Genomic DNA, 115,960 nt, shown 5'->3' on the forward strand with positions numbered 1-115,960 from the left:
TCCTAAAATATTTTCCACACATGATATGCAGCTCCCTTGCACTGGCTGTGTGAGCCAGAGTATGTTTGTGCATGCAGACTCAGTGCCAGAATGCCCCAACCCTGATGGCAGCTGTTGGGGCCTAGTGCTTTGAGCATTGTTGATATTAAGAGAGCCCTTTTCCCTATGGATCCCAGGGAGCAGTACATTGTTCCATCTAATATTGTGGGCTGGGTGCCAGCCATCAAGAAGGCTCTGGAGAGTCTGCTGCTGCCTGCCAGGAGAGAGCAGAACCTGCTCCTGGGTAATTAAAGGAGTAGTCAAGTGCAGCTTGTAATTAATGAACGAAACCAGGTGTCACCTGGGGAAGACTGAGGTACATTTCTAAGCTGTGTGGCCCACATTGCCTCTGGGAAGGGCTGCAGCCTTGTTTTGACCTGGCTGCTCCTACAGCTCATGCTGCCTAATCCCAGTCCTGGAGAACACAGCACAAATGAAAGCACTGGAATGGTTATGGGTGTGTAGGCACATAGGTGTGCAGACATGAAGTGTGAACTTTGTAATGGGACTAAAATAGTTTAACTGTTAAAGTGTGTTTTTGGTCTGTCAAGTGAACCACAATGGCCGCATGACAGGTTGTTAGTGGTATAGTTATATATATATATATATTATTTATAGTTATATATATATATATATCTATATATATCTATATATAGATATATATATAGATATATATAAATAAATAAATATTTTTGTCACCAGCCTGCACAGACTCCTTCTCTCTGTCAATCAAGGCTGTGCAGGCTTCCTTGAATGATGGCTGGGGGCATGTGTGTTGGGGAGAGTGGATAGAAAGGGCAGTGTCCAAAGCCAGGAGAAAGAGTCCAAGTGTTGCCTGGCTCTGCTCTTGGACTCTTACTCTGTGACACCCCAGGCAGAGCATGGAGTGTGAAGTGATGGCTGAGAAGTGAAAGAATCTGTGCATTTGCCACCCAGCAGACTCACCCCAGCCAGATAGCAGGATGATAGAGAGCAAAAGACTGCATGCTGGTATGCCAGGTCACTACACCCAGTGGTAAGGTAATACTAGGCTGATTTCCTCCTTGCCCCTACAGCTTCACGGAGAAAGCAGATTGTGTGGCAGCAAGCAGTCTGGATACAGAGACCTGCATTGGTGCAGAGACTGAGGCATGGCAGTTTGTACCCCCTAGCTGGGGGATATGTGGTGGGATTTGTAATACAAGCCAGGGAAGCCCTCAGTCAAACTCTTGCTCTGCTACCCCCTGGGTCTATCTACACGAGACGCTTACTGAGCGGTAGCTCATTACTATTGCACAGTAGCATCACAGGGCACGAACTGTGACACAATGCTACTGCACAGTAGTAACGAGCTACTGCACAGTCAGCATCACCACAAAGCCGTGCCGTGGGTATGCAAGTACTAAATGACTGCAACAACTGGGGGTATGGGGGCACAGGCGACACATCAGAGGGGCATGGGGGGGCATGTGCCCCCCAGATTTGTGTGCCCATGGTGGGCACAGGGCTGCAGCCTCGCCAGACTGGTATCATGAACGATGGTATGCAGCTGGGGGGGCATGGCGGCAGCGGGAGCGCAGCAGCGGCGGTGGGAGCGTGGTGGTGGTAAGCAGGAGCTCCTGCAGACGCTGCTGGTGCTGTTGGCAGCAGGGTGGTGACGAACACTGACCAGGGGTTGGTGACCACCCGCAGACGCCACCAGCAGTGTCTGCAGTGGCCAGCGGGGATTGCTGACTGCCTGCAGAAGCCGCTGATGGTGTCGGCAGCAGGGGGTGGGGGAAGTAGTGAGCAGCAGCCACCTGCAGGCACCACTGACAGTGTTGGTGGAGCCTTTTTGAAGGGGTGCACTGCCATACTCAGGGCGTGTATGTGCATCCATGTGCACCCCCTATGCATCACCTGTGCCAGTATGGGCAGGAGCTGCCTCCGTGGTCCATTTTAAAATTTGTTTGTGACCCTTTCACATATTCTTGCAACCTATTTTTGGTTCAAGACCCATGGGTTGAGAAACACTGCTCTAGATGAGGCCTAACTAGTGCTCAGTAGAGAGGCACGTATATACTCTCCCTTGTTTTATACCTAATGCTCCTGTTGGTGCAGCCCAGAACTGCATTCCCATTTTGTGCAGCTGTCACGCTGCGCACTCGTATTGAATTTGTGATCCACCAAGACTCCCAGAACCTTTTCCATAGCACTGCTATTCAGTGCAGTGTCATCCATTTTGTAGTTGTGTTTTTGATTAATCTTCCCAAAATGTAGCACCTTGCATTTGTCAGTGCTGAACTTCATCCTGTTAGCTCCAACCCAGTTTTCCAATCTGTCAAGATCCTTCTGAATTGTGCTCCTATCCTCCAATGTGTTTGCAGTCCTTCCTAATTTTGCGTCATTTGAAAATTTACTCAAGAAGCTCTCTATTCCAGCAACCAAATCATTAATAAACAGAGGTGCACTGATACGTTGATCCCATATGGGATCGGCACTGATATAGGGAAAATTGAAAGTATTGGAAAGTGTTTTTTTTTGCCTGGTGTGGCTGATAATGTGGCCAATAAATGCTCCATGCATACTCACAGCCGCAGCATGCAAGGGGCCAGGAGTGCAGCCCAGCGGCTTAGAAACCAGCATTGGGCTGGCAAGTCTGGTGTGAGGGAAGGGGTGGAGGGAGGGAGGCAAGGGTCATGGTGGGGGAAGATCAAGGACCTGGAGTGAGGGAGGGAGTGGGGCTGGGGCAGGCACCTCTCAGGGGGGCAGGGTGGGGTGGGGTGGGATGGAGTCATGAGCAGCTCGTATAGGAGGGAGCGTGAAGCGGGGGTGCAGCTCCCACCATTGCACACACCTTGGGAGGGCATGGGGGGGCGTGTGCCCCTGGATCTGAATGGGGCAGGGCAGGGCATGGCGGATTGCCACTGTGGGCTAGGGTCTGTGGCTGGGCCAAGCTCTTCCCAGCAGGGGGCTGGGCTAGGCTGTGCTATGCTTAGGGTGTGCAGTGGCAGCACTGGGAGGGGGAGTTGGGGGGCTATGGTGAATTTTGGGGTGGCTGCAGCCCCCCCACCGTAGCCCTGCTCCCAGTGCTGCCACTGCCCGCCTCAAATGCAGTGCAGTTCAGCTCAACCTCCACAAAAAAGAGCCCAGTGCAGTCTCAGCCCCAGCCCACAGTGGTAGCCCGCCCTCGTTCTGTGCAGATCCAGGGGCACCCATCCCCCATGCCCTCCCAGGGTGCGTGCAGGGCAGGAACCTCCTTCCCACCCCACAACCCTCTGGATGAGCTGCTTGCAGCTCAATCCCATTCTCCACCCTGCCCTGGCTGAGCACCGCCTACCCGTGCCCCACTCCCTCCCTTACCACGAGGACTTCAGTCTGCTCCCCCATGCCCCTTCCCTCCCCCCACCCCTTTCCCCACACCAGACTTACTAGCCTGACACTGGTTTCCAAGCAGCCTGGCTGCATATTGGCAATCAGATCAGTATCAGCCAATATGACTCTTTAAAAATAGGCCATTGGTATTGTCCCAAAAAATCTCTCAGTGCATCCCTATAAATAAATACATTGAACAGCATTGGGTCCAGGACAGACCCAAGTGGGACTTGACTCAAAACCTCTTACCATTCTGACATAGATCCATTTATAATTACCTTTCGTTTGTTGCTATTGAGTCAGTTATCTGTTCACCTTACAGCAGTTTTGTTCAGCCCACTTTTCTCCAATTTGTGTATAAGAAGGTCATGTGGGACATTGTCAAAAGCTTTGCTGAAGTAGCCAACACATGTAGACAAATGTCCAACTCGAGATCCTTAAAATTCTGGTTTATTAGGCGGATTGAAACACTGTAATGAGTTAAATCATAAACCTTGGGGCTGGTCTCCCCCCCCCCCCATACACACACATGCACACACATACACACATACAGTAGCAAGCTACAGAGTCACGTATACCTATCCTACAAGCACTGGAGTCTGCCGTCGATGGCCAGTCGAGGCTTCTTTCAGCGTGGTGTTATCCTCCAAAAGGGGGTCGCCGGCTGGTCCTTCTGGCTGGACAGGTCTGGTTGAGTTGGAGATCAAGAGGGCACCACTGAGGGTCACTTTTCACTGCCTTTTATCTGTCCCTGGCAGACTTTGGTGACTCCCCAGTTTTCAGGTTTGCCCAATCCAGGGGTCATTGACCCTCGTGGGACTTCCCCCCCCTCGGTGGCTACTGGACGGCATCTGTCAGCCCCAAGGGCCGTCCGCATGTACGTGCAGGTTTGGGAGTCCATTGATGAATTTTGAATAGGGCTCTGGGAGCGGTCGATCTGGAGATATTCAGCCCAAAAGTTGGTCCCCGGCATTGATTAACTCAGGCCAGGGCTTCTAGTCCTTGATCAGTGAGGTTTAGAGATTTCCCGGTTGTTACATTGTCTTCTATTGAATTCTTCCCTTGGTTGATCTGCAATGTCCCAGGTGTTAATTACTGTCTGCTGCTACAGTGTTACACATTCAATCACTGATTCACTGGCTTTTTCAGGAGCCAGCCTGATACAGGGAAGGGCAGTTTGATTTCTGCCCTTGTTAACATTGTTACAATGTATAACTTACTTATGAAACTAAAACACATTTAGTTGAAAGTTGAAAGGTGAGGAGTATAAAATATAAGCTACAAATGCCATGGCACACAAATAGATAAAAATACCAAACTACAAGGGGAGATACAAAATGCACACATACAAATTTTAAACACAATTCCTTATCTTAAAGTGAAAGAGAGAGGAAGGAAGTAAAGGTAGAAAAAGAGAAACATATCCAAAGAGGGGAGAGCAAATGCAGGCAAAAGGAAAAGGGGGCTTTCTGCTACACATGTACCATATTAACTGCATTCCCTTCATTCACCCAGCTACTTATCTTGTGAAGGGGAACAGGTAGCTTGCACCAAACCCCACACTGTCATTTATATATTCACTAAGACTACCAACTGGTGTGAAGTGGGATTTCAAATTTCTCTTCTTGTAACAGAAATCAACATGGCAGGATGGCTGCATCCCAGCTTCCTGTGTGTGCTTGGCTGAGAATGCAGTTACAGCTCACTTTGGGGCTGAGTCTGCACATGGTTGAATAATGAGGGTAAATTAAAGTGAAGCTGCATCAGTGTTTCCCCATGATAAGAGTACTAATACTCAGCATTTTCCAAGCCCTAGCTCACAACCCCATGTGGGCAACAGCTTTGGTCTTCTGACCATCAGGCAGGAGTCGTCATTTGCCAATGGTCCGAGAAGGAGTGGGAGTTCAAATTGAGATTAGTGTTCTGGGTTTAGCCTGGATCCCAGTGCAGTGTTCAGGCTGTGGAGTGAGGACACCTGTTCCAGCCATGTGGTAAGGGTAGTTGTTCTCTCTCATGATAGTAGCATGCTAGCATGGTGCAGAGCAGTGACTCCAGGAGCAAGGCAGATATAGAGATGTTGGCACTGTGTGTCTCTGCAACTACTCACTGATCAGCCATGTATGCAGACCTGGAAACAGGCATGGGCAAACTGGGCAGCTGCCCAGGGCCTGGACAGAAAGGAGGTCCAAAAATGGAGAAAAAAAAATTACAATTGCAAAAAAAGTTTTAATATTGCGCATATACAGGACTGGCAATGTTATCAATTGAGAATGAACTATTTGAGAATGAAGTCATTGATACCACAAATGCGAGAAAGACTTTTACAACAAAAAAATCATCATCTCTGGTGAAGGGGGGCCTGATACTAAAAGTTCGCCCAGGCCCACCAGGAGTCTAGGTACAGCACTGCATGTATAAGGTGGCTTCCAGGACCCCATTCTTGAATGTTCAATGCTGGGTGAGGGGCAGCAGCATATGCTGACTACCAACTTACAAGCATCCTGCTCTCTTTTCCTCTGCCGCTGATTCAGTGTTTTCCAGAGGTGTCAGGACTGCAACTCTCAGGACACACTGCCTGACTCAGGCCCTGGAAAAGTTCTTATCAGCTAAGATACTTCAGCTGGTGCAGTCCCTCCCATTCCTGTTGGCTTGTATAGGTGCAGAGGTGATGCTATCCCAGCCTGTCAGGGGCAAGGCTGGGAGCCCTTGTAGAGAGGTAATGATAAGACATAGCCAGGGTTGAGGCTGGGTGCAGCTGGCTGGGAAGATGGGCCAGGCCTGGCAGATCCTAGAGAGACAAAGGATCTGAAACAGAGTTGTGGACATGTTGAGGCCACAGCTGGAATGGATCTACTTGGGCTGGCATGGGATGAAGCCTGAGTTGAGCAGGGTTGCTCAGGTATCAGTCTGTTGGTTCAGATGCAATAGGCATCTGATGCTATAGTGCTGGATGACTTGGGAGAAGAAAGGTAGAAAACAGCCCTGGAAAGCTGGGCTCGTGTGAGGGGCAGTGCTGCAAAATGCCAGCCCTAGCCTGGATCTGTGGAAGCCATATTGTCTTGGCTTCTCTACTCTGCACAAACACAGCAGAATTCCGGGTCATGGGAGTTAAGATCCTCTGGGCTTTCTCTCTGTAGCAGCGTTAGACTGGGGGCTTTGCACAAGGTTGCACAGAAAATCAGTGGAAGAGCTGGGAAAGGATCCTAGAGTCCTAGATCCTAGATATCCCACTTCATTCACAGAGCTTGGATAAAATTTAGGTGATTTATTTCCCAGTGCCTTTATAGACATCCTGATACTTCCTCTGGGCTGTCACTGATCAGGGCCTTTATGCTCGCCCATGACCACCAGGTTGCTCCTGGAACCATCCCACTTACAGTGCTTCTTTAATTCAGAGTCCCAGACTGCCTCAGAACACCCTCCTCCCCTCCTCCTGGCCTGCTCTCTAGCTTTGGGCCTGCTTCTCCATAGCATATCCAGAGGTAGAGCAGTGGGGTTCTGGGGCCATGGGAAACTGCATTGAGGAAGCTGGAAGGTTGTTTCACTTGCTGAGTGTGGCTGTAGCTTCTTCCCATCACCATTGTCCTTCCCCTGCCCTACACATGAAGAGTTAATCTGAACTTGGCTGTGGTACTGGGCTATCTATTAACCCAAATTTTGGGCCATAGCCAGGCTGACAGGATTTTTCCTGAATGTAATTAACGGTGAATGGAAAGTGCAGGGTCATGGCCCCATATCAGCTGGGAGAGAAATGTTCTGTCCTGAGCCATTATCCTACTGGCTCCAGCTCATGCCACATTAGGACATCCAATGTGGGTCAGGACTCCACTGATGCAGGAGAAGGGGAAAGGAGCTATTTGGAACCAAAATGAGTTGCACATTATCAGTGCACTCAGGTATAAAACCCTAGAAAAGGGCTTCACTTCACCTGCAACACTGTGCCAGTGGTAATCTCTGTGCTGTAGAGAAGGGACAAAGAACAGCTGCCACCTGTCAAACACGGGAGACACAAACTTGACACAGAGCAACTGCAACTGCCCTCAACTCCCTGTGTACAGAGGAAGGATAGGTCAGTGCAGTGGGGCTAAGCTCACACTTAAAGGAGTGCCAGGTTTGAGACCCGGCTCTACCACAAACACTCTGGGATTCTGGCCAAGTCATTTAGGCCCAGGCACAAGGTCCATACCTTCCATAGCCAGGCACCTGACTCCAACTAATTTCAGGGAGGCCATAGCTCCCTCTCTGGTGTGTAGAAATGTTTAAACTATATAAGATGAAAGAGGCCCTAAGGGTCCAGAGCTGGGCAGTAGCTTGACCTCCTCTGAGCCTCTGCATGTTCAGTGGAGACCTGGCCATTGGTTTCTAGGGAAAGGAAGCTCCTCCAGCATGAGCTTCAGCCTGGAAAAATGTGTGTCTTGTGATTGGCAAGTAAAAATAGCTCCTGGGCTGAAAGGTTCTGGAAAAAGCCATCTGGGCAAGTAGTAACAGGGTAGGTAAGAAGGACAGGGAGTGGGGAGTTCATGGTTTCCATGCAAGAAGCTCTATTTTGGAGGTTTACATTGCCTGTGTTCTGTACCACACTGGCCAGCAGACCTATTACTGGGCTCTTGGCAGTGGGCAGCAGTTGTGTCAGCAGGGAGGCATCACATGTCTGGACAATGGAGTTATTTAGTGTGCTTGAGCAGTGGGGGCTGCTCTCCAAATTTTATTCTAGGTGGAGGTTCTCACCTTCTCCAGGCCTGTGAGCCTCCAGTTAAACAACCCTGGTCTAGTGGAAGTGGTTCAAGGCCCTGGAGTGGGAGGGCATTTAGTAGGAGACAGAGGCAGGGATGCAGATGTGGTGAGTGGGAAAAGCGGCCCCAGTGTGAAAAATTGATGCCACCAAGGACAAGTTCAGGTGGAAAATCCAGGCAACATTTTCAAGTTTTTGGACATTTTCCTGTTTTGCATCAGAATGAAGCCAAGCCCTTTGAACATTTGAGAGAGCACCCCCCAGTACAGCCAGTTGTCTTGGGAGCATGCATCATTGGTGTCTGGGTCCCTGCTCTGCCTGAACTGCCTTCCTAGGCAGTTCTCCACTCCTCACCCTGTAGCTAAACCTTGCCTTCTGAACACTGCAGAAACTGAATATGTGCTTGAAAAACCCGCCACTGCTTTGATAATGGGCATTTTCTGACCCTAAAGAAAAGGTTTCATCCAAAGAGTTACTGAGGGCAAGAGATGCTGATGGCAGTGGGGCTGGAGGAAGGAAGTTCATAGGAAAGGACCACATTGGAACCTCTGGGCTGGATACAATGTGGCTTCTTTCCAGGATTTAAAATCAAAAAGAGAAAATAAGATGCTGAGCAGGTGCTGGTAATTTTGGAGAACGTCTGAATCAGCCATAGGCTTGGATAGCTTTGCTTAAAGATCCCTTCTCCTCCTCTTGCATGCTGGTATTTCAGATTTTAATTCCAGGGGGTGTACACTACTTACTCCCTGAAGTAACACTACTGGAGTCAATGACATTCCCCCAGGCCTAAGTTTGATGCGCTATATTTATTCTCCTTAGCCTGGGGTTTCTTCTCCCCCTGCCAACAGGTCCCATGTTGCAGCTGGGAGATAGTTTGCCAACACTGTGGGCAATGCAGAATTTGCCATTTCTTTTGAAATTTTCTTTTAGATAGTTTTCTGTGTGTCACTGTGGAACAATGGCAGTTCTTGACAGGTTCAGAGCTGCTGAGGTCTTCAAGTAGGGAGGAGTCTGTGCTTCAGGCTTCATTCAATATAGAGGAAGCCGTCAAGGTCAGTGCATCCATAGCACTGTGGAAGGCATATATGCAAACAGAGAGCAACAAGGTAGGCATAAAGGGCATTGGCAGAATACAGTGCTGAAAGGGCAGGGAATATCTGTGAGCTAGGAGGGTGGTACACTGATAAAGCTGTGAATGCCTCTGTGATTGACCAGTGCTGGAATAACAGCCGGTGGCACCAAGGTGCACTAGCAGGCTGTAGTGGGGAGCCTGTGCTGCCAGTTCAATCATTCTCAGAGCCCCAAGTAAAGAGCCCACAATTCAAAAAGGATGTGGAGAAGCTTGAGAGAGTCCAGAGAAGAGCCACGCGTATGATCAGAGGTCAGGGAAGCAGACCCTACGATGACAGGCTGAGAGCCCTGGGGCTCTCTAGCCTGGAAAAGCGTAGGCTCAGGGGTGATCTGATGGCCACCTATAAGTTTATCGGGGTGACCACCAGTATCTGGGGGAACGTTTGTTCACCAGAGCACCCCAAGGGATGATGACTAGGTCGAATGGTCATAAACTACTACAAGACCGTTTCAGGCTGGACATAAGGAAGAATTTCTTTACTGTCCGAGTCCCCAAGGTCTGGAACAGCCTGCCACCAGAGGTGGTTCAAGCGCCTACATTGAACACCTTCAAGAGCAAACTGGATGCTTATCTTGCTGGGATCCTATGACCCCAGCTGACTTCCTCCCCTTTGGGCAGGGGGCTGGACTCGATGATCTTCCGAGGTCCCTTCCAGCCCTAATGTCTGTGAAATCTATGAAGTACACAAAAATAAAGCTAAGAAAAGAACAAAAACCAAAAGCAAGACCCTTTCTGTGTTCATTGTTTGGGGGCTCTGGATCCCAAGGTCCTGTTTTGACTTAAACCATTGTGCAGTGTATCAGGATCTGGCTCATGGATGGTATTCAGTGTTAACTTTTAGACCTGCCTACACATTTTCTTTTGTGGAGTGTTATGTGTGTGGGAAACTGTTCTCATAATAAAGTCTGGCAGGATGGAACAAGAAAAACATCATGAGAGCCAGTAAATCCCACTGCCTGGTGATCCCCAAACCTTGGGATTGAGGCACCTCTTGGCTTTGGAGCATAGGTTGATCGGGGCTTGCCACTAGAGAAAAGCTGCAGTGATCACTCACAGATACAAACTTGTCATTTAAAGGACTTGTCCAAAGCCAGCAGGTTCTACATATATCTGCTGCAACAACACCCAGCTGCCTATAGACCCCTATGACCCCCTGGAGCATTGAAAATGGTGCCAAGGAGGAGGTGTGGTCACACATTCAGTGAACTGCACAAAATACACAAGGAACAAGCCAAGTCTCTCTGCTCAGTTCTGTAACTGGACATGGGCCACAAGGCCTGTTCCAGAGTCAAGGAGGTCCTGCAGAACTCCAGTCTCATGGGGCATTTTACCTTTGATTTTTTATAGAAGGAGAGTTCAACCAATGCTAAATTGCTCTGACAATCACATCCCATGTGCCATTCACTTGGCCTGCTCCAATGGAACTCACATGATCAAAGTAATCACTAAAGGCAGGTGTAGCTTCTGAGTGGTCAAGGAAAAAAAAAGAAGGTAAATAAATTTGCATATTATCTGTATATCAGGGAAGGCTACAGTTAGATTTGGATACTATCTGCATAACAGGAAGCTAAGGCTAGTTTTTATGAGTAGTGGGAAAATCAGCACTTAAAATGCAGTCTGAAGCTGGCCTACTGAATCTCTTATTTAATATGCATTAGGTGGACCATAATGAGGAGTCTTCTGGCCCACTGGGAGGAAGGCTGCATCCTAACACCCAGGGTGCCCTAGCTGCTACAGCAGCATCCATCTCACTGGTCCACACTCCTGTTTAATGCTTTTCCTCCTGACCCCATAAATTTCCCTGTTTTGGGTATGCATAGGACAAGCTTCCAAAGGATGGCTGGAGAAGACCAGTCTGTAAGACTGAATCAATAACATAGTGGTTGGTGCCCTGTGAAAGGAAGCTGCAGAGGTACAGATGTAATCCTCCTTTGGCTGAGGGAGCCTGGAACCAGGGTTTTTTGCTTCCTGAGCAACTCCCCTAACCATGTAGCCACTGGGGCAAAATTTGGGAGGGCCCCTCTTTCTTTTTCCTTGCTTTAACACCCATAAAGTTTTTGCTTAACTACAATTTCAGGGGTTAACCCCAGGTTAAGCCCCAGGTATGTGCACACAGAGCTGTGCGCTGCTCAATAACTGTGTTGACGCTTGTGCGTCACAAATGGCTGGATAACTGTGCTTACACTTGTGCTTAGGTGGCTGGATAACTGCCATTTGGGTGCATAAAGGGAGATAGGTTTCTCCCCTGTGTGTCACCAACTGGAAAGGATAACATAGTGAAGATCATGCCCTGTGCTGCTGGGAAGAGGTTCCATGAGATGCAATGCAAACAGCTGGGCAGAAGTCTGAATGTGTGGGAATCTTACTGGAAGGGAATTGGTACTGGTCAGATTACTACAAAACTCTCCCCTGGCGGCAAGGTGGTGAGGCTGTGTCTGCCAATGTATTATAATTATAAAACAGTAGGTCTGGCAGGATCCTCAGGAGGTCACACGTAGTCCAACTTCCTACTCAAGGCAAGATTGTCCCTATCTAAACAATCCTAGTTTCTCTAACCTCTTCTGATTCCCCTTTCTAGTCATCTTTTTTTTAATCTGGCCCCCTGGGCCCCTGAGGAAGAGAGGTATATGTAGCTACAAGAAAAGTAGAAAATCAGATGGAATGTGGCTCAGTGGGTGTTGCTCTGGCAGACAGATATTGGGTATTCTTGGTACACATGGATTTCCTGAGAGGTGGAGGTGAGTACAGTGGATGCATCATACTATCTTTGCAGAGCCAACATTATCATATTTTGGGTCCTAAAAGCTAGGTATCTCCATTTCTCTATATTATACATGTTAAGCACTATGTTGAATCCAAAAGAAAAAGATGCACTATTTATTCATATATCACATATACCTTTCCCCTAAAAATTACCCTTCCAAAATTGGGGTACATCTTAAGTGGGAAAGCTGATTTTCTCCCCAGAATAGCAGCAGTGGCATTTCTATTCAAGCAGTGCTGAGGGAGTCCATTGACACTGTGGCTCATTATAATTTACTTCAGTGGGGCCTAACCTTATTGACAGGCATGCCATAAATTATCCCACACTCTCCCTGAGTGCCACTCGAATCTTCTTCCCCTGCCCAATCTGTTGCTCTGCTTTTTGCTCCCTGCTGTGTGCTCCTTACCTAATCTGCTGCTCTGTTTGCTGTCCCATCTGCTGCTGGCCTGCCTGTCCTCTCCTTGATTTGCTGTTAGCTTCACACAGGGGGTGCCTTTGCACTTATAGCCATAGGTTAGCCACCCCTGTATTACTAGATTCCTGCTAATTGCTTTTCACTTAACAAGTGTGACCCACTCTCCTTCACTGATCAAGCTACCTGTTCAGCAGTTACACTAAAGAATTTGCAATTAGCTATTCCTAGTCTCTCTCCATCTATTTCCCAGCCGATGGACTGTTTTTAGCTCTTTTCGCAATCCTAGATCCATTCATGGAGTCCAGTCTTCAGCAGCAGCTATAGTTTCAGCTTTTGGTTGAGCAGCCAAGAGGTGCTCACAGTTCAGTTGTGCAACTGTACCTGTTGCATGAGCAGGAAAAGGGAGGGCAAGTGAACTGAAATTCAGGCTCTGTCCCTGCTGTATGAGCCAATAAATCTGGAAAAATCTTTTTCCTTCACTCTGCCTTTTCACAAACAAGTCTGGTAAGCAAAAAAACCAACCCCCCCTCCCCCCCCCCCCAAAAAAAAAACAAAACACAGTAGCAGCACTGGGCACTACCTTTGGGGGAGGGAGGGGGTACAAAAGCAGCTGTGTCATTATGCCTCTGATGGGAAATTTCAGCCCATAGATCTGTGCAGCACTTGGCTGTTTCTCCTTTGAGAAACATTGGCTTTGGACCAGGAAATGTAAGATGCCTTTGTTACACCATGGCAACAGACACTAAATGATTACCAAATTAACAGTGATGCCCTAACAAAGCCAGGCATGTAGTATGCAGAAATCTGCAAAGAATGAATAGTAGCAAATAAAGGCAAACCTAGAGGCCACAGCACTATTAAAGTCCTGCTGGCCAGAAATGGAAGCCCAGTCGCATGATGCTTTTGGTGCACTTGAGCCCTGACATAGGCCATTCCCCCTCCACAGCTGTGCTCTGATTTGGTGAAAGTTGACAGAAGCAGGTCCAGAGACAACACTAACATAGACATCAATGTTCTCTGCAGGTGATGGGGAGAAGAAGCTGAAGAAGCTGGCCAGGCTCTGATTGCCCACTTGCTGCAACAGAAATCTCTTGTTCAGGGTCCTCTGTCAGGCAGCTGCAGAAAATAAGGAAGAAATCTTTGAAGGTAGCTAGACAAGGCAGTCCCTTTTCATGGTATGCCAAGGTTTGTAAAGCTTTTCTGAGATTTGGAAGATATTTGAATACTTTTGCTCAGTCCTCAAAGTCTGCTGCGACTCTCTTCAAACGCAAACAGTAAAATGCTAGAAGAGTTGGCCTGTTGCCTACTTAGGATAACTGCATTTTAAAAACTGACTTTTGTCTTTTACATTTGCTATGTGATTTTTTTTTATTTGTTTAATTGTTTTCTTTGTTTTTATTTTATTTTTTAAATTTGTAACTGTTTGGGCTGACCCAGGGGTTTTGGGATAAAAGCCAGAAGAGAGAAAAATTCTCCGGTCTTGAATGTGATTCACATTTACACTTACCTAATATTGATAGTTATACAAATTCAGTGAAATTTCTAGAATTTCATTGTTTCATTATAACAGTTAATTAACTTTTTTTGTAATTAGCACAAATACGTAACCTACTGTGCTAAGTACAGACAGTCAAAAAACCTGAGGCTGAATTGATTCGCTGCTTACACGTTAATTTAAACTGCAAAAATTAAACTGAGAAACAACTGGACACATTTACCTTTGATTCAGGAAATGCAGCCACATGCCTGCAGTGGCTCAGGCCACAAGCTGGGGAGTGCCGGAGATGGCTCTCTGGCACTTCCTCTTCCTGCTACCCCTGAGGTCTCTGGGATTTGTGGTCCAGTATCACAGGAGCAGGACTCTGCAGGGTTGCTCATAACTTCTTCTTCCTGCTTCCAGGTGCCTCTGGGACTTGTAGTCCAGAGTCTCAGCCAGCAGTAACTTTCAGTAAGTTTAGTAGGGCAGCTCTGTACTGGGGGAAGGGAGGGTTAACACCCTGCCCCCCCTTGTTGGCCCCAGACCCCAGCCAGGGTTTGCCGGGGGGGGGGGGCAGTTCCTGCCTCTTTTCTTCCCCCTCCCCCCAAACCCTTCTCTGCTACAGCAGACAACACAGCACAGCACAGCCCAGGGCTGAAAAGCATACTGGGATGCTGGGGGACTCTGATTTAACTTGAACCAGGAAGGGGTCTAGGACAGAAGTTTAATTTGACCTAAATCAGTTGCCTGATACTACATTCAGCCAGGTTTATCTTAAACCATTTTCAGCTATTTTGAAACCGGGTTATGCGCACTAAGCTTCTATTCTATTACAGATTTAAATCAGTTTCTGATTATTTAAACCAATTTATGTGTATCTTCTGTCCCTAGCCTTGACTATGAAAGGCTCTCTCTTTCCTATTCTAATGAATTAATGCTTATAATATTTTACCATTATTTGATAGTATTTGACTGGTAAATTGGACAAGTATTTTTGATAGGTCAAATTCCTTTATAAGAGAATGAAAATCATATTGTCCCAATGATAAATTTACCCTGCATATATGTCAGATTCAATATTGAGGAAAATAGCTTTTTCCTTGAATATAAATCAGTAACCACAGATGAAGATCTTAAATTGCTATTGCTCTTATGAAATCCTCCAGGAGGATCAAATATCTAGGAAAGGACCCAAAGGGTTAAATGCATTAAAAATACTAAAATAAAAACTACCCTGAAAAAATATCTGACTTGGTATTTTCACTACGTGCACCAGAAATACTGCAAGGACAAAAACCAAGACAGTTGGGGGTTCAATTATAGGCCAGACTGGTATATACATCAGGTGTAATTTTTAGGGTTCTTTTAGAGGCAAAGAGAAGGTAGACATAATCAGAATAGTAAAGTATTTCTGCTGTAAGGTTAGTCAGTAAAACATTTAAAAAAATGAAGAAAGAACTCAAAGTGCATTTTGAAAAACAATTTCTTGCCACGGAAGATTTGCCATGGGTTTCCAGGGAAAGCTTTTCCTGCTCCCTCCCACTAATGGAAAATGCCTCCAGCAGGGCAGGTATACTGGGTTCATATTGGGAAAGAAACCTGCACTGAACTCTTGAGAACGGGCTCCACCCTGGCAGTACACTCATAGGCCTGAGTCACAGGAGACATGAATCAAGACATTTGCATTTTTTTCTATTGCCGCCTTGAATATGTAAAGGCTCTGGGATCCTTGGAGAAAAGGAGAGATATAAGCCATGTGTGAATTACTATCAACTTCAGCATTGGAAGCTGCCTGCCCCCATATGCTTTCCTGATATGCACTTTCCTGATTCCTTAGCATAGTGCAGGGACAGTACACAGAAGCTGTGGCTTCAATTGCTACTATAGGAGATGATCCCCACATTGCAGGTAAGTTCTTGCCACACTTCACTGCATCACTAAGCCAGTTGCACCAGTAGAGACCCATATTTATATTCAGCTTGGGCTTGGAAGTAACAATGAGTTTTATGGGTCTTGGCCTACTAGATAGTCCAGGTTAAAAACCAGCAAGGGCCATAGAGATCGATAATCCCCTTGGGAAGTTCATGCAATGACTAGGTTTTGCCAAGCTTGCCTGTTGCTACATTTTTCCTTATTAGCAATAACAACCACACACTTTCTTCAGGATCCAGCCCCATTTTGTGTAGCTCCTCATGCCCAGCCCTGTACACAGAAGAGTTCACAATGTAATTTGAGTTAGGACACAACGGGCATGTGTAAGAGCTACCCAGAGGAGTGAGGGTAAGGACCAAGGTGAAGGGAGCACATGGCTGCATGGCCCCTCAGTGCTCCCCTAGCATTGGTGGTGCTTTGGGGGGAGCATAGAGGGGCATGTCCACCTCCTCCAGATTTCTGCACCAACAGTAGGGCATGGGGCTACAGCCTGGCCAGAGCCAGGGCACAGCAGCAGCAGGGGGGGGGAAGGAAGGTGGGGGGAGAGCCAAATTTCTGTGCCAATAGTGGGGCATAGAGAAAAGGAAGACGCAGCCAGACTCAGCACCCAGCAGCAGCAGCGATGGTGCGGAGTTGTGCCACTGCACTGCATTGGCAGTGTGGAGCTGTGCCCTGCCACTGTCAGCACCTACATGTCGCCTATGTCCCCTAGCATGGATCTGGTGTGTATTAGTCATTTGTCCTGGGCTCATACCCCACCACCATTCTCCATAGGCTACTTACTTTCTGCCTTACAGTACAAGAAGTGGGTCTCAGAAAGAGATCTGAAGGAGGACCAGGTAGCAACAGGATGGAGGGATTTTGGGCAAGTGTTCCAGTAAAGAGGTGGTGAAAGGAATACCAGTGAGAGGCACGTGGGGAAGGCAGACAAATAGCTTATCCCCTTCCCTGTACACATGACAGGCTGGACTCTTAACAGGTTTTAGTGTCATGTTTTCTTGGGCCCCAGAAAATCTACCTCCCAAGCTAGCCTCTGTCTCTTGGCTGGAGATGATGCAAACAGTGGTAAAAGTCATGGAGGCCCGACTTTTATGCCAGCAGATCAGCTAGGCATCTCAGTGGATGTCAGTGCTGGGTAGGGCTGTGTGAAGCTTTGGTCTCTGATTCGATTTGATGGAGATTCGGCCCAATTTGGTGGCTGAATCTCCAAATCTGAATCGAATCAGAGGACCCTTTAATCTCTCCAAATTGAATCAGAACCCTCTGAATTGATTCGGAAACATTCGGAGATAGACACAGCTTTAAATGTTTTTTCTGCATACCTCTAGGTAGCAGGAAGCTCATGAATGCTGTGATGCTGGGGCAGATGGAGTGTCCCACAGAAGCATGGGGGGCTCCCCTGTGCACTCGGCAGCAGACCCAAAAGTGGACCAAAAGCACTTCTGGTCCACTTCTGGGTCCACCGAAGAGCGCGCAGGGAGGCCCCACTGTACTCCCCCGGCTTGGCGACTGGTGCCTCCCGGGTCTGGGGGGGGGCACCCGGGGTCCCCCCACAGCCAATTGCTGAGCCAGGGGGATGTGGGGGGCCCCCCTGCACGCTCCCTGATGGACCCAGAAGTGGACCGAAAGTATTTCCAGTCCACTTGCAGGTTCGCCACGGAGCATGCAGGGGGAAGGGCGGGGGTCCCACACTCCTGTGGGACTCTCCATGCACCCCAGCATCTCAGCGATCACAAGCTGCGCCTGGTACCTCGAGGTACGTAGAAAAAATATATAAAGTTGTATCTATGGCCGAATCGCTGATTCTCCAAATCAGCATCAGATCTTCAGATTTGGCCGAATTGAATTGGGGATAGCTATCTGAATCAATGAATTGAATCACTGTCCCTGATTTGGGCCGAATCCAAATCTGAATCGAATACGGCCCTTTTCGCACACCCCTAGTGCTTGGGTCAGACACTTGACCAGCCCTGGAGAGCTAATGTAGTAGCAGAGATCAGGGTAAATGCCCTGTGTTCTCCCTGGGCTGTAGAAATCTGAATCACAATGGGAAAGATGGAGAAATCTTGAGCTGACGGTCAGACGCAATCACCACAAGTGTGACCAAAACTTTGGATATAAGTCTATTGCCCTTTGTGTGTTTCTATGGCAGTTTTCTAGCCATGTAAAGGACATTTGGCACTTATGTACAGCTTGTGGTTTCATTACCCCTGTACTGTAAACACATAAGCATGGGCTGAGCATGGGCAATAGAACATATACTGGCCCAGCCAGGTACATGGCAACATATACAAGCCCATTCTGGATATGTAAGTATAAGTAAGTCATCGAAGTCAAACCAACTAGAGGGGAAAAAAATTCTTGTGACCAACAGGCATTAATTAGACAGGGGAGGTGGACTTCTTACCCAGGTTTAGTCTTAGTAGCTGAGTGTCTAGGCTCCTGGCCTAGAAAGCAGGAGACCTAAATTCTAGACCTCCCTTCAACCAACAGTGGATTGAGCACAGTGCTTTAACTACTGGGCTACAGGTTAGGCAGTGTTTAATGCCTTGCCTAGCACTCCTTTTGGTGCCAGGAAGAAATAAAAAGCAAGCCTGAGCTTGTGTGGCTCTGTAAAACAGCTGCTGCTATGGATGGGCTGGTGTGCTGCACTCTAGGCTGGACCCTTGCTTCCCAATTGGGGCAGAAACTCCCACACTGTACTACTTTCCATTCATTTTATCCGGTGACTTAAATGCTAGGTGCCAGGTGTGGATCCAGAGGGGCTGCAGTGGGGCAGTTGAACCCTCCTTTGATTACTGCTGCATTATATCAGGCAGCACTGGGGAGCCTTTCTAGCACATCTGAGGGAGTCCAGTCTCCTCTTGTTCCCAGTAGGAGGTTGAGGGACCTGGAGAGATGGAAAGGGGGCTAGGGACAGGGGCAGGCCTGGTGATCTAAAGGGGAATTAACCTCCGCACAGCTCCTGGGGAACGCTCCATCCCCTTCACTTGCAGCAATGAGGGAGCTAACTGCCCACAGCAGCCAGCATTGAATGGGTTAAGTGGGAGGCTCTGGGGTACCCCTCCTCACACCCCCTCGTGGGGCCTGCACTGCTGCTGCAGAGAAAGAGCAAAATGCCTGCAGGAGGCCAGCGGGAAACAGGGTAAGCAACACGGAGTCCCTAATGGGCTCCCAGGGCGAGCACCAAACTCCTGGGCATCAGTCCATCCCCTCCCCCAAACACAACCCCTGCTGCTGCTGCAGTGGGGGAGCTGTGCCTGCTCTGTGCTTTTTAATTCTGTCCTAGTTCTTCTCTTCCCAGCGGTGTTAATTCCACGTGCGCTATTTTACTGCCTTCTCCATCCCACTTCTCCCCTCCTCAGCCCCTGTGCTGCTAACATCGCTTTTTGGCCTCTTGTGGGCTCAGATCAAGCGTAGTGGCTTCTTAACCTGGCAGGGGAAATACCATGTATCTGTGTCCAAGAAGGCAGTTTTCCTGAACCGCAGCACAGGAAAACTGCTCTTCTGGCGTGGTTCAGCACCCGCCGAGGTGCAATGGCTTTAAGCCCAGTTTATGGGAATGGGAGTCTCCTCCCTTGCTTGCTCTGAGGGCCTTATGACTAAGGACAAGCAAAACTCAGGGGCATCCGAACCCCAAGCCTCCGGGTCTGGGCCTGCAAGTAGGATGCCCGCCAAAGGATTTGGAAACATCTGAAGCCTGAGGTGTGGGTGGAGGATGTTTGCCGGTTACGGTTATGGACTTTTGGATTTTGAATTAGTTTTGGCTAATTTGGCCTCGGCTACAAATTAAACAAAAAATATATTTATCTATATCGATATAGATAGATATCTATCTATCTATAGATATAGATATATTCCTGGGAGGGGGTGAAGATTGTGCACCCTCTGCAAAGCTCCTTGGGGAAGAAAGGGGGTTGTTGCATGCGCAGCTCTTTCCCCTGCACAGCCAGCCAGGCTCCACACCTGCCTCTGGCTGCACAAAGAGTAGCATCAGTGAAAGCCCTGGCTTGCCTTTAAAGGCAGTAGCTTGAAATTTAAGGTGTCCTAGAGCAGGGGTGTCAAACATAGGGCCCACAGGCTAGATCTGACCCATGAAGCCATATGATCTGGCCTGTGGGTCTGTGGACCAGCCTCATGCATGGGGCACATGCTAGACCTGGCCCTTTGTGCTGCACACAGCATAGGTGGTTGGTTTGCAGTGTGTGCATGTGGCATCCTTCCCAACCGGCTCTGTAGCGCATGGAGCCGATCCAGCCCATGCGGCTTGCAGCACACAGCCCCATAGCTTACTCCGCACATATTGTGGGCTGGACCCAGTGCTGCATGGAGGACTGGCCCCAGAGCTAGTGTGCAAGGCCTGTCTGGTGCCCATGCCCTGAACTGACACCTCTGTGGTGTTCAGTGCCGGGTCTAGCCCAGAAATCACATGCAGTACAAGCCCTAGAGCGGGGCTGGACACTGTTGGCTTGGCATGCAGGCTGGACTCAGTACTGTGGGTACTGCATGTGGCCCGGGAGCAGTCCCAATCAGGCTGACTGACCAGCCCTGAGACCCTTATTGGACGTGTGCTTCTGGATGAGTTTACCATCTCTCCACACATGACCCCCCCCACAGTCCCTTTCATTACACTGGCTGCATCTACACAAGACACTGCCTATGCAGTTGTTACTGTACAGTTGCGCTGACGAACAGCTTTTTTGTTACACTGACTATGCAGTATCCCAAGACTACTGCATAGTAGCACTGTGTCATAGGTTCTGCCATGCGACGCTATGGTAGTCTTGGGGTACTGCGCAGTCAGTGTCTTGTGTAGATGTGGCCTCTGCAGAGAAAGTTGTTGCAGTCCCGCGCCTTGTAGGTCTCACTCAGTTGTGCTGCTATTTACTGTTCTTGAGGTTGAAAGTTACTGTAAAGTCAACATTGTTTTAATGCTTGTCTTTCTCTACTGCAGGGATTGTCAACCAGGGGTACATGTACCCCTGGGGGTACTTGGAAAGGTCCTAGGGGGTATGTGCAGGCGGGTGGGGATGGAGTGCCGCCACCCATCGCCCCATGCAGCTGCCTCCCAGAAGCAGGGCCGGGGGCACAGGGGGCAGGGCACCGCAGCCCCTCTGTGACCTGCACAGGCGCTGCTTGTTCAGCTTGACGCGGGTGGGGGGTGAAGCGCACACATGACAGCCGCCACCACCACACACCGCCCCATGCTGCTGCCACTCCACAGCCAGCCGTACCCCTGCTCTGTGTCTGGCTGATGGAGGTATACTTATTAAAAAAGGTTGAAAACCCCTGCTCTACTATACTGTGCTAGATTTTGTTTTAGGCAGACAAGGTTATTTGGATAAATCTTTTATCTTTTATTAGACCAACTCAAATAGTTGGAAAAATTCTTAGCAAGATTTCAGGGATAAATACCCTTTGTCAGGCTGAGGAAGTATCTGCAGTTGGTGTGTGCTCTTCGTGGATGGAATGAATAGTAAAGAATCCGGCTGGAAGAGCGCATACCAACTGCAGATGCTTCCTTAGTCTGACAAAGGGTATTTATCCCTGAAATCTTGCTAAGAAGAATGTTTCCAACTATTTGAGTTGGTCTAATAAAAGATATCAGATTTACTCAAAGAACCTTGTCTGCCTATGTTCTTAGACCAACACGGCTACTACTTATACCCTGTAACGTGGAAGATTTTGTTTTAGGAATATGAATAAGAGGTGTACATTTAATTTAGTGACTAATGAAACAATGTCTTTTGATAATTACTTGCCATTTGGTGTGTTTTTTATAGCAAATGGATCCACATTTCAATAAATTTGAATTTTTATCTTCCTTTGATTTTAAACTGAATAATAGCCCCTGTGTCCCTAGCAAAGCTTCTAGTTTATTTGTAATGGAAAAACAGTATGTGTTGTGTTATATGTGATGGCAGTCCACATTATCTGCACCCCACTTTTCAAAATTTTAGATCTGCATATGCAAGCACGGTGATGGGAAGCTGAAGATGAGGTTTAAAGCCCTCCCTGGGCCAGGGAGGCCTAAAACCTGTGTTTCCTGCTTCCTGGGCCACTTAAAAAAACCGAAAAACAAAACACTGCTCTTTCCTTCCTTACCCTAATTATTTATCTGAGCATAATATATATTTCTATATTTGGCTTCATGGAGCAGGATTGGAGGGGTGAAAGTAGGGGTTGTGTACAAGTGCTTGCAGATATAAAATGCAGCCAGGACAAGGGGAATTTCCCATCTATATTTGGCTTCATGGAGCAGGATTGGAGGGGTGAAAGTAGGGGTTGTGTACAAGTGCTTGCAGATATAAAATGCAGCCAGGACAAGGGGAATTTCCACTGGGAGACGCACACAGTTTGAAGAAGCCTTTGAAGCTGGTGAACAGAAAGCATGAAAATGCCAAAATCTTGGAACTTCAGTGAATGGTGGTGGCTGGGCTTGTTCTGTAAGCATCCTGTTGTCCTGCCCCCACCTCCTGCAGTCTCCATAGACATCCCCTGCCCTCTGCCTTTCTAGCCCTCCTCTTTTTTCCTCCATGCCTTCCTTTTCTCTATAATTCATCCTCAGTATATGGAGATATTTTAAAAGAAAAGAACCCTGCCCCAAGCAGGCGTGGTGTGCTGAGCCACTAATGGCTTCATGGCTTTCATGTACCAGAGGAGCATCATAATTATGCAGTTAAAAGGCACAAGGTCTGAAATCCTCTTAGATTTAGGCTTTGTCTGTCTTTTGCTTTCATGCAGGGCCAGAGGAGAGAGGCTGATCTGGGGAGCCTTGCATTAGTTTCCTTTCACAATCTAATTGAAAATGTCACTGTTCAGATTCAAGAGGAGCTCAGGGACTGGAGCAGCCTGCGTGCCCTTCCCCCCATACATTTTCTTAGTTGTCTGCGTATCTGTCTGCAGTCTAAAGAGCCCTTATATAATAGCTAATCCATAGAAGAAGGATTGAGGAGGGGGAGATCTGGCCTCCATCTGTGTATTGTTGTGCAGATCTGGAACTGATGGGGGGGATGGGGGACGGAGGGGTATGGAGAGAGCCTGGGCAGTGACAGCCGCTTGTAGCTAATCTCTCCTGAAGGGTCTTTGATGAGCAGGGAGCCTGGTTTTCTCTGTTTAAAAATTGCAAATTCTCTGATTAACCCCCCCCCCCCCCCCAATTCGTGATTAAAGTTAAATGCCACTATATATATGTATCAATTTAACACAATGTTTTATTGATATATTTACAATTTAAAGCAATTTGGCAGCCTACCAGTGCCTCAATCACTATAATAAAATAAATTCTAAGGACCTATAAATTTTGGTATTTGATTTTGGGTTTTTTATCATAGAAAATCAGAGCTCCCCCTGCTCCCTTCGCTCACCAAGGCACAGGTCCAGGCCCCTCACTCCCAAGGCACAGCTCTCTAGGTGTGCTGGTGCCCCTCACTCTCAGCCCCAGTCTTGCCAACTCCATCCCTTTGGGGACCACAACACCCCCCCTCCTCCCCACTTACTTGCAGGGAGCTGCTCTCCAGGATGCGTGATAGCTGCCTGGTATGCACATGGAGCCCCCTGCCTGACTGCCCTTCTCCCACTCCCCCCAGCCCCTTGCAGGCTGGAACTGAAAAATCTGCATGTTTCTCCGTGAAAATGAAAAATCTGTGTTTTTCTTGGTTGAAAGGGAAAAGGTACATTTTTTTCTGTTTTTCCGCTGGAAACAGAAAACCTGAATCCCTGCTAATGAGGTGCTTTGGGTTGGAACAACCTCACCCATTTGATTCCAGAGGGCTCCCAAAACCACCTTTCCAGTCTGCTCTAATGGTACCCCATAATCCAGCCATCAGGCCCAGGAAAGGGCAAGCTGTTCAGCCATTTGCATGAGACATTGAGAATTAATGGAAACACTTTTATCTGGGAAGCAAAATAGTTCCCATGCTGCCACAGTGGGGTTTACTGTGTATGTAGTGCAGGCCCGGGTACTGCAGGCAGCCACCTGCTGCACTTCACTCCTGAAGAGCTGATGCTGCCTCAGCTCCAACAGTGTAACACTGAACCCAGGCCCAGGTGGATTCAGCATGGAAAAATGGGGGCTTGCAGTAGCTTTGTCGGCCCCGTGCTGCATTCTGAAGCCACTCAACAGGCTCTGCAGTAGGTTAATGCTTTATGTCTATGCTGCATATTGGCTAAACAATGTAAAATTTCCACAATTTTGAAAACTGATCAATGATATAACAAAATGTAAAGAACTAGCTAAACACCAGGTGCCTTGCCTCCATTGCTTAGAGGCCTGCTCCTGGAACTGAGAGTACTTGCTATGTTTGAGTCGTGGCAGAAATTCTCACGGCCCCAGGTCCAGCCTAGAAAATCCCCATGCTGCTGCCCTCCGGCACATGCCGCTAGATTCTTTCTCTGGAGCAGGAGTATGGTCAGAGCTGAGATGTGAGTCTGATAATCTGTATATCCAGATCAGGTGGGGTTTGTTCCTTTCAGCTATATTTTTAATTGGTGGCAGATGCCTAGAGCTTGGGAGAGACATCCTTACTGCTTAACATTCAAATCGATATTAAAGATCATGTTATTGGCATTCCTCCTCTGGGTAGCATTGCTCCCTGCATCAGACCCTTAGTACCTGCCCAATCTTGCATTGTTTGAGGGTTCCAGCAGAGGAAAGGACCTGAGCAATCAGTCCCTCTCTGGTGGATGAAAGTTCAGATCTGTAACTGGAATGGAGGATGCAGCATCCTTGTGATGGAACTTGCCTTTTGGCAGTGGTATTGGTTACCTGCATTTCCACAGAAGCACGCTTTATTTGTATGACAGGCAGCACACTTGAGGTCCTTTAGCCCCTTATCAAGGAATTTTATTATGAGCCTATAAGGCAGGAGACATGGGGACTAGACAGTTGCTCCAAACCAGGTGCTGCTCACAGCTGTTCAGAGAGCTGTTGTTCCCCTCCTGTCTTCCTTTCAAAGGCCTCTTCAGTCAGTTTGTGGGATACTTTGACCCAGGCAACTTTCCATATGTGTGTCAGTATTTGTTAGCATCAGCTCCAAGCCAGATGAGCAAATAGGCCAGCTGCATCTCAAAGGTCAGCTGCATCATGGCTCTGCTCCCCAGACACTTCCTCCTGGTTAATCCAGAGCAGAAGAAGTTAAAACAGGATGTTCAAATCCTGGAGTAGCCTAGTGGGGTAAGTTCTCATGTGACCTGGGAACTGCCCAGGGCAGTGTGGAAATTGCCCAGCAACCTGAGCAAAATAGTATCTCAGGAGTATCTCGGTACAGGGCAAGTTACATCCCAACAAGTGTGCACTGATAGCGCTGTAGCAGAAGCTCTGAGCAAGGCTTCATCCCAATCAGCTAAAATAGGTTGAAAGGCAATCTGTTTCTTTCCTCCATGGCACTGAAGCATTGGCTGACAAAATACCTTTGATCCTGTGACTAGTTAGTATTTTGTTGCTTCTTCCTGTCTTTCCCCTTCTTGGTAGCAGAGAGCCCTTATGATAAAAGTTCCTTGTGTTAAATTCCTGCTCTTCATTTCCCAACACTTCACTATATAGCGTGGGCAGCCCATGTGCTCACAGGGCAGGTCTACAGAGCACAAGGTTCACGACCAGAACTAGTTAGTACTGGTAAATGCAGCCATCAAGTTTGTGGCTTGGGTGGCAGCATGCACAGAGCATGCAAAAGTATCTCTGTACAGCACTGCCTTGTGCTGTGCACACGTAAATGCATTTGAATTGAGAACAAGACATGCCAATAGCAGGTAATGGCAGCTGATCTTTGATTCTTTCTGGGCTATATTAACTGTAACTATATTTACTGCACAGTAGTGCCAGCACACAGTTTTTTGTGACGATCACTGCACAGTAGCCTAATAACACTGCCCAGTAGCTTAGCATGGTTTTTGACCAGCCAGCTACTGAGCAGTGTTATTAGGCTGTCATGCAGTAAGTGTCTCTCGTGTAGATGCGCCCTCTTTCTCTCAATGATTGTCATTGTTTCTGGACTCTTGCTGTGAGTTGGGTGCCTGGTCGCCTTTTCTGTTCTCCCTCCTGTGTTGAAGATTTCTTTCTAAGGCTTTTGAGACTCTGGAATTCACTCTGGGTCTTGGTGTAAAATAATCTGAATTCAGTTGTTCTCTGTGGATATTGCAAAAGATAATTGATTGACAGAGAAGTTGGTGAAGGCAGAGGGATGTTTCCTTTATGGTGAAAGGGTTTCTCCTGGGCTAAGTTTCTGTAGGTTTGATAGTTGCAATGCTACTGAAATTTAATTATGCTTGTATATAATTAATTATATTAGCAAGTCCAGAGGCTTACATAGGCATCTTTATAATTTTAAATCTAGATACATAAATATAATGAGTAATCAGGTCTGTACTGTACTGCAGTCCCCTCCCCCCACCCCAACACTGCAGGTGGCTTGCTGAGCACAGCATCTTCCCCATACATAGTAGCAGGCAGCCTAGAGCTATGGCTAGTCCCGGCAGCACCTGCTAGGAGTGAGCAGGACCCAGCAGGTGTATGTTCTTGGCTCAGTGCTGTCCTGGCAGGGATGGTGCTGTGTAGACAGGCACAAACCTGGCTCCCTGCTCTGTGGCTACTGGAAGAGCCCAAACTGTCATGCTTCCACCCTTCAGCAATCAAAACAAGGGCCTGCCTGGTATGCTGCTTTGATGGTTGCCTTTTATTTTTTTGCTCTTGTTGGGGCAGTGCCGAAACTGAGGAGGCAATTTGCATTCCTGAGAGCAAGGTGTACCTGGTGACAGGGGAGGAGCTCTGCAAGCACAGCCTTGTGAAATCAGCCAAGCTAAGAGTCATCCCTAGGCATGGGCCCTTGTGTAGGGTGAAGGGGCTTAAGTAGGATATAAGTGGTGCAAAGACTTATAGGTGTGTTTCACCCTGGGAGGACACATGGAGCAATGCATTGTGCAGAGCAATGCATTGTGCAGAGGTTTCAACATTTTTGCAAGGGGGAGAGCTGTTGCAGTCACCGGCAGTGCGTGCCTTGTTGCTTATCGGATCTCACCTTTAGTCGGTGGTCCCCAGATTTTGCTGACTGGTTCTGGCTCCCAATACTAAGAAGTGGCATTCTGCAGGCAGTGTCAGCTTTTTATTTTTGGGGGCCATAAGCAATGTTGGAGGGTCCTGCAGGCAACACTCTGCCAGTGAGCCATGAGCTGGTTCCCATGCTGTAGATGGGCAGTAGCATTGCTCTGTCACAGAGGTGTTAGAAGGATTTAAGTGCCCAAACCACTAAACTATTGCAGCTAAAAAGCAATAGCGGCACTCCTCTCCCTGGTGTCTAATATGGGCTTTGGCCAGAGAGAATATTGTGACTTGTGCTCACCCAGTTATGCATGTCCAAAACCACATACCTTCCCAGCCAGCGTGCAGCCCACTGTGCATGCTCATTAGTGATGTGGATATATAAGCATCCAAACTGCATGCATGGGGACTAGAATCTCAAACTGCTTAAGTGCCAAAAAGGCAGTTAGGCAGCTGGAAAACTGCCATTTGGGTATGTAGAGTGAACTAGGATCCTGCCCATATTCTTCTCCTCCTCCCCTCCCCTAGTAATAGTATGACTTCTGTGTAATAATGTGACTCCAGGAGCTGGTGCTTTAAACCCCCCCCAAATATTTCAGTTCACAACAGTATTGGAAGCCCAACAAGAAGCTGTTCTGATGTAATGGTAGTACAAGAGGAATGGCAGCAGACCAACGTGGAAGCGTAAGGAGCTTCTAGGATGCCTCAAATGGAAAAGGAAAATATACAGGCAATGGGAAGACAGGCAGGCCACCAAGGAAGCATTCCAGAAAATAACAAGAACTTGCAGGGGGGAAAAAAATCATGATGGCAAAAGTAAAAAAGAGCTTCACTTGGTGAAAGAAGTTAATGACAACAAGAAGAGGTTCTATGACTACATTGTTCAGAAAAGAAAGACCTAGGAAATTGTAGGTCTGCTTAAATAGCCAGGACAAACTCTTAACAAAAGACGCGAAGTAGGCAGAGCTTCTCAACAACTACTTTGACAGTCTCAGTTTTCATAAAAATATTAACCGGCACCCTGACAAACTGAGGGATGAAATAAATTAAAGAGAGAGCTTTTGATGGATTTAAATGAATTCAGGTAAACAGCCTGTTGAACTTCATCCCAGGGTACTGAAGGAACTGGCATGGGAGATCTTGGAGTCCTTGGTAATATTTACAGATTCACGAGAAACAGGTAGGGTGACCACCTTTTTAAAATATAAAGTGGGACACATGCCTACCTCCTGCTCCTCCCCCTCCACTGGCGGCATGGCTGGAGCGGAGCCAAGTGGGGCAGGGGCAGATATGGACTGCCCGCTGTGGGCTCTTGACTTCCGCCCTGCTGCCTTTCCCCCCGGATCCCCGCACCAGCCACGTGCCCCCTGCCTGTCCAGCAGCAATGGGTGGCACAACTCCATACCAGCCTGGCTGCTGCTGAGCGGGCAGGGGGCGCATCGCCATGGCTGTGCAGGGCCCCCAGGGGGAGGGCAGCAGGCAGGGAGAAGCTGTGGTGCGTGGCCAGCCAGACACCGATGGGGGCGGAGCGGAGGTGTGGCACATGGTTAGCTGGACACCGATGGAGAGGGGTGGCACACGTGCAGCCACATGGCATTTTGGGCTGGAGCCACCCCCCTGCCTGGCTGGAGCCATGCTCCCCATCTCTCTGTGTCTGCACAGGGGGCATGGCTTCAGCCCAAAATGCTGCAGCACACCTGGATGTGCCTGATGGCACACCAATGTGCTACTGCACACCGGTTTGGAAATGCTGCCCAGAGGACTGAAAAAGCATCAGTGTAGCATTTCTCTTTAAAAAAGATAAAAAGGAGGACCCAGGGAACTATAGGCCTGTTAGTTAATATCTGGGAAATTACTGGAGTATATCATAAGGAAGTCCATTTGCAAGCATCTAGAAAATGAAAGGCTTATTACAAACAGCCAGCATGGATTTACTATGAACAAATTATGCCAAACAAACTTGATCTCCTTTTTCAAACAGATAACTGGTTTGTTGTTGGGCAGATGAAGGGAATGCTGTGGATATAGTGCATCTCGGTTTCAGCAGGGTTTTTGACAAAGTCCCGCATGACCTTCTTATAAACAAATTAGAGAAATGTAGGCTGGACAAAACTACTACAGGGTGGATAGACTACTGGCTCAATAGCCCCAAGCAAAGGTTCATTATGAATGGATCCATGGAAGCATGGTATGAGGTTTTGAGTGGAATCTCACTGGGGTCTGCCCTGGGCCCTGTCAGGGTCCACAGAGGTGTTAGGCCTCGTGGTTGGAGCCAGGGGTATTACCGGCATCTGTAGTTAGGGGGGCAAGCCAAAGTCAAACTGAGGTTCATGCACTGAGCCAAACGAGTTACCAGAAGCAGATGTCAGGAAGGAAACCAAAGTCAAACCAGAGTTCACATGTCATGCCAGCGGCATCTCAGGGGTTTGTGGCTCTTTTATGGGTGCACAAAACAAGTCCTGCCATATGTTTCACTCCTTCCCCACTAAACCCAGTGTATCTAAGGCAGGGTAGATTTGCACCTGAGAGACTAACTAAATCAGATGCAAAAGCTTTCAAAAACAGTGGTTTACTTCTAATGAAGAAACTGGACCTTTTCAGCCTCCGCAAGAGAAGGTTGAGAGGTGACCTTGTGGCTGCCTATAAGTTCATCACGGGGGCACAGAAGGGAATTGGTGAGTATTTATTCACCAAGGCACCCCCAGGGGTTACAAGAAACAATGGCCACAAGTTAGCAGAGAGCAGATTTAGATTGGACATTAGGAAGAACTTGTTCACAGTTAGAGTGGCCAAGGTCTGGAACGGGCTCCCAAGGGAGGTGGTGCTCTCCCCTACCCTGGGGGTCTTCAAGAGGAGGTTAGATAAGCATCTAGATGGGGTCATCTAGACCCAGCACTCTTTCCTGCATATGCAGGGGGTCGGACTCGATGATCTATTGAGGTCCCTTCCGACCCTAACATCTATGAATCTATGAATCTAAGAAGCATCTACTGAAAGCATATGGATGTCTGATTTATTTAGTCTATTGGGTGCAAATCTACCCAGCTTTCTACCCTTCCTAGATCTGCAAGGTGTATGGACATCGGGGATGTTCTTACTTTTGCCAACCACATGAAAGCTACCTTCAGATGGCAGGATTCCTTCAAAGTGAAATTCCTCTGTTCCTTTGCTTGTAAATAAATGTCACCCTCCTTTTATCAGATGGACTGTGCTTACAGCTGTGGCAGGGACAAGTGATTGGAGGGTGTCAGCTGGTAGGTGCCAGGGGTTAGTGCTGAGTCCTCAGGTAGGGCTGTAGGCAGCACTTTTATGGCACCTTTTCCTGATTGGGTGCAGAGAGCTCTGCCCAAAAGGACCCATTTCATCCTCCTGTCAAGAAGTGATTTCACTGGGGAGAGGAAGACACTACATATTCCCAGCCCAGCCCTGCATCTAGTGGGCTTTAATCATTTGCAGCATTCCAGCTACCTGGGTTGTTCCCTAGGAACAGACTGGGGTTTTCAGGCTACCTGCTGCTATATAAGTGGCCACAAGGACCTTTGTTAAGAAGGCTCCTTCACACATATAGTGTTGCTGGATCAGCTGTAGGGGACATAGGTAGCGGAATGACAAGGTAGAACAGCTCTAAGCCTGCTCTGATAGATGCAGGGAGGGAGGGAGAGGGAACAGCATCTGGCCACAAGGAGCAGATGGCTACCCCAAGCCCCAAGGGAAGGTACAGAAGGTATGGAGGAGGGCCAGGAGCAAGAGGTTATGATGGCAGCAGTGCCCAGTGGGAGGAGCTGTGGAAGCAGAGGTTTGAAAGGGAAACCCTGACACATGCAGAAAAAAACCCAAGCTGTTACCACCTGCACTCTCCATTTTCACACTACATTTCAGAAGGACAATTTGTCCAGTGTACACAAAGCTGTTCTGCAGGCAGGGCCGTCCCTAGAGGGGTGCAAATCGGGGCGACTGCCCTAGGACCCGTGCTTTGGGAGGCCCCATGGAGCCAGGCTGGCTTTGTGTCCAGCTGCTCGCCATCCCCCTTCCCCTCCCCCCATCCATGTCCAGGCCCCACACCCTGCTGTGGTCATTTCTGTCCACAGGCTTGTCTCTCCTGGGTGGGGAATCCTTAGCTTTTCTTTCTCAGAAACTCTCCCTTTCCTTATCAGCCAGGCTTTGTGAAAGGACAGATCTGTACCCTAAATCCTGGAGGGCATATTTGTCCTGCCTTCAGGCTATAGCATGAACAATGAGTGTATTCATGCTACATTGATACTTCTGTTCACTAGGGTGTGTCTGGTTTACACACACGTGCCCCACGTGTCAGCACCATGCGTCTCACTTGGCACAGATGCCATTTACTCCCTTACCTAACCCATTGCTAAATGCCAGCAGGAAGCTTCTTGAACTCCCATGCAGCAAATGCTTTCTTACAGGACTGAGAATAATCTATCTTTTTGCTGGGTGCCACACTGTTTTCTCTTCTGGGGAACAGGCTCATTCCAGGACAAACAGCATGACAGCAACTCACAGCAAAGAGGGAAAAGGATACATTTTATTGCATCTCTACCCAGTACTCCCCTTTGGTGCTTGTCCCACTTTGTGTTTACTAGACCTCAGCAAACAGTATTAGGACTGTACTCCAATGACCCCCCCCCTAGAGCCAGAGCCAGAGGCTGGATTGCTATCTCTCTCCTCCTTTAAAGTTCAAATATGTATTTGAAAGAAAATAAAAAAATGGCTGTAGAGATCTAGGACAGAATTCTGTTTCCCTCTGTGGTGCTAAAAGGGATTTACCCATCTATGTAGGTGTGCATTTGGCACTTATGTACAGTTTACTCCTGCAGGGAACCAAGCCATTGCCTCTTGCATTTAAGAGTTATTGGATAAAATGGATGGAGAGCAGTACATTGGAGGAGCAAAAATTCAGGTTAAAGCCCAGGGTCTGCTTTCTTTTTAAGTGATATCCCTCTTATTAAGCCACACACCCTCTCCCTTGTTCTCTTCCTCCTGCCCTCCCCTATCTCTCACTCTTGGCTGCCCAGAGGGCCTGCAGTGTGGTAGTTAGAGTACTGTGCTGGGAAGTCAAAGAAACATAGATACCAACCCCCTTTGAAGGGTGGCTAGAACGTGGTTCTCATGCATACTGGGCATATGGCCTACCTGCTTAGCTATTGAAACTAAAATAAGGCAGGGCTGCCTCCTCCAGTATCTAATAACTTCCATTCATGGGTTTTCATTCAGCTACAATTTTACATGCTTACACTGGGTAGGTATACAGAGCAGCATAACTGCCCAGTCAGTACATAGCCCATGGACATTTGGCAATATCTGCACCTATGCTTGTGCTACACTACATGAGTAATAGAGGGCAATTGAATCCAAACTGCGCAGATTGGCAGGGTCTGTGGGGGGTTCTTGCCTTACTCTGTAGTATGGGGCATAGCCCTTTTCCTAAGATCTTCTGAGCATGTATTAACAAACTTCTTCCCTGTCACTGCAGTAGCAGGGCATTGGCAGTGCCCTTGTTTTCCCTGCTTTTATTTATGACATGTCTTAGGGCGGTGGTGTTCAATGTTTTTGCTCTGCAGGCTGGATGGGCAGTGTCCAGTCCATCTGTGGGCCAGATCTGGCTGATAGGCCCAAACTGATGTTCAGGGCAGGCGCAGCATGGCCTCATCCAGTAGCGTGCATTGGGTGGGGGTCAACCTGGCTCTGATTCAGTCCTTTGGTCACAGTGGCGGATTAAGATTTATTGAGGCTCTGGGCAAGCAGAAAATTGGAGGCCCTCCACCAGGTGAGGGCAGGTTCCCTCTGCACCTGCCAGGGGGCTGCTGCTCGGCCCACCTGGCCTCCTTGATGCGTCTGGGGTGAGCTGGGGCTGGCTCTGTGCAGGGGAGGCACGAGCTTCACTCCCAGCTGCCTGCCCACCCACCCCTCTGCTGGCTTGGGCAGGGTGGGATGGAGCTGTCCTGTCCTGCCCCCAGTGGGGCTGTTGCTGGCAGCTGCCCACAGACAGCAGGGAGCGAGAATGGGGATGCCCATGGGGTTTCTTGGGCCCCAGGAAGCTGCTGCCACCTGCAGGGAGTCCCACACATGACCCTAGCCCCTGGCCCTGACCCTGGCCTGGCTGGAGCAGATGAGGTACACTCTGTCCACTCCGGATGCCTGCGGCCAGGATGCCCTCCTGGGCTGTGCTGCCTCTAGTACCCAAGGGGGCTCCTGATTGGCAAGAGCCCCTGGGTCTGGGTTCTGCAGGCCTGTGTGTTCATCCGCCCCTGCTTGGGCAGAGGGGGCATGGTCCAGCCCTGATTCAGCCAGGTGAGGAGAAGGGGGCATGGCCTGGCCCCAGCCAAGCTGTGTTGGGGAGAAGCTGCCTGGCCACATGGCCTGACCCCAACCAAGCTGTGCAAGGGAGAAGTTATGGCCTGGCCCAGATCTGGCTGTGTAGGGGAGGGAGCATGGCTTGGCCTTGACCCAGCCATTTGGGGCTTGGGAATTTTGCAGTGGGTGAGGTGTGGCAGTATTAATAGTCACTTCTTTCCTGCTGCCAAATTTCCCAGCTTGTGGGGAGCCCTGCAGGCTGGATGCCATAGCTCAGTAGGCCTGATGTGGCCCCTGGGCCAGGGGTTGAGCACCCCTATCTTAGGGTGTTTTTCTTGTTTTGGGCATTGTGCCTTATAGCTGTGGAAGGGGGTTGAAGTGGAGGTTTTAGGGATTCCTTGAGCTAATGAGTATCTGAGACCACAGAGGACTGGACTCTTGAATATGGCTCAGGCATGCAGGGATGAAATCAGGAAGGCCAACATGTAATTGGAATTGCAGCTAGCAAGGGACGTGAAGGGCAACAAGAAGGGTTTCTACAAGTACGTTAGCAACAAGAAGAAGGTCAGGGAAAGTGGGTCCATTACTGAATGGGGGAGGTGACCTAGTGACAGACGATGTGGAAAAGGCTGAAGTACTCAGTTCCTTTTTTACCTCAATCTTCATGGGCCAGGTTAGCTTCCAGACTACTGCACCTGGCAGCACAGTTTGGGGAGAAGGTGAGCAGGTGAGCAGCCCCCAGTAGTAAGGCTTTTGATATGGTCTCCCCCAGCATTCTTGCAAGCAAATTAAGGAAGTACAGGTGGATAGAAAGCTGGCTGGATCATCAGGCTCAATGGGTAGTGATCAATGGCTTGAGGTCTAGTTGGCAGTTGGTATCAAGTAGAGTGCCCCAGGGGTCAGTCCTGGAGTTGATTTTGTTCAATATCTTTATTAGCAATCTGGAAGATCATAGAATCATAGAAATGAAGGGCTGTAAGGGACCTCAAAAGATTGTTGAATCCAACCCCACCCTGCTCTGGGCAGGAACACTGCTGAGATCAAATGATCCCAGCAAAGTGTCTGTCCAGTCTCCTCTTGAAGACTTTCAAGGTTGGGGACTGCACCATCTCCTTGGGAAGTCTATTCCAGATTCTGGTCACCCTTACCATAAAGAAGTTCTTCCTTACATCCAACCTGAAACCATCCTCTAACAGTTTATGGCCATTGCTTCTTACTAGGGAGCGCTAGGGGCACCCTAATGAACAGTTTTTCTTCCAGTTTCTGATATTCATTCCTTACATACTTTTGGATGGCCACCAAGTCCCCCCACAGTTTTCTCTTGCCCAAGCTAAACAGTCCCAGATCCATTAGTCTTTCCTCATAAGGTTTGTCTTCCAGACCCTTAATCATTCTTCTCTGGACCCTTTCAAGATTCTCTACTTTTTTGAAGTGCAGCGCCCAGAACTGGGTACAGTATTCCAGCTGGGGTTGCACCAGTGCCAAGTAGAGAGGAAGTATCACTTCCTTAGCGCTGCTCACAACACATCAGCTAATACATTCCAGTATACTATTAGACTACAGTGTCTCACTGGCAGTTTATGTTTATCCTGTGATCAGCCATAACTTCAAGGGCCATCGTGCTGGCCGGGACATCTCCTCCTAACCTATATTCATGTCACTGGTTATTTCTCCCCAGATGAAGTGCTCTGCATTTACCCTTATTGATCTGCATCCAGTTCTTCTCCACCTACCTTTCCAGCTTGTCCAGGTCCAGCTGGATCTGTATCCTATTCCCTAGCGTGACCGCTTTTCCCCATAACTTAGTATCATCCGCAGACTTGGTCAGCATGCTTTCCATATCCTCATCTAAATTGTTGATAAAGATGTTGAGCAGCACAAGGCCAAGCCACCACTGGCCAGCTCCCAAGATGATACAGACCCATCCACTAACACTCTCTGTGTTCGACCCCTGAGCCAGTTCCCAACCAACCAGACCATGGACTCTGCCAGCCAACAATCCCCCAGTTTTTTTTTATAAGATGGGGTGGAGCGCACCCTCAGCAAGTTCGCAGATTACACCAAGCTGTGGGGAGTAGTAGATATGCTGGAGCGTAGGACTAGGATTCAAAGTGACCTAGACAAATTGGAGGATTGGACCAAAAGAAATCGTATGAAGTTCAACAAGGACAAATGCCAAGTCCTGCACTTAGGACAGAAGAATCCCATGCACCTCTACAGGCTTGGGACCAACTGGCTAAGCAGCAGCTCTGCAAAAAAGGACCTGGAGGGTACAGTGGACAATAAGCTGAATATGAGCTAACAGTGTGCCCTTGTTGCCAAGAAGGCTAACAGCATAGTGGGCTGCATTAGTAGGAGTGTTGCCAGAAGATCAAGGGAAGCGATTATTCCACTCTATTTGGCATTGGTGAGGTCGCATCTGGAGTACTGTGTCCTGTTTTGGGCCCCCCACCACAGAAAGGACGTGGACAAATTGGAGAGAGTCCAATGAAAATGGTTAGGGAGGTGGATCACATGACTTCTGAGGACAGGCTGAGGGAACTGGGCTTATTCAGTCTGCAGAAGAGATGACTGAGGGGGGATTTTATAGCAGCCTTCAACTATCTGAAGGGTGGTTCAAAACAGGATGGAGCTAGACTGTTCTCAGTGGTGGCAGATGACATAACAAGGAGCAATGGTCTCAAGTTGCAGCAAGGGTAGTTTAGGTTGCATATTAGGAAAAACTTTCTCACTAGGAGGGTGGTGAGGCACTGGAACAAGTTACCTAGAGAGGTGGTGGAATCTCTATCCTTGGAGGTTTTTAAGGCCTGGTTTGACAAAGCCCTGGCTGGAATGATATATAGTTGGGGCTGGTCCTGCTTTGAGCAGGGGGTTGGACTAGATGACCACCTGAGGTCCCTTTCAACCCTAATTTTCTGTTATTCTATGACTCAGTGGGCCAGGAGGTCTCTTAAAATCCCATGTTCCTACGAGCTCACTGGTGTAGCTCCTCTGTGTTGTTAAAGTGCTCAGTTGGTGCATCTACATGAGCTGCTAACTGTGCAGTAGCCTAATAACATTGTGTAGTAGCGTGCCAGGAAAAACCTGTGCTAATATGCTACTGTACAGTAGGTTTTAGGCTACTGCTCAGTTAACATCTATAAAAACCCATGTGCTGGTGCTACTGTGCAGTAGTGCCAGTTACTACGCATTGATTTAGTACTTGGTTATCCAAGTACTAAACTTAATGTGCAGTAGCTACCACACATTAATGAATGGGTAGATATACCCAGTAAATAGCTGCATAGCAAATCCTAACTGGAAATGTAAGCTGCTTAAAAAGGGGAACAGTGAACTCATTCTGCTTGTTCTGTCTGCTTATTGGGCAGCCCTTGGGCAGCTTTGCTCTCTATGCTGCAGTTTGCAGTGAGCTGAGTATGCTAGAGTGTACTGGATAATAAATCAAACCTGGCCTGTCTTCAACATGTGTCACCTGTTTTCTAATACTGCCTCTTGTCTAAAATTTTTCCTATCAGTGTGTCAGATGGGTGTTTGTCCAGTAGTTGCCAACACTGCTCTCTTCCTGGGCATCATACTCATATGTTAAACAATGGTAGATGCATCTAACTTGCTGTTTTGTAAGCAGGAGGATGTGTTTCCCAGGACTGCTGTCATTTTTTGCGTTATTCCCTTATTATGCTGTGAGGCTTTAAATGCCACAGTAATGGCTGTTTAGTTTAGGAATAATAAACATGGGCTGTGCACACTAATGTAATCTGAAGAATAAACATACAATTTATTCTGTGGCGCAAGCTACATCATATGTTACAATTTGTATAATTGAATTGTGCCAGATGTGTTAAATGGACCTTTTTGCCTGCATCTCTCTCTAGAGAGAATTCTAAGCCCTCTTGATTGGTCCCCTGTCTTTTCCAAGTTAACCCCCTGCTTTTCCATCTTGCAAATACTTTTTAATGGCTGCTGTCTGGGCAAACCAGTCTAACCAACCCTCATGGAAATCCCTTTGGGATCACTCAGCAGCACCAGATTAGTCTCTGAGACTGCAGAGTGAGAAACAGGAGTATTTTTTGAATACATCAAATTGTGCACACCGTGTACATGACTCAGTGTGCACATATATGTGTGTCTGTGCATGCATGCCATGTGCCTTACATACATGTTTGTTGCAGCCATGTCCATGTGTGTGTGTGCCTGCGCATTTTCCACTCCTTGAGCACCACATGAGACTGTGATGTGCATTTTCTTTTCTGCAGAAGATGCTGACTTGTGGGGGGTCTGCTTCTGGCCTGTTATCCCTACTGTAGGCACTAGCTGCCAGATTTGTTCATCACACATTTCACTTACGGGGCAGGTAGGTATGGCTTATTTTTAATTCCTTGGGTGGCAACTACTTTTACAGCAAAAGGGAGGTGCCTTGGCCTGTGTCAGGTCTGTAGACTGTGCCTTTCTCCATTTCTGTAGCTGTACATGCTGCGCTAGTAACTGCACAGCATGTACAGCTACAGTAATTGCGCTAGTAACTGCACTAGCTGGGTATAATGACAGCTGTGCCATGGCAGCTTGAACATACTCTGAGGGTGGTGAGTCTGTTAGTCCCCTACCCCTTTCAAACTGCTCTTCTGTTTCATGTTAGGAGGCATTCGTTAGCTTCGGATTCTTTCTCAGTGAGATGCTGTCCATGTGCAGAACCAGTCTATCACGACATGCAAACAATAGCTCAATTTGTGAAATCCAAGCACAGCTAGTTAAGCAGGAGGAGGGAAAAGGGAAATGGTAAACGGTGATGGTAAAAATGGCTGCTGACAGACGTGGAACCCCCCCCCCCCCACACACACACACTTTAACGGAAGAGGCAATGCATTCGTTTCAGCTCCACAGCATCTTCAGGGGTGGGCAACCTGGGGATCACCTGCTGCTCTTCAAAAGTTAATACATGTCTCCTTGAATCTTTGCACAAGCACATGGTGACCAGCTTCCAAATGGAACCTGGTCACCATGTGCTTGTGCAAAGATTCAAGGAGATGCATAATAACTTCTGAAGAGCTGCATATGGCTGCAGAGCTGCAGGTTGCTCACCCCGGGATATAAATTGTGTGCTTCAGCAGGGCTTTTTGGTGCTTTTATCTAAAGCTGATTCAATCAGTTGTTACATAAAAGTGCCAAAAAAGCCCTGCTGAAGTGCCTGATCTATACAGATGTTGGGTGAGCTGGGTCAAAGTAATGCAATGTCTCTTCTGGACATGCACTGGGTTTGGCGTAGGGGCGTCCTGAATTTACAGTAAAGCTCGCAGTGGGTCAGTCCAGATATACTTGGATCTCTTGTGCATATTTTAACCACCCTTGCAGCAGTAGGACACTGACCACTATTGTCCCCCTGCTTTATCTATGGCAGATTAGGGTGTTATGCCTTGTAGTTGTGCAGTGGGGTTGATTATGTAGTTTTAGTAATAGGTTAGACAAGGATTTGTATGGGATGGTTTAGCTAGGGATGATCTTGCCTCAGGAAGGGCGCTGGATTATAGAATCATAGAGTCATAGAAAGTTAGGGTTTGAAGGGAATTCATTAGATCATCTAGTCCAATCCCCTGCTTGAAGCAGGACCATCCCCAACTAGATAATCCAAGCCAAAGCTTTGTCTAGCTGGGTTTTGAAAACCTCCAAGGATGGAGCTTCCACCACCTCTCCGGGTAACCTGTTTCAGTGTTTTACTACCCTCCTAGTGAGAAAATTCTTCCTAATATTTAACTTAAATTTCCCTTGCTTCAATTTGAGACTGTTGCTCCTTGTTCTGGCATCTGCCATCACTGAAAACGGTCTAGCTCCATTCTCTTTTGAACTCCTGCTCAGGTAGTTGAAGGCTGCTATTCAGTCCCCTCTTAGTCTCCTCTTCTGTAGACTAAATAAGACCAGTTCCCTCAGTCTTTCCTCATAAGTGATGTCCCCCAGCCCCTGCACCATTTTTCACTCTCCGCTGGACTCTCCAATTTATCTACATCCTTTCTGTAGTGGGGACCTCAAAACTGAACACCGCACTCCAGATGCAGCCTCACCAGTGCTGAATAGAGGGGAATAATGACTTCCCTTGACCTACTGGCAACACACCTATCAGTGCACTCCAGTATGCCGTTAGCCTTCTTTGCAACAAGGGGCACATTGTTTGTTCATATTCAGCTTATTGTCCACTGTGACCCCCAGGTCATTTTCTGCAGAGTTGCTGCCCAGCCAGCCAGCCCCCAGACTGTACTGGTGCATGGGATTGTTCTGTCTTAAGTGCAGGACTTTGCACTTGTCATTGTTGAACCTCATGAGATTTCTTTTGGCCCAATCCTCTAATTTGTCTAGGTCACTCTGCATCCTAGCCCTACCCTCCAGCATATCTACTACTTCCCACAGCTTGGTGACATCTGTAAACTTGCTGAGGATGCACTCTATGCCATTTTTCAGGTTGTTGATGAAGACATTGAACAAAACCAGCCCCAGGACTGATCCCTGGGGCACTCCACTTGATACCAGCTACCAACTAGACATCAAGTCATTGATTACTACTCTCTGAGCCTGATGCTCCAGCCAGTTTTCTGTCCACCTTACAGTCCATTCATCCAGCCCGTACTTCCTTAGCTTGCCTGAGAGAATGCTGTGGGAGACCGTATTGAAAGCCTTGCTAAAATCAAGGTATATCACATCCACTAGTCCCCCTGCATCCACAGAGCCAGTTATCTTATCATAGAAGGCAATCAGGTTGGCCAGGCGTGACTTGCCCAGTGAATCCATGCCAACTATTCCTAATCACCTTCTTTTCCAAGTGCTTAGAAATGGATTTCTTGAGGATCTGCTCCATGATTTTTCCAGGGACTGGGGTGAGGCTGACTGGTGTGTAGTTCCCTGGATCCTACTTTTGTCCTTTCTTAAAATGGGCACTATGTTTGCCCTTTTCCAATCATTCAGAACTACTCTCGATCACCATGAGATTTCAAAGATGATGGCCAGTGGCTCTGCAGTCACATCGGCCAACTCCCTCAGCACCTTCAGGTGCATCCCATCTGGCCCTATGAACTGGTACACATCCAGCTTTTCTAAGTAGTCTGTAACCTATTTTTTCACCACTGAGGGCTGCTCACCTCCTTCCCAAACTGTGCTGCCCAGTGCAGTAGTCTGGGAGCTGATCTTGCCTGTGAAGACTGAGCAAAAAAGGCAATGAGCACTTCAGCCTTTTCCGCATCCTCTGTCACGAGGTTGCCTCCCCCATTCAGTAAGGGACCCACACTTTCTCTGATCCTCGTCTTGCTACCAACATACTTGTAGAAACCCTTCTTGCTACCCTTCACATCCCTTGCTAGCTGCAACTCTAATTGTGCTTTGGCCTTCCTGATTTCATCCCTGCATGCCCGAGCAATGCTCTTATATTCTTCCCTAGTTATTTGTCCAAGTTTCCATTTCTTATAAGCTTCCTTTTTGTGATTTAGTTTACTAAAGAGTTCGTTGCTAAGCCAAGCTGATCTTTTGCCATACTTGCTAGTCTTCCTGTGTATTGGGATGGTTTGTTCCTGCACTCTCAGTAAGGCTTCTTTAAAGTACAGCCAGCTCACCTGGACTCCTCTCCCCCTCAGACTGGTTTCCCAGTGGATCCTGCCTATGTGTTCCCTGAGTGAGTCTAAGTCTGCTTTTCTGAAGTCCAAGGTCCTTACTCTGCTGCTCTCCATCTTTCTTTTCCTCAGGATCCAGAACTCAATCATCTCATGGTCACTGCTGCCCAAGTTGCCATCCACTACTACATTCCCCACCAAATCTTCCCTAGTTGGCTGCTCCAGCACTTGCACCAGGAAGTTGTTCCCAACACTCTCTAAAAACTTCCTGGATTGCTTGCTCATAGCTGTATTGCCCTCCCAGCAGATGTCAAAGTGGCTGAAGTCCCCAGGAGAACCAAGGTCTGTGATCAGGAAACTTTTATTAGCTATTTGAAGAAAGCCTCATCCACCACTTCCTCTTGGTTTGGTGGTCTATAGCAGACACCCACCACAACATCACCTTTGTTGCTCTCCCCTCTGACCCTAACCCAGAGACTCTCAATAGGCCTATCTCCAGCTTCATAGTGGAGCTTTGAGCAATCATATGGCTCTCCTCCTTCTCTTCTCCCCTGCCTGTCATTCTTGAACAGTTTGTACCCATCCATGACAGTGCTCTAATCATGCAGGCTGTCCCACCAAGTCTCTGTTATTCCAATCGCATCATAGTTCTGTGACTGTGCAAGGACTTCCAGTTCTTCCTGCTTGTTTCCTAGGCTCCATGCATTTGTGTACAGGCACCCGAGGAACTAGCTGATTGCCCTGATTTCTCAGGAAGTATGAGAGCACTTCCCCATTGCCTCCTCCTGCTTGCTCTTCCTCCAGGTCTCCTGCTTCCCCACTTACTTCAGGGCTTTGGTGTCTATCCCCCAGTGAACCTAGTTTAAAGCCCTCCTCACTAGGTTAGTGAGCCTGTCTGCAAAGATGCTCTTCCCTCTTTTAGCCAAGTGGATCCCATCTCTTCCCAGCAATCCTTCTTGGAAGAACATACCATGGTCAAAGAAGCCAAAGCCCTGCTGGTGACACCACCTGCAAAGCCAGGTGTCGATCTGCAGGATGCACGTGTTCTTGGCTGAGCCCTTTCCCTTGACCAGAAGGATCAACAGTACACAACATGAGCCCCAGATCCCCTTACCCTTGCAGCCAGAGCCCTGTAGTCACTTTTGATACGCTCAGGTTCTCCCCTGGTAGAATCATTGGTGTCCACGTAGATGAGAAGTATGGGGTAGTAGTCAGAGGGTCAGATGAGTCTTAGTAGTCCCTCTGTGACATGTCAGATACGAGCTCTGGGCAAGCAGCAAACCTTCTGAGACAACAGATCATATTGGCAGATGGCTCCCTCCGTCCCCTGCAGAAGGGAGTCTCCAACCACCACCACCTGTCACTTCTTCTTGGTGGCGGTCGTCTCGATCCTTCTCACTTTGGTGAGGCCTGGCCTGTCTTCCTCTACCGTTGGAACATGCTCTCCCCTCTCTTTTGCCAGGGCTGCATATCTGTTCTCCAGATGAACCACTGCAGGTGGAGGTGAAGATCTCTGCTTGATGCCAGAAGTCACAAGCCTCCTGCTTCCAAACTCTTTGGTGTCAATGTACTGTTTCTTCTCTAGTGCTGCATCTGGCAGTTCTTCCTCCACAGTCCTGGAGGTCTCCTCCAGCATCAAATTGATGAACTCCTTATGACAAAGGATGCTTCAGAGCCTCGGCACCTCCTCCTTTAGTTCTCTTGCCTGTTCCCTGAGAGACACCACACCACTCACACCACACACACCACTCACTCCCTAACCTGGCCTTAACTGGAAGGAAGCTGCAAGCCACAGTGCCCACAGCACCAAACCTGGACCTGGGTGGTGAGCAGTTGAGTTGATGGTGAGCAGTCCGACCTGGACAGAAACCTCACAGGTACAAGCAGAAGCAGTGGTAGTGACTCTGGCATTGCAACGTCCTCCAGCCATTTCCCTGGGTCTCTTAATTTGCCTTCTCTGTCTTATTGCTCTTCCAAGCACACATTCCCTAACAAAGTTGCCTGGAAGCTAGTCTCTTTAATGTTCGTTGACCCCAATGGGGTTCCTTTTTTTCCTGCTTCTTCACGTCAAGCTAAAAGGCTTGCCCGTCAAAAAGGTGGGGGGTGGTGGGGGTGGGGGCATGAACTGGCTTAGGAACTGGCCTGTGAACTTTTTACCCTGTTTGCAGCCAAGTTTCCCTCTAAGGTGCGTGCATGCATGGCCGAGCACAACTAAAAGTGTGGCCGCACACAGCCTTTTCAAGGCCACACACCAGGAGAGGAGCTGGTCAGCTTCTAGGCAAGGTGGGGGCGGGAACCTGGTGTGAGCTCTGCCGGCTCTGGGGAAGTGCTCTGCTCCCACGCATCAGGGCTGGGGAATGGAGCACTCCCCCAGAGCCTGCGCCATCCCCCCTGCCCCAGCCTCCATCCCTGCCTTGCCTCACCTCAGGGAGGAGCCGCTGCCTGCCCCAGTGAGGCTCTGCCGGCTTCAGGACACTGCTTCGCTCCCCTGCATGGCGTCGGGGAGCAAGGAGGCATGTGGCATCAGGGCCGGGGAGCAGAGCAGTGTCCTGAAGCCGGCGCAGCCTAACTGGGGCAGGCAGCGGCTCCTCCCTGAGGTGAGGCAAGGCAGGAATGGAGGCTGGGGTGGGCTCCGCTGGCTCTAGATAAGTGCTCCACTCCCCGGCCCTGATGCGGGGAAGCAGAGCCCTTCCCCGGAGCCGGCAGAGCCTGCGCCAGCCCCCAGGTCCAGCCCCTGGCTCCAGCCTCTGGCCCCAGCCTCCAGCCCCCAGCTCCTGGTCTCTTGGCTCCAGCCTCTGGCCCTCAGCCCTCAGCCTCTCGGCTCCGGCTTCCAGCCCCAGCTCCAGCCTCCAGCCCCCAGCTCCAACCTCTGGCCCCCAGCCCCAGCCTCCAGCCCTGAGCCTCTCGGCTCCAGCCCCTGGAGCCAGCCTCCAGTGCCCAGCCTCTCGGCTCCAGCCCCCTGCCTCCAGGCCACAGCCCCTGGCCTCCAGCCCCCAGCCCTCAGCCCCGGTCGGTAAGTATCCCACGCTGGACCGAGGCTCACGGACTGCTACTCCTTAGAGGAAACATTGTTTGCAGCCCCTGTTCACTGGCTTCCTGGTTGCCTGGGGAGTCTCCTTTTATACCCTGCTGGGCCTGGACTGACTCTATCCCCTTGTTAGGGCTTCTGTCAGGCCCAGGAAGCAGTCACTCGGCAGTCAGCAATCACTGGCAGCTTCTCAGAGCACACCCCCCGAACAGACACAGCTCACTAAACAAGCATTCAGCAAACGAAAGGCACAGGCAGCTGGATCACTTACCTGCCCTGGACAGGATCTGTTGCCTGGGTTTTCTCCCTTCTTCCTCTTGCCCTCAGCAAAAGCTTACCCTGTTTGCAGCCCTTGTGTACTGGCTCCCTGGTCACTAGATCAGTGGGGGCTATTTTGGCAGGAATGCCACAAATTAGCCCCTCAACCTCCCAGGTACCACTTTTATCTCCACACCTAGCCTCATGGACAGCTTGTGCCTCCCGAGTCTGGTGGGGCACCAGCGGGGCTTAACCAAGGGGGGTCTCCCAGCGGTCAGCCGGCGACCCAGTGGCTAATTGCCGAGTGTGCCAGTGGCACGGCAGCAGCGTAAGTGCCAGAACTTCTGCATGCGGCAAGACAGTGGCGGAAGGACTTCCACCACCACCACTTCCACCACTGCCGTGCCAGCACTTCCACATGTGGCATGACAGTGGCAAAAGTGCCGGGACTTCTGCTGCCGGCACTTCTGCTGCTGACGTCCCGCCAGCAGAGTTAGTTGTAGGGGGGGGGCACAAACACTCTCCATGCCCTCCTACCATCCAAAGCGCTCACTTTGGGGGGGGGGGGGGCACCAGCACTCTCAGGGGGTGGGGTGGGGGGTCACATGTCCCCTTGTGTCCCTTCTACTCATTGCCTCTGACCAGCCCAATCTGTAATCTTCCTGTTTCCTTCCCTGTGTTTCCTGCCTGATCTGCTGCTTTGCTTTCTGCTTCCTGTCCTATCTGCTGCTCTGCTGTCTTCCCCCATGATCTGCCATGGGCTACACACAGAAGCTGCCTGTGCTACTTGTGGCATGCATGCCGCCAGTTGACCACCCCTGGACTAGATGACCTCTGGAGGTCCCTTTCAGCCTTACATTCTATGATTTTGTGATTCTGTTGTCAATGAGGGATTCAGCTACTGCAGTGATGTGTACCAGATAAGTGCCCACATGGTTTGATAGTTTCAATTTGTACCAGATCTGAGGGCCCTGCCCTCCTTGGGGTCAGGGAGGCTAGCTGTAAAAGGAGCCATGCAGGGCTGTCTGCATTTAAGAACTTAATTAAACGAAGCTTTAAGTCCTTCTAGGAAGCCCCTGCTCCGAATGCAGCATCTGCCCTTTCGGGGGTGGGGAAGGTCCCGAGAGGTAACAAAACTCATGCCCCTGGTTGAAACTAGTGCGGTATCAGGTGTGGAAAGTCTTGACCAAGGCAGAAGAGTCGGTGCTGCCAAACCAGGGGCATGCATCTGACCTCCTCTGGTATGAATGCTGCCTCTGCCTGGGTTTGCTTCTTGCTAGGAGTCTGTACTGGGCAGCAAGCTCCAGGATAGTCATAAGCACACCTTTGCACCACTGAGCACAAGACAAACCAATTCATCTGACTTGTTTGTCTCTTTTACGTCACGTTCCTAATTTCCATGTCAGTTCCAATACAAACACCAGTTGGACTTAGCCTGCAGAAGGGCTCACACCAAATTTATTCTTGTTTGTTCAAAGAAGCCAGGGTCATTTTGGCTTAGCAGAAGGAACAAAGCTGGAGTCAGGTCGTTCAGTCCCAAGTAATGCTCAGGAGGAGAGCCTTGACTTGGGAGGTTACTGAGAGGGAGGATGGAAGGGGAGGGAAGATGAGAGCCTTCTTCCCACTGAGCCGGGCACTCCAGTCAGGTTGGATTTACTGAATGAGAATCAGACCTAGTAGCTACAGTCAGTGCAGCATAGAGCAGGGGTGGGCAAAATATGGCCCGCAAGCCAGATCTGGCCCGTGGAGGAGCTTTTTCTGGCCCGCAGCGGGTCCCTTGGTCCCACCTGACCTAGGCATCATCCCACAGTGGCACATCCTGCTGCCTCCTGGGCACAGTGAGGCTGGGGCGGCTCTGCACTGGACTGCCTTTCTAGGCAGCCCAGGTGATGGGAGCTGCTGCCCCAACCCCATAGTACTGGAAAAGACCTGTGGGCAGCCCTGACCAGCCCTGTGCCTGCTCACGCTGAACAGCAGCAGCAGCGCCAGTGGGGCAGAATACCAGCTTGTTCACTGAGTGAAGCTCTTGGAGTCTGGTGGGCTGGCAGTCTCACTCTTGAGGCTGCCCATTGTCTCGCTTTGGCAGCTGAGCAGCAGACACTTCCTTTTTTACTTGTCACATACCCTGGCAGTCTGATGCCTCTGATTCTTTTCTGTTTGCCAAGGCTTAATTACTAATAAATGGCTGCCATGTGCTGGACTTGCCACCCACATTCATCTGGAGTCTCCTATTTTAATTGCCGTAATTTGTTGATGAATGCAATTTACAGCAGGGCTTCAGCAGCATGACAGGTTTCAATTAAAGCTATCAGATTTATGTGAGGCACGTGGAGATGAGTATTCAATGCCAACCATTATCTTGGAAGCTCCTAAACCTTCTTCGGAAACCACCAAATACAAGTGGCTGCTTATGCAAATTGCAGGGTCTGTGCGTGACACAACAGATTCATCAGGCGTGGCAAGGAGACAGGAGCACAGGCTGGTTGGTGTCACACTACTCCTTCTCTCTAACTGTATCAGTTTAGATTGCAGAACTGTGAATTTAAAAGCCAGCCATTTGGACTTGTATTCAAGAAGCACATACTTCTAGCAAACAGCACTGTGCACATTTATGGAGTTACACAAATTATATTAAAAAATTGTGTTAAAGGTGTATTGAGACTTTAGAAGTCAAGCACCAGGAAAGCTAATACATTTCAGAATTAAGTTTGCCCAGGGCCCTTCTAGGGAAGGCACTACAACTTCTCAGCCAAACAGCTGTAAGATTTTTTTTAACATGGGCATAACAGCATCTTCCCCTCACTTTATCTACAAAAGTTCAATTATTTTACCTGAAATTTTACCAGGGTATTCAGCCAGAGGCAGACCCACAGCTCTGGCTCACACTCCTTATCCCTTCTTGAATGTGAGCTAATTTTCCATTGGGAAGAGGTTTTATAAGTAAGCCAATGTCCCTACATAGTATCCAGGCATTTGCAGTTGTCAAGAGGTATGCCAACCTATAGCCACACTGAATCCAGTTTTCCAGCTGCTGTCTAATCATGGAAGTGCACTTCAACATAATCCTTTTTCCCCTGCTTGCTACTTGTCTTAGCCTTAATGAATAGGTATATGCTAATGGTCACTTGGATCAATTAGTTCCTGGAAAAACCAACCAAGAGACAAGAATAATTACCATTTGGAGCTAAGAATTCCTATTGATTATTCCTCAAAATGTTAATTAAATACAACTGCATTTTCTTTGTACTGCAAATATAGTGGGGAGGGAAATCACAGAATCATAGAGGTGTAGAACTGGATGAAATCTCAGGAGATCATCTAATTTATGCCCCTGCACCAAAGCAGGTTACATATACATAGGATATAGACCAATGATTCTCAATGGGGTGCTGCCGGATTCTTTTAAGGGTGTTACCCCCTACCAGGTGGAACTGTCCCACCACACCTGTTTCTGGGAGACACCATGTGGAGCGGGATTGGGGAGTGGCTATGGCAGTAAGTTGGACAGGATACAGTTCTGCCTCTGCCCATGCTGGACTCAGCTGGGGTAAAGCAGTACTGCTCCAGATTCCAGTGCTGATTCTCTCAGATGGCGACTAGGCCCCTAATCTCACAGCATGCTGGAGGAGCTGTGCCCTCAAGTGCCAGCTGGGCTGCCTGGCAGTCAGGGACTGGATGGCATTTGCCCTGGAAAGCAGAAGAGCCTGCCTGGCTCTCTGCAGATCAGTGAGCACTGTCTGATGCCCTGTATAGCCCCCATGTCCTTGCTTGCCCAGCTCTGCAGCTTAGCCATGCCAAAGCTACGTCCAGCCCAGGTGTGCCATATCCCCCATAGGTAAGCTGAGACAGTACAGTGAAAACTATCTAGCTGTGGATTTTACTTGATAAATATTTGCAAGAACTACCAGCCTCAAGTGTCTCACTAGTTACCATATTATAAGATTATGGTTATTCACGAGTATTTTTTTCAGTCTCTATAAAAAGTGATTCCCATCAGATTATTTTGTGCACAGCAATTAATAAATTTGTTTTTGAAATGGGGTGCTGCTAAATTCAGAAAAGTTATGGAAGGGTAGTGCCATTACTTTAACTAATGGAAAATTCAGTCTCAGAGAGTGAAACAAAAAGAGGTTTCATGCAGGAACTTGGCCTGTAGCAGGACTGACTAGGAGCAGCTGTGAATCCCCGCTGGTAACTGCACAGCCCCTGCCCCACTCCAGCTCCTCAGGGTACCCTCCCTTTCCTCTCTCCTGCCATACCTTGATGGAACTATTTTTATAGTGAAAAGAGAGGGTCCCAGGATCCTGGAATAAGCTCTAGCACTGAAAAATATGCAAATAAGCATGGAAATAAGTCTTCTTATTTACTTTATATTGCTTACTGTAACTCTCCAGTGAGTGAGAGAGAAGTGGGTCATCAAAGCTGAAACATTTCTTTATGTTGAGGCAAGCAGTCATAAGAAAGTGCTGACAGCAAACCCAGAAGTCAGTTAAGCCTTTCTGAGAGTGATTTGGGCTTTGCATATACTGCATCAGCTAGCTGTCTCAGAAATTATTGTACATTTTGAACACTTTTACTATTATTGATTGTACATTGTACAAAAGTTGAAATTATCACACACATATGATAATTATCATTCAGCTGGCAATACTGTTGCCTACTCCCCTGCAGCTAGCCTAGACTCCACTGTCTTTCTCCCACCTGGGGACATACCTGCTGCAGCTTCTCTCTTAAAGTAGCAAGAGCCCCTGGCTCCCTTTTAAATAGACCTTTACATTTGGAAAGGAACCCATCCTTAGAGGAAATGATGCATCTACCGCATTTCCCACTATACAGAGAAGCAACCTGAAATGATATAGACCCAAACTTGGCTGAGCTTATGCTGAATTTTCTCTCTTTATTCATCTCAAATTAAGCACAATGCATTTGAGAAGATGTTAAGTGTGGTGCTGGAAAGCTTTTATCTTATTTCAATGGCAATAAATACCCAAGCTTCAGCTGATTTAGCCAATTCAGTGGATTGAATCCCAGGTGTCAAAAGAGGTTCTGTCACATATCACAAACCCATCATTTTGTGCTGATGGGGAGTGATAATAGTCCAGATGGTGAAATTGCATGATTGGTTTCTTGTGGGCTCAGCTCATTAGGGGGACAATTTAATCACAGAATCAGAGGTAGGAAAGGGATGACTGGTCACCCAGCCCTCCCCCTGCAGACTGCAGGCTTGTGGCTCTAGAATATTCATGAGGGGTTTGTCTAGTCTGGTCCTTTTACATCTATTGTTTGAGGCACTACTTGCCAAATAGAAATTACTGAATGTTCCAGCAGTCTGCCTCCCCAAACATTTCTCCTGCTTCAAATATACCACTTTTTATACAGCAGAACTCCCAGTTCTCACTCCCTGCACACCTCTGTCCTCCTCTCCTGTATTTAGGTCCTTCAAATGTTTATCCAAATAGATAACATATTTCAGCTTTCAGGCTACAAACAGATGTTGCTAAATGAAGGGGATATTCTGTGCTGTGATGTGTTGTGGCACCAATCATCAGCTTCATTGGGCAAAACACACCACCCATTGTCCTACCCTTGATGATGAGAGACAAGGGACAATGTGATCTCTCCAACTTTCCCTGCTCTGTTCCCCATGATGGTAGGGAGCAGGTCTGGCTGAGTGGGGAAAGTGGGGCTTTCCCGCTTATGGAGAGGCACCCTGAGATTGCCCAGGAGTACCTTTCTGTAAGCAGGAAAAGTGGGCAGGTACTCTGGGGTGTCTGCCTGGGGTGGCTGGAGAGTGCGAGCAACTCAGGCGGTTGGTACTGTCCCACGACAGAGCTAATAGACATCTACCACAATAAAGCAGCAGAGTCTATTACTACCTTTTGTTGTGCCACTGATTTTCATTTGATGTGGTGTGGCACCATAGGCGGAGGTAGAAAAAATCATTTGGGGGGGCCGAGTGCGCACATGCATGCACATGCTCGACAGCATGTAAGTCTGTGGGGGAAGGGGCAGGGGGAGGGGAAAGGGCTGTTGGTGGGAGGGGGGCAGATCGATCTGCCCCCCCAATGGCAGTGAGAGAGGAAGTGTGGCTGGGGCTGGGGCTGGGGCAGGGACAGAGGCAGGCCCTGCACAGCCAGGGCAGGGTGCAGGATGAAGCCCCGAGTAGCTAGTCCAGGGCATGGGAAGGGGGTGGCAGCTCCTGTCCTGCACGTGCCCCAGGAGGGCGTGGGGGGGTGTGCCCCAGATCTGTACGGGGCAGGACAAACTGCCACTGTGGGCTGGGTCTGGGGCTGCGCCAGGCTCTTCCCAGTTCGGGGGGAGGGGTTGGGTTGTGCTGTATTCATGGCAGGTCCCCTGCACCTACGGACTAGACCTGGCCCTGGCCCGAGGCCTGGACAGTCATGTGGCGCAGTGTGGCAGAGCCTGCTGGAACACTTCTATGAGCAGCAGCTGCAGCCATCACTGCATGTGCTGGGCCACAGCAAGGTGCACATGCGTCACATTGTGGGCGAGCTGGTGTGGGTGGCCAAGGCACAAGGGGCTGCATCTGGGCCCGCTGGTGCTGGAGCTGGGTGGTGACTTCATGGGCATGGGCAGTGCCTCTGAGCAATACAACATGTGCAGTCATAGGCAGAGGGAGAAAAAATTATTTGTGGGTGCTGAGTGTGTGCATGTGCCCATGTGCCCCCCAGCAGGTAAGTCTGTGGGGGAAGGGATGGGGGAGGGGAAAGGGCCATGGGGGGGTAGGAGGGCAGGTTGATCTGCCCCCCTCCCTATGGCAGTGAGGGAGGGAGTGGGGCTGGGGTGGGGGCAGGCCCTGCACAGCTGGGGTGGGGCTTGGGACAAAGCCCCCAGTGGCTCATCTGGAGGGTATCTGGTATGGGAACTGGGTGGCGGCTCCTGCCCTGCATGTATACTGGGAGGGCATGGCGGGGGCAGCGCATGCCCCAGATCTGTGCGGGACAAGGCAGGCTGCACTGGGGTATTCCCAGCAGGAGTTTGGGCTGTGCTGTGCTCAGGGTGGGCCCCCTGCACCTGCTCCCTGGCCCCAGCCCTGGCCCAAGCCCAGGGGAGTGGAGCCTGATGGACTGCTTCTATAAGTGGCAGCTGTGGCCATTGCCACATGTGCTGGGCCACAGCAAGGAGCACGTGAGCTGCATCATGGCCAAGCTGGTGCGGGCAGCCAAGGCACAGGGGCTGCAGCTGGGCCCATTTGCGCTGGAGCTGTGTGACAACTTTGTTGGTGTGAGCAGTGCCTACAAGCAGCACAAAGTGTGCAGCGCCAGCGCCTTTGATGTGCTGGTGCCGCTATGCCGGCTGCCAGAGCCACAGGGTGTGGGGCCCAGCGCCTTCACCTGCACCATGCAAGGAGGCGTGGGATGGACCTGGCTGGATGGTGTGGGCACCGAGGAGCTGCGTGGCTGGGGCCCCGTGTCATCGGCATGGGTGTTGTGCTGGTTCCAGGGCCACGTAGCATGGTGCCTGGGTGCTGTGTGCTACCACCTGTAGGAGCGCTGCCACCTCAGCCTGGCTGTAGGCAAGGAGCCACCCACACTGCTTGCTCCCAGCAGGGGGGTGCTGCGCTGTGCTTGGAGTGGGCGGTGGCAGCGCTGGGAGGGGACATGGGGGTGCTATGGCAAATTTTGGGGTGGCTTCCAGTAGCAGAGTGCAGCCCGGCCCAGCCCCCCATGCTGGGAAGAGGCCGGTGCAGCCCCAGACCCGGCCCCAGCCCGTAGTGGCAGCCCACCCTGCCCCTTGCAGATCTGGGGCACATGCTCCCCATGCCTCCCAGGGTGCGCGTAGCAGCAGGAGCTGCACCCCCCGGATGAGCTGCTCGTCCTGCACCCTGTCCCACCCTGGCTGTGTAGCAGATGCCCCTGCTCTACTCCTTCTTTTACTGCTGTGTGTGCACCTTTCCCCACCCCTGCTGCAGCTGCCGGAAGCCTGCCGCTGGGCCACCTTGCAGCCCCACCACTGCCCCTTGTTTGGGGGACTAAGCCCTGTTAGTCCCCCCTTCTGCCACCTATGTGTGCTCACAATTTGTTGTACCATAAACATTTTTATGGCAGCACAAACAAGACACCAAGTGATGTCTGTTTCCATTTTCAGTCTCTTCTCTCTCCATTCTAGCAGTTTTTCAGACCCTTGGGACTTCTGTCAATCTATGAGTGGCAGCTGTGGCCATTGCCACACGTGCTGGGCCACAGCAAGGAGCACGTGAGCTGCATCAGGGAGCGAACAAGGAATCCAAAGCTGCGACTGAACTCCAACTAGCTACAAGTATCAAGGATAATAAAAAGTCCTTTTTTAGATACGTGGGGAGCTGGAGGAAAAGCAAGGGCAACGTTGGACCCCTGCTAAACCAGAAGAGACAACTGACAACCGACGCCCAGGAAAAAGCCAAACTACTAAATGGGAACTTTGCATTGGTTTTTCATCAGTCCCACGGGTTGCCCCTGCCCATTACGGGACAGCGAGGCCCGGGTGAGGGAGATCCCTTACCCTCCATCAATGCTGACCTCGTGAAGGAACACCTTGAGAGGCTGGACACCTTCAAGTCAGCTGGCCCTGATGGTTTACACCCCAGGGTACTCAAGGAGCTGGCTAGCATCATAGCCCAGCCCCTGGCACGGATCTTCGAGAGTTCCTGGTGCTCTGGTGAAGTGCCTGAAGATTGGAAGAAGGCCAATGTGGTGCCTATTTTCAAGGAAGGGAGGAAAGCGGATCCGGCAAACTACAGGCCCATCAGCTGACCTCTATCCCGGGGAAGGTCTTAGAAAAAATCGTCAAAGAGGCCATCCTCAACAGACTGGCCAATGGCAACATCCTGAGGGATAGCGAGCATGGGTTTGTTGCGGGTAGGTCTTGCTTGACCAATCTCATTTCCTTTTATGACCAGGGGACTTATCACCTGGACAAGGGAGAGGAGATTGATGTTGTATATCTTGACTTCAAAAAAGCCTTTGATCTAGTATCCCATGATCACCTTTTGACAAAACTGGCCAACTGTGACCTCGGGTCCACCACGATCCACTGGCTGGGGAATTGGCTCTGTGGTCAGACCCAGAGGGTGGTGGTTGATGGAAGTCAATCGTTGTGGTGCCCTGTGACCAGTGGGGTCCCTCAAGGCTCTGTCCTTGGGCCTGTATTGTTCAACTTCTTCATTAATGATGTGGACATTGGAGTCAGAAGCGGACTGGCCAAGTTCACTGATGATACCAAACTTTGAGGTAAAGCATCCACACCTGAGGACATGAGGGCAATCCAGGCTGACCTTGACAGGCTCAGGAAATGGGTGGATGAGAACCTGATGGTGTTCAACACCAAAAAATGCAAGGTTCTCCACCTTGGGAAGAAAAACCTGCAGCATCCTTATAGGCTCGGCAGTGCTATGCTGGCTAGCACTACGGATGAAAGGGACTTGAAGGTCATGATTGACCACAAGATGAACATGAGCCTTCAGTGTGATGCTGTGGCTAGTAAAGCAAACAAAACGGTGGCTGGCATCCATAGATGCTTCTCAAGCAAATCCTGGGACGTCATTCTCCCATTGTATTTGGCCTTGGTGAGGCTGCAGCTGGAGTACTGCGTCCAGTTTTGGGCCCCACAATTCAAAAAGGACATGGAGAAGCTTGAGAGAGTCCAGAGAAGAGCCACGCGCATGATCAGAGGTCAGGAAAACAGACCTTACGACGACAGGCTAAGAGCTATGGGACTCTTCAGCCTGGAAAAGCGCAGGCTCAGGGGCGATCTGGTGGCCACCTGTAAGTTTATCATGGGTGTTCACCAGGATCTGGGGGAGCGATTGTTCACCAGAGCCCCCCAGGGGATGACAAGGTCGAATGGTTATAAACTCCTGCAAGACCTTTTCAGGCTGGACACAAGGAAGAATTTCTTTCCTGTCCAAGCCCCCAAGGTCTGGAATAGCCTGCCATCGGAGGTGGTTCAAGCACCTACTCTGAATGCCTTCAAGAAAAAATTGGATGTTTATCTTGCTGGGATCCTGTGACCCCAGCTTACTTCCTGCCCCTAGGGCAGAAGGCTGGACTCAATGATCTTCCGAGGAACCTTCCAGTCCTAATGTCTGTGAAATCTGTGAAATCCCCCTGGTGTGAGTGAGCTGCTGTTGGGTACAGTGGTATTCTGGTTACAAGTCCTAGCCTTCAGGGCTTCTGAGATGATGCAAAAGGCTTGTCTCCCAGGAGCTGAGTGGGAAGAGCAGTTCCAGTATTTTGCAGTGATATTTGCAGCTGATCTGGGGGTTGGCAGTAAGCAGAGCCTGGCCTTGATCTGTGATCTTGTTGACTATCCCAAGGGAGCAGCTAGAGCTCTTTCTAAGCCAACTTTTCTTCCAGACTCTCAAAAGCATTATGTGACCAGCTTTGCTTTTGTGAACCATTCTCTTGGGTTCTGTTAACAACAAGCTCATTCTATCTTATTACTGTGCTACCTCAAAAAACACGTAGCTGTGGCAGAACTTCCCTGAGCATAATTTGTAGAATAACAAAGGCTGTATCCTGTCCAGTTCCCTTGCACCTTCTCCAGGCAGTGTCCCTGTGGACTTTGTTCCCTGTCCCTGCTATTAAATTAGACAGGGAAGGGACCCAGCTTTTTCAATGCCCTTTTTTGAATGACAAAAGATTCTTCAAAAACTAGGGGTGCACCAATAGAGCTATTCTGGGCTATTACCGATGGATGATTTTTAACGAGCCATATTGGCCGATACTGATATGCAGCTTGATGATATGCAACTGGGCAGCTTGGAGAGCAGTGTTGGGCTGGTAAGTCTGTTGTGGGGGAAAGGGGGAGGGAAGGCATGTGAGGGGGGCAGGTCGAGGCCCTTGAGGTGAGGGAGGGAGTGGGGCTGGGGCAGGTGCTGCACAACCAGGGCAGAGTGTGGGACGGAGTCGCAAGCAGCTCATCGGGGAGCAGGGGGGAGGTGTGGGGGGAGGGGCGGCTCCCGCTGCTACGTGCACCCCAGGGGGACATGAGGGGTATGCGCACCCCTGGATCTCTGTGTGGGACGAGGGCAGGCTGCCGCTGCAGGATGGGGCTGGGGCGGCGCTGGGTTCTTCCTGGTAGGGGGCTGTCCTGGACTGTACTTGGGGCTGGTGGCAGCGGCGGTACTGGGAGGGGGACTATGGGGGGGGCTGCAGCCACCCCAGAAATCACTGTAGCCCCACAACCCCCCCTCCCAGTGCTGCTGCCTGCTCCAAGCACAGCCCCAGCCCAACCCCCCTGCCAGGAAGAGCCCGGTGCAGCCCTGGCCCCAGCCCCACTTCCTCCCTCACTGCTGGGGCCTCAATCTGCACACCCCCTCCCCCCCTTCACCCACAACAGACTTACCAGCCTGATGCTGCTCTCCACACTGCCAGACTATGCTCCTGGTTGCCTGTGTGCTGCGCTGTGGCTGCGCGCATGCACGGGGCATTTATCCACAACATTACTGGCCACATCAGCCAAAAAAGGCTGATTGCCAGTACTGTCAATTTTCCTTATATCAGTATCAATCTGATATGGGACTGATGTACCAGTGCACCTCTATCAAAAACAGCCTGGTGCAACTTTCAATCCCTGTCCACTTTGGATATCACACCTGAGCAGGCAGCCTTTATGAGACTGCCAACTTCCCAAGACTCTTGACACCTTAGAGCAGTGTCCATCTGGCATTTCCCACATTAGGTCTTGTTACTAAGTTGGATGATGGTTTGCGTCCATATGCAACACAATCACAGATCATGCTGGAAACCCAAGTACAGAAGGTGAGTTAAAGACTAGTCAATAGATAGGTTAGTCTGTAGGCCAGTCCTGCTAGACCAGCTGCTTGCGAGACGGCTCCAAGCACAGGGGAGAGAAAGCTTACTGACTGCAAATGCATCAGGAGAGAGTTATTAGCGATGGCAAATGGGACCAGGATCTTGGAGATTAGATAAAGCAGCATTGGGACCTGGCTCCCAGCAGTTCAGGGATTACAATAATAACCCATACACATAGTGATTCAGTATGTGGTTACTAGGGAATAATTTGTGAGAGGACACGGAGGCTGGGAACTAATACAGTTTTGGGAGTTTGCTTCCCCAGCATGTCTGTAGTGGCTCCCAGTACATTCAGGCAAGCAGTTCAGCATGCATCATGCTAAAGCAAGTACTAAATGACTGTGAAGTAACGACTGTGCAGTAAAGCGCAGGTGTAGATGCACCTAGTATTGCTGAGAGATGCTGTACCAAGGCTTTATTTCACCATTCAGTGAGCTGTACACATGCCAGTTTGTTAGTAGCAGCAGCATGCATCTGTTTAAAAATGCTCTGAAAAGGAGCGGGCTGCCCATGGCACATTTTCTGCTTGTCGGTATCCCTTCAATCTTATTAGGCTACAAATGGTGTCTCATGTGCCCTCTCAGCCTCAAGGTTTGTTTTCAATGAGTTGGCTTGGGTAATGGAAATAGCCCCACCATAGGAACATGGAGCTCAGTACAGGATAATCCCCTGTAGAGAGCAGAATTCATTAAGGCCCATTTGTAGCTCCATGCTGCCGTGGCTAGACTGTTCATGTCGGCTGAGCCAGCTCACTGGAAGGTAGCACGGGAATCCCCACACTACACTGATACAACTGCATGGTGAATAAATTCTCAGTCCTTTGTACACAGGGGGAATCAGGCCTTCCATAAAGGAGGAGTTATGAGGGAAGCACCTCTAACCAGAAACTGGGCTGAGACCTCTTGCTCATCTCACTTCTTCCTTGCATGAACTCTAAGTTGGTGGTTGTGTGGGGGTCTGCTTGCTGTGCTTTGGGCCATTCAGAGCCTGTGTTTCTGACTCTATTTCCAAAGGGGTTTTTATAGGAACAAGGCAGTGTCCAGACTGGATCAGACCAGGGGTCTGTCTAGACCTATCTTCAGGTGTGGCTAGTACCAGATGTTTCAGAAGAAGATACAGGATACTCTGCAGGGAGGGCAGCCATGCAGTAATATGCCTGCAGGGAAAATTCATCTGAACCTCCACTGATTAGAAGTCACAAGTCAGGGTCTTCCTGTAGAACAAGTGTTAGAGTTACCATATTTCCAGTTCCAAAAAAGAGGACACCTGCCATGGGGACACCTCACTCCCAACCCACAGCCCCCTGGCTCTGCCGGTGCCCCTCACTCCTAACCTGCAGCCCCCACCGTCCCTGCTGCTGCCCTTTGCTCCTGACCCCAGACCCCCAGCCCTGCTGGTGCCCTTCACTCCTGACCCACAATCCCTCACCCCCCAGGTCATGCTGGTGCCCCTCACTCCTGACCCACAGCCCTCACCTTCCCCAGCCCTGCCAGTGCCCTTCACTCACAACCCACAGCCCCCTGCTTCCCCCAGCCCTGCTGGAGGGGGCCCCAGCATGGTAGCTCCGATTTGTGCAGGTGGTGGTGAAGTGAGTCTGGCCCTGATGCAAGTGGGAGAGAAGAAGAGAGGAGGCCTATGCCCCCCCCCCCCCACCTCCCGAGGGCTGGGGCACCAGCACTATGCCAAGCAGCCTGGCCATACCCCTGCCACTGCCTTCCCCCCACCCTGGCAGCATCTCCTGGGGGTCACCCCACCCCTGTGAGCACAGGCACTAGCTCCAGTGCTGTCAGGCCGGCCACAGAGCTCCCCGCTGCCCTTGAAGGCCCCCGACCCCTTCCCCTGCTGGAAGGAGAGGTCCCTCCCCCTTTGCACCCTCCCTCCCCCCCGCCCTTGCCCTGCTTCAGCTTCAGCAGCACCCAGACACCTTCCTCCAGTGCCACCAAGCATCCATCCTACCTCACACATTCATCCCCTCCACACACCCCTGCCTCACACACACACACACACACACACACACACACACACACACACACACACACATATATGCATGCAGCCTGGACAGTCCCCAAGCCATGGCCCTCCAACTCCCCCTCCCCACAGACTTACCTGCATCCAGCTGCTGAGGCTGCTCCCACTACCCTGCCTGGCTGCATGCCAGCCATATGCATGTGCACACGCACTCGCATGTGATGACCCCTGTTTCCAGTCACCCTCTCCCGGCTCCCACCAGTGGAGCAGAGCAAAATCCTGACATTTGTTCAGATTTCAAAAGTCTGCCTGGACAGAGATTGGAAGACTCAAAAGAGGACATGTTCGGGAAAACCCAGACATATGGTAACCCTATGTTAGACCCCTTCCACCCCCTACCCCAGTCATTACTAATGCAACTTTGGGTGCTCTGACTGTCCAGATAAAAGTCTTATCCTTTATAACTATTGCTTAGCTCTTGGCCTCAGTTGCATTTTATGTTTTAAAGGCTAATCATTTCATAGGCATTCAGTTTCACAGGTTAATCATGTTTTGTGGGGAAAAAAGTGCTTCCAATGTGTCAGTTTTAATTCTTTCTCAGGTAGGTTCAATGACTGTTCCATTGTTTTATGACAGGAGGGAAGGTAGATAGGAGTATGTCTTGTATGCTTTGCTTTAGTTGACATAAATAAACAGGACATCACATCAAGTTCTTTCTTGTGATATTTCCTAAGGGAGGCAAGAGGCTGGTCCACCTCATGGCTAATCCACTGAGCAGGAGGAAGCATTTTCCTATGCAGATGCAGAACAGAGTGCTGCCTCATTTCTGTTTCTTCAGTTAATAATTTACTAATGAAAAACAGGAACTACTTGTGTCAAGTGCCCCATATTTCACATGAGCTATACACTGATTCTAACAATGATGTCTTGGCAGATGCTAAAGCCGTCTGCAGTCTAACCTCTTATGTGCAGTCTGGAACCGCCAAAGCTCTTTATTATTATAACTGTCTTTGATTTACATTCAGTTTATCATTTTGACTTCAGATGTAGATTTAGCTTTTATAAGTGTCCCTGACCAAAAGGAGTGGGTTAAGACCATTTTTAACTGCCAGTCTGCAAACTTTTTACTGGCAGCCAAACTTTTTTACTGACATGCTTTGCATAATGTAAATGTAACCCTTCTCCCAGGCCTGGACAAGGGCTGGGTTAAAATTGAGGGGTTTAACACCAATCACAGTGAAAAAGTTTGGATGTCAGTAAGAAGTTTGCAGATTATCAATAACAAGAAATGTTTGGGATGGCAAACTTGCTTGACTGCAGCTATGGCTTTATACTGTACTGTCTTCCCAGGGCTCCCCAACTCATTCCCACAGCCCCAAACCCTCAGCCACACTCTGCTGCCCTACCACCCCAGCCCACCCACCAACCTTACCTCCACTGGCTCTGCCTCCCACCCCAGCATGGATCTGCATAGAAGGGGGATTACTGCCTGCCTACCTGTGATCCAACAGTGTTACAGGCAAGTGATGGGACACAGTAGCAGTGCATGGGTGAGGAAAAGGGGGCATTCAGGGGACTACAAAACCCTAAAGGCTGCTTGCTGGGTGCTGCACTCCTGCTCAGGGCACCAAGTAGTGCTGCTCTGCTCTGTCTGTCCATCAACTTCTAGTTGCTTAGTTTTTGTATGAAAAAGGATCCATTTTTTAGGGACTTCACACACAGGCATTTTTAGCCTTGTTTTTTATAGACTATCTGCAAATATACAGACCATTGGCAAAGAATCCATGTGTCTCTGGGCCATGTATATATGCACACATGTCAGCCCATTAGCTCTTCTCTAAGACTCTTTGAGCACAGGCATGCGGATGGTAGGGCATAGACAGACTTTAGGGCCCTACTCTAATTCATGACACTTTACATAAAGGACCATGAGTTAGAGCTCCTTCCCCAACCCAACAGATGTTTGCCTATTGGGGTGGGGGGGCTGGGGCCAGCCTGCACGGGTCCTGGCCAGCAGGTGGAGGTGCTCCAGCAGCCTATGAGGAGGCTGCCAAACTGCCCCTCTCCCCATTTCCCCCCATCTTAATGTAATACCTGATTTAACCAGGGTTAATTTTTCATGCGATTGGCGATTTTAAAAGTGCTGCACAGCCATGCGTGTGTGTTAAGTAACAGCTGTAGAGCAGTTTCAGGAGCCAGATGACTCAAAACATGTCACTTTAGCCTGAGCTCATAATGTCATCACAGCATCTGATGAAGTGAACCTGGGCTCACAAAAGCTTATGCTATACATCTCTGATTTAGTTGGTCTATACGGTGCAAATCTACTCTACCTTCTGAATAGAGGAGCCAGGCAACAGGTCCTGGATCTGAGGATGCTTTGCTTTGCAGGGGCAGTCACATGTCAAGCTCCTGCAAGAAGACACTCAAACATTTGGTTTTAATAAGTGTAAACATAGATATTCTGTCAGTTAAAGTCCTGCAGAAACAAGAGAATCCCAGTAAAAATTGAATGGCTCAGCAAAGAGTTTAGAGTGGGCTTAGGCAAGATGAACTTTTGGGTAGGCACATTAGCAGCAGCAAAGTATGGTCCCCACAGCATGACATTGCTATCAGGTTGATGTGCTACTAGCAGGGAAATGATGAGCACAGTGTAAAGTTTCATGATGCCACCATAACTCCAACTATAAAGCTAGCTCAAGGGGACAGAATCACATGACATGGCTGAGCTCCACAGGTCAGCTGACATTAAAAAATGGCTTGCAGAGGTAGAAAGCATTCAGGGTCTTCTCTGTGCATGTAGGCAGCAAACATATCTTTGCCCAAACTCAGCTGATGGGAGATATGGATTGCCAGGAATACAGGCACGAAGCTGATGCTACCCCACTTACCACAATGCTGAATGCTGCCTTCCTGTCAAATCTCATAATAAATATGCTCACCAAATATCTCTTCAGAAGGATCCAGCAGAAATGGACCAAAGAGTGTAGTACTAGATTGGACCTTCTGGGTGACTCCATCTAGTATTATGGCTTCATATGGAATATTTCCTGTGCTGTGGCCATTCACTCCCTACTTCCAAAACCCCCTGGAACAGCGAGAAAGTTCATGAAGTGATTACCCGTGGTAGGATGTATCTGGCATAGTAATTTAAATTCCAGCACATGATTTATAGACCATAATCTTTGACATTCATTAAGGTGCTGGTGTTCAGATTGCACAAATTCAATTCTAATTCTGGCCTTGTAATAAATAATGTTCCTTCACTAATGGTTCTAGAGGTTTGACATCTTCCACTGTTAATCAGTCCAAAGGTGCAGGCACAGGAGTTTGTGCACAGGGCCCCCCTGCTTGCTCCCCGATGGACCCAGAAGCAGACTGGAAGTACTTCTGGTCCACTTCCAGGTTCACCACCGAGCACATGGGGAGCCCACCACGCTCCTGTGGGATGCTCTATGCACCCCAACATCACAGCATTCACAAGCTGTGCCTGGTACCTTGAGGTATGTAGAAAAAACTTATAAAGCTGTGTCTACGGCCGAATTGCTGATTCTCCAAATCAGCATCGAATCTTCAGATTCAGTTTTGGCCGGATCGAACTGGAGACAGTGATCCAAATCAATGAATCGAATCACTGTCTCTGATTCGGGCCAGATCCAAATCAAATATGGCCCATTTCACACACCCCTAGTGGTCAAGGCTAGAATACAAATTCCCTTCATTCTAGGACAGCATCCTTTTCACTGAGCCACAGTCCCTCCAGGTTGCACTCTTCCTCCTAGCCCAACATTTTTCTCTCTTGGTTGAACAGTGGGCTGGGTTCAAGAGGAGGGCTGGAGAAGCATCTTGGTAATGCTTAACTTGTAGCCTGGTGGTTAAAATGCTTTGCTGAGAAGTAGCAGAGGAGGGTTTAAGCCTCCTTTGTGTGAGGGGGATGTAAAAACCTGGGTTTCCTTTCCCTGAGCAAGTGCCGTTACATCCTTTTCCATCATCTAAAATCTGCTTGTGTGGTTTTACTGTGGCCAGAGTTTTGGTATTACACATATGCCTGGGCAAATTCTGTTTCTGTGCTCAGTGACCCAGGCAGCCAGAGTACAGCCTACTGTTTATGCTTAGTAGGGAGCCACGTAGTGAGCGTTGGTGCTCTGAAACCCAAACTGTGCATAAATGCCAAATCTGCAGTAACTATTCTCCAACCATTTGGGTTGGTCTAATAAAAGATATCAAATTCACCCAAGGAACCTTGTCTGCCTATGTCCTTAGACCAACACGGCTACAACCCAAACCCCTGCAAATCTGCAGTTAGGCAGCAAGTATCACTTTGGTATGTGTAGGTGAAATAGGGTTTAGTTCTTCACATGTGAAGCACCAGAGATGGAGTTGAAGAGTCCTCTTGAAGAAGGGGAGCTGGACATGTACTAGTCCTGCTGAAGAGCTAGTACATCATCACAGGCTTGTGAGCAAATGAAATGCTCTTCATCTTTGACAGAAAGATTCATCTGTGAGCAGGAGCTGCTTCCATCTGGGTCACACTGGTGACAGTGGGCACGTCTACATGAGATGCTTTACTGTGCAGTAGATTAATATACTGAATAGTAAGGCATCATCATGTAATTGTGTGCAACAGCTACTGCACAGTAACTTAAGCTAACGCGCCATTTTCTACTACCTGTTGAGACTCCCCTGTCCCTTGTGGCCCCCTGCTAGTGTAGCTGACTGGCAGCAAGTCAGTTTTGGTACTGCACAGTAGCTAGTGCCTGGTGCTGTTCTTGTGGGGCAGCTGGCAGCGAGTCCCTGGCTGGGGAGGAGTTCCCTATCCAGCAGGGGCCTGGCCAGAACTGTCCCACTTGTGGAGCTGTCCTCTGGAATCCCTCCCCAGCTGGGGTTTCACTGACAGCTGTATGTCATGATGTACATCGGGCCAGGAGAGCTTTGCCAGCTGTACCAGCAGCTGTCTCCTGGCCCCGTGCATGCTGGGTGGGGTCCCCCATGCATATGAAGACCCCTCACGCTGTGCATGGGGCCAGGAGACTGCTGCAGCTGACAGAGCTCTGCTGGCCCTATGCACATTGGGACCCGCCGCATGCCCAATGCCAACCCTCAGGATAGCGCCCCGGGGGAGCCTGGAGCTCCCCCTGGCTGCTGTAGTTAGGGCAGAGCAGGGCAGGAGCAGCTCTGAACCGTGGTGCTTCTGTTGGGGGAAGGCTTACTGTGCAGTATTTTACTATGATATAGGCTTTACTGTGCAGTAAAGTATAGTAAGTCTATATTGCATTAATAGCCTGTGTAGATGCCCCCAGTGAGATTTTTTTCAAGTGCTTAAATGGCGTGGAGGTACCCAACCGCCATGGAAAGTCAATGAAACTTAGCACCCAACTTTCTTCCCAGCTTCCTGAAAATCACCCTGCAAGACCAGAAACTAGAGTCTCATTTTTTGTGTAAAACCTCATGGGGTTGCCAGCCAGAAATAATGATGCATTCTCTTGGATAAGAGTCACCTGCTATATGCACCAAGCACAAAGCCACCTCTTAGCCATATCACAATAATTAATCAAGATGCAACTCAGGAAGGTTTCATGAGAAGCACAATTAAGAGAGGCATGAGAAACCACTTAGCTTCTAAGGCCTCATCCACGTGAGCAGGGGTATGCATTTGCAGCAGTACAAATAGTAGCAATGCAAGTTTGTGCACACCCTTACCCATGAGCTTTGCAGTGAGACACAATGTTCCATTGCTCCATGTGCTGCAGTGGAGGCTGGCTGGGGCACAGGGTAGCCAGCAGGCAACCCCTGCACAGATGCACTGTGTGCCCCAGGCAGCTGGGGAGCAGCACTTGGAGTAGGCAGCCCAGGGCTGCCTGCTTTCCTGTCTCTGCGCACTGCAGAGCTCCCGTGCTGAGGCACCCTGCACCCAAACCAGGTGCTTCCTGGATGGCTGGAGCACAGTGTGCCTGGAGATGGGGGAGCAGGTAGCCCTGTGACTGCACTGTGGAGCCCCCACACTGAGGCATATGGAAACAGGGAAGCAGGCAGTCCTGAGCTGGCTGCTCCCCTGACTCACAAGGCACACTGTGCCCCAGCCAGTTTCTCTGCAGCTGGCTGGGGCACAGCGTGCCTCAGTGCAGGGGCTCCACATGCCTCAGTGTGGGGACTCCTCATCAGAGCCCCTGCGCTGAGGCATGTGGAGATAGGGGAGCCCTGAGCTGCCTGCTCCCCTATGTCCATGTTTCCCCCAGAACACACCACTTTGGCATGCTTTGCACTGCTTTTTTTTTCTTTGCTACCAAGAAATCCCAGTAGCAAATTTTGCCCTGGCACTGCAAATTAGCAGGGCCGCGTACAGTTAACATATAATGCATGCAATTTATGGTGCTGCGAAGAGGTTCGAGGCACCACAAACTGCACATGCCTGCATGTCTGGATCCAGCCTAAGGTGCCACCTTGCACTGCCTTCTATGGGAAGTTGGAAATGGGGTGGGGGGGGAGGGCAGAAATTATGCAGTATACACAAATAAAGATAATACATTGCACTCTTACCCTACCCCAAACAGCCTTGAGAAAAATCTGAAGGATACCTGGTTTGTGAAGTTTCTCAGGCCCAGGGATCACCCTGCTCCCGTTTCTTCTCTGCATTGCATTCTGCATTTAATGCACTGTGTAAAGCCCTACACTGTATTAACATAATCCCAAACTGGAAGTGTCTTAGTAGGAGTGACCCACACACTCCTTTCTCTTACCAGTCATTACTACAGAGAACCAGGATTGTCAGGACAGTGCAAAGCTGAAACCCATCCTTTTCCTCAGCAACATCCTCTCTTCCTCTAAGAACTTCACCCTTTACAGCTAGACCAAGTACCAAATCTGGCAGAAGGCTTGTTTTCTCTTTCCAGTTGCATTTCGAACTCCAGTTACCTTGCTCTTGGCTTCTCTCCCGGATTCTGCCCTTTTCTTCCCTCTTCCCACAGGCAAGGATTCCAGCAGGAGTTCACCTGAGGGGAAGGTACATGAGCACAAGCACTTACATCCAACCTAATTCTCCTCCCTTTCTGCATCATGAATGCCAGTTGTCACCATCTCAGCATTAGTCACTTCCAGCTTTTGCCAAGTGCAGATAAAGTGCAGTGCTGGGAACAATATTGACACAGCTCTAGTCTCAGAGCTGGACTTGGGCATCAGTCTAGTGCTGGTATGCAGTCAGCAATATTAACTACTTGCTTCTGTCCCAAGCAGAACCTTCTATAGCCAGGAAGACCATGAAATCTCTTAGACATCATTATGAAAAGCTATTTACTAAATAAATGCTTAAATATTATGGTGCTGGATGCCGGAGCTAAACCCTGGAATGGATGAATGGCAGCATACAGCAGTGGAAGAGACACAGGAGCCTTGTGGTTACCGGGAGATGCTTTTCAATGAATGTACCACCCACCTGTACAAAATCCCAAGTCTGCTAATAGCAGATCTCATGAGTGGCTTTATAGCTGCAGAGGCAGCACCACCTGTTCCTTCTGTTAATTAGAATGGGTTTACATTATAAAAGGTAATGTAGAGATGCCTGAGTGGTAGCTCATGTGCCAGGGACAGTCTAGTCAGACCAGTATGGAACTCTGTGAAGGCCAATTCCCCTGAAAGAAGGTCTGCACCAATACTTTGGTTCATATCGTATCGGCACCGATCAAAGGAAAATTGACATTATCGCCAATCGGCTTTTTTTGGCCAATGTGCCCGATAATGTCATTGATAAATGCTGTGTGCATGTGTGCAGCTGCAGCATGCACACAGCCAGGAGTACAGCCCAGCAGCTTGGAGAGCAGCGTCCAGACAGTAAATCTGGGAGAGGGTGGGGGTCAGATCCAGGCCTCTACAGCGAGGGACAGAGTGGGGCTGGAGCAGGGCCAGGTGCTGCCCAGACAAGGCAGCGTGGGGTGCGGGACAGCATCGCAGGTGGCTTGTCTGGGGGACTTGGGGGGATGGGGAGGGGGGTGGCTCCCACCACTGTGCACACCCTCAGGGGAGGCATGGGGTGGGGGGGCACATGCCCCCTGGATTTATGCATGGGGTGTGGGTGGGTTGCCCGCTACATGCTTGGGGCTGGGGGGGCCTGGGCTGGGGCTGCGCTCAGGGTGGGTGGGGGCGGGGTGGGCAGCAGCAGTGGTGGGAGGGGGGGCTCTGGTGAATTTTGGGGTGGCTGTAGCCCACTCCGTAACCTCCCCCCAGTGCTGCTGGCCCCGAGTGTGTAGCTTCCCCCTTGCCCTGCACACAGATCTGGGGGCCACATGCCCCCCGCCTGCCCCGGAGGTGCATGCAGCAGTGGGAGCTGCCCCCCTCAGGACAAGCCACCTGCTGCTCCATCCCACTCCCTGCCCTGGCTGGGTAGCACCTACCCCTGCTCCAGCCCTATTTGCTCACTGCTGAGCCTCCATCTGCTCCCTCCTACACACACCCTTTCTCTCCCCCACTGCTCTCCAGGTTGCTGGACTGCATACTGGCAATCAGATTGGTATTGGCCGATATGGCCGGTTAATAATTGGCTATCGGTATCTGCCAAAAAAATCTTTATCAGTGCACCCCTACTGAGCATGTATGTTGTAACAGAAGTCAAAAGACATACATAGGTGTTCCAGGGGAATTCTGCCAAGGGAGCACTGTCAGTATCTGGAAATCAGTCTGGCACTGGTGGGACCAGACCAGACTTGCACTGGGAGTCCAGCTTGGCAAAGCTAGAACCAGGCCAGACTGGTGCTGGAACACTAGTACATCACTGCTGAGATAAGAGTGGCAGGGACAGTATCAGAACATATCAGCTCATTCAAATTATGCTAATAATTTAAAATTAGAGATGCAAATGAGGGGCAGCTAACAGCTGGCTAATAATGATCTCATCCTGGGAGAGTCTGTCTTTGTCTTATCAAGGAAACCCACCTTGTGGGGCTGTGAAGTGTCTTGACAGCCCTGGGGAATGATGGATGGGTTACTTTGTTTTCTGAGTAAGATGCTGAATATTTTATGAGCTGCCTCATTTTATTTCTGACCTGCCTTCCACATTTTCCAATCTGTCACCATTGCCAGACAATTTAATCACTGTAATGAGACTGTCACAACAGAGCAGGCTCTGCAGCCATCTGTACTGGGGTGGCTGGGGCAGGGCAGGGCAGGGCAGGGCAGGGGAGGAAAGAGTGGACTATTCCTTCTCTCTGTTGCCCTGATCTAGAGTTTGTCTCCTTCAGCCTCTCTAGGCAAATAACCATCCAGGGTATAAATGGTATATATTATTCCAGGCCTGGAAACTTGTCCACCCTGGGCCCAGAAGTCTAGTTTAGAAGTAGGTATAACCAGGCAATTATCCCCAAGTGCAAATCATCAGTAAAATTTGAATCCAGACACAGTAGCATAAGACTGGAAGGGGTCCCCTGGGCCATCAAGTCCAATCCCCTGCATATACCCACAAATTCTCCTCAAATCACCACTTCAAACCTTCACACACAACCACAAGGCACACTTCCTAAAACACCACCAACTCCTTCTACCATGCCACAGATAGCAGGGGAATTGGGCAGGGATAGAAGGGCAATGCCAGGGAAGCAGTTGATTAATATATGCTCAGAAGATCCTAGGAAAATGACCATGCTCCATGCTACAGCAGAAGGCAAACCCCTGACAGCATCAGTCTCTCCTAAGGGAAAAACTCCTTCCTGACCCCAAATTTGGCAGTAAGTGAGACCCTGAACAGATGTGCAAGACCTTCTAGCCAGGAACCTCTAGGTTTTCTAAATACCAGAAATAGCATCAGTTAAATTCTCCAGCCTCTGCTCCAGCCAGCATCCCAGGATGGAGATAGATGTAACATATGAAACATTTCAAAGTGCAGCTGCATTTAGAAGTTCTTAAAAAAATGTATGACCCTGTAGCGGGTTTTCCCTCTTTTAGCTCAATCCTGGAGCCAGCTTGTTCATAAAGTCCAGGCAGCTCTCATTTCCAGCCCATTTATTTGACAGGAGGAATGCTTGTCCCCACAACAAACAAGGCAAAGAGCAATATAAACAGGCAAATGAACAAAAGCAAAACCTCTGGTCTTTCTTTATACCTTGGAAGAGAGGCAACCTAGGTTCAGTGGTTGTCCCTCAGTATACTTTCCTCATCTCTCTATCCCCTGCAACTGGGCTTCAGCTGCTGAGCTGTGCATCTCATTACAGATCCCCTACTGCACCCCTGGGGCTGAAGCTTTCCAAAATCACTGCAGTTACAGGTAACATCTTGCTGTCTAACCAGTGGGTGTGACAGGGGCCTGTGATGACTTGCAGTTTTTCTACCTCCCAACACAGACAAAGGTGGGGATGGAGGGGGTGGCATGGAGCAGGGTTGACTTTCAGCATGACTGCAGCCCCCAGTTTCCCAGGTGTTGCAGCTCTTTCCACCCTCAGGGGGTAGAACCAGAGCACCGTGAGATGCTGCTTGACTCCTGTCATACTCCATAAAGCATGCATTCATAACCTGAAGCACTTAATTTAGAAGTGTTTCTAAATCAGGGGTGGGCAAAACATGGCCCGTGGACCAGATCTGGCTTGCCGGGCCATGCTATCTGGCCCGTGGGGCCCCACCAAAAAACAATTATTACCGGCCTGTGACTGCCCTTCTGAAAGCCAGCAGGAGGTGGGTTTTCAGAGGTCGTGCGCCATTGACCTGGGCAAGCTCTGTACTTCCACCTCCATGAGGCTCCTGGCACTCCATTTGGGAGCCCCATGTGGAGGCACTATGGGTACACTGGTATATGGGTTGGCTATCAGATCAGCACCGATAAAAGGAGAAATGACGTTATCGGCTATCGGCTTTTTTGGGTTGCTGTAGCCAATAAGTATGGCCGCATGCCTGGAGCACCCTGGTGAGCATAGTCTGGTCCCCATGCTCTGCTGCCCACCCAAGCCTGTGGCAGACTACAGGTCCTGGCAAGCAGGGGGAGGGGGCACAGGGGAGCAGTCACAGGGAGCCACACTCAGAAACAAAAGGGACCGTTACCAGCTCCGCCTGCTGCTACTGCCACTATGGTGACGTCGTGCGCGCAGCAGGGGCCTGAGCACTGGGGCTGGCATGGAGACATTGGGCTGGGCTGTGCGCACGTGGGGTAAGGCACTGCACGAGGGACTTTCCACTTCACCGGGCACTGGGTGCCTTTGTAAAAGTGGCTTGTCCCTGGCGGTTGCAGGAGCTCAGTTGTACAGGGTCCACTAGCGCTGAGGCAGCAGTGTGCTCTGGGGCTCCAAATGAATCCGACGCCGCTGTCTGCATGAGGGTCTGCCCCACCCGCTCAGGACAGCAGCACTGTGTGCTTGCACCTACCCTCTTCAGCATGGTATTCTCTGCCATGCTGTCAGATGCTTTCCAAGATAATGACCTTGGTATGGTGATCAGGTACCATTTTGACAGAGACATCTTCAGCTTGCGCAGGCTCCGAGCAAGCTTCAAAGTCCAGACAGCCATGCTTCGCAACTTCCTCTTCACTGATAACCATGCGTTATGCACAGGCTCAAAGCTAACATGCAACAGTCCATGGACCTATTCTTGTCAGCCTGCAACAACTTCGGACTCGCTGTTAACATGAAGAAAACCGAAGTGTGTCTGGTACAACAACCCAGGAACCACATGCCTCAGTTAAAGGCCAACAACTGTCGATGGTCAACAAGTTTGCCTATCTAGGCAGCATGCTCTCCTGTGCTGTCCACATTGACGTCAACGTGAGGCTAGCAAAAGCCAGCGTGGCCTTTGGCAGACTCTGTAAGTCAGTCTGGGACCGCAGAAGCATCAGAATGTCAATGAAACTGAAGTTTTACAAAGCCATCATTTTTCTGATCCTCCATTATGCCTGCGAAATCTGGACCGTCTACCAGCAACAAGCCAAGAAACTAAACCACTTCCACCTGTGCTGCCTACAAAAGATACTAAAGATCAAGTGGCAGGACAAAAATCCCGGACACTGAGGTGCTCGGAAGATCGGCTCTCTGCAGTATCCACACCCTGCTGAAACTGACACAGCTAAGGTGGGGCAGCCACCTTTCAAGAATTTCCGACACTCGCCTGCTGAAGAAAATCTTCTATGGCGAACTGTCAAATGGAGTACACTTTCACGGCGGACCAAAGAAGTGGTACAAAGACACCTTAAAGGTGTCCCTAAAGAGTTTTGGCATCGACCTGGAGTCGTGGGAGCAAATCGCTAGTGATCGTCCATCCTGGAGGTCATTGGTCCAGAGCAGAGCACTGGTCTTTGAGCAGCGGCGCACAGCAGAGGCAGTGAGGAAGCGTGTGCCTAGGAAAATGAGGACCTCTCATGTCCAGCCCTTGTCACTCTCCTGCTCCTGCTGCAGCATATTGTTCAGGGCAAAGACTGGGATCATAAGTCACTTGCATACCCACGCAACCTAGCCTCCAACCCCCTCCTTTTTCCTCTTTCTTCTTTCTCTTTTTTCCTCTCTTTCTCTTTTTTCCCCTCCCTTTTTCTTTCCTGCTTCCTTTCTCTTTTCTCCCCCTCCCCCCCGATGTGGTCATCTTCACTTGCCACACATTGGTACTGGCCAAGCCCCATCCCTCCATAAATCCCCCGCCTCACATGTGCATCCCACCCACACCCTCCACACACAATATACAAGAGTAGGCCTTTATTTTGATCTATCATACAATCACCTCTATGTATGCTATGTAAACACATGTAAATCAGGACAAAACATATTTTGCAATAAAATATGTTATAGTAGCCGTTTGATTTTAGTATATGATATGGTCTTTTCTGGTTCTAAAATGGGGGTGGGGGGTCAGGGGGAGGAAATGACGGTGGCGGTAATAACTTCTGATGGCAAAGGTCAGGAGTTAGGTGGGTAGGACTTCTGGTCCCAAGATGGTGTTCAGGGGGTGGGGCACCTGTCAAAGGGCGAGGCTACCCTTGTGGCCCTTGACAACTCACCACAAGTTGTTAAGCGGCCCTCCAGCTGAAATAATTGCCCACCCCTGTTCTACATAGTACCAGTTTACTTCATGGACATTTTGGAGCACATATGATTTATCCTTTGAATTGCTTCAAATGCATTTCAAGCGCCACAAATGTTATGTCTGTCCATACCCCAAAAGGCTCAGATGGTGAACATTTTTGCTTCTCCACCCCTGAAACCAGTAGCATTCACAAGTGGAATTCCTTCCTGGCCCCTACTGGTGACTAGCAAATGCCCTAAAACATGGGAGTACCAATTTTCTTCCATACTGCAAGAGAGTTACTTCTATACCCAACAAAGGGACACATCTGCTCCTAGTATAAAGCTCATTGATAAACATGTGAAAATGGGATAGGTCCTAAGATGGCTCCCTGAAGAATACCAGTGGTAACCACTCTTCAGCCATATAACTTCCCTTCCCATATAGCTTGCTGGAGTCTCCCTTTGAGTTACACATTTGGACTGGGAGCTCTTTGGAGCTCAGTCTATTTCATGTGCCTGCACAACACCCAATACAGTGAGGCCTTGAAATAGTCTAGGCCAGTGTTTCTCAACCCATGGGTCATGACCCAAAAGTGGGTTGCAAAAAATATATGAAAGGGTCATGAACAAACATAAAAAATGGATCATATTTTACATACATTTTAAAAAAAATAAATGTTGCTTGTGCTTCGTTATATGTTAGCTCTGCATTCTAATAAACGGATCTACATTTAACGTTTGCTGTGGAAAAACGTGAATTTTCTGCTTTAAAGGAGAAAATCACAGGGGGAAACAGCAGGTTTCTGCTTGCAGGCTGGCAGAGTTCTAGCCTGCAAGGGGCTGCTTGGAGCGGGGGGAGCAGGAGGAGGGTGATCAAGCATGTGGCAGCCAGGCACTATGGAGAGCAGGACCCACAGCTCCCTGCAGATAAGTCTTATGGGGTGAGGGGAGGGAGCATAGATGACATGTTGGGTGAGTGGTGGGGCACAGGTGACGCATCAAGGGGACATGGGGGCACTTGCCCCCTCAGATTTGTGCGCTGGCAGTAGCACAGGGGTGCAGTCTGGCTGGACTGGCATAGACAGGAGCTGCCTTCATGGCCCAGCAGGCAGGACCTGGCATGGGCGTGCGAGACTCGTTGCTGCCACCACTGCTGCTGGTACCCCCTCACCAGCCGCACTGCCAGCAGTGTGAGGAGTAATAGACAGGGGAGGCCACGCTGCTCTCACCTCATCTTGCCACCAGTTGCTTGCACAGCGGGCTGTGGCTCTAGCCACCACCATAGCTGAGCTGCCTCTGCTGCTTCCCTCAGGCCGTGACTCTACCCCAAGGGGAGGTGGGGTGGCAGGCAGCCCGAGGGGAGCAGCAGCAGTGACCTTGGCAGTGTGGTTGAGTCATGACCTAGCATGTGAATGGCTGGCGGCACAAGAAGGTGAAAGCAGCACGGACCCCCAACATATACCCCCACTCCCCACACACCTACACCCTGACCTACACACTGGGGGACTGAGGTGTGGGGACAGGGGACAATGGGTTGGGAGCGAAGGGCACCAGCCAGGCTGGTGAGATGGGGGCCTGTGGGTTGGGAGTGAGGGGCACTGGCAGGGCCAGGGGGCTGTTTTCTACTGAAACTATTTACTGGTCGGGACTGGCCATCAGTGTTTACAAATGGGTCCTGGTACAAAAAAGGTTGAGAACTACTAGTCTAGGCACTCCAAGAACTACAGTAACATAAATCTGAGTCTCAGAGAATTAACTGATGCTGATAAGACATGCTGTGGGGAGAGGTCTTTGCAGGGGCACAGGTACCTCATTTCATTGCTGTGGAACGAAATACAACATGGGTATGGACCTGTGATCCTAGGAGATGGCTTGATAGCCTTAAGGCATTTCTAGCAATCCAGTTCAGGCCTCCCATTAACAGAGTGGACTCACAGCTGCAGCAAAGACTTCAGATTACTCCTGGATTTCCTGCCATGTCAGTCAAATGTGAGCCATAATGTTATACTGCTCGAGGTTTTGGCATTTAAATAATGTGTCTCTGGGGCATGAAATGACAGTGTCCCCTCTCAAAAAAATATGGTGTGCTCAGTGTGACTATTGCTAATTAGACAGGCTCTGTTGAGAAGGGCTCTGTAATTTCTGGCCTGCTCCTGTGTGAACCCCAGCAGGATTCTTGGCAGATCACTGTTGTTTGACAGGTGTGTGCTAATCTGAAGATTACAGAGGTCTGTCATTTCCTGTGGCTCCCAATGAGGATGAAAGAGCTCTATTAGCACATCCTGTCCCATGAAAGGTTTAATTCTGAATGACAAATTCTTACATTTAATACCTTCTAGAAATCCTTCTTTGCTTAGTGCTCTGGTAGGGACAACAAACTTGTGCACTACTTGCCACTCCAGGAGGGCTGCCCTGCAGAAGTACTATTGGGAGAGCTGAAGTGAACCATTGTCGAAGGAGAGCATCGTCTCCTTACAGCCAAATCAGAGGTATGAGAGTCTCATTCCTGCCTTCATTATACTAGTATGCAAAACATTTCTGAGCTGGGAATCAGAACTCAAATCAGAGACTAGGAACTTCTCTGGCTGACTTTCTGTTTATAGCATGCTGGGTTCTGACTTCAGCATGTAATGGTTGCTCAGTGATTTCTATTTCTCTGTCTGTCTTTAAATCTTGCTCTGTTTCCCTGCTGGCTTTTTTTTACTATGAGCATTAGAAGAAATAATTTTGTGCAGAAAATTCTCATGTTGGTTGAGCTCCTGGGAAATGGCTGCACATCTTAGTTACACACGCAAATCTGTGAATGTCAGATCAGGCTCAGTCACTCCCTCCCAGTTGCACTGTACTGTCCACAGGTAAAAAGCACCCGTTTCATTAAAAGTCATATGCCCAGCTTCCATTAGCTGCAAACTGTGCCTTTGAATATCCCCCTGTAGCACTGGATCTTTACGAATCACCAACCTGGTCTTCCCCACAGGGTTGTCACTGTACTGTCCATTAACTTACTTTCCTGCCATGACTTGATATTATTGGGGTAGCTAGGAGTGTGCCAATAAAGATTTTCTAGGGTGATACTGATAGCCGATTATTAACTACCGATTCAATAACCGGTTTACAGGAATGCAGCAGGGAAGTGTGGAGAGCAGCTCTCTACAGGTAAGTCTGTGGAGGGGAAGGGGCATAGGGAAAGGAAGGAGCATGGGGGTGCAGATTGAGGCCCCCACAGTGAAGGTGGGAGTGGGGAAGGGGGTGGAGTTGGAGACAGTGCCCAGCCAGGGTGGTGCATGGGACCTGGGGCCAGGGTGGCTGCTGCAAGGGCTAGTTGCCGGGCCGCAGGGAGCTGGAGCAGTCTGCTGCTAAGAGCAGCAAATCTGCTCCCAGGTGTAGATTCACCCTATGAATTAAAATGTTAAATCAGGTTGCTAAGGAGGCATTTTGGCAAAGACTGGGAGCCCCAGGCTCCCAAGCCACTTCAGCATTTCCCTATTGTGTGAACAGAGAGGTTGGCTATGTAAATGAGCTATCACCATCACCCTTGTTTCTCAGTGGCTAAGCTTGCATGCCTTGACATGGGATTATACAGAGCTAAGTACAAGTGAATATTGATTGTGGCCTTTGGTTGCTAAAATAACCAAATAATAATAATAATGACAACTTTCAGGGGTTCAAGCACTGTCCCAGCACCATGTGAATCACTGGAGTCTGCACTCTGCTCTACTGCTGCCCTTCTGCCAGCTTGTGACGCTGGTTAGCTACGTTCCCCTAGTACATTATTCCCTGGATTGTTCACATACAGGAAGGGTGAAATCTTGCTACCTTTTATGCTCTAAAATGTCATTTTCCAACAGCATACTTCCAGCACGTACAATTTGTGATTCTATTATCCCTCACTGTGGATGCATAAGCCTCCACATGACTACTGGGCATGTGCAGCCTAAGGGCAGGTACATAAGTACACACTAGGCGTAAGTCCCAGAAAAGAGAAGCACCCTCTCTTTTTTCACCCATAGTAGCTGAGGGGTGGGTGGTTATCCAGAAAATAAGATAATTGGGCTGTAGAGTCTAGACCTGGCCCTCACCCAGGGAGAATTTGAACCCATATCTCTTCTACAGAACTTTAAGCTTCACAGGTCAGGCATTCTTTTGAACATGCTCCATTTCAATTTGTACTGAATAGTCCTTGGATAGAGAGCACTAGGAAGTCTCTAACCCAGTGGGACCAAGGCTCCAGGCTAGAATCCATAGCCTAATTCCTTCTAGCCACACATCCTCTTGCTTCTTGCCTTCCTCCTGGCCCCCTATATCTTCTTCTCTTAGCTGCCCAGTGGACCAGCTTCAAATGGATCACTGGAAAGGAGTATGGGTAATGCCGGACTTGTGGAATGATGGCTATTCAGACAGACAGGTTTAAATCATTTCTGGGTGAGAGGATATTTAGAACTCAGACATCCTGCTCCTTGGGGAAATGCCCTACTCACTCAATTATTAGCACTTAAACAAGGGAGGACTGCCACCCTCCCCATCATCTGGTGTCTAACACCCTCAACCATGAAATTTTGTCAGGCTACAATTTCATGACTAATGCATGCCATGGAAAAGGGTGAAGCAGCTCTGCGAAGCGATGACTGGTGTCAACCGGCTGACCGAAGAAGCGGTGCTGTACGGGCATGGCACCAAACACCAGGGGAACCTGTTGCCCTGGTTTGACCAGTTTGCGTCCTGTGTCAGGAGCACCTTGTGGAAGGCCAGGAACCTCCTGTTGTACAGCCACACAGACATAGAGGTAGTAGGCTGTGGAAATGGCATTGAGCAAACTCCAGACCTACTACCAAAAATCGGTAGTGGAGGATGGAGAGGATGTGGCCAAAGCCACCTGGCACAGAGACATGTGGCACAGGACCTTCCAACTCCCCCCTGAGCAGAGAAGGGGGCAGTGACAGTGAGGAAGATACAAGTGGAACTGAGGATAGTGACAGTGACAGCAGCAGCAGGAGCTGGAGCGATATAGAGGACAGGTGAACTGAGTATTTGACCCCAGAAGCGGGGTGGGGATGGAAGGGTAGGGTTGGTTGGTCTGAGGGATCAGGAGTTGCTTGTGTGTGTAGCACGCAATGCAGATATTGTAACGGGTTTGAGTGGCCAGCGGGCCTTTGTACGGGTTCGCGGGTGTGGTTTTTGTAACGGGTGAAGGTTTTCTTTGTGGAGTGATACTCGGAGTGTAGAGACTATATACATACACACATACACATACACACACACATATTTTTACAAGGAAAAAAAAAAGCATGCCCAGTATACGAGCATACACAGTTGCCTACCTACCCAGCCATTGCATAGCCTACTAAGCATAGTCAATAGCTATGTGGACACTTTGTGTTCATAGTGCACAGGTAATAGAATTGCAAATTGTGTGTAAATGCCAAAAATGCTACTTACATGCGTGTGTAAGTCATTTAGGTGCATATATGTACTGTGAACCCAAGGGATCCATTCAGCTGCAGAGAGATGCTATCCCAGGTGGATTGACAACTTTTCTGGATCTTATGCTGAATAAAACCTCTTGTGTAGGTGTGCCTGTTGGCAGAAGATTTCATTTAACAAAAGACATACTTAATAAAGAAAACAAAGATTACTTTGTATGTGGGAAGAGATGAAATGAAATTGGCTTTAAAGAAGCCCCAGAGGGAGCTTTGCTTTTGGTGATGAGATTCCAGTTGTGTGTTGGCTTTTATAGCAGCTTTTGCATATAGCCCAAATCTCTGTTAGCACATTTTGCAGCTGCAGAATAATAACAATCTGGATGGCTGCTGTGGGTTGGCCTGAAGTAATGATGCTCCCTTAGCAGATCTCCTTGTATCTCCTGCATGAGAAGCTGTTTTCAAACATATGCTCTTGTTTATTGCATCTCCAAGAAGGCAACTAAATTCTTGTAGCAAGAAAAGTCTGATGCTGATTTTTCAGCAATGAGAAAGGCATAGACTTGCAGGAGGACCTTTGGGAAGGAGCCATTCATTTACAAGGAAAAATTGTGAGTCAAATTTTCAAAAAGTGCTAACTAAGAGATTTAGAAAGACAAATTCCAGTGAAAGTCAAGGGCACCTATGCCTCTAGTCACTAGGCACTCTTGAAAATACTACACTAAATCTGAATTATTGGCTTAATCACAGCTAAGAAGGCAGTGTGGTCTGGAACATCATTATACTCTAAAATAGTAGTTCTCAACCTTTTTAGACTCAAGGAACCCTTGGAAAATGCCAGCTCTTTGCTTTCACTCATTTTTCGACTACAGAAAAATAGTAATTCTTCTTTGCAATGAACTCAAGAAGACCACAACAGGGCAGGATGTTTTTGACACTGTGCAACATCTCTGGGTTTGTTTTGTGAATCCTGTGTAGGTGTTCGCATACCTCACAGTGCTAATATTGCAAGGCACCCTTGAATGGATTGCATGACATCTCAGTGTGCCACAATACACTGGCTGAGAATCACTGCTCTATAACAAGGGTGCTTAACCTTAAGCCCTCAGGCCAGATGTGGCCTGCAGAGAATGTCATCCAGTCTGCTGTGCTCCCCATGTGTCTGAAAATTTGGCAGCAGGGGAGCAGTGGCAAGCATTAATTGCCACCCCCGTTGCCACGTTTTGGGACCTGTGGGGAGCCCTGTGGGCCAGAAAGCATGGCCCCGTGTGCTAGATAGAGCAGATGGGGCAGGGTGAGGTGGGATGGGGCAAGGTGGGATCAAAGCAGTGGAAGGTGGGATTAGGGATACATGAGGCAGGATCTAAGACAAGTGGTGCAAGGTGGGATCTGGGCATACAGGACCAGATCTAGGCAGGACAGGGCCAGATCTGGGTGGCATGAGACCTGATCTGGGCACTCAGGCCCTAATTTGGGTAGTGCAGGGCCTGATCTGCAGCATAAGGTTAGATCCTGGAAGTGCATGGCTTGATCTGGGAAGCACAAAAACCTGGTCTGGGCGGAATGAGGCTGGAACTAAGTGTATGAAGCCAGATTGTGTGCACGGGGCCTGATCTGGGTAGTGACCCTGCAGACAGTCTGTGAACCAACCTCATGCCACTCATCTGGCTCGTGAGGTCAAAAAATTGAGCACCACTGCCCTAAAACTTTGAAAGGACAAATCCCAAGAAAGGAGAGGAATTGTTTAGGGTTATTCAAAATGGTGTCACTTCAAGTCATGAGATGGATGTGAGAAAAGGAGAATGTCAGGAAAGACCTGGAAAATGCCATGCCTGGGGCATCTTCTTCCCAAAAGGAGCAGTAGCAGAACTTTGGCCTGGGAGATTTAAATCGAGGCTAGGATGAAACCCTATGAGAATGGTTCTTTGTTGGCTAAGGGGGCCAGAACCATGCGGGGCTTCCCTAAATTTGTCATTACTACTTTAGTGCGAGTAACATACTGTATCCTGCCAAGTTCCAGGAGCATCCCAGTCATATGGGGTTTTCCTTAAGTCTCTCCCTTGCAAAGTGGAAAATGAGAACTAAAAGCAATTAGAAAGCAACAAAAATCATGGCTGCTGCTGCAGTGTGACAGCAAATAGGGTTACAAATACAAGTCCTTGTTCTGGTGTTCTGCAATGGTTGAGCCAGGAGGCTCCCTTCACACCTTGCCTCGTCTCCACAGGCATTCAAGCACTGCAGCACTGTATGCTGTGAGAGATCATCTTGCTAGCGTCACCTGATGCAAGAACTGTCCTCTTGCCACAGGAATAGAGAGGTCAAAAATCTTTCCCTTCTACAGCCATGCAGCATAAACAGCACAGGGCATGTTGTCTAACATGGCAGATACTGCTATGAAAAGTCACTGTTGTTTAACTAGCAGAGTGACTGCTGCATTAGAAATGCATAATAAGACAGAGCCTCTTACAAAGAGAAAAAGTTTTTTCTTAAAACAAAGTAATGTTGGTACCTGTTTCCTGAGAACCAAGAAATTGTAAAAACTTCACATCTATATGGCCAGTGAGAATATAATTTCATAGTTTCATAGTAGGTAGGGTCAGAAGGGACCTGAGCAGATCATCAAGTCCAACCCCCTGCCATGGCAGGAAAGAATGCTGGGGTCAAATGACCCTGGCAAAGTGTCTATCTAGCCTCCTTTTAAAGACCCTCAGGGTAGGAGCGAGCACCACTTCTCTTGGAAGTTGGTTCCAGATCCTAGCCGCCCTGACTGCGAAGTAGTGCCTCCTGATATCTAGCCTGAAACTACTCTCCGTCAACTTATGGCCATTATTCCTTGTTACTCCTGGTAGTGCTCGGGGGAACAGGGACTCTCCCATTGCCTGCTGGTCCCCCTTGGCCAGTTTATAGATGGCCACCAGATCCCCCCTCAGCCTTCTCTTGTGGAGGCTGAACAGGTTCAGGTCCCGTAGCCTCTCCTCGTAGGGCCTGCCCTGCTGCCCCCTGATCATGCGAGTGGCCATCCTCTGGACCCTCTCCATGCTGTCCACATCCCTCCTGAAGTGCGGTGCCCAGAACTGGATGCAGCACTCCAACCGCAGCCTAACCAATGTCATATAGAAGGGAAGGATCACCTCCTTGGACTTGCTCGTGATGGATCTATGGATGTATGACAAAGTGCAGTTAGCCCTCCTGACTGCGTCCCTACATTGGCGGCCCACGTTCATCTTGGAGCCTATAATGACTCCAAGATCCTTTTCTGCCTCTGCACTGACGAGAAGGGAGTTCCCCAGCCTGTAGGTATGCTGCTGGTTCTTCCTCCCCAGGTGCAATACCTTGCAACTTGTCAGCACTGAATCCCATCTTGTTCTCATTCGCCCACCCCTGTAACCTGTCCAGATCCAATTGCAGCCTGTCCCTCCCTTCTAGCGTGCCCACTTCTCCCCACATCTTAGTGTCATCTGCGAATTTGAACAAGGTGCTTTTCACCCCCTCGTCCAAGTCACTGATGAAGATGGTGAACAGTGCGGGCCCGAGGACCAAGCCCTGGGGGACCCCACTGCCCACATCCCTCCAGGTCGAAAATGACCTGTCCACCACCACTCCCTGGGTGCAGCCCTCCAGCCAACTGGCGACCCATCTGACTATGTAGGCATCGACACCAGAATCTCCTAATTTTTTAATGAGAACGGGGTGAGAGACAGTGTCGAAGGCCTTCCTAAAGTCCAGAAAGACTACATCCATTGTGACACCTGCATCCAAGAATTCTGTGGCCTGGTCAGAGAAGACCACCAGGTTGGTCTGACAAGACCTGCCTCGAATAAACCCATGTTGGTTGCCCCTAAGCATACGCTCCCCTGTTTGCCCCTCGCAGACGTGCTCCTGGATAATTTTCAGATCCTATGTCTGTCCTGCAGTTCAGCTCCCCTTGAAGCAGCATGCATCTTTATTCTCTCCATGTAGCTTGCATGGCAAATATTCCTGATGGCAGATACAGAACAGTCCACCCCTGGAACTGTCTCCATCTGAACACAAGTAGTTAGAAGTTGCTTTATACCTTGGTGGAACATGTGGCCACTAGTTACAGGGCTATCAACCAAAAAGCTCAGAGACCCCAGGAAAAGTTTAAATCATATTCCACCAAGATATAAAACAACTTCTAACCATCTGTGTTCAGATGGAGACAGTTCCAGGGGTGGACTGTTCTGTATCTGCCATCAGGAATATTTGCCATGCAAGTTACATGGAAGAGAATACAGATGCATGCTGCTTCAAGGCTAGTTGAACTGCAGGACAGACATAGAATCTGAAATCATTACTCAATTGATGGCTCTGCCACGTGGATCACTTTAGTGTCGCAGGGCTCCTGGATAAGCATACAGACACTCACCCATCTCCAGGACACAGCTGAGGCATTTCCCAATAATAACTGTAATTGCAGTTCTCAGGGCATAATTAAGAGTCAATTGCCCCTACCTGAGCATGCCAGAAACTGCATAGCATTTGACACCTCATGAAACACCCTGGAGCTCAGCCAGCCTTTTATCTTTTGTGCATTGTAACAATCAAAGAAAGAAGCCTGCTTGGGAAGGCAAGGATGACTGTAGTCTGAAGGGTCTTCGTAGGGTTTCTAAATCATGTTAAGTATGTCTTGCTGAAACAGTTTTATTTCAAGGGAAATTCTTTCTTTCTTCAAACACACTAGAGGATACCAGAGTTAATTAGAAACTAGAGGTGCACCAGTACATAGGTCGGATATCAGATCGGCACCAATATAAAGAAAATTGACTCTATCAGAAATTGGCTGTTTTGTTACCTGATGTGACCAATAATCTGGCTGATAAATGCGCTGTGCATCCGTGCAACTGCAGCGCAGCACTTGGCGGTGAGGAGCACAGCCTGGAAGCTTGGAGAGCTGTGTCCAGCTAGTAAATCTGTTGTGGTAGAAGGGGAGGGGGGAAGGAAGGGTCTGAGGGGGTGGGGGGTGCAGATTGAGGCCTCTGCAGTGAGGGAGGGAGTGGGGCTGGGGCTGGGGCAGGCACTGCTCAGTCAGGGCGGGGTGGGGGGTGGGACAGAGCTGTAGCTCATTGGAGGGAGGGGGTGTGGGGAGCGGGAGGCATCTCCCACCACTGCACACACTCTGGGAGGGCATGGGGGCATGTGCCCCTGGATCTGTGCAGGGTGGGCTGCCGCTGCAGGCTGGAGCCGGGGCTGCACCAGGCTTTTCCTGATGCGGGGCTGGGCCAGGCTGCACTCGGGGCAGGCAGCAACAGCGCTGGGAGGGAGATTGGGGGGGGCTATGGACAATTTTGGGGTGGCTGCAGATCTGCACCCCCCCCCGGGTTAGCTTCCCTCCCAGTTCCCCCACCGCCTGCCTCAAGTGGAGCCTGGCCCATTCCCCCACCTGGAAGAGACTGGCGTGGCCCCAACCCTTCCTGCCCCACACAGATCCAGGGGCACACACCTCCTATGCCCTTCCAGGGTGTGCATAGCAGGAGGAGCTGCCTCCCTCTCCCTGTGCACCCTGGACAAGCCGCGGCTCCGTCCTGCACCATGCCCCATCCCAACTGAACAGCGTCTGCCCCAGCCCCATTCCCTCCCTCACCACGGGGGCCTCGATCTGTTCCCACCCATGCCCCTTCCCTTCCCCCTCCCCTTCCAGCAAAACAGACTTACCAGTCAGACAGTGCTCTTCAAGCTGCCAGGCTGGGTATCGGAAATCGGATCGATATTGGCCAATATGCGTCCTTAAGAATCGGCTATCGGTATTGGCCCAAAAAATCTCTATCGGTGCACCCCTATTAGAAACTACTCTTATTCTAGGCTATTTTGTAAAACAGGACATGCAAAAGCTTCTGAGAGAATTTGTATCCCTAGTGTTGTGCTCTGAGGTTCTCGAAAGAAAGGGAAAGCTGCCTTCCAGGCTTTTGGGGTAAATCTAAGAGCTGACACAGCATCTTGCAGCATTTGAAAGAAGTGCCATTTCATTAGGATGGAAGGAAAAGTTTTGACTCCAGAAAAACAGCAAGTCATTGCTTTTCTAGTGGTAGGCAAGACAGGGATGTGGGCCACAGCTTGGTGAAGTCCATCAGCAGATTTCCATTGACTTTAGTGAACTTTACCTCAGACCCAGAGAGAAGAGCAGCAATTTTTGTCTTATTTGAAATAAAGTGTTGGAAGTGAGTGACACGTAGTAATAGTAGACATCTGGCTGTCTCACAAGAGAACAGAATTGCAAAAGTGATCCATAAATAAAAAACAATATGGAGGCCTGTCTAGAATTCAAAGGATCATATCCAGTGCATTATAGCACCTGTAAATCAAAGGCACAAAACAGGTTTATGGAGCTTTCAGAAGAATCTCATCTTAATGAAACAAATACACAGCAGGACTTCATCATAGTTCAAAGGCGATAAATTAATGAACATCAAAGCTGTGACTGAAACCAGCAAGTCAGAAATGCAAATACCAATGGACTGTGACTCCATCTGGACTGAGCTACTGATGCTTTGATCCCAAACGGTACATTTCTGACCCTTTAGCACTCTTCTAATATAAATTATTTCTTGCTCAGTACCAAGGCCATGACTGGTAAGGAGTTCTATAGATCTTGGCAGGAATCTGTGAATGATAGTTAATCAATTGGCAGTACATGCATACATAGGGTTTTAGACATGGTGCCAGTTCCAGGCTTTTTGTTGGACGTCGTCTTCCCTGAGCCAAACCTTGCAGATGTTAATGGCAGAGATTGAGGGTGGTTTGTGGGGTGGGTAGGTGGTTTATGAACATTTACATAAATTTTCAATGTAAAATTCTGTAGGCTTAGCTGGAAAAGGAAAATCCCCTGGGACTCTGCTGGAAAATCCTATACTTGTATTGTGCCATCCTAATAATAAATTATATTACTGATTCTCACAGCTACAGTCCCTGCTGCATTGATTTATGACTCATGGCCTGGCCTTGTGCACTGCTATAGATGGAAAAAGAATCAATAACTCCAGTAAGAGCAGCTCATCTGATATCAAAAGAAGCAAAATCTTGCCGGGTTTCTCGGGAAGCAGAGCACGCTGTCATATGGCAGAATGATTCAGTCACGCATGACTGGGACAGAAAGGAATTCCTCTTATCCCACTATAATTAAGGCCTTTTTACTGGAACTTGTACAAGAACCAGTGTCTAAATTAATGGCTAAGACAGGCTTAGTGCCAGCAAGAAAACGAGTCTGCAGATGTTTGCAGATGGTGCAACTTACACCGCGTTCACAGCCTGAAAGAGAATTGCTTATATGTGTGATATGTTCGATGAATTCACACCGACACATCCAGCGCTGCAGTAGCAGCAGCATTAGTAGCAATGAACTCTCTAAGCAACCTGTACCTATACCTCAAACTGCACTGTTATGCTCTAGTCATCTTTGCACGCAAAATACACAGGACTGGAAGGGGCCTCCTGGATCACTGAAACCAGTCCATCTTGATCACAGGCATCTGTGTAATAATATTAGTCCAAAAATGCCCACAAGAACATCCACTCTGGTCCCTCTTATAAACCCCAAAGCAAAAAGCAATGCAAGGTAAGACAAGCTCACAACGGCTATGAACAGACATAGCATTTGTCTTGGGATAAGCTGGGCCTATGTTTGTTTTTGTGACAGGATGGGCCTTGGAGTAGCTGTGGTGCCCCCAAGTGGCCACACTGATCCTACCCTACTCCAGCTTACTTGGGCTAAGAGGAAACGCCTGTGTAAGATGGAAGAGTCATGGGACTGGAAGGGAGGTGCCCAGAGTGATATAAAGTCCATTCCTGAGCTGAAACAAGTATTCTGGCCCTGTGCTCTGCAGAGAGAGGAGCTCCTGGGGAGAGAGGGTGCAGATCAGCAGTCATTTAAGGTATTCTAGAGGCCTGGGAGAAGACAGCAGGGAGGAGAGTACAAAAAACTGGCAGATAGTGATCCAGAGCAAGGTTTGGGTTTTTAGTTGGAAGCAGTTTCGTATTTCACAAAAGAGTAAAAAGGTGGAATGCTCTTCTGGGCAGGAATTTCTTATGTGGTGAGGTATGTCTGGACTCTGTGATGCTGCAAATGACCTCGAACAAAAGCAGGAGCAGGGTCTCAGGTTTCAGGTGGTGAGACTTGATTCCTCCTTCTAAAAGTATGAAGATTTTATTTAAAAAATTGACTAAAGTTTGGTATCTTCCATATGTCAGGTATTCCATGTGTCTGGGATTGGCATGCACACATCACCTTTCTAATCTGGGTTTACTGAGCAGCTGAATGAACTGCTGCTTTACTGCCACTGGCTGCGTCCAAGAGAGCACAGACATTTGTTTCCCCAGTGATAAGTAGCAGCGGCACACCTAATGCCACTTGTCCCCAGGGAGCACCCATGCCATGCACACTCTGGTACGTGGCAGGTTGCTCTGGGCGGGGTAGGGGAGGCTGGAGCTAGCAACTATGCTGGTCCCGGCAGCCTTACCTGGGGTCCTGGGGGCTTCCTGAGCCAGCCAGGCTCAAGTGTTGGGCAACATGTGCTGCCGCCATGCACACTGCCCGACTTTTTTTCTGTGTGGGCTTTTTTAACCAGGGGATCTGTGATGCCACATACTGCACATCTCTGCTCGTCTGGACGTGGCCAGAGTCAATGATGCAATCCTGGGACAACCATTCAGCTGCATTTAATGATGTCCTGGGATAAATTGTTAGTGCATCTTATCCCATGGACCTTAAAGGTAGGATTTATCCTGGGACAATGAACATGGATGTCTGAATGATTGCACTTTGTCCTGGGAGAAAATGGTTTATCTCAGGACAAATGTGACGATCCTGGGATAAAATGGTTCATCTCAGCCACTGTGTCACAGGAATAGAGTAGGGGAATGAGGGCACCAGCAAAGCCATGGGCCACTGAAAAGATAGCGGTTAAGTTAAACATCCTAAAATGATATTAGGATGTGGACTACACTCCATGCCTAAGAAAAAAGCAAAATGACTCCAGATGTCCTTACCAGTCTAACATGGGGAAAATTCCTTCTTAACCCCAAACCTAGCAATTGGTTTCATCCTGAGCTTGTTAGCAAGTCCCACCAGCCAAGTGCATGAGAAATTTTTCTGTATTATTAGGAACACCAGTGCCCTTAGTCAATCATCAATGTATAGCTACTGGCATACTCTGGCTATCTGACACTCGTCACCATCATATCAAAGGACAGTGCAGTGCATTCACTGCCTAGGAATACTACCCTGTATTCATGGCATAACATCATGTCTGAAAGTTGAGGGGCACATAGCCCTTCTTTTACTGAGCAGCTTGGAAAGAGCTTAAAGTCTAAACAGGCTTCCTGTAAAAAGTTTCAGGACTGAAAGTTATTGTCTTGTCTGTGGGCTCTTGTTAAACTTGCCTCATGTGTGCATACTTCTGTTCCATAGCAATTGCATAACAGGAATGACAGTAACTGTTACTAAAATATTGAACTACTTGTGGTTTCAGATGAGTTCATGAGCCCTTTTGAATTAAGTGAATATCTTTATTTGTGGAACATTAGATATTTTATAAGCCTTCATAAATTATTCATTTTTATGCCTGCCATAGATTACATTTAATTTCCATTTCCCAGTTTCCCCACTCAGGAGATTACAAGACTAGCCCATTGAGATGCTTTATAAGAAAACTTCAAAGCACCATATTTAAGTGCCCTCTGTAATTAGAGAAAGAAACCCTCCCCACTAATACAGGACGTTTATAATTGAATCACTGCATTCTGCTCTGACAAGGGTGGAGCCAGCATGACAAAAACCAGCAGTCTGCCTAATTCAGCTTTCAGAGAGGATGTTAAGTTGAGAAGTGGGCGTATTTGCTTAGTACTGGTTTGCACATTTTGCAAGAAATATGCTGTAAGTTCCTCCTATTAATTCTGTGCTGTTATTGGAGGGTGAGCATATTCTCAATTAAGTTTTATGATGTTTCTTATTCCTTTTCTTTAATAACAAACATTTATGCCTTACAGCATTTCCCCCACCCCCAGAAAAGGACATCATTTAATGACCAGGTCCAACACATACCTGACACAAGAACATATGACAGCCATAATGATTAAACTTCTCTTGTGGCTGATTGACAGAACCTTTGGGAGGCATCCAGTGACTTCCATGAAGTCTACTTGTAGCTCTCACTCTGCCTAGCTACTAACCTAGGAGATACTCAAACACTGCAATGATTGGCACCAGTACAAAGCCCTCATTTAGAGAAAAGGTTCTGGCCTTCTCAGTCAAAGTTGACAGGGAGGGCTGGCTGATTAACATACTCTTCCACTAAAATTCATCAGAGCTGCTAAGACTTGATAACAAAGCCATCTCACACAGGGAAAACTTGCTGAGACTACAGCACAGAGAGTGCTAGCTGGATAGTCAGAGCCGTCCCTAGGGGTGTGCAAGGCCCAGGGCATATCAGCCCGTGCGGGGTTGAGGGGTGGCAGAGGTGGGTAAGTCACTAGACCAGTGGCAGATGCAGGAATAGAACCCAGTTCTCCCAAGTCTACCTTCATGCTTTATCTACTGAGTTACACTGCTCTGAAGAGAAGCGGGGGAGTAAATTAGTTGTGGGTACAGTGGTTGTGACTATATTTATGAAATCACTGAACATCTGAGAAGCACTAGCAAGACCTACGTGAGAGATTACCCTTCCAAAGCCCTTGGAAAAGCCTATCAAACAAGGGTCTTTCCCATAGGTCAGGATATCAAAGAGCTGACATACATTACATTAAAGAAATAACAGGGCCATCTTGCAAAGGTTCAATCACCATGCACCAGGTACCCAGAGCTATTCAGGGCCAGATGACATTACAGCCTCTTTTGCATGTGACTTAAAAGGGCAGGTAAGAAGGGAAACAAAGGTTTCCTGCAGCCGGAGTCCAGCCCCTCTTCTGCGGTCATGCTCACTACTAGGCATAGGATTCTGAAGAACAAACAAAATCTAAAAAGATGCATGTTATCTCTAAAAATAGTAAGATAAAGATATGCACTTACTAGTGGTGGGAGAAACCTCCCTAAGGTCCGTTGTCTAGCTGTAATTTGATTGACAGACAACGCGGGTAAAGAAAGACAGCTGTTTATTTGCTCGAGCAAAGACCATAAAACCAGCAAAAGGCAAAATGGCCCCCCCTTAAGGGTGAGGCGATCTTTTATACTTCTTACAACAAAGCAAGACTATATGGTTAACAAAAAGCAATATTTGGGGCGGTGCTTTATAAATTTTGTAACAGCATATTTCTATTAAGCTGAACTAGCACTTTTAAAAGCTAAAAGTTAAGTAACAGTAACATTATAATACGTTAGCAAAACCTTACACAGTAGAAGATACTTTTCAAGGACGCAACCAGTGTACACCCAGAACAATGGTTTCTCTGTCTTATCTTACTTCTTGCTGTAGCTGATTTTTTTAGCACACAGACACAGATTCACTTTTTAACTCAGAAAATGCTTGGTGCAGTTAAAATGATTACTTGACACAAGCAAAGGCCTAGCTATCATTCTGCCTTGTGGTCAGCTGCATTGCTAGGCCACAGGTCATGCCTTGTATTCAGCTATAAAGCTAATACTTCTTAATAATCCAAATTATTGTAAACCTAACAGTATGCTATCAGAAAACTATTCTATTTCAGGGTAATAACAAACTTGCGCACTACACTAGAAATATGCACTTTATAACTGTGCTATCTTCACAACTTACAGAAAATGAAAAAAAACCTTATAAATGTAAGAATGTTCATATCAGTATTCATTCATGTAATTAGTAAAAATGTCAAAACACTTTTGTATACGTCCTAGGTTATGCCTATATTTTTGTCCTTTTACTTGGTTGTACAATAATTTGATTCACAATATATAACTAGTAATTCTTCCTAGTTTTTCAATGCTTCTCAATCAAGATAAGTATGTAGGGTAAGATAGATCTCTCAGGCCGCATCCACACAAGCAGGGGTGTGTGTTTGCAGCAGCACAAATAGTAGTGGCACAAATTTGTGCCACTACTTTATGCTGCAGAGCATGCCCCTACTCATGCAGTTGCAGCCGGACACATTGTCCCACTGTTCCATGTGCTGGGGTGGGGGACATAGGAGGGGGTCACAGGGTGCCTCAGCTTGGGACTAGGTGGCAGGCCGCCCTACTGAAGCACCCTGTGCCCCAGCCAGCTGGGGAGCAGCACGTGGAGATGGGGAGAAGGCTACCCAAGGCTGTCTATGTGCGCTGCAAAGTCCCTGCATTGGGGCACTCTACACCCAGCCAGCTGTTCCACAGCTGACTGGGGTGTAGGGTGCCTCAGTGTAGGGGCAGCCTGCTCCTCTGTCTCCATGTTTGTCCTGGCACATGGCATTTTGGCATGCTTTGCGCTGCTTTTTTTTCCACTTTTTTTGCTGTTGGGAAATTCTGGTAGCAAATTTGCCCTAGCACTGCACACAGTTTAACATGCAACATGTGTGGTTTGTGGCGCTGCAAAGAGGTTTGCAGCACCACAAACTGCATGTGCTTGCATGTCTGGATCCAGCCTCAGTGTCCACAGATGTTACTAGGGCAAACCTTGAAAACAGGAATAGCACAAACTGGTGATAGTTCTAGAGCAGTACCATCCAAGTAACACTTCACAGCTAACACTGTTTCATATCCAGGGACGCTTTTCAAAAGTCTTTGCAACTTATCTTGTTGCCTTTTGTCTTGCAGAACACAGCCTCCTTTCTCTTCAGTTTTTCTTCAGCCTCCTTGATTTGGTAAAGGGAATCATGAATTGATAAGCCCCGCATCTCAAGTTTCTTGATCACCTGCGGTAGAGAAGAAACATTCATTCATTCAGTTTCTGTGCCTCTTCCCAACAAAGGCTCAGGGCAGCTTAGAATAATAAGAGGAACATTTGCCTCAATCATTGCAATCCCTTCTGACCTTACACCTCTCAAAAGCCAGTAAGAACATAAGTACCATACTGGATCAGACCAATGACCCACATTCCTGTCTCTGACAGTGGCAGGAGTGGATTCATTAGAGGGGGAGTATATGAACATAGTATCTATTTCTGTCCTACCCTTCCTTGTATCTCCCATCATTGGTTTAGAAGCACCAAAGTAGCCTTTCCTTACAGCTGATTTATCTGGGCCATTCTTATTTGGTGGAGCAGTTTGTTTGGTTAAAGCCAGTAATGAACAAGACTGTGGCATGCTGATTTAAACATTGTTTCTCCAAGAAACCATGATGGAATATTAGTTTATTTCAAGGAATACTGATGTCCACCATAATCCTACAGAGGCCAGCAGCAAAATTATTTGGCTCTGCAGAACTAGGCTTTCATCTGAGAAGAATTTGTATGCTTTTGCCTTTTTTCTACTCAGCAGTCAAATGGTCACTAGTCTTTGTCTTTTGCTGGATCTGCAATTTTTTTGTCACAGGGAGCCTGCTTCCTACGTGGTTAACAAACAATAATTTACTATGATCTGTAAAGTCAGCATCAGCTGCAATTCACTACTGCAGAAGTACACTTTCACTAGATTTGCCTTTGGCAGCATTTTGACAGGAAGCAGCTAGCACCAAATGAAAGCTTTAAAATAGCTTTATAGATTAATAAACATGAAATTGCCTCCACTGAGGCAATCTGTCTCACCAGCCGAGGTTACCAATGCAGAAAAACTCTTGCATCGGGTGTACACAAGACTCCTCTCCCTGAGAGCTCCAAAGGGGCAGGAACCCAGATGGGAAGAAACACTGTTGGCATTTGCTGGGGAGCAAGGGTATCTGCATGAAAGGGACCAGTGGGCAAGCCAGCTGCATTATATGTTGTACAGTATTTGAGGGCTTTTTAGCTAAAAATTACCATTTTTAGCCTGGGGAAAGTTTGGGGAAATACAAAATAGTTAGACAGTCAGGGTCATATAGACATGATAGGCAGGCATAATGAAGCACACCTTATTTTTCTTTTGCAAACCCTTCAAATAACGTATTTTCCTTCAAAATATGAAAGATACCTTTTTATGCACGAACACATCATTATTCACTAACCCTGCAAATATTTTTTTTTTTGCAATTTCTTAGTTGGTCTATTAAAAGGTATCATCTCTGAACCAAGAGTTCTAGAGTTTTGTAATCCATAGATCCTTATTTACAGTACATGTCATGTATATTTAGAGCTGCATTGACACAAATAGTTTTGTAGTCAAAAGTTTTGATAGCCTGCATAACCAGGAAAAGAATACCAATACTCTATATCTAGTCATTACATGACAGTAGGCAGTTGCCTCTCCAATCATCAGGCTCCCACATCTCCAGGCTGACATATAGGGCTAAACTCCACAACTGTGGTCTGCATTTTGCATCCTCAAGTGGCTAGAGGCCAGGGGGATGCTGCTCAAGGATAGCTCTGCTCTGCTTCTGGCCCCTATCAGTAGTTAGTAAGAACATTTGTAGTCTGGTTTCTGTCGCTTGTGTCATGAAGGAACAGCTGTGTGCTTGTGTGTGTGTGTGTGCACACGCGCACCTGTGTACAAATGTGTATGTCTAGTACATGTCCAGGTGCACTTGGTACTGTATCATTTCAAAACCAGGCCCCCTGTTTAGCAGACATTGTTCTGGATAAGACACAGTCGCATTAATTCAGCATCCTGTACTACTGCAAACAATGGGTGTTTCAAGAAAAACAGTTAAAGTGCCTTATCCTCACTGGGCTTTCACTGGATGGAAAGGATTTGTTTATGTCATACAGAAACTATGCCAGCAACTGCTCTGTTGCAAAATGTATTTTGGAGCCATAATACCATCTATGGAGGTTGGCTGCTAATGGCAGGGTATGATATTATTACATTTAATTATAGGTATGCACGGAATACTCATCCTACTCATTCTGCATGCTGCTTTGTTCTGCTTGGTATCAGGTTCTCCATCCCCTTCTGTCCATTTCTGTGCTTCCTGGGGATAAGCTGATGGGTTGAGGTTGCAGGTATGTATTTGATCAATGCATTATTAATTAGGCATTGTTACTGTATGTTCTTAAGCACCCATGTGATGTTTATCAGGCTCTTTCTCACTCTTTCAGGACACCTGGACTCTGTGCCACCCAGTTGCTGCAATTCCTAATCCAATTCCAAAGATGCATGATAAATCTTTTGCAGAACTTGTGAACCAGGCAGGTTTGCAGATTTTTTTCCCCCACTTTGCCATTTCTACTGTGCTCTGTAACGTCCAAGTGCTTGCCCCACATCTACTGGCCTTGGTCCATGCAGTGGTGCAGGGATCACCAATTTTCTGTCTTTCCCCTTCCGTTTTTTTTGTCCTGCTATGTTTCCCTTCATCCACGATTTACTGGAGAGGGATGGGGCACACCATCCCTCAGACTAATGCAGGGGGATGGGGGCAAGGCATTGGCTGGAGTCCCTTCAAGCTGAGCCCAGTTCCTTGTTCAGCCACTTCCTGCAGTGCAGGGCAGGAACATACATGCTTCTCCTTCCAGTGCCTGGTCCTGGTCAACAGGGGGACACCTGTCAGGAGGGGAGGTGGGCAGACAGGTAGCCCTGGAAGAAGAAAACTGCACCGCTGCAGCTGTTCCCAGCTGAGCCTGGCACCTTACGTAGTTTTAGCTTGTGGCTGCTGTCCCACAATGACCCAGGTACGGGGGCAACCCCACCAGTTGTGGGGCTGCCCCTGTGCCTGGGTCATCTGGGGACAGCAGCAGCAGTGGTAGAAGAGGGTGTGATTGCACTGCTGCACCCCTCTGGATCCACCCCGACTGCCTCATTCCTTGTGAAGACAAGCTGTCCTAGGTAGCCGAGTCCTGTCATCATAGTGAAAGAGCAACAGCCTCAACCAAGCACACCCAAAATGAAATAACAGATTTAGAGATAAACATTTATATTGGCCAAGCTCACAGTACTAATCAAGAGTTTGCTGTGCAGCCTGAGAGGACCCTTGCCCTGGTTTGTTGGAAAGGAGGTTGTTCTGCTAAAGGAAGATAAATCTTTGATCTTCTATGCAGGCAGCATCTCCTATAGAGTTACAGTATAAAGCATCATTCCAAACATTCATGTCACCAGAATAATGGCTAATCTCTATTTTGTCTACTGTTGTATGCCGTCTGGCAACTGGGCCTACTATTTAATTTATGACACTATAGTATGGTATATGCAATCATAGAATAAGCCCAGCAGCACGTGCCACTACTCACATTCTGTGCACTGTACCATGTAGTGGGGAAATTCATGCTTCTGGGTTTCTGTGGCGACCATCCAGGGATGCTCCCAATCAGTGGTAAATTCCAAGACAGTGGCATTCTTCAGGGCCAGAGCTTGCACCTCTATAGGTAATTTAGTTTTCACATTTGATGGCAGTGGAGTAGGATCATTCCCCTGCATCAGTCGTGCCACATGTTATTATTTCAGTCTCTTTCTCCTCAGAAACATGCATGTTAAATGCACACAGATGGAACCAACTTTTCCTGAGCATTAGGTTTCTTTATTGGTCTCGGGGATCACCGAGTGGAACCTGAGTCTCCTAGCTCAACACCCAGTGCTGTCTGTCTCCCTTAGTGAGGGGAGTGACCAATGACCAAGGATCCTGGTTTTCTCCGTTTAAAAATCCCAAATTCTCTGATTTAAAAAAACTCCTCAGAATCTCTGATTAAAAACCCCCATAACCCATGTTTTTCTGTGATTAAAATGAAATGCCAACATATATGCAGGTATCAGTTGAACACAATGTCTTATTGATATATTTACAATTTTAAAGGAATTTGGAAGCCTACCAGCGCCTTAATCATTATAATTAAATACATTCTAAATACCTGTATATTTTGGTGTTTGATTTTGTTTTTTTTATCATGGAAAGTCAAGAGCCCCCTCTGCCCTTTCAGATCACCAGGATGCAGGTCCAGCTGCACCTGTCTCTCCCCCCCCGCCGTTTTTTGGTACTGAGCAGCCCTGATATGCCAGTGCCCTGCCCCTCACTCCTGATCTACGGCCCCCTGGCCCTCCAAGTGCCCCTCACTCCTGGCCCACAGCCCCCCCAGCCCTGACCCACTGTCCCCTGCTCCCAGCCTCCCAATGTGTGAGGAAAGAAGTGGGTGTGCGGGGAATGGGGTCGGGGGCACAGGTGACACATGGGAGATACAGGGGGGTACAGGCAATGTGTTGAGGAGCTGGGGGGACATATGCCCCTCTAAGATTTCTGCACCTACAGCAGGGCACAGGGCTGTAGCCAGGCTGGACCAGGTCTGGGCAGGAGCCACCACTGTGGCCCAGCAGGTGGGACCCAGTGTGGGAAGGAGCACTGCACCACCATGGCTGCCAAGGTGAGTTGTGGCAGCAGTGGCAGCATGGAGGGGGCACGTCACCTTGGCAGCCCCCCTGTTGTGCCAGGTCCTGCCTGTTGGGTTGCAAAGGCGGCTCCTGCCCAGAGCTGGTTTGGCCTGGCTGCACCCCCACACCCCGTTGTGTGTACAAAAATGGGGGGGGGGAACATGCCCCCCTCCACCCCTCCTGGCCTGTGCCCCTGCCCCCATAGACTTACCTGAAGGAAGCTGTGGGAGCTGCTGTCTACCATGCTACCTGGCTGCCATGTGAATGTGTGCGTGTGTGCACATGCACGTGGCATCCTCTGTATCCCACTCCTCCAGCCCCAAGCAGCCCTTCGCAAGCTGGAACTCAGGCAGCCTGAAAGGGATAACCTGCGGTTTCCCAGATTGTGCTCCTTTAAAGGAGAAAATCTGTATTTTTCTGCAGTAAACAGAAAACCCGGATCCCTGCAAATGACTATTAGAAGCGGCTTTGACAGGCAGAGTGGATCTGTGTGAGGGGCAAGATCCCATACCTGATCAGAGTAGCCACTGTGATACAGCTAACAAGGGGAGAAAAAGGCAAAACAAAACAAAGCAAAAAAAAAAAGAAAAAGAAAAGAAAAAAAAAAGAAAAAGTAAAAGTACATTCTCTAAGTGTATTGGAAGGAAAGTGTAGGTCCTTTATTGAATGAGGATAATTGAATAATGGATGCTGTGCAGGTGTGAAATATTTAATGCCTTTTTTACTTCCATCTTGGTAAAAAAGTTCAGTTCTAAGATTAAAAGTAAAGTTAGCAGCAAAAATGGGGGAGGTGATATTCAGTATAGAGTAGGGAAAGTCAGAAATTAATTGGATAAGCTGGTTGTTTTCAAGAAATCAGTAGGGCCGGCAAAGATAAGTCTTAGAATACTCAAGGAATTGGCTGAAGTAATTACCAAGTCATTGGGTATTCTCTTTGACAACTCATAGAGATCATGTGGGGTCCCTGATGACTGGAAAAGGGAAAAATCATAAAATCGTAAAATCACAGAAAGGTAGGGCTGGAAGGGACCTCAGGAGATCATGTATAATGCTCATTTTTAAGGAAAAAAAGGAGGAATTACAGCTCAGTCAATCTGACCTCCATACATGGAACAATTCTGTAGCATATCAACAAGAAATCTATTTCTAGGTGTGCGCGCCGGGTCTGACCCCGGGTCGCTTTTGTCGCTCTGCACGCGGGCTGTGGCCAGCAGCCCGGGCAGGCCGGATCGGAGAGGGCAGGCGCCGAGCTAGAACTAGGCACAGACACATAACGGTTGATTTTAAGATTATTTTACTTACACCGAGATGGTCGTGGTGTAGGCTGAGAACTTGCTTGAGGTGCGGTTACAACAAAAACACGAACACACGTGGAGGTTGCAAGGCTCCACACAGACAGAACACAAACAATCACGTGGAGCTTGCTAGGCTCCATGCAGACAAACTCTGGATGTCCAGGACAAGCGCGCATTAAACTCGTCGTTACGTCTTATAGTAGGCTCCTTTCGAAGACGGGAAGAGGTGGGCGGTGGATCAGGCCGCCAAACTCCTCTGAGCGACACACAGGGTTTCTAATACCCTGCCGCGCACACCCAGAGTCCCCACGAGATGGATGCAGAGTCCTCTTCGGCTTGGGCAGAAACTGCTCAAGCCTCTTATACGGCTAGCAGGCCAATCGCTAGCCGCCACGTGTGAATAATTTAGAACTAGCCAATTGCGGGGCACGAATTTGCATACGACGAGCGGGAAACCTTTGCACCGTGCATTTCTGTGCTGCAAAGGGAAATGCACCCTGCAAAGATTGCTGCAAAGTGGCGGGAACACTCCTTTGCACGTGGGTTCTCTGCACAGCAGAAACCCCTCCGTGCAATGAAGTTGCAAACCCACGGGGATAATTCTTAGTGCCGAAGCACACAAAAAAAAATCAGACCTTTGGGTCATGACATCCCCCCTTGCTGAAGGCACAATAGAATTATACTTCAAACCTATCATCCGGGTTATTCATAGCTCTGTCAATGGTTCGCGAAACTAAACGAGCAAAAACAAAATCAGTCAACAATAAAAGTTCGTCCTCAAGGGATCGAATCAAATAATAGCCGGCACACACACATATACATAAAATCACATTCATAACAAAAAACTGAACGATCATGACTTCGGTGGGCATCATGGTGGAATCGCGCATCAGGCCTTCGTTCCTCTTGGTGATGTTGTCCCTTTCGGGGCCTCTCTCCACCATGCACTCCGAATCCCAGATCTGTAAAAGAACTCTCTTAAAATGGTTATTCAATATCAGTACTATTAAATACAAATACATAAACACGATTTTATACTGGACAGATCTCTTTCTTTTCCGTCTCAGCAACTCGACGAAATCGTCGATGAGTCATTGTCGCCTTCTTCTAGATAATGAAAACCTAACTCGTAGGCTAGCTGCCATTGTCCCGTGTCTCCTAAAATCCGAAGCTGTCTCTTATTAAGTCCAGAACGCTGCAGGAGGTATCCAAACATATATCTCTCCTCCTGTGTTCTCTGGCGTAATACTGGACACTCGGATTCGCGGTGTTTCGTGTTCTGAGCCTCAGTCGGGTGTTGACACTCCCGATCACTGGATAGTCTTGGCTCCATTAGGACGCGCAGTCTTGACAACTGATGAAGGAGACTACTCACAGGATGATCGACCAGTGGGTTCAGCACAATTCGCAGAACCACGATGTTTCTTTGCCCGTAAACTTTAAGACAACTATCTATGCTGTCGAGGGTCACTGGAACAGTTCCAGGGTCTCGCAGGTGACGATGAGGCCACGGTCGCATTCGTTGGAGCGGTGTTAGTCCCAACGTGCATTCTCTTGGGTTCCAGGCGCAGTATGAAACTCCAATAATAGCCAGTACAAGCTGTTCTGCACCGGTGTGCTCTGGTCGGCCGTCATGCCATACGTGGGCCTTCTGTTCGATCACTCCTGCCACAAGCGCTGGAATTGGAATAGGCCAATGGACGCTAAACGCCACCATGTCGATGTCAGTGACATGTCCCCTACTCCATGAAGCTTGTCTCACCAAGAAGCTTGCTGCTTCCTGGTCCAGGAGGTCGGACCCAAGTTCCACAACCAGACGACCCAACCACACAGCCAGAGTTTCGTCGGATCGTATCCTGGATTCCCTACACAAATTCTGCAGTTCGGCTCTGGAACGAGCGTAATAGATGGTAGCTTGAACTGCATTCTGCGGACCGATGACTGGGCTGCTTGATACTGCAGGCTGATCAATTTCTTCATGAGTTGTCGTTGCTGTTGCTGTTTCTGCCGGAGCTGCAGTCATTGCTACAGTGGGAGTCGTTGCTGTCTCAGGCGGGAGGGGCGGATGCACTCCTCCGCTTGACTCCCCCTCCCCTCGGCAAAGGGGCGTGGTCGGCGGAACCGACGCTGCGTCGCTGGGCGGAGTTACCAGCCGAACCCTCGCGGGCTCTCCCGAAGCTCCATCCCTCACTTCCGGCTTCTCCACGCGGTCTTCCCTCTGCTCGGTGCCATCTTGTTGGGGCTTTTCAAGATCCCCTTTCTCAGCCGCTTCTCCGACCGCTCGAATGGCCATATGCAGCTGGGTCTTTAAACTTAAAGTTTCGCTCATTAGATCAGCCATAGTCTGAAAGGTTGCATTTAGTTTTCCCCCCTTGTTGCACCGTAGGACCACTCTCTCATCTACGGCGGGATCCTCCGTCTCCGGGTCTTTGCGGAGCTCGGACGGACGCTCACGACCCCTCAGTCTAGGCACCACCATACACGGGGAAAACCAGCCTATTGGCATCGTCTCTCCCATCTCTCGGGCACACCGTGAGCAACGGACACACTCCCGGGTGGGGGTTGGGCTTACTGCACTCGCCGGGTTGACTTCGGCAAGGGTCACAGCCTCGAGGGGCCTATACAAGACCCGCTCATCGCCCATGATACATCCGAATGCCGCGGGGTGAAGATATACTTCTTTCCCTTCCAGGGCTCTGACTTCTGGAGTTCCCTCTTCTCCCCTTAACGAAAGGTGTCCACGGACACATCTCCTGCCCGTTCCGCCTGCCTGGTGGTATGCGAGGTGCGCCTCCAGTTCTGTGACGCTTGCTACACTGCGTCTCCCACTTCTCCAAGGGCAGTTCTCAACTAATTCTAACTCTAGCGAGCCCTCTCCTGATGCCATCGGCATGTGCCGCGGTGATCCCGATCCCATCTTCATCGCCATGTGCGCGCCAGGTCTGACCCCGGGTCGCTTTCGTCACTCTGCACGCGGGCTGTGGCCAGCAGCCCGGGCAGGCCGGATCGGAGAGGGCGGGCGCCGAGCTAGAACTAGGCACAGACACGTAACGGTTGATTTTAAGATTATTTTACTTACACCGAGATGGTCGTGGTATAGGCTGAGAACTTGCTTGAGTTGCAGTTACAACAAAAACACGAACACACGTGGAGGTTGCAAGGCTCCACGCAGACAGAACACAAACAATCACGTGGAGCTTGCTAGGCTCCATGCAGACAAACTCTGGATGTCCAGGACAAGCGCGCATTAAACTCGTCGTTACGTCTTATAGTAGGCTCCGTTCGAAGACGGGAAGAGGTGGGCGGTGGATCAGGCCGCCAAACTCCTCTGAGTGACACACAGGGTTTCTAATACCCTGCCGCGCACACCCAGAGTCCCCACGAGATGGATGCAGAGTCCTCTTCGGCTTGGGCAGAAACTGCTCAAGCCTCTTATACGGCTAGCAGGCCAATCGCTAGCCGCCACGTGTGAATAATTTAGAACTAGCCAATTGCGGGGCACGAATTTGCATACGACGAGCGGGAAACCTTTGCACCGTGCATTTCTGTGCTGCAAAGGGAAATGCACCCTGCAAAGATTGCTGCAAAGTGGCGGGAACACTCCTTTGCACGCGGGTTCTCTGCACAGCAGAAACCCCTCCGTGCAACGAAGTTGCAAACCCACGGGGATAATTCTTAGTGCCGAAGCACACAAAAAAAAATCAGACCTTTGGGTCATGACACTAGGCAGCTAGAGCAAGGGTAGGCAACCCCTGGCATGCATGCCAGAGCATGGCACTTGGAGCAATTTTGCTTGGCACACCACAGTTGTCCCTGGCTTTGGGCAGGCTGCTCACAGCAGGCAGCAGAGAGACTGCAAACAGCTGTACCCAGGTCTGTGAAGCCCCGGCCTGGTTTGCTATTGGCAATGGGTACACGTGTGCCTCAGGGTGGACTGGGGCTGTGCTGCCAAAACAAGGATCGGGCCCCTCATGGCTCCCCTGCCATTCACTCCTGGTATGCCAAAAAAGGTTGCAGTTTTTTAGCACTCTGCCCAAAAACGTTGACTCCTGAGCTAGAGGGTAACAAGCTGAACAGAAACAGGGCACATGGGTTTGTCAAGAGCAAATAATGCCTGGCCAACCTGATTTTTTTTTAATGGTAAATGATGGGCTTTATGGATGGGAGAGAACAGTGGATGAGAGAAACCTTGACTTTAGTAAGGTGTTCAACTCTGTCTCCCATGAAACACTCATTAGTAAACTAAGGAAAATGAAGTTTAAATGAAAGTACTGTAGTGTTGGTCATTGTGCTCAAAGACTAGTCAAGAGTAGCTCAATGTTTAAGTGGAAGGAGGTATCAAATGTGGCTCCCCAGGAGTCTGTCTTGGGTCTAGTAATGTTTAATAACTTCATCAATGACTTGAGAGATGAGATTGAGTGGGTATATACTCAGTAAATTTGCAGATGACACCAAGGTAAGTGGAGTAGCAAACACTTTGGAGGATAGGATTAGGATTCAACATGACCTTGATAAATTGGGAAAAATGGTCCAAAATTAATTGAATTAAAATCAGTAAGGACAAGCGCAAGGTCCTGTATTTGGGAGGGATTTACATGCACAAACACAAATGGGGAATGAATGACTAGCCTACAGTACAGCAGAGAAAGACTTGTAGGTTACAAAGGCCCATAAACTGAATATGAGCCAATAGTGTATCCTTGCTGCAAAAAGAGCCAGTAGTGTACTGAGTTGTATTATTAAACTCATCACTTGCAAATCCAGGGAAGTTATTCTACTCTATTCAGCAGTAGTGAGGTTTCCCCTGTGGTACTGTGTCATTTTGGGCCCAGCACTCCAAAAAAGATGTGGAGATATTGGAAAAAGTCCAGCAGAGAGCAACAAAAATTATTAGAAGCCTGGGCAACACGATTTAGAAGGAGAGGCTGACAGAAGTGGGATTATTTATTTGGGAGAAAAGAAAATTGAGAGGCGATTTGATAATAGTTTTGAAAGACCTGAAGGGTAGTTTTAAAGATGATAGGTGACAGACTACTCTTTTCTGCTGCAGGGCACAGGGCAAGAAATAATGATCTGAAATTGCAACGAGGGAAATATAAATGGGTTATTAGGAAGAACTTTCTCATTATGAGGGAAGTTAAGCACAGATTGCTTAGAAATGTTGTACAATCTGCCCTCCTTGGAAATTTTTAAGAGCAGGTCAGAGAAACACTTGCCTGGGATTGTTCTGACAGGAATGATCCTGCCCTGAACAGGGGGCAGGATTAGATAACTCTGCTACGTCCCTTTCAACTCTGATTTGTATCATTTCCAGATTCCGGACAGTGATGATGATTTTCAGGGTCTTTCCTACACTCATGTCTGGAGGTGCGCTCTGCTACTCAGAAAAAGTACTTATTTTGCCATTGCATTGCTTTAACATGGCAAAACTGTACTGATCGGTCAGAATATAGCCTTGTACCGTCTTTCCTAAAAGCCTGCCATGTTTATACATCTGAGCAAGCATTTTCTTGAATCCCTGGCAGACACTTTCTAGGAGGATAATCTCCTGGGTCCAAAAAGATCTGGACAGTGCTAATCACCTCAGGCCACCTCAGGTCAGTAGGACATTTTTAGGCTCTCAGGCTCTATGCACAGCGCTGCACAGAGGCTTCTAGTCCCTGCTTTGCTTGGCAATAATGTGATTGCATTGATCCTGGGGCAGGCGGGTTAAGTGAAATTGCCTTATCTTGCTTCACAATATGTCCAGGCCAGTAGGGGTTTTGCAAAGAATGCAGCAGCTCTCTTTTCCTCTGTGCATTAGAATTGATTATGTTCTGCTTGCTTGAGGGACAGTTTGGAAATGTGACTCCTCTGCTGAGGATTCGTGTACTTTTTGGTGCATAAAGGGAAGAAGAACCCAGATTCATAAACTGAGCAGAGATGGAGGGGGAGAGATGTTAACTCTCCTCACTGCTTACAGCACTTTAGATTTTATGTGCCAGAGCATGTCAGTAAACTGCACTGTCTCTTTCTGACTGCTGCAGCTGAGCTCTGGAAGCCCAAAAGAGTGAAAGAGAGGAGAACACTGAGCTGGAAAATCTGTTTGAGGAAAAAACCCTTCTAGTAGTCCAGGAGGCTCATTTCTACAAATTTTCATTTTGTGTTGCTGCCAGGTTGATGTTATCTTTAAAGCAAGATGGAATTTCAGGTCATCTGATCTGATGCACAAAACTGAGCCTGGCTTTATCTGGTCATGCTAGATTGTGTTCAGGCAAAAGAAGATAAGCTGGAATCACAAAAGCTACTGATTTCAGTACACCTAACATCAAGATGAACTCATGCTGACATTGCAATGCCTCAGCCATGCCCCTGTTACTTGTGCTTCACGGTTTTTTCATAATTCTAACTTTCGCTTATCAAACTGATCATCTCAGTTTTTCTGCTGTCACCACACTGTTGCAGCAGGCAGAAAGAGGAGGATGGGGCCTGAAAGTTATGTGGGTTTTTTTCTTTTGTTTTATTTATAAAAGTGTTTTACTGTTTCTTTAACAGATGCCAAGGAAATAGCAGCCTGACCATGTCAGGACATGAGGAATTCACTCCCTGGCTACTACGAAGTAACCCTCTGACAGCAGGAACAATCTGTACACATACCTATCTGCAATAGTCATTCATACACACTCCTGCTACTTGGGAGTTTCTTCTGTTTCTGTCTAACATGCACATATACAAATGAACAGTGATAGCCAAACGACACAAAATATGTCATTGGTTCTGAGTGCTGAATTTCCATGGGAGTGGTAAAACAGTACCCCAGATTTAGGGCACTTTTCCAGAGTTGTGCTTTGCTGAAAGAGGCCTCACTCTTATCCTGCTTCCATTCTGATCTCACTGGCTTGTGGCAAATACATTTCCCCTTAAACTGTAACTGTCAGAACAGAACAGCCTCATCTGTTGCAAACACCAAGCATCCTCTAGTCACCTCCCAGAGGGCTCCTTTTCTCAGCAAGGCCTACTCAGATATTTCCCCCCAGTCTGCTGCTATTAACAGGGCTATAATACATTCATGCTTACAAAATCCTAGCAGCTGGGTTGTATAAACTGTGAGGTAGGAGCTGTGACTCATTCATTCATCAATTTCTGAACAGATGCAGGGACCTGGCCAGCATGCTTACAGAAGACAGTGATGGAAGTAAATTGTTCTGATCCATCATTTCTGCTGGCGGAGACAGCAGCATGTGGAGATAATGTAGTATTGCCTGAATCATTCTGGCCACAATGAGCTTATTGTAGAGACAATTTATTTACTTGTTAAACAGAAATAAGCATGACAGACTGTGCCATGGAATTGTCAGCGTTGTCCTTCATTTCCTTATTCTCTTCTCTGGAGAACAAAGCCTCACAAAATTAAAGAGGCACCCTCTACCTTTAGGTTGGTGTAAGGGCACTGGATCTTTGATCCCAGGTGTTAAGAGGGAAGATCCTGCTAAGTCATCCAGGCTACCTCCCTGTCAAAGAAGAACTGTTTTCCAAAGGCCATTTTTTCTAATGTTTTTCTTTCTAGACTCCTTTTCATAGCCCAAAGCCATGGGGTTTCCTTAGGAGACTGATTTTCACACTGACTCACCTCACTAGCAGGGAGATTTTCCTGAGAACCAGCCCAGTGTGTTTTTGATTACCCGAGACACTGTGTAAAGAATAAAAGAACACATTTCCTCTCCTTTTTTCAGTCTCATCAAACCTCAAGGTAGATCCCTAAATAACCCCTTCTTATTATTGGAATTTACATTGTTCAGGTAAGTGTAAACTATGATTATGGCCTGCCTTTGTCCCTTAGCCAGGCAATAAATATTAAGTTTATTGTTGTCTCTAATGATAAGTCACTTATAATATTTTCTGAGCCCTCTGCATTTTAATGCAAGATTGGGGGTACTGCATGGTGGGAGAAGCTGGGTTTCTAGGACCTATGAGGACTAATTCCTGTGGTGGATAGCTCATGTTTACTGAAAACTCCGTGAAAATGGATACTAGAATTGATGAGACCATGGTGGTTTTTGCACAGGTTTGTTAATGGGTTCTCTTAACCTAGAGAAAGTATATGACGTCAGGTTGAGGCATTTCAGGGAACTATATCACTGTGCGAATGCCAGCTATGAGTGTACCCATAGAAATGTAATCATCCATAGTACACAGATCACAGAGCATGCATTGGAACATTGACAAGGAATTCACTACTCCAGCAAATCTTTGAAGCATAGAGAATGAAGGATCATTTCAAAAGTTCTGCTGGCAGAATGATACTGGTTTCTCCTTGCTGCTCTGTGAAGCATCACTGTGAGAGATGTTAGTGTTACGTGTTGGGGTTTTTGGGACAGACCTCAGTGTTGGAAGGTGTGATGTGGGTAACCTCCAAATCAATAAGGATTGTGCCATCTCAAAAACTTCAACAAAGTCACTCTTGAAGGAGAAGTGACTCCTCTTTAGGGCTGAAAATGCATAAGTGTGTGAATTAGGTTACCTGGAGTGATTGCTATAGGTTAATTCTCTTGTATCTTTTCCCATTTGTTCCCTCCTTTCTGGTGATGTAAGATTAGGACAGATTTCCTTTGATGGTATCAGCTCCTGGGGGGTGACATTCACCATATGAGTATCGGACTCATCAAAACCCTTGTTTTGTCTTTATCTCAGTTAATTTCGTTGCATCTTTATCCTACTCTTATCCACCCTGTTGGTATTGTCTACTTGTTAGGTTCTGTGTGACATCTAGGGCGCTGACAGAAGTGACTTTTTGTTGCTTGATTGGCCCCTTGAAAGCACTCCACAGCTGTGCTCTGACAGAAGTGCAGGGTTCCAGATTGCAAAAAATGCCTGATCGCATGACAAATTAACTTTCAGTGCTAGAGGTGCACTGATACATTGGTCCATATTAGATTGGCACCAACATAAGGAAAATTGACATTATTAGCAATCGCCTTTTTTTTGGCTGATGTGGCTGATAATGTCACCGATAAATGCCTCATGCATGGATGCAGCTCCAGCACAGCACACAGGCAGTCAGGAGCTTAGCCCAGCAGCATGGAGAGTGGCATCCAGCTGGTAAGTCTGTTGTGGGAGAAGGGGCGGGGGCAGATGGAGGCCTCAGTGGTGAGGGAGAGAGTGGGGCTAGGGCTGGGCCTGGGCCTGGGGCAGAGGCAGGCACTGCACAGCTGGGATGGGGTGTGGGACAGAGCCATGAGTGGCATATCCAGGGGGTGTGGGGAGGGGAGGTGGCTCCCACTGCTGCATGCACCCAGGGAGGGCATGGGGGGTGTGTGCCCCCAGATCTGTGCATGAGGTGAGGGTGGGCTGCCGCTGCAGGGTGAGGCTGGGGATGGTGCCGGGCTCTTCCTGCTGGGGGCTGTGCTCGTGGTGGGCAGTGGCAGCGCTGGGGGAGGGGGGGTACAGGGAGGGCTGAAGCCACCCCAAAATTCACTATCAGAGCTGACCCGAGCAGGATGCAGGGCCTGGGGTAAATCAGTCCGGGTGTGGCAAGCAGCTGGATGCAGAGCCGCCGCTCTGCTCCGCTCCGCGAGGCAGCCCAAAGCACAGGGCCCAGGGACGTTGCCCTGATTCACGCCCCCCAGGACGGCCCTGTTCACTGTAGCCTCCACTCCCAGTGCCATTGCTGCCTGCCCCAAGTGCAGCCCCAGCCCAGCCCCCTCCCTGCCAGGAAGAGCCTGGCACCAGTGCCAACCCCAACCTGCAGTAGCAGCCCACCCTTCCACATGCACAGATCCAGGGGCACGTGCCCCTCATGCCCTCCTGGGGTGCGTGTAGTGGTGAGAATTGCTTCTATCTCCACACCCCTTGGATGAGCTGGCTCTATCCTGCACTCCATCCCAGCTGTGCAGCGCCTGCTCCAGCCCCAGCACCAGCCCCACTCCTTCCCTCACCATGGGGCCTCCATCTGTCCCTGCTCTCCCCTTCCCCCACAACAAACTTACCAGTCAGACGGTACTCTCCAAGCTGCTGGGATACATATTGGCAATCGGCTCAGTATCAGTCAATATGGCTTGTTAAAAATTGGCCATCAGTCTTGGCTCAAAAAATCTCTATCGGTGCACCCCTACTCATTACATGAGGGTTCAGATGAAGGTGCTCCAAAGAGGAGCACCTCCATTAACTCCTGTGTGATTGGGGCTGGGCTGATGTTCCAGTCCACCTGCTTTCCCCAAGCAGTGAGGCTGGGCAAACTCCAGCCTGAGCTCCCTCCCTTCCCTTCTTCTGCATCACATCTTGCAGACAGCACCAGAGCTGGGAAGGGAGTGTGGGGCTAGGGGAGAGAAGGTGTAGATATGCACTTTGGAGCTCAGTCTCCCATTCTCCTGATCCAACAGCAAACATCTGTTGGGTGGGGGTTGGGGGGTGTCTCTGTAACTCATAGCACTTCTACAAAGCATCATGAGTTAGAGCAGGGAACTGCACATCTGTCAGTGACCCTAGACTGTAAGCCAGTTTTGGTGCAAGCAGAAGCAAACCTGTTACAATCAGGGGATTTCTGGCCAGGGCCGAATCATTAAAGGTAGAATTCTGTTTCCCTTTGTGCACCTGAATGGCAGTTTTCTAGCTGTGTATCTGGCCATTTTTGGGCTTGCTTCTGCCCTTTGGCCCTATAAGCCTGCACATGGTGGCTGGACACATATATGCATATCTGACCCATAGTTTGTATAATGCCTGACTGGTGGTATGGTAAGTAGAGCACTGGGCTGGGAAGTCAGAAAGATTCAGGTTTAAACCTCGGGGGGGCAGGGAAGGGGGCTACAGTTTAGGTCAGGGCTGTCCAACTTTAGACTGGCTGGCAGCTGCAGGCCACACTGGTTGTGTACCTCAGGCTGAATGCCACAGCTGTGTGGACTCCCCAGAATGACTGGCAATCTGAGCACCCCCTTGCCACCACATGGACAACAAAAACCCTACTCAAGGGTTCTAGCCCTGTGCCAAGGCTGCTGCATGGGCAACCAAATTTTGCAAGTTCATCAGGCCCTCTCCCTGCACCTGCCCCCACCAGGTCCCCCACCCTGCACCAGAGACTCCTGCTGCTATAGCAGCAGGAGCAATGGGGGACAGGGGTGGGCAGGAGCCCACAGGACACGCATTAGCCCCAAATGAAAACAGTGGGTTGCTAGTTGGACAGCCCTGATTTAGGTCTCCTACTTTCTGGGCAAGTGCCCTAACAACTCAGCTAGTAGGGCTAAAACATACAAGGCTCTCCTTCTATCACCTGTGCATCATGGGTTTCTGGTTGGCTATATTTTCAGGACTCACATGCATCCAGTATGGGCACACGTACTTAGCTGTGCACCTGCCCAGGCAGTGCGTACCCTACTGAGCACGCAAAATCTACTCACATTGCTTACACAGGGGAAACAGAATCACTAATAAGTGTCAAACCTCCACTTACTGGTGTGTGGCTAGGATACTTTGGATACAGAAAGGGACAATCCCAACTTTGGAAACACAAAGGGAACCAAATAATCAAGTAAACAACAGATGTGTGGCTGGAGACTGAGTGACCTGACTATTTTGTAGGAGCAATTCTATTACCCTTTGGAGACACCTCTAGAGACACCAAGATGGCTCCCTATTCCTATGGGGCACTTATGGACAGATTCTATTCCATTTATTAGGCATCTAAAAGTAGACTTAAGCACCTAAATGTGATTCTATTCCAACCTGTTCAAGTCATGAAAAGCCATTAATGCATCTACTTTTGAGCAAACCATCATCTAACCCTTAAGACTGAGTCACAAAAAAGCAGTGAAGAGGAAGAGGACCTTTTGCATTAACAGTTTTTCAGGAACTCTAGCAGAATGGAACAGAATCGGGCCCTTATGTGCCTGGAGGGTATAACAGAATCCCTCCTACACAATTGTTGGGTAACTCAGTCTCAAGCTGCACTTTGATTATTCATAGATTCATAGATGTTAGGGTCGGAAGGGACTTCATTGAATAAAATGGGATTTTTTCCTACATGGCCAGATCTGTTTTAACTGATATCATTTTAAGCACTGTTTGCTTTAACTATAAATGTGAAAAGGGGATCTAAGAATTCTGAAGATGGTATTTGTGGGAGAGGATAAAACCTTTGCTGAGTAGATGGAAATAGCTATGAAAAAAATATTTGTCCAAATCAGAAGTCATTGGCAATCTCTTGCAGCCGAGGACGATTGTCTTCCATGATTATCTTATCTGTGTGTCCAAAGATGGCTGATGAGGCCTATCCAGGATTGACAGGCTCTACTGCAGATCAGACGTGTTTCCGTGTGAGATTCATAGATTCATAGATTCACAGATGTTAGGGTCGGAAGGGACCTCAATAGATCATCGAGTCCGACCCCCTGCATAAGCAGGAAAGAGTGCTGGGTCTAGATGACCCCAGCTAGATACTCATCTAACCTCCTCTTGAAGACCCCCAGGGTAGGGGAGAGCACCACCTCCCTTGGGAGCCCGTTCCAGACCTTGGCCACTCGAACTGTGAAGAAGTTCTTCCTAATGTCCAATCTAAATCTGCTCTCTGCTAGCTTGTGGCCATTATTTCTTGTAACCCCCGGGGGCACCTTGGTGAATAAATACTCACCAATTCCCTTCTGTGCCCCCGTGATGAACTTATAGGCAGCCACAAGGTCGCCTCTCAACCTTCTCTTGCGGAGGCTGAAAAGGTCCAGTTTCTCTAGTCTCTCCTCGTAGGGCTTGGTCTGCAGGCCCTTGACCATACGAGTTGCCCTTCTCTGGACCCTCTCCAGGTTATCCGCATCCTTCTTGAAGTGTGGCGCCCAGAATTGCACGCAGTACTCCAACTGCGGTCTGACCAGCGCCCTATAGAGGGGAAGTATCACCTCCCTGGACCTATTCGTCATGCATCTGCTGATGCACGATAAAGTGCCATTGGCTTTTCTGATGGCTTCGTCACACTGCCGGCTCATGTTCATCTTGGAGTCTACTAGGACTCCAAGATCCCTTTCCACCTCTGTGCCACCCAGCAGGTCATTCCCTAGGCTGTAGGTGTGCTGGACATTTTTCCTCCCTAGGTGCAGCACTTTGCATTTCTCCTTGCTGAACTGCATCCTGTTGTTTTCTGCCCACTTGTCCAACCTATCCAGGTCTGCCTGCAGCTGTTCCCTGCCCTCCGGCGTGTCCACTTCTCCCCATAGCTTTGTGTCATCTGCAAACTTGGACAGAGTACATTTGACTCCCTTGTCCAAGTCGCTGATGAAGACATTAAAGAGTATCGGTCCAAGGACCGAGTCCTGCGGGACCCCACTGCCCACAACCTTCCAGGTCGAGACCGACCCATCCACCACGACTCTTTGGGTGCGACCCTCTAGCCAATTTGCCACCCACCGGACTGTGCAGTCATCCACATCACAGCCTCTTAGCTTGTTCACCAGTATGGGGTGGGATACCGTATCGAAGGCCTTCCTGAAGTCTAAGTATATGACATCCACCCCTCCTCCTGTGTCCAGGCATTTCGTAACCTGGTCATAGAAAGAGACTAGATCGGTCAGGCACGATCTGCCCGCCACAAACCCGTGCTGGTTTCCCCTCAGCATAATTTGCCCTGCTGGGCTCTCACAAATGTGAGCCTTGATAATTTTTTCAAAGACTTTACCAAGGATGGAGGTGAGGCTGACTCAAAGACTTTACCAAGGATGGAGGTGAGACTGACTCAAAGACTTTACCAAGGATGGAGGTGAGACTGAGGTGAGGTGAGGTGGGTGGCGCTGGATTCTTGATTTTGGTTTGCGATACACTGTTTCATCTCCTGCTGTTGTCATGAGATTTCAAAGTACTGAGATCCCTGAAGCAGACTCTTTCTCCATTTGTGATGGTCCTGGACAATAATATCCCATGAGTTGACATCAGTGTTGCATTTTTTTTAAGTTGATCTTGAGGACATCCCTGAAGCAGTTTCTCTGCTCTTCTCTTGAGCATGCACCTTAGCTGAGCTTGGAGAATAAAACTTGCTTTGTGAATCTGGAGTCCAGCATCCATATGACATGGCTGGCCCAACAAAGTTGATGTCAGATTATCATTGCCTCAATAGTCGTGGTGTTTGCTTGCTGGAGGACACTAACATTGATGCATCTATCATCCCACAGGATTCAAAGGATCTTCTTCAGGCAGCATTGATGGTACTTCTCCAGCAACTTTAGATGTCTCCTGTACATTGTCCATGTCTCAGCTCCAAACAGCAAGGTGGGGAGCACGATTACTTGATCTGATGTCACGATCTTCAAATGCCTGTTTCTTCAGGCATCCGAAGGCTGCACTTGCACATTTGAGGCAATATTGGATTTCTTTTTTGATGTCAGCCTTCTTTGAGAAGTGGCTTCTGAGGTACAGGAAATAATGTTCTACAGAGTCTCACTGTAGATTTGGATTACCAGAGCTGGGGACTGTTCATTAGGAGCTTGTTGGTGGAGGACCTTAGTTTTCTGAATGTTAAACATCAGTCAGTCCCATTTTCTTGTATGCCTCGGTAAAGACACCAACAATTGCCAGAATGTCTGCTTCTGAGTGAGTACACACTGCATCATCAGCGTACTGAAGCTCAATGATTGAGGTCAAGGTGGTCTTGGTTTTGGCTCAGAGTCATCTGAGGTTAAACAGCTTACCATCCATTCAGTAGTTTAGCTCCATTCCACCTGGAAGCTTGTTGGTGGTCAGATGTAGCATTGCGGCAAGGAATATTGAGATGATGCAGCCTTGATTAACTCCTGTTTTAACCTCAAAGGGATCTGTGATAGATCCATTACTGAGAAGCACTGCTCACATACTGTCATGGAGCAGGAAGAGAATGGTGATAAGTTTTGATGGGCATCCCTACTTCAGAAGGTTCCAGGCCTATGTTGTTCCTGGCATTTCTCCTGCAGCTGGTGAGCTGTGAAGAGCATGTCAGTTGTGTCCTAAATCCACACTGAGATTCCAGGAGGAGCTCTTCAGCAAGTGGATGGAGTCAGTTCAGAAGTAGATAAGGGCTAAATGGGGTTCAATCAGCCTGTTCCTGGCAATGGTGTTTGTTTTATCTCTTCTCAATGCTATTTCTTTCCTTATAAGTCCCTGTTGGACCCTGTCTTATGAACTCATGTTGTGCTGTAGTGGGAAGGTTTCACTGGTAGACAGGAAAGCCTAGATGAATTTGGATTAAGTCCATGGCAAGCAGTATATTTTTTTTCCAAACATGGCATTTCTTTTGGAAGCAAGCCACTGGATCAGACTGACCTGTTTTGTTACCTCATATGGAAAACTCTGCATTCACATGTTAACTCATAAAATGTACCAGCATCTATTAGAATGCTCAGTTTTTCAACAACAGATATGTAACAGGACCATCTCCCTTTTAAGAGCTGCAGAATGCCATGGAGCAACTAGGTTTATTCTGAGTATGGCTGGTAGACAGTTGGGAAGGATTCAGTGATTATTGAAGAGGCTAGCTAGGAGACCTAGAAATCTTCCCAGACAGAAGGGAGGAATGATTGAACAGTTTTGCTCTGGAAGGAGGTAACTAGGGCACAGCACTTCAGGTTGATTCACTGCCCTTGCCTTGGGTTTAGAAAGGACAGGGAGATTCTGGCTTTTGGCTGGAGAGTAGTTTGATTATGTCTGAGAAAAAACCTGGCTAAGAGAGCCTAAATCTGGATCAGAGCATGGCTGACTGTCATTGCTCAAACAAATGGAGTAGAGATCCACCTGCAAGGTCCTTTCCTGCCACCCACTGGCTAAAGTGGGTTATACATTTCTATTGATCAAAAAAATAATGCAGTGTTAACTCTTAAGTTGCAGACAGAAGTGCAGCTTCTGAGTCTAGCTCATGGAGCTTCACATAAAGCACCGTGAGTTAGACTGATCCTCCCAATGCAACAGATGTTAGCTGTTGGGTTGGAAGAGTGGGAGATTGAGTTCCAATATGGAGCCCATCCAGGGAAAGAAGCTGTGTTTGCAGCCTTTTTCCCTAACTCTGCCCCACTTCTCCCAGCTCCTGAGCTGACTCAGGATGGGACAGGGAGAAGGTAGGGGAGGGAGGTCTTCCTGGGGCTTCCCAGTGATGGTGGAGTGTAGGGGTGAGTGGATTGGAGCCTATTACCTTGTGGGGCCAATCCACCCACCCCACCCTCCAGTGTCAACTGGGCAACCACCAGAGTGAGCTCCACTCCCTTCCCTGCATCCCATTCTGAAAACAAGACTGGGAGCGGTGCTGGGCTGTGTCAGCCAAGACCTGCTCCTGGTAATCGCAGACAGAAGTTACTGAAGGCTCTCCACTTTGGTGCCTTCATCTGAACCCTCATGTATTCAGGATTAAGATTTTTGCGGGATCAGGCCCTTTTAAAGCATGCTGTAGCTGTGCACTTGTGTTTGGTCATGGTTGTAGAGCACTTTTAGGGGCCAGATTGGGCAAAAATTGTCACTTCTGCTAGTTGTGCAGACACAGTGCATATGTACAGTGAACTTGCAGTCTCCAAGCCCTGTTACATATTTTGCCTTGTTTTGTTTCACAGAGTGCTTCTGAAGCATTTTATTACTCAGAAGCCTAGGCTATATGGACTGAATTTCCGCTTGAGAGTTATTTCCTATTCTATCCCCACAACCCTCCAACTGAGCTTTTGGCTAGTGAATTTAAAAGATGGATGGTGAAACCTTTAGAGAGACAGGGATCAAAATGAGATTGTGAAGGGGTCATGAGAAAAGGACAGTGCTCATGCTTAACTGTCTTTGAACTGGCTCCTGTATAACACCCTTGGAGCATTGTGCACATGGAAATCTTCCTCTCTTATCTGAGAGACTCCTGGGGTATGTGAAAGCCACATGCAGACCTTAAGGCTATGGATTTCAGTATAGTACTCAATAGTATTTCAGACTGTATGAAGCAAGCAGTCATACAAGGCACAGATGGAAGGCCAGCTTGCTGGTATAACTCACTTCACAGGAAGCATCACGAGTTACAATGATCTCCCGAATCCAACAGAAGTTTGCTGTTGGGTCCCGGGGGTTGGGGAATCCAGTTGCTGGCTGCAAGCCTGCAGATGGTTTCCCTTAGCAATGCCCCTCCATCCTCCCAGCCCTGGGCTGTTCTGGGGGTTTCCCAGCTGGTGCTGGAGGATGGAATGGGTGGAGTCCACCCATTGTGGGAGAGGGGATTTCCAATGCACCTGCCCCATCCTCCAATGCTGGCTGAAAAAACCTCAGACTAAACTCCCTCTGCTCGCTTTTCCCCCTCCCTTTCTGAAAACAGTGCTGGGGCTGACAAGCAGCTCAGACACAAATTACTGAAGATGCTCTGTTTTGGAGCATCTTTATCCTAACCCTTATTGCAAGAGAGTGGGATTTTTGTGGGACTGGGCCCTTCTAAAGCACTCTGCAGCCATGCACTTGTGTTTGGTCACAGCTGTAAAGCACTTTCAGAGGCCAAAACAGGATAAAAATTGTCACTTCTGTCTGCACTTACAGGCTATATATTTTTATAGTGAAGAGGAATATTTCCATTGGAGAAGGCAGGATAGAACTGGCTTGGCTGGTGGAATTATGTTGTTTTTTCCTGTGTACTGGTAAATAAATTACAGCTTGATATGCAATAGAAGTTCCTTGGAAAGTGAATGGACAACAGAGTGAAACACTTATTAAAATGAAACAACTTATTTTATTAACATTTGATAGGACTTAAAAGGATACCGGATACCCCTCTCCCAAATAAGTAAAAATAAAATTCCTCTAACTTTATATGGATTTCTTTCTCTGAATATAACCACAGAAAGGAAGCACCAGGGAATGCTGGTGAAGATTTTGCTTTTCTCCTAGAAGACAAGAAAAAAATAACAACTAAAACCCAGTTTATGACCAGTTCAATCAATGAGTAGTGACAGTTACTTTTGATGGAGACATACACAGCAGCTGCATTGGATAAAGCAAGCCTTAAAAGATATAATTTGAAAGAGAACTCAGGTCTACGGGGAAAAAAAGAGACCAAATGCATGAGACATTTTCCCAGTGTTTTGTCTCTGCAGCCAATTCAGCATCATCTAAAATAATATAATTTTAACTATTATATCCAATATGCTGCCATCTTTAGTTGAAATTTGATCATCAGAGGTCACAAAGGGCATCAGAAGAGAAAGAGATGTGAAAACTAACTCATATAAAACTATGGAACCTAATGCAATTATATACGCATCATAAATTCAACATTTCTTAGGTCATAAGCTATGTTGTGTTCTGGATTGCCTGAAATATAAAGGCTGTTGAAATAGGAAACACCTAAAAAGTGAATGAGATAGTTTAAAGTCAAACAATATGCTTTTCATCATGCATTAAGACAGCAAGCTCAGTATCACAGAAGCCAGAGAGGGAAAGCTGTTATTGCCTTACCATTGGCTAACATGGAATTCTTTCTTAGTCTGTAAAGGCAGCTGGGTCTTCAATGAAAGTGATTAGCCCATTTGACTGCCAGCTCAAAGACTGGTGTGTTTATGTGTGCATTTTCTAAAGTTATAGAAGCTCATTCTTTACATAAAACAATATATTCCCTCACACTTCTGTCAGTCCATTCACGAACGTTTCAGAGATAATGTTTCCAACCACTTGTTTAGACAAAATTCACATTGTCCGTAAATAGTAGCCTAAAATCTCCTAAAACTTCTGCCTTAGATACAAGACTCATCATTGAAATATCAGGGTATTTTATTTCTCTCGGCCCTACTAAGATTCTGTCACCAACTAGAACATACTGCAGGAGAATACGTTTCATTGCACCCTGGCAGGAATAGATTCCAGAACGATACAAACACTAAAGCCACAGGACAGCAAACCCAGCGTCTCTGCTGCAATGTTGTTCTACATCCCCTTCAGACACTGCAGGGCTCCTTTGGCTACATTAGCATTTTTGGAATCTAAGCTCAACCAGAGGCTGTTTCTGTCTGCATCCAATTTGCATACTTATGTACTGTATCTCCATTCAAAGGTAATTTATTGTCCCAACCCCTTGGGGTGACAAGGTGTTTACTATCTGTTCAGCTCAACTGCTCTGGAGTTCAGGCAAATCAAGGCTATGGATTACTTGTCCATCTGCCTCACCCTCTAGCCATCAACATGAGACACTCTGGCTGCTGTATTATCATATTACGTGAAGCTGGATATCAATGCATGTAAATAATTCAATGCCTCCAAGAATAGAGTAGCGATTAATGAAAGGGTACTGGCTGTTGTTTGGGAGAGAGGGGATCAGCTGTTGCTCACTTTCTGTCATGATAATGACTTTCTTTATAAAGTCAGGAAAATTATACTGTCCTTTGAAGTCTAATGAGCCTTACTCAGCCATGGATATATGTACAATGGGAGGGGAGCTGCAAGCCCACAGCCCCTTTACAGCTGTCCTTAGACCAGATCAACCCCAACTTCTGCGGCTCAGTTAAACTTGGTGACGTACAGTGCACATAGCGTGCATATAGCTCTGGGAGGGGGAACCCACTAATGATTTCTTACTTCAGGAAGAAGAGGGCAATGGAAACAGAAATATATGCAGGAGTCTTATCCTCAGGTTAGGGTCATGTTAAGGTACAAAGAAAGTCTCAGTGAAAAAAAAATCTTACATTGTGGAATTTAAGGGTATCTGCATTTTTACTGTATTCACTACTCTCCCCAGTACGCTGCCCTCTTACCGCCCCAACCCTTTGTTAACTCGGAATAGATTCCTTTTTCATGTAACAGGGCTAGACATGAATCCTCTAGCAAAAGACAAAACAGGGAAGTAAAATTTCCCTGCACTGAGTTCTGGACTATGCAGCTAGCTAGTTTAAAGCTAGCTTTGCCTCTCTATGCTGCATTGCAGATGGTAGTATAGACATATCTATAATGTCCTAGTCTCTCCTCTTCTGCCTCAAATGCAATAGGAGACATACTTTTTTTTCTTTTAAACTGCTATTCAACTACACAGGAATGCAATGGAATCACTGCTAGGCCCACTCTTTTTTCCTGGGGGAATAATAGCCATCTTTAAAGCTGTATCATTTCAATTAAACCTCATGCATGCTAAGTAAGAACAGTTTAATACTTTCTCCTCCTCTTATACCTTGCAGGACTCTGCAGAGCTACCATAGTTTCATAGTTTCATAGTTGGTAGGGTCAGAAGGGACCTGAGCAGATCATCAAGTCCAACCCCCTGCCATGGGCAGGAAAGAATGCTGGGGTCAAATGACCCCAGCGAGGTGATTATCTAGCCTCTTTTTGAAGACCTTCACAGTAGGAGCGAGGGGTTGCTATAGCTACACTACAAATCTATTTAAGGGCTTTCTTTAACATCCATCACTAAACGGCATAAAGCATTTAACAGCAATCCTTACGGGCTCATGAGTTAAGCAGTTATACCTATAACCCTCTGAAAGTGGTAAGTATGCTCAGAACAAAATTCACGTGTTGTAAGGATTCTACACTTTATCTCTACTTTTTGTTATTTCTCACATTCCTTCCTATTTTGGATACTGGAGTAAAAGGTGTATCATTTATCTAGAGATCTTTCCACTGTCGCATTAGTTGCTGCTTTGTGGTGGGTTTGCACTCTACTTTATGCCTTCCAGTTTCAGGGTGCAGACACATGGCACGTTTACTCTGGTATAGTTGCAATTTACTCCAGAGGAAAAGTGGAACAGGTGCAGCATGCACAGCACTTACTCTGAAGGAAATATTGTTCTGTAGTGTAAAGTTGCTCCTGAGAAAATCAGAGCTAAATTTATTTCAGAGGAAGTGACGTAGGCATACATGCCATGTGGGTCCCTCCCATGGTCTGTTTCAAACCAGAGTAACCATTTGTTCAGTGCAAAATGGTTCCCACAGCACTTAATAGCCAGGTACTGTAATAGAGTCAGGGTGGATCCAAGGGAAGAGGTGCAGTTGCATCCCCCTTTGATTCCTGCTCCACCTAAAGTTTAAAACTAACTGTCTGGCAGTGGCAGCAGCATTTCTATTCAGGCAGTGGTGAGGATATCACTTGACTTTGTGGCTCATTATAATCTACCTAACTCCTTCTAAACTCCTTATTTTAGTTATTAACACCACTCTCTCCTTTGTGATGGTCTTAATGTTTCACTGATCAATCAAGGCAGGCAACGTTCTTTGGGTAGGTGTGATATCTTTTATTAGACGGACTG

General features: G+C 48.4%; 2 long non-coding RNA genes across 3 annotated transcripts; one reads left to right on the top strand and one right to left on the bottom strand.

Annotated features, from left to right (window-relative positions):
- Nucleotides 1-12,085: 12,085 nt before the first annotated feature.
- On the bottom strand, nt 12,086-89,152 carry LOC109286377 (uncharacterized). Of its 2 annotated transcripts, none has more exons than XR_009461959.1 (4): nt 87,212-89,147; nt 76,214-76,351; nt 64,734-64,810; nt 12,086-13,531 (listed from the first exon to the last, which is right to left on the bottom strand). It is a non-coding gene; the product is annotated as an uncharacterized LOC109286377 (long non-coding RNA). The 2 variants fall into 2 exon arrangements; XR_002094386.2 differs by lacking the exon at nt 12,086-13,531 and adding an exon at nt 58,334-60,909 and having other exon boundaries at nt 87,212-89,152.
- Nucleotides 89,153-90,895: 1,743 nt separating this feature from the next.
- On the top strand, nt 90,896-93,001 carry LOC132249879 (uncharacterized). The gene is made up of 2 exons (XR_009461359.1): nt 90,896-91,160; nt 91,257-93,001. It is a non-coding gene; the product is annotated as an uncharacterized LOC132249879 (long non-coding RNA).
- The last annotated feature ends 22,959 nt before the right edge of the window (nt 93,002-115,960 follow it).

This window comes from Alligator mississippiensis, chromosome 4 (genome assembly GCF_030867095.1).
Source record: "Alligator mississippiensis isolate rAllMis1 chromosome 4, rAllMis1, whole genome shotgun sequence".
NCBI classification, from domain to species: domain Eukaryota; kingdom Metazoa; phylum Chordata; order Crocodylia; family Alligatoridae; genus Alligator; species Alligator mississippiensis.